At 41.8% G+C, this 144179-nt stretch overlaps 1 protein-coding gene across 2 annotated transcripts; it reads right to left on the bottom strand.

Moving 5' to 3' along the window:
* Positions 1–35356: 35356 nt before the first annotated feature.
* On the bottom strand, positions 35357–143158 carry TBC1D4 (TBC1 domain family member 4). 2 transcript variants are annotated; one of them, XM_075138939.1, is made up of 20 exons: positions 142573–143158; positions 77585–78187; positions 76108–76197; positions 72381–72485; positions 69691–69823; positions 67719–67810; positions 66824–66934; positions 66053–66172; positions 62414–62488; positions 61169–61395; positions 59174–59323; positions 54297–54457; positions 53164–53373; positions 49399–49557; positions 47668–47826; positions 46997–47241; positions 43961–44120; positions 41545–41714; positions 39305–39481; positions 35357–37673 (listed from the first exon to the last, which is right to left on the bottom strand). In XM_075138939.1, exons 1-20 carry the CDS (start codon positions 143071–143073, stop codon positions 37455–37457), a joined length of 3867 nt encoding a protein of 1288 aa, XP_074995040.1. In that variant the 5' UTR covers positions 143074–143158; the 3' UTR covers positions 35357–37454. The 2 variants fall into 2 exon arrangements, with proteins under 2 accessions (XP_074995040.1, XP_074995050.1); XM_075138949.1 differs by lacking the exons at positions 53164–53373; positions 54297–54457; positions 59174–59323; ... (8 more) ...; positions 77585–78187; positions 142573–143158 and adding an exon at positions 51277–52140.
* Positions 143159–144179: the final 1021 nt, after the last annotated feature.

Raw genomic sequence — 144179 nt, 5'->3', positions numbered from 1 at the left:
ATCACACATCTTAGTTCAGGAAGCTATAAAAAGTACTGTTGTTCTCCACCGTGTCCTTTGTTTCACCTATATTTAGTATCAGCTCTGATTTCTCACTTCTGCGAAGGTGAGTGAAAACACATTTCTAGCTGGACCTTAGGCAATGAAGACTTTAAGAAAACCTCTACCCTTTCATCCTACAGACTCCATCCAGCTGACACAGGTGCTCAACTTTAGGCTGCTCCTTCCTCTCCATCCTCTCACAAACAGCTCTTCAAGGGTTCGTTCCTGCTTCTCTCCATGGAGCATTTAAGGTGCAAACCTGCAGCTGGCCAGGGCAGAGCCGGTGGGTCAGCGCTGGTGCGGGACCGGGACCCAGCCTCCCCACGCAGCCAGGCTGGGCTTCTGCTGGAGGGTGCGGGGCTCCCAGCGGGGCTGCACACCCCGTCGCCTGGGGACCTGAGAGCTGGAGGGTCCTGGCGATGGGAGGAAGAGCGTGAAGAGGCATAATAGGGGGCTCTTCCAATTTTTCTCTTTTCCAGGAGAAATGTCTCTGTCCCCTTATTTCTACTGCCCCTAAAAGACCCAATTCAAATGAGCTGAAACTCTGGACCACCACCCCCACCTCCCCATGGCATGTATTTATTCATGGCTCTCCAAGCAATCTCCTCAGCTCCCTGCCCACATCCATCAAAGGATTATACCCTCTACCTATTCCCACCGTAGTGCTGTGTAGTGTGTCCCGAGCTGGAAGTGCTTGGCAGAGACACTGCTGGTCCTGAGCGGTGGGATGTGCCGGCAGGGGCAAGATTGTGATGCACCGAAGCTGTGGGAGCTCTCGTCACCTCATTTGAGCCCTAACGATGGTTTCAATAAGCAAGTTAAAGTTCTGGTGCTCCTGTGAGCTCAGTGTTTCTCCAGCAGCTGAGCTGGTTGCAGTTTCACAGGCTATGCTCACCAGCACCACTGGGGCACTCACCCCATCCCCTTCTGTCCTCCTCCCCCTGCCCCGAGCCCCTAATTCCCACAGCCGCGCTGGCTCCCCTGAGCCCAGCACAAACATCTGTGTGGCCAAACAATGAATCAGACGGGGGAACTGATCCAGACCAAATTCAAAATGTCATTTTGGGATACAGCTGATCTGACCCAAGCAGCTGCTGCACGGCTAGTCCTGACTCTCCCCGCTCAAGGCACACAGTCCATCCTCCTCTGCTGGGCTGCATGTCTCTAGGTGAAGGGACCTAAACTAGCAGGAAAATATTCCTCTTGTTATTTTAGTAGTTACTTTGCTGCCAGATGAACTCCCTGAACTGGCATGCCACAAGACCAGCAAAGCTTTCTGTGCTGGTGCAAGGGAGCGGTGGGATGGGAAGCTGGGAAAAAGCACGATCTCTCCCTGCGGCAGCAGCTGGCGGAGCAGTTCATCAGCACACAGATAATTGCCCCCCAGCCACCACACACGTTTCTTCACCTTACTCTGGAGCATCCTCCTCCTCGTCTAGGCTACATGGCCCCAGGGGAAAGGACGGGCGCAGTGCAGGAGTGAGGAGGTGGGATGGGAGAGAGGGACTGCTTCTCCCGGGGGCTCTCTTAGTGTTTGTGAAATGATGGGCTCAGAAATCTTTGTGCAGCACTACTGAATATTTCTAATTGAGAAATTATCTCTGATTTTTTTTTTTTTCTTGGAAAGTGTTAGATTGCTGAGTACTGGACTGTTCTCTATGATTTGAAATGATGAGTTTTTCATTATTAATATGTGCAGGTTTGTACTTATCTTTTATAGGAGATACAGCTGCTTTTTGGAGATCAAAATAATTGTTCTTTAAAGTAGTTCATTTATAATAACAAAGACTAAAAATCTGGAACAAAAATTTCCAAATCACAGAATCATAAAATCATTAAGGTTGGAAAATGGCCCAGCCCAATTTTTGTTTATTCTTTTCTTTCAAGTTGATCCCTCTCCCCACCCAGGTTTTCATCTTTTCTTCCTGATTAAGGCTAGGAAAAGCCTCACAGATTCTCTTTCAGACAGGAAAATTGCTTCCTATCCAGCTCTGGCTCTGAAGCAACGTTAGCAATAGCTAGTGTCTCCTTGAACTGTGACCCCCTGTGCCAGGGTGGGCTACGCTGGAAGCAACAGCTGGCGAAGGGAGCAGAAGGAGCACGAGCTACAGTCTGGATGCACAGAGCCCCTGCAAGGTTGCCCACAACCTTCACCACGTCTCAGAGAATACAAGTATTCCGGTAGCTGAATCCCCAGACAAATTTTTTTAGCAGGAGCCACCCCGCACTGGGAGAATTATCAAAAGGAAAGACCATGAGCGAGAACTTAAAGAAATGTATTTATCCCTTGTTTAAAAAAGATGAAGTGCTGCAGGGAAGCGTTGATCTCTAGTGGGCACTTCCTAGCTGCGGCAAGTTTTCTTCATAGTTAGGTAGTTGGCAATAGATCATCTACTGCTGTAAAAACACGACTCTCAACCACAATCCCTGATGATGGCTTAGAGTTCATAGAACAAAATCCTTGCTTAGTTATTATTGCACTCTCCATATGTCTTAAACACGGCTGAGAACCACCTTCTCAGGTACGGGTCTCCTGGCAAGAGAACAATACTTGCTTTTCCTTGTGCTCATGAGGATGGGGCCATTTTTATAAAAGCAGATCACCATCAAAAGTGGGTAGAGAATTATTTCCATATAGTCGGGGCAGGTTGTCTGAGAAATCAGTGGGATACTTTAAACTGTATTTGAAATTCCTACTGCTTAAAATCAGACTGAAAATTCATTGGAAAAATACTTAGATAGTATGACAGAGCAGGTGAGGTAAGAGGTTTTTTTTTTTTATCTCTGACTTAAACCCTTTTACAATTCCTTACATAAGCACCACCTTCAAGGTGAAGGAGTGAGGGAAAATGTTCCTCTTTGTAGTAGCTGAAGATTGGGAAGTTGAGGTAAAGAAAAGATTTGCCAGAGCGCCTGTCAGGGGCACAGGTACACACAATGGAAGAAAGCTTAAAGCGCTATTATATAAAGGAGCGAAAGGCTATAAATACTAGGTAATCAGGTTTTTCGCTTTTATGGCTCTACACATCTATCCATTCCTTGGACACAGGACTGCATTATTTAAAGACAAGCGCTGGACAAAATCGTAAAGCTCCAAGTGCTTTTCAATTGCCTCACATTCCCTGACCGATATTAAAAAAAAAAAAAAAACAAAAAACCAAAACCCAAACGAAAGACAGAAGAAAAACCTTGCTAAACATGAACTGTGGCCTTGGACTAGCCCATCAAGTGCTGAGTTATTATGATTGGCAAGTCATAGTAATTTTTTCTTAATGTGAAAGGCATGTTTGATAGACTAGACTTGTGTTAGAGAGAGCTAATAAACACTAATAGCCTAAGCCACGCGGGCACGTGGGTGGGCATGTCTCCCGATCAGACCCAGAACTGCTTTGCCATACTATTCAGAAAGAAACGATGGAAAGGGAGGCACACATGGCTGAAACACCTCTGGCTAGCTTTCAGGGTTTATCCACTGAATATCAGCATCGGTACAGCTCACTTGATGTGCTGCATCTGCGGGCAGGGAAGAGAATCAGGAATCCAGCAATATTTTGAACCACAAGAAAGTTGATGCTAACCCATGGGAAACGAATTTTCAGACACAGAAGGGTGAACATCTGTGCTGTTTGTTAACATCCTCTTTGCAAACTAAAGTACACCTTCACTTGCCTCTTCCCACAAACTACTGAGTAAGTAAACCCAGGATCTGTCAGTGGATAAAATTTCCTCATTTCAGTCATTCCCGTTCCTGAGCACTGTGGGCCATTAGCAATAGTTGCAGTATTTGGAAAACCCAAATAAAATAGTGTTTCAAACTCAGCAAAATTAATTTCCATTGTCCTTCTTGGTAAAGCAAAGTATTGAAAAGGAAGGTGAAGCAGCAAGCCCTGCAAGGCACAAGATAAATATTCATTATGCAACAGGAAGAAAAATTCTCTAAATAAGAAGATGTACACCTTCCTTCACCCACTCTGAGTTTCTCCAGGTGCTTTAGCTCTTCATGAGCTAGACCTTCTCATTCATTTTCACTGCTCAGTGTAGGTTTGTGAAAAGGAGACTCTTCCCTTGGGTTGTAGCTGGATCCTCTGTCTTCACCAAGCTGCCGCTGCCCTCTTTTCCTTCCCCTGCTGCCTGTGGTGCAAGCAGCGCATGAAAGAGCCACAGCCAAATGTCCACTAAAATCTCTTTGCTTAGGATAACCTGGCAACTGCCTAAAATTGGGACATACAGATGGAAATAGCTGCCACAGCCACATTCATAGAAAATCAGGTCATAGGCATTCAGGATAGGATTCACTGGCCATCTCAGTTTGCCCAGGTCCCATAAGGTCATTTTATATATAGTGGAGAGCACAGGTATTACATCTAACCTAGCTAGACAGCTGCATTAGAGTGAGATGAATCATCCTCTGAGGATTCCTACTCCTAAAGGAGCTATGGGGAGACTAGCTTAGGCTTTTGGTGCTATATTAGATGCCCAGCTTAAGGCAGATGAATGCATAAGAGTTCATAGAAAGTCTTCTCCGAGTTCTCCTCGGATCACAGAATATCTTTAATCTCTGGTACCAAGCTTTAAGTCTACAGCAAAAGATTAAAAACACAGCTATAATGAGACATGGAAAAAAAGGGGAAGAGCTCATGAACATCAGCAGGGGTCTAGATCCCTCCAATAAAAGGGCATGTGTTAAACAGAAAACTCACAGAAGTTCTTGAAAAGTTGTCCAAGCCCCCATGCTACAGTCAAAAATATCCTCCAGTCATCCCTGCCAGTCTCACCTGGAGGAAAACTCCCTTGATGCCCACGTGGACATCAACTTCACCTGTGGCAAGACACACTGCAGGCATTCAGCAGACAATAATCTGAAATCCTTTAGTAGCAGCACACTCTTCCTGACATACGTCTTCTCTGTCTGAAGGGTCTGGACTGGCTACGGCCGATGCCAGCGCTCCAAGGAGGGGAGAGTGGGCCAAGTCAAAGCAGAGGAGCTGGCTGGCTAAAAGTGGCTACAAGAGCTTCATGACGTGTCCCTACTCTGCCAGGTGCCTGGAAATGTGAAATTTATTTCATATTTCAATATATTTCAATGTATTTCAACAGTGGTGTAGTCTTCAAGTCTTTATCCACGTTTTATGTATCAGCAGATAAAAGCAGCTTGCTCTGATTTAGGAGGAAACATGAACAACCCACCAGCAAGAGCCATATAGAAACATAAGTCTGAGCAGTATTCAGCGAGCTGACCTTGGACTTACTTCAAGTGACTGAAATAGAGACATACTGGCCATTCTCTGCACAGTTCCTACCTTGGCCAGTTGTTTCTCCAGGGACAGGACCAGGGTTTACAACGCAGAGCATCGCACGGACTCTGCTCGCTTCCCTGAGACCCTGCCGTCTGCAACAGACCTATTCATCGTGAGTAGCTGCACTTTGCAGCATCTGCATGCCTGACACGAGGATTAAGCCTAAAGGCAAGAGGAGTATAGATTTCCCTGCCTCAGGGACGCTCCCTCGCTCCTGTCGGTAATGAACTGTTGTTACAAAGGACTCTCTCTCTTTCTGAAAAGAGGATGTTTTGCCTTTGCAATGCACCATTTGTGGATTTCCAGACAAATTTCCCACAGCTTTCCATCCTTCAGGTTTCAGGAGATGAAGGAGCCAAACTTACTGGCACATCTTTCTCTCTCCTTCTCTCTCTCTGTCTCTTCTGCCACTTCAGTGACACAAGTAATACACTGGGCTACACTCCCCATGCACTCGTTATGTCATTCTTCACCGGTTTAAAGCCTACCACGAGCCATTCCTAGCATGGGCCAGATATTTAACAGTGTTCAGTAGTGATAGTAAGTCCTGAAAAACTACCCCGTAATGAATCGCAAGTTTGTCTTGGCAAGTAGAGGGATGTTTTATTGCTTATGGCAAAGGGTTCCTTAAAGCTGGACATATAACAGGTTCCCAATTCCTCTTTCTGCTTACATTTCTTGTATGTTCTATGTAGCTTGTGATATTAAAGCGGTTATGATACAAGGAAAGATTTTTGTTTTGTTTTGTTTTAATGGGGAACGTCTCAGAGTAGTCAGTGACTCAGCTAATGTGGCCTTTGAAAACGTAGTGCCACAGCAAGACCCTTGGAGATACGGGGATTTCTTCGTTTCCTTCCCCTCCCACCCACTTTCTCATTGTTTGTAATTTCTCTGGCAGATGAGCTGAAAATCAAAATCTTACCGCTGGAGGGAATATACTGTACATCTGTTTCCGAGTTCAGAAATTATTGAGATCATATTGTTCGTGGATCTACAAAGACATTCCCTTGTTCTAACAAAGACTAACGCCAGTTCTGTCTTGTTCCTGCTGTACATAGTTATATTATTGCTGTTTATATTTCCCTTATTACTTCTGAAAATTATTGCACTTCATCTTGATCATCAAATTGGTACGACACACAACACCATGTAGCTGCTTAATTATGCATGTGAGTGTTCAGTTTATCAAAACTATACCTTTCATGTGCAAGTCTCTAGTAAGGCAATGACTCCCGTGTAGTTGTCTTGTGAGACACATCCCTGCATGACTTTGCAGCTACCTGCACCAGAGTGTCACAACATCCACACCATAGCGTGCAACAGCATGCCACCATGAAATGCAACGAGAAAATACGAAAATACTGCTATTATGTCATGCTGACATTGCCTATTGTAAAATTTGTAGCAGCCACATTTCCCCAACAAAGCACAGGACTTACCTTCTCAAAACCAGGCTCATCGTGGAGACCAGAACTGAGAAAAGAGCCCTTGGGTGCACTTCCAACCATTACAAAGCTACTGTTGTTTTTCTGCAGCTTTGTTGCCTTCAGTGTCACACCTATGCAATGGCACTGGGATAGAGGGAGAATTTTTCCCTTCATCAAGCTCAAGAGGAATTCCTCCCTTCATCAAGCTCCAGTACAATGACCCAGCATTCCGAGACCAGACCAAAGGGGTCTGGCCTCCATATCAAAAATCACCCCGAATGACACTCCTGGTGGTTTCAGCACACAGCTGATGATTGAATACTCCCTTTACTCCGAAAGTTGGCTCTATGGATATGGCAGGACAGTGCATAGAGCTAACACTGCCAGAGTCTGTTGTGTAGGTACTGTGAGGAGAGATTGAATCATTCTGTCCAATTGTTCTCCACATCGTTCAACATTATCTTGTCAAAATAGAAAGAAACACCTATGTGATTTCAGTGTTTTGATTGTCCTATATCTTTTGTAGATTGGAGGATTACTTGTCAGCTAGCCCTGTCTCCTTTGATTTCAGTATTAGATAAATCTATTCTCTTGGACTGTTATGCTTCTTAAACTATACTTCTGCAACGAAGACCTAAATGATTTGGTTCTTTGGCTCATTAGCTTGTCCTTGCTGTTGAGAAAGGACACTACTGCTTATGAGTTAAATGTCCACCTCAGCTGATGAAGAATGCCAAAGAGATTAGAATGGCTTCATCTCCATTTTGTCCACACTTCATATTAAATTTCCTTGCAAATTAAGAATTATGTAAAATGCTTAAATCACTGCCGAACTGTTTTGTGTGTGCTGGTTTGTGGGTAGTAAAATATAATACTGAAAATGGCAAATGGGCAGAACAAAGAGCTAGAATATGGCAAAGATAGGCAGGATAATGACATAGTGATGAGCAAAGCAGCAGGACAAAAGGCTGTGGACCAATTTGGGAAGTAAGTTACAGGGAGGTAAAAAGTCATGATGAATATGTCATTTTCCTACAGACAAGTAAGTGTCTGAGGACCAGATTAAGGACATTTCCCAAAACACCGGTAAGTTTATTTTAGTGAATTATGGTGTAAGATAGTCAGTTTTCCCATAACCGTTCTCTGCTTTTCCATGTGCAATGACAGATAGCACATTAACACATGAAAGAAACTCCGCATACGAGGTGAGTTCCAATGTTCAGCAAATCTTAGCAGTGGACCTCCCCTTCTTCTCAAAGCCGGGCCCCTTCCCGTCCTGACAAGTTATATTGGGAAGGTGCCTGCCAGGGACTCACATTTTACATTTTAAACCCCTTAATTTTATATGTTACCCAAAATTCCTTGCTTTCTAATAGCTGCAATGTATTTTTTTTTAAAGTAATTAGACCAGCTGTGTATTCATTTCCCTTTTGATAGAATTTTCTCTTCAATAGGGACATTACATTTAATAACTTAAATTCTGTTCAGTTACGTCAATATAAATATGTCACTCTTTCAAAATACGTAGTTTCCCACTCTTAACATTCAGTTGAATCTGTTTGTAGTTACTTCTGGGTTTGAATTGTTTTAATGATAGCTTTGGTGTCCTTAGTTTTAGGAAATTAGCGTATTAGGTGGATTATCTCCCTTTTTCTTGGACTTTGTATAGAATCCTTTCCTATTAAATACAGAAAATCAGGATTCAGTACTAACCTTATTACTTAGACCATGAAAGCAGATTGGAAACATGATTGCTGCTTCCTTTTATTCCTATAAACAAGAAAATCTGTCCAATTGCTAGAATGGGTTTATAGTGATTCATAATGGACTAATCGTTCACACAACCCTACCAATTAACAATATTACACTGGGGATTAATTTGTCTTGTGACATTTAGGGCACATGTTGCACTTACCAAAGATATAAGTGGGTACCCATTAACGTAACCTGACAATCATATCTGTGGTTAGCTCAAAGTCTTTCAGTGAAAATCCACCAGTACCCATAAACACCTCTGTAGAAAACAATCATAAAAAAATATACTCTGGGCGGTTGCTGCCTTCAGTATTTTACATATTAGCTGCACTAGTGTTGTATATCATAAAATGTCCTTAGCCATAAAATATTGCCACTTGCAAATAGTTCTATTCATCATAGCAGAACGCGTGGAGTGTTTCTACAAGACTGCACCCTTTAAAGCCCTGATCCTGCAAATGCTTGACTTCGATGACACTTGAATGTGGCTATTACTCACGTTTCTAAGGTTAAGCATATTCATGTCCACCGGATCACTCCTTAGCTCCCAAGCATCTTGAAGCAGGAACATCGCCTAGAGATGAGTATACCTCTGGGAATAAATTTTCATTGATGTGCTTACATACACAGTGTATAAAGAATCAATGATGTATGTATTTCTTTTCTTTTAGTGAAAATAAATCCATCCTGTGTCCTCAGCGAGACTGGTTTATCACCAGTACATCACAGCTAAATGAGTCACAAGTCAACTAAGGCCAGTCCTGCCTCCTCAGACCTCACCTTCGTGTCCCTTGCTGGTTTCTACACACAGAAAATACGGCCTTTAACAGCACTCGTCAGGACTTACTTAGTGGAGGACATGATTACCAATTCAAATCTATGTGTTTTATATATTTCAAGTAAATTCCACCCTATTTTTATAGGGTCATACTGGGATGAAGCTCAAACAGAGAGGTTTGAATTAAACTACTGTGGCAGTGGATGACCCAGTGAGTAGAGGGCTTGAAAGGATTAGGGCTGTAAAAAGCATTAGTCACATATCATTATTAAATATCGTTGCAGTACAGTTCATTCCTGCCAATTCAGCAAAACAGAAGAATAACTGCAGTTTATTATTCTTCACACAGGCATTTACCATTTCTGAGCAACAGTAAAACAGGAGAGAATCAGGATGGCAGCACGAGGGCAGCAGAGCAAGAAATACACAGGTTCAGGCAATCACCGTGTTTTCACTCGTACAAGAAATAGTTGTATCTGCCCAAATACAGTCTGTTGAAATCAGCAGCCAAGGTCTCAAAAATAAAGTTGTAGAACTGGGTTCTTTGTTTAAGGGAGAAAAAAGCCAACAACAACTACAACCCCGCACACCACGACCTCCAGCAACCTCTGCTGCACACACACGCGTGCAGACACACACTCCTGCGATGCCAATTGCGTTGCCAGTGCTGGCTCTGCACCTGCCGCACGGCTGGAGAGCAGAACCACAGGCTTCAAAGCACAACCCAGCCAAATTTTGCGCACGCGCGCACATACACACAGAGGGAAATGCTGGAGGTACGGCTCAGAAATAACGCTCTGAACTCTTGGGGCACAACTAATTCATCCCAAGGCTCAGTGCTGTGACAGTCACCCCATCAGTGCCGCCACGGGGGGGGGGGGGTGCCCCACTCTCGGGAAAGCCTCGTCCAGCCCCGAAAATCCATTTGGCTCCTCCACCACTGGAAACATCCCCACTGCTGCCCACTCCACCCACGGGCATCCTCCACTTCATCCTTCACCCCAGACAGTCCCCAGCCACGGCAGCGGCGCTGCCGTGCCCTCCCATCAGCAGAAATCCATGGCAACCGGTCTCCAGCCCTGGGAGGAGGCAGCCGAGCCGGATTGAGTGTCTCCCTTCTGCTCATGCCTCCATCGTGCATGGCAAACGGGCAGGCGAGCAGTTTCCCCGGCTCCATCGGATTAGGATGTACATTTCTGCCTCCCTTTGTTCCCTTCTTTCGAGCCATCACCGGCGCGCTCACCGCGGTCACCCTCACGCTGCTGATGCTGCTCACTTAACAAAGATACTGTCCTCGGGTGCTCCTCTCGCACCCTACCGAAATTAGCACTCGGTAGGTGAGCCTTGCAAATTACTGACAAACACAGAGGCTCTGGCTACGCCAAGGCTTTTGTTGCGCCGCCCTCAGAAACCAGGCAGCCGCGTAATAAATAGATTCTTATAACACAATTAAATCGGGGGATCAAATAACTGTAATCATTATCTGTTGATGCCACAGATATTTAGACAGGGCAACAGATTGCACGCCGCTTCCTCTCCTTGCCAGCGGAGCCCCGGCAGCTGCTTTGCACACCGTGGCCCCATGGCACGGCAGCTCAGCCCGCGGTGCATTTGCAGCAAACCTGTCGGCCGTGGACCGTTCGGTCCACAGACAGCAGGCACGCACAGAAACGAGCCTTCGCACCGATTTTTGTTAATTCGTGGTATCGGCAGCCCTGGACTGAGCAGGGCTGCCGAGGAATTTTGAACTCTGTTGGGGGAGTGTTTCCATCCTCGTTTGTGAGCTAATATTTTTGGCTATCCAGCTAAACCTGAGTTGTAGTTTGGCTTTGTGTTCCTTGAATGAAACCCTTTTTGTTTCCCCCCGTGGCACTCCTTGCCAGATCCTTGGAAGGAAGAAAGACAGCGGAGTTTGATGGGAAGAGCACCGGCACGCAGTCCTGCCTCACCGAGGCTGCAGCGGTTCAGAGGCTGATGCTAAACCTCTGTGCTGCGGCCAGATTGCCTCTGATTCATGTACTACCCTAAAGGGAGGCTGAAAGATAGGCGTTTTACCTTATTTTTTCCAGGGAGAGACCAGTGTCGAATGCCTCTGGATTTACACTCCCAAGAATCTGCCTTTCCTTTGGCCAGTGCACACAAAACCCTGTACAGCTCTGCAGTCTTACAAAGGCCTTTCAGGATTAGTCACTGAATACATGGTCCGTTAAAACGCATTAGAATATACCTATGAAACATCTGTGATAAATTTAATATTTAAGAAAAAAAGCCATTATAACTATTTTAAATACTAAAGGTTGTTTTTTTTTCCCCCCAAATACACAGAAAATTAAGAACATCTGCAATCTGAAAAGCCTCTTTATATCACCAGTTTTAAAGCCAAATTCTGACGATTGTAGCGGGTGAGTTCCTGTGAGCTGGGATGGCTGAATGGTGTGGGTCCTGGAGGTGCTTCAGGTGACTGATAGACACAACCAGCTAAGATGGCACCGACATCTTCTTCAGCTGCGCTGTGAAAATAGCAACCAATAGCAACATCAGAAACCTGTGTTTTCCCCAGACAGATGCGGTGGATGGGCCACATATGTAGCCTATTAATACAGAGAGATGATATATACAGGCTTTCTGCCTCATCCTTCTAAAAAGGTTATTAACTGTCTTTCTTACATCTAAGGGGAGAGATTGGCCAGAGCTGTCATATGTTCCTGTCAGATTTTTCATACCAGCACTGCAAATTAGGGCTTTGGGGAGTTAGTGAAAAATAAAGATAGGTGGTATGGAGCTGGGAGGAGGAAAATGTTAAATGCTGTATTTGCATAGGGTTTAACAAAAACAGGATTGGATTGAAATTCAGCCCCATGTAGAGGGCTAGCTTGAGTCCCATGACACACCCCATTAAACCCTGACGGCTTGCATTATGCACCCCACAGCTAAGGTAGATCCTTCGCACAGAAAAAATACCCCCATTAAAAGAGCAGTCTGGCTTGGATGTCCACAGCATTTCCAACTGGCTCCAAGAAGATACAATGCAGTGTCAGCATACACTAATACCATCCTCAAGTACATAAGATGCAGCTATCACGAGAACCTGGAAAGGGAGATAGAGATGGATAGATAGAGATATCATAGCAATTTTCTCCTACACAGGAACAGCCATTATTGGTCAGGAATTCAAGGGCTATAGAAGTGATGAATTTCTGCACTAGAAGTCCAGTTACAAGAATCCTCCACTTTTGTGTGATTTGTTCACTGCATGTTCATATGTTCACAAAAACAACGTTACCAGACCTTATTCATTCCTGTCAGTTATTTCTTTATGATACTTTATGTGGCACATCTTGTCAAAAGTCCGGGCATCTCAGAGACTGCCCCCGTGTACAATTCCTGCATGAAAAAAAGGGGGAGGAGGACCTTTGCCAAGCTCCCACCACACCTGCCCCAGCCTGTTCCCACACTAGAGAGAGGCACGTGGTGCTTCGGTCAAAAGAAGGTTTCTACTGAATCAAAATGCTTTATAATATTTCAGCACCACCCCCCCACCCCCCCCATTTAGCCTGGTGGCTCTGCTTCAGCTCTGTTTTGGCTCCCCACTGCCTGCCCTGGTTCACTGCTCGCCCCCGCCTGTGCTTGCGGTCTCAGCTCCAGTGCTCTGGAGCACCAAGCTCAACCCATCCGAGTGCATCGATGAAGCCGTAATAACTGCCTAGAGATGACTTCGGAGGAAAAGAAATGCAGAAAAGATGAAATAATCAATTCTGGTAAGAGTAGGATTCGCATCATGAGTTGCCTGAAATTTGACAAGCCTTAAAAAAGAGCACAAGTGTTTTGAGAAATTGGCTAAAAACCCGGAGCAAATTGTAAAAATCATTAACTGCCCGCATTTAGAAGTTCAAAGTACAGAACTACCACAGGAGAATTTATTTCCAGCCTAACCCAAGCTTCACTTTCTCCTTTGTTTAGGTGTTTCAGTGCAGCTGGAGGCAAAGACTTGTCATTTTATTTATTTGAAAAGTACCATGCACACCTCTTGCCCCATATATACCGTAGAATACTAATAGTTATAATAGCAGCAACGGAAAGCTCTTGTGAAAGTTTGCTCTTTGGAGACTTCAAGACCCGTCCCTACCTAGTTAAAAAAAAAAAAGTCCAAATACATCAGAGTAAACTACAAATAAGCACTAAAAGAGTTTCCAGAATTTGAGAGTTTCTCAGAGATTTACTGTGCATCACTGGAAGGCTTTGCTCACCAGGATAAAGATAACAAAGCTTGTTTATGCAACTAGCAATTTGACTTTAACAACAATTTTCCTCCTATTGTTTTTGCAGATATTAATGTTTTGTTTAAAAAGAGCTGTCCCTACCCAGAACCTGGCTGCTTCTGCTTGATCCTGCAGTGAAGTCATCATAATCCTGTTTTAAGATGCCACAGTCTGTTGCCATGAAAATAATTGCCGTGTCATAAATTCAGCATTATAACTGTACTGTGGGATGAAGAAAGAGAAAACAGGCTGTGGGGTTAAAAATATCTGGTGAAGCAAACAAATGCCTTTGAAAAGTAGCCACAGTGGCTCAAAGGAAAAAGAAGACAAAACACCTGAAAGGTAAGCAGATGTAGGCAATGACACGAGTCAAAGTTGCCCCCAGTGTGAAAACTCTCCTACACAAGACAAATCAGAGCATTTAGGTCACAGAACAGTCATGCCTGCGTGAAGGGTGCAACATATGGAATTTTTTGCTGTTAATTAGGGTGTGCCTATGGCAAGGCCACTGCAGTTGGATTTGCTTCAATTCAGAAATGCTCAGCTCAGCATAATGGTCTGGTTGGAATTCAGAAAAGAAAACCAAGTCTTTTTTTTCTTTTTTCTTTTTTTTTTTTCCCCCCCCACAAATGCCAGAACAATGTAGGAATCAGGAGGAATAACAACACGAGGAATGGAAGAGTCCCCAGAGTCTCCGAGCTGGGGCAGTGATGCCCCAGGTGAGAGACCCAGGTTTGGGATGCCAGGTAGGACACAGGTCCCATGCCTTTCCGTTCTGCTTAGGGTCAGTTTTTGCCCTTCACAAAATGAGGATACTGATGTTTAGCGACTTATGTAAAGTTCACTGGATTGGGACGAAGGGGATCTGGATTCTGTTCTTGTCACTTCCATCACTGGCTGAGTGATGCTGGGCCAGTTTCTTTGCTATACCCCAGTTTCCTCAGCTCAAACAGGGCTAACAATACCGACCTCCTCTATAAAGAGCTTCCCAGTCCACAAAAATCTGGATGTTATTATAATGATTGGCAATCACATCATGAGGGTGGGATTAATTTGTTCAAATTCAGATGTTTAAAATATTTTTAACTCTTTCATACCAAGCCTAAGATCATTCTTATAGTCAGTTTAGAAGTCAACGTTCTTTTTTGTGCTTGTGCACAATATTTACGGGACTCAATCCAATCACCAAACATAAATGCGGTTCTGAATATGAACCACATTTAGAATCACTTTTTGAAGGAACTGTTGAATTCTCAGGAATTGAAATCTTAACCTATGAAGTGAAACACTCTGGTCCCTCAAAGAAATACATAATGCAGCCAGCTTGTCCAGGCTTATTTTCCGTATACCAATGACTTGGTAATAAATAGAAGTCTTGCTTGTGACTCCTAAACGAAGCAAAGCCATCCATACGCTGTTAAGGAGATGTCTGTTTTTTGATGTTTTTTGTCGCTTCGCTTTTCTTCTGAGTCGAACCTCAACAAAATTTCAAATTCGGGACTAATAGTGACATGGAGTTCTGTGGACTTTGAATAAGGTCTATGGTGAACTACAGTGTCATGTCCACACCGGCCCTTATACAAGTATGAACATGTCTCTCAGATGACTATCCTTGTCACAGCACCCGTGGTGTATCTTATGGACCTGACAGGGTGGGACGATATGATGCTTGGGGAAAAACCTCAAGTTTAATAAAGTCCCCCAATGCTCATAATGAACTTAGGAGCTGAAAGAGGCTTTTTAAAAAGCCTTTTAAATTGTACTCTCTCACCTGAGCATGAATGGGCCCAAATTAACATTTTGAATGAGATAATTTGCTGTGGATCCAAGCAGGTAATCAATCACACTTTATCTAGGGCTTTCCAGGGGAAGAGAGGGTGAACGGAACTGCAGCATTTAAAAGAAAGAACAAAGACACAGATACACCAGCCGTGCTGCCTGTCAGCTCCAGAATAAAGAGAAGGAGATTTTAGAGTCTCCACTACAAGGAGGTGCCCCTTTTATGAGAAAGCTTTATTAAAAAAAAGGCTCACAGCTTTCATTTCTGCGGTAAAACCTGAGAAATGGACCAAGCAAGACTAGCCAGTTATGTTCAAGGCACCATTCTTATGGTCCGTTTCCCTTTGACATTTTCTGTTACACATTTTCCGTTACACATTTTCTGTTACCACAGCACGTATTTGCTAGTTCGTTTGACAGCCTGTGCTGCCCTGTGCGTAGACCCGCTTATTATATCAGGTTCATTGAGGTTCAAGAGCAACTCAAATGCGAAAGAGAGCCCTCGTTTAGTTTCACAGTAGTGTTGCAAATGCTGCACAAAGGTACCTGTAATTTCCTGAAGGACACATTGACCCGCAGACCACTGTGGGACACCATGATTTTCCACCAATGTTGCAAGGATTGAGAACTTGGAAATTTTTTTGGTGGCTTTTGTTGTGGGTTTTTTTCCTGCAATGATTTAACAATGGAAATTTACATCACACGAGATCTTCCAAATATAGCCTGTACTGATGAGAAGAGATATATTTATCTCCCTTTGTACTTCTCTAAGACCACCACAGATACAAAGAGTAGAGGTTATTAAATGTGATGTCCCAGCTGTATTAGCCTTTCTATAGTGCAGCTGAATATTTGGAGTTGAATTTATTGACTAGATTTACATTACTGAACACAGGAACTCAGAAAAAGATCCTTCACTGAACTGGGGAAAGACATTCAATTAAAGCAACAGAGATTTTGGCTTTTATTCGATTAAGAACTTAAAAAAAAATCTTTGAAAATACAGAGTAGCAACAAGATGTTTTCCACTGTATATGTTGTGCTGGTTTTGGCTGGGATAGAGTTAATTTTCTTCACAGTAGCTAGTATGGGGCTATGTTTTGGATTTGTGACCAAAACAGTGTTGGTAACACAGGGATGTTTCAGTTACTGCTGAGCAGTGCTTACACAGAGTCAAGACCTTTCTGCTTCTCACACCACCCCACCAACGAGGAGGCTGGGGGTGCACAAGAAGATGGGAGGGGACACAGCTGGGATAGCTGACCCCAAATGACCATATGATGTCATGCTCAGCATATAAATCCGGGGGAAGAAGGAGGAAGGGGGGGATGTTCGGAGTGATGGCGTTTGTCTTCCCAAGTAACCGTTACACGTGATGGAGCCCTGCTTTCCTGGAGATGGCTGAACACCTGCCTGCCGATGGGAAGCAGTGAATGGATTCTTGCTTTGCTTTGCTTTGCTTGCGTGGGCGGCTTTTGCTTTACTTATTAAACTGTCTTTATCTCAGCCCACGAGTTTTTCTCACTCTTACCCTTCCGATTCTCTCCCCGTCCCACTGGGGGGTGGGGGGAGTGAGTGAGCGGCTGCGTGGTATTTGGCTGCCTGCCAGGTTAAACCACGACACTGGCTTATTTGAAAAAGACACAATAATATTTGAAAAATTCTTCAAATATACACAAAACCCCCAATAATTTCAAGACTCATTCTTGTTGTCAAGTCTAGGCAGACTTGCTACAGTGAGACATCTTTATTCCTTATTTATGCTCATTGCTACCATTACAGAACACTTCAATTTTTTTTTTAACAGAAACTTAATGAAGGCCATTCATTCTTGACTGTTTTCACCTCTGTTTTACCACATGGTAGGTGAAGGACTGCATTCTCTCCAGAGCTGCTTCTGTTTCAATCCCCTTTGTTAAGTTACTAGCAATTAATTTCATATTTTCTGCTACTCTCCCTTCAGGGTAGGTCAGGTTTGAAGCAGTGGTCAGGATTCTATTTCACTGATAGCCATGTCCAAGAAATGAAAAGAAGAACACGGTTTATCTGGAAACAATACCTTTACTTGTTCAGTTAAAGAGTCCACAACGCTGTGTTTGTAGATTCAGCTGAGCTGCACATTGCTTAGGTGCAAAAGTCTTTGCCTTTCAATATGGCTAATACCTTTCCTTGGCCAAATTCCGGAGGGATTTAATTACAAGTCTAGACATGACCACTTAATTGACTTATGCCAGAAGGAAGATGACTTATTAAATAAAACATTATTTGATTTAATAATGTTTCAGAACTGACTTCTCCATTGATGATCTGGAAAATCCAGGAGGCAATGTAAACACCCGCATCCTGAGGCCAGCATGAGCTATACTACCCCTTAAATTGTGCTTCTTGAACAGTTTGCAGGTAGAGAAAAACTAGGCAGTATTTATAAAACTTCAGCTGGTCTTCTACTTTGAGGCTTAAAGACCATTCTTGCGGATTCGGTGGCAAGAATCCCCAACTCAAGTCAATTTGGCAGATGGGTGAAGAAACACAGATGAGTTATCTGAAAATGCAGAAGTGTTCCCTATCTATTGCTGTCACTATCTGCACTTAAGGTGAGTGACAGGCGTTACAAAAAGTGTCAATACGTTGCTCAAACAGTCCATGCAAGTTTGGATTTTTTACTCAGAAGTAGGCAGCTATGGTAAAGGGATGCTTGGACAGGCACTTATATGTGGGTGGGATTGAAACCAAAAGGTCCTCCCACAGTCCCACAGGCATCCCTCTACAGAAGTTTTTTTTAAAAATAAGATTACCACGGCTGGAAACAGAGGGCCTGGATAGTAGGTGTGATCCACAAATGACACCTTTCCTCATCTCTCTTCCTTTCCCATACCAGACTGAAGCAACATTCGGAGGCAGCCTTGCGGAAACCCACGGCAGACTTCTCCAGGTCACTCTGCCATGTGGAGCACGTTGCCATCCTCTCTCCACAGGCTGCCCACAAGTCTGGTCTCTGTCCCAGGACCACAGATACTCATCCCTGGGCTGCAACAGCAGCTGCAAATTGCTTAGATATACAGAGCAGGTGGCAAATCCCTGATCTGTGCCAGGGCTGAGAGGACTTTACTGTTAAGGTGTTTTAGACCTTACCTGCATTCATCCTGCAGAGAGAGAAGTGGCTACACAGCTTACAGGACTTAATCAGAGCCGCTACACTGAATCCACAGATGCAAAATGGACACTTTGGAGGCATGGCAGAGATCTCAATATAGCCATTAGAATAGCAAAATGTGAAAGTATGTCTGTGGCGGAGGATGAAAATTGGTGCAGGCAGCTGCCCATCACATAGCACAGGAGTATGCAGTGTATTGGGAAATGGTCATAGAGGTACAGGGGGTTATTTTGTCCTCACCCAGTCTTCTAGACAGTCCATGCTAGGTGGTTACTTCCCAGTTAGCAGTTCTCCCCAGTACAACTGGAAGAGCTAACTGTGTTAGCATGTAAAGTAAAATCTACTTTTCTGAGGAAAAAAAAAATCTCATTAAAGACACCATTCCCCATATCAAAGAACAGCAACATCAAAAATGCCACGCACCTACCCAGATATAGAAAGCATATTTGAAAGGCAAACCTGAGAAGCCCTGCCAGATTCCCTTGCCTATGGCAGGAGAGGTCACCTCTGCCCCAAAGCAGGAGACAGTGCTGGCAAGGTCCAACTGACAGGTCAAAACAGAGAGACATGCTTGCACACTGGTTGGGTTAACTTTAGCAGAGTAATTTATGTTATTCAGCTAATTTCTGAGCAACAACAACAACAATATTCACTGCTCACTGAAAAACTAACTCTATCAGGGTAGTAATTTTCCCCACGAAATACGCAAGTAATTGAAGGAGCAGAGATCTTTGCAAAGAGACAGGAATAGTCGGTGTTTACGTATCGGATCCATTTTAGCTTCACTGTCGTGATGGAGCTCCAAAGGAGAGTTAAAATGCCAAGTGTGCTTCAGTTTATACATCCGCGTGTGCCAAAGGTCCAGCGCAGTACCTGTTTGAAATGAGCTGCTTTCCACCACAAAGGACCCCGAGCAAGGGGATGGAAGAGGTGACTACAGTACCAACTTTTCCTCTTTCGCTTCTATCAGCTCATATATTCTAAGCATACACAAACACGTTTTCTTAGACAACAGGCTTCAAAAACAAGGGGGAAAGAGGTGTTTTTCCAAACCTAGATGTCTCAGAGGATTATACAGCTACAAAGATCTACCCACAAGGGGATTCACATAAGAAGACACACAGCATATGATGGGGGGGGATAAAGAAAAAAAGCAGCTCACGAGACTAAGAAAAAATAAGGCATTCAAAAATGTAAAAATCCCTAAACCTGATGCTTTTCATCAGGTTTTTTCACCAGTAACCGCTGAAGCTGTGAGAAGACAAAGATCATTGAGCTGGAATATTGGCAGTAGTTCTTCCACAAGGGAATAAAAGGTCACGATGACGTCTTCCCTCCAAGATGTAGTTTCCTAATTTTCTCCCCAGTACCAGGAATGAATTCACTGAGAAAGCCGTGCCCTTGTGGAAGGCGTGAAGTCTTCTGCTTAATATTTACATCTTTACTGAGCGGTAATATGGAAAACAGGTTTGGGGAATGTAGAAGCAGGCAGCTTGGGGAATACTCTGGCCTGGGCTGAGCCTCTGCAGAGGCAGACAGCCACCTACTGCCAAAAAATGAAATAGAAAGCAGCCACACAGCCTTCCTGAGAGCTGCATTACAGAAAACCATGCCTCACACGAAACAGCTTTGCTTGGCACACGAGGCAATCCATACTAGCCAGCACCAGGACAAACCTGTCTCGGGAAACGTAATATTTTTTTCTCCCACTGACATGTTCGTGCCGCATCTAGGGGAAAAAAATCAGAAGCAGATGATGGAGTGGAAGCCTTTTCCATATAGATAGGCTGCAGGTTTTCGGTTTCCATTTGTGGAAACTCCCTTCTCCCTCTCCCTCCACCCCCCTCAACATGCACAGTCGAATTCACAATGAATCCCCACAGACTGAAACGCTCTGAGCTCTGACAAGGAAGGGCAGCGAAAGGAGGCCAGCGGTGCAAATTGGAGCAATGGGAGTGCACCGCAGGTAGCTGAATATCGGATTATCCAGGCACCGCAGCCTACAGCTTCCACCTGGAAGGAAAAGAAACAAAAGCCTCCCTTTGTGTCCCGGGGTTTTGCAGGAATTAAACACAGCTCCCCTTTGTGGCAGACCCAGGCTCTCACCAGGAACAGGGGGCAGCCAGTAAACTCCCCAGGCTGTCCTCGGGGAATGGCCTATTTTAAGCCTGCTTGCAAACATCTCCCTGTGTGTGTGCTGGATTTTCATGGAAGAATAATTTAATCTTCATTGCCATCATTAATTTTTGACAGAGAGCACCATACGACATCCTGTTTACAGCCCACTAAATCTCCATTATGAAGCCATGCTTACAGAAAGAAGAACAATCTGAAGAGCCGTGTTAACTTTTATGATGACATTCCAGCCCTGAAATACAGAAAGATGATTAAAGTTACCAAAAAAAAAAAAAGAAAGAAAAAAAAAAGAATAAAAAAATCCCAACATTAGCATTGCTGTTTTCAGGCTCCAGAACAAGAAAAATCTTCTTTAAATAACCTATAGTAATACAGTAGATACCTTTAAAAATGCATGTGTAACATATTGGCATTCATCCTTATTGCAATATTTACCCTGTTGTCTCCAGCTGTGTTGAACAGCACAGGTAAATGCCGCTATTCAGAGCCAACAGAAATTCTGTGACAGAAGCAGAGATCTAACTCTGATGAGTGGGATTTTGCTAATACTTCTTCTTGCACTCATATCCTTTAGAAATCTAAGGAGAAGTTTGGTGAGAATTGTTAATTTCCCCTGGGGTAAAACTACGCAGAACCAAAACCTGCCATCAGCAAGGAGAACTGAGGAGAGCCAAGAGCTCCAGAAGGCTTTCAACACAGAGGAGTCACGCACAGCCAAGGTTACGAGGGGGACTTGTAAAAACGTCACCAAATTTGACCCAACGGCATCCATGGGCAAAACCTATGTCAAGGTAACCACCGCTGAGCAGGCACAGTAGATCGGGTCTCTGTTGCTGTCACCTGCTGCTGACACATGGCAAGAGCACGTAACTGTTTCATCGCCATTTCCCAGTACAGCCACATTACCAGCGTCAGTCCTGGCTGGGGTTGGACCTTCTCGTCTGCAGTAGGACTCCACACTGAAAGAACCTGCAACGCTGGTGCTGGGCTGGCTGCAACCTGGTCCTACGTGTCTGGCCATTTCAGCAATAGTCCCTTCAGCAATCAAGTGCCTTCACGTTCAGGTTCTGCTCTGAAGAGCAGGAGGTCCCTGGCCTAACACCCCCGCCACACGCCTGTGCTCTGCCAGTAGGTCCAAGTAAGGTGGGTCATAGGCAGACATTTTACCCCTTTGGGTACTACGTGACACGAGAGGTGTTCGCCAGCCAGGACGCAGCATGCAACGATGGTACCACTTCAACAAAAGGGAAATCCCATCGTTTAGGCCTAGGCTTACCCAGCTAAGTTAGGCGCATTCAGTTAATTTAACACTTCCTTAAAAGTCAGTGAAACAAGAGAGGACCCTCCAGAGAGCAATTCCAGTCTTAGACGAGACTAAATTACTTGAAAGTTAGCATAAGGTCTGGATTATCCTCTGGAGGTCTCCCACTCCTCCCCTGCTGCAGAGTGCATAGCAACACTCAAATAAGTCCCTCACGTTACGGGGTAAATCTGGACAATAACTGTCCTCCAACCCACCACCTTTCCTTAGCTTTGAGATGAGACTTTCTCTTTTAGAGTGGTTTGAAAGACATCCAAGACACAGCCAAGATTTCTAGCCCTACCTAACTAGTCCAGAGGATCCTCTTCCAGTGTATACTTTAGTAAGTATAACTATATATTCTATTAAGTATTTTGTGAAGCATTTAAGTATATATTTAATACGGTACTTCTCTTTCAATCCTGTTTCTAGCAGCAACCATTCTTCACATACACCCAATCTCCTTTGGATTTAAGAAACTTGAGTCCAGGCTCAATACTCTAAAATAATCCTTATGAACGTTAGCTCCCAGTCATCAGTTTCTAATGAATAACCTCAGTGGCACTATGGAGGTGACAGCTCACGACTATGCAGGGCAAACCCAGCTTTGTGCGGGTATCTCCATTCAGTTGGAGTCTCTGGAAAGAATTTATCTGGAAATCAAGATGATAACAATTAGACACTACAGCCAACAGCACGAATCTTCATAGATAAAAAAAAAAAAAGTTCTATAAAAGTTTATCATTGTGTATATTTTGCAAATTTACACAAAGCCTGTGTTTCAGATTCATTAGTCTTTTCAGTCTCCCAAAACCTAAGCAAGCACCCATAACTCTCTTTGTTAGAGGAATGAATAATATTCTGAGGATTGAATTCTTTTGGTGCTATTTTTCTATTTGGGTGATAGAAACAAAATGGAGAAAGACTAACAGTTTTGACTGTTTTCTACCAAGTTCCCTCACAGTTGAGGGTTTTGCAAAAAGAGCAGGAGACGTTTTAATCACCACCTTCAAGTACTCCTATTCATAGCCTGACACTACCGGTGGCTATCAGATATGACCATCTTTTTCTTTCTTTTTTAATTTTTTTAATTGTTATTATTAGTATAGCCTGCTGAACCTCACACTCCAGCCAGGACATTGCACAGCCTTCATATGGGAAACACTGATGTTGTCCTGTTTGACCCCTCCTCTGCAACCCACATGTACACTTCCCCAGTTCTATTTTTTGCCTCCTCCATCCATTTTCTTAAAGAAAAGTTGCACTCCTTTCTCACAGCTTAATGTCCCCAACTGCCTCCTGCCTATTTCCCACTCTGATGACAACTGCCAGTCTTCTCCTCCCTTAGCCCTCATAGTCCCTATGCTCCTTTTGCTTAGGGCCACCCACTCCTGCTTCCCAGCCCTACCTTGGCCTTCATCAAGGGTTTGCTAAGAGGCTGGCGAAAGAGCAAAGGAAGACCACTCCTCAGCCCCCAAAGAGTCCACCTCGCCTTTGCTGTCCACGCTTCTCCGTGGAGCTCTCTCTGCTGCTGCTCCACCACCACCTGCATCTGCCCCTTCAGGTTAGGTTTCTGGGCTGAAGCGTAAGGAGCAGGGGTAGGAGACAGACAGGGAGGGCACATTGAGATGGTCTTGTTTTCTCTGAAGATTACATCACTTCTCCATTGCCCGGGTCACCGCTATCTCAGACCCTGCTGCTCTACCCCTCCCTGCCACGTCTGCAGCGATCCTTGCCCTCTGTGAGCTACCTTGCTTTCTCCCTCCTTTCCCTTCAGCATGCAGAGCGGAGAGCGGATAACAAAGCTTTTAGTGCAGGCTGTGGTCAGAAAGGAACTGAGTGAAGCGGTTACTTTTACTGACATTTCTTTGTTTCCATGGCTATTAGGGACAAAACTGAGTAAAGAGGTAGAATCAGCTCCGCACTGTGGTTAAAGAGCTGCAAACCCTGCTGAGACACTGGTCATCAACTTCTTGTTTTTTTTTTTTCCTCCCGTCTACATCAATGCTCTGACAACATTTGCCTAGTGGAGATCAGATGTAGGATTTAGAAGAGAGAATAACTGTTAATGAATGTAACGGTTTATGTAAATGAGAAGAGTGCTTAAATACTTAGCAGACTTTGCAGAAAGCTCAACACCCCAAACCTTTGCAAGCTCAGTGCTGTACTTTAAGCTAATCCTACATGGTATAACAGCCATGCCTGTGTGTGGCTTTTCATGTGGAGGGAAAGGAAGTATGAAAAGCTTCTGTAAAAAGATGCCCAAAGGAAGCCACTCTTGGTACACAAGGTTTATTGGTCCTGCAAAATCAAAATATGCTACACACCCTTGAGCCCTCTGTACTGAAATTGTATTTATCATTTACATGCACAGAGCAAAGTATATTTTTAACATTAAAAAAAGAAAAAAAAGCAACAAACAGACCAGATAGATGCTGTTGCATTTGGAGGGTTACAAAAAGGCAACCCCAAAGAGGTCGCATGCTCTAACTAGATTTTTGGATTCTATTTGGATTTTTCTGAAAACAAGAGTTCCGCTTCACCCACGGTTCAGAGGCCAAGCCCAATAGATGTGGGGGTTTTGTGCACTGGATCTTCGTTCAAAAGCTCACCTCTTCCTTTCCTGGATTTCAGAAGTTTAAATGGTGCTGAACTTGCTCTTTGGGAAGGGGGAAAAGTTTTACTCACTTCAGTGCTGAGGTGCCTTTGGTTTTGTGGCAAAACCTAGCACGTGGCTTGTTTCACGTGGGAAAATGAACCCTGTTTGTGGGGAGCAGTGACTGTGCGGGCTGTCAGGATGTTTCTGGGGCTACCAAGGATTTGGTTGTAGGTGCTTTCTCCTCCCTACTTCGTTACAGTGAAAGGGAGGGAACCGTTACGTCTTGAAATGTTTACAGCTTAGAGAGGTACCTCGCTAATGTTTACAGCCGGCAGAGCCCCAGAGAGGTATCACCAGCCTGATTTGCAACTCTAGACCTCATGGTGACATGCAAAGAAAAGTGGCACAGGTTTCTCCTCACATGCCCAAAGCAACCCCAGTCCTTGTCCTCTCCTTCCCTTCTGTTTCTCCTTTACCTTCCCCATCTTTGGGACATTACACTTTTAGCTGTGTCTGGAGTGGTTTGCTGCTGTGCACACATTACAGATGGTGGTAGAGCACGCATTTCTTTTATGACAGGTATGTTGAACCAGGCCCTAAACTCCAGCACGCTCTATCTACTTAAGGCATCTGCAGCAGCAAATCCTTCTCCTCCACCTTTCCCTGCAGCTCCAGGCAGTTTCTTTCCTATTCATTTTCCTATTGCACACAGAATGGACTACAGCTAATTTCTGTGTTCAGAGGTTTACACTGAGACTCTCTTCAGACTCTGACTCCCCTGGGATGAGGGGAAAGAAAAGGAAGAAAAAGAAATTAAAAAATAAAAAAAATAAAAAAAGACTACTAGCTTCAATGATACCACGGTTGGAGAACAGCAGCGCCCCAGGTCGCGGCAAGCATGGAGGGACAGTGAGAGCACAACACTCCCCTCTTCTCCCTTTCCTGCGCTCCCTGACACGGTGGCTGGAGACCCTGACTCTGGGGTCCAGGAGCAAGGGCGGGCCAGAAGGTCCTGGCAGGATCCTGGCTCACACAGGGGAACAGGGAAAGAGGCTTACACACACTCCGAGGAGCAGGGGATCTGCCATAGCCCAGATAGCCTGAGGGTTCATGTTTTGTTTAATAGCACGTTCATTGTAATTTCCCTCAAAGCACGCCACAAATGGGAGAGTCAGTAATTGAGATCCTTTGAGGGTCTAATCACGCTCACTATTTGAATCTCTAAATATAAGAATAAACGAACAGGCTGTGGAGGCTGTCCGTGTTACATATTTCCACTGGCCATTTTTCCAGAATGCATTTCTGACCAGAAATCAGGCCTTCCTTAACAATTGTGCTAACCATTAGGTTATTATATAGAGGGAGAGAAAGGAGGTGCCACACCTCTGCTCTTCTGGCTGGTATTTGGGGTGGGTGGGAGAGAAGAAAGGAATTGGCAAATGTTTTAGGACCCACCACAGCCAGAGAAAGGTGGATATCAAAATTAGATGAATGAGATTTAATCTTTGGAGGTTTCTCTATAAAGTCAGTGCTGAGCCAGAAAGCTTGATAACGACTAAATCAAACCTTCCCACTTCTAAAAACAGGCATCTACAATATAGTTGTACATCTGCCTAAACTGATCATAATCGCCCTGGGCCCACGCTGCTCCTCTTATCAACTCACTCTCATCCTTATTCCCACTTCTTTGATTTAATGGCAAATTTCTTGGGACACTGTACATCTTTTGCTGTCTTACCAGATTTATGTTGTAGCATCTCTCTAGGCCCTGTTATATCACAAATAAATACCGTTTCCAAAATGCAGGGTTCTTTACTTAGCAACTTTGCATCATTTTAGTGCTTTAGCTCTCTAGGATGCTATGATCATTTCAGGTGGTGCTAGGAAAAATACATTCTTTTTATAAGGAGTAAGTAGGACAAATGTCAAGAAGCCAGAAATCCTCAAAAATTGGCATGTTATCATGTGCTGTAAGAGCAGAATTGTTTGTCACACCCACTTTATGATTTCCTGCCATAATTCCATTTCTTCCTGCTGACCCACACACAACCCCTTTACACATCTCCAGCCCCCCCAAACTAAACTAAACTAAAAGTTTCCTTCAGGGCTTTTTAACTGCATCAGGCTTACTTCCACTGCACGACAGTTAAAAAAACCCCATCACCTTCCTGTACTAGAGGCGTTACAGTCGTCCAGATCCTGGACCTTTAACAAGAAGCCAGCTGTGCCAGGCATATGAAGCACTCTCTTGCACTGCTTGTGCATAACCTCTGCAGGAGCATGCGGACTAGCCCCAAGGAACTGCCAGATAAGGCTCTCTGCCTTTTCACAAGAGATGGGCTGCAATGCTACTGCCCATTGGGCTGAGAGAAGTGCATTTCTTCGAAAACCACAGAGCTTTGACGCTACGTTTCTCCAGCAGGCTGGGGTTGGTGAGAACATCACCCACAAACCAAGGAAACGGTCAGTGATCTCACCCTTTTTGAAGAATATGAGCAGGAGGTGAAAGACTAAACAAGTGGGAACCAGCTGGCCTGAAAGGAAAACAAGATATGCAGCAGGATCCCGTCCTCCTGCAAAAGACAAAAAGTTGGAAAAATATGAGGCAAAAAGACACACACAGCCAGTTTAATACTAGTTTGCACATTTTGTTCTAAGGAGAAAGTCAATGGGGACCTGCAGCACAGGTCAGGCTGTAGAAGAGTTGGCACCAAGTGTCAGAGCTGGGCTATCCTCCACTGCACTCTTACGTTTCCCCCCACCCACTGACGTAACCGAATCACCCAACCCTTTCCCACAAAGCAGAATTTTACTGCAGCACTATGTCAAGTTTATTCTTGCACAGAAAAGAGGAACCAAAAGCTTTGTGGAGAACTTTACCTATTGCTCTCTATTAGAAAACTGTTAGAAGTTACCCTCCAATTGACATATTATTAAAGTTATGCACAAGCACATGTTACTAAAAGCAGTTATACCACTGTGAGCAATTCAATTTGTCATACCTCGCTTCCCGTCACTGGTCCGTTTGGAGTAGGAAGGACCATGTAGCTTTCACTTCTTCTAGCCAGAAACTGATAAATTGATGTTTTTCCAAAAAGACTGCTACCTTTGCTCCTTCCACAATATGCAATACCAGGGGTCAGCGAAAAAATATCCATTTCAGCCCATCAAAGCCCTCTGAAGTTTTCAGGATCACCACATGGGCAGAGGACACAAACATCATAAATTCTGGTCAGGATGACGGCTTGGCAATGCATCTACCTCCAGCAGCCGTGATTGCTCAGTAAGCGAAGGACGGCAGGGAATCACTGCTCCCTGGGCTGCGCAAACCCATCCCTGCTACCGGGAGCGTGGGCTACGCAGGATGGAGATGTGTCTGGTCACCAAATTTTTAAGATCCTCTCTCTCTCTCCAAAGCCTTAAGTACCGCTGAAGTTAACGTTGTTTCTATTGTTTCTTAAATAAACATATGACATCAAAAAATTACTCTGTAGATTCTCCCTCATCTATATTTACCAGGCATAATACCAGCTGCCTACACAATTTTTGTCTTGTTAATGCACAGCAATAATCATAGATCCACCCACAGCCCATCTATTTTGGTAGAGCGCAGAAATAGACATTAAGCCTACAAATGTCAGAGCATGCCTTCATTTTAGATGTTAGTATTATTTAAATTAGCACTTGAATGATGTTTCCACAACGTGATAGCTTTTCAAATGATGGTATATTGCACGTGAAGTGCACCGGCCCTGCTTTAAGCACCTTCAACCCATTAGGCCCGTCTATAATTTGGTGCTTTTAGAAATGCAAACGCATTGTAGAAGAGATGTGGTCTCTTTGTTTATGCCCAGAAGTCCCCAGGGAAACGCTGATGCCATAATTACCTGAGTATGGTTTGAACATTAGGCTCTGGTCGGGAGGTAAACGTGCCTCGCGCTTGTTGTCCAGACGTATTTAGGAACAGCTGTGTCTTGGTGGTTGGAACAGCGTGTTATCTTGACTGTGCCCTCTGCATTTCAGAGCACGCGCGACATCTGAAAGCAATGCCGTTGGAGGGAAAAAGTGTTAACTGGAAAATGGAAGTAGCAAATCATGTTTTCTCTGTAGCTCTGGGAAAAATAAGAGCAAATCCTTCATTTTTTGTTCTGATCACTGAAAACCCAGTAAGATTAATTAAAAGAAAACCTGGGAAGACAGACTGGTTCTTAGAGACTTAGTGGGCATAGGGAAGCTTATTGCAAGGAAGCCTTATATAAAACAAATAAAAATGAATAAGTGCAGAATAGGACTGCAGTTAGACCAGATCAGCTCAATGCTGGTTTCAAGAGACACAAAATTAAATCCTGCTCAACCAGAACGGTACAAAAGGAGACACCCAGGATCAGATTGCTGGGGACAATATGCCTGTTGTAGCGTGTAAAAATGCTTCCATAGTTCTCTCACACAAGAGCTGAGGCTAAACACTGCAACGGAGGCATCTGTTTTCTGAGAAGGCCATATCTATCATTTAGTAAGTCCTCTCATTACAATAAATTCTTTGACCACGAACATCACCTTTTATTACAAGTAGTGTGCGAATAGAGCATCGTGCTTCATCAGGCAGGAGAATAAGTTAATTCTCCTCTCTAAAATAAGAGCCATAGCGTGCTGCTCGCACACTGTGCGTAGGGCAGGAGCCGTGCAACCACGACACCGTCACGCGCACACACACACACACGAGCTGCACGTACAAAACCAACAGTGACACCTCGTGGACAATATTCAGGTACAAATTTAATGACTATGATCTCTTCTGAAGCATCAACTGTAGCAGACTGATCACTAAAAAAATTAAGGCAAATGGTTTTTGTAGCACTGGAGGGGAAAAAAAAACCCAAACCACCCTTTACTGAGTGCTGGAGAGGATAGTGCAGGCAGCCCAGCAGCTTCATACAGAACTAGTCTTGTGTCCTCCTAGAAAAATGCTAATGGATGCTGACCGGCTTTGGGGGCCCACAGCAGGGTTTTAGTTAGCATCAGATGTACACTTTGAAGGAAATCTCCCACTTATCCCTACTTACTCTAATTTGGTTTGCATCATAGTGCTGTCTCAGCACAGAAAACTACATCGGAAGACATCTTTCAGGAGCACATACTGCACTGGACAAATGGGCACCCAGACCACAGGACCAGACTTGACCTCGTCTGAAGCAAGGAGCCCTGAGATGCAGCACAGAGGTGATGTCCAGCTGCCCCAGAGCCATGCACAGATCCAGCTGCATTCCTGGATGTTTAGCAAGCCAGGCTTTGCATGGTGTTATTGCGGCTGCTTCCAGGCACTGGGTAGCCTGGATCTACTCTTCACTTCACGCTGTATCCCTGAGTGTCTCTATTCCCCAGGACTGCCGATGACACTCAACTAGGAGAAGCTGTGGACTCCCTCAAGGGTAAAGAGGCCTTACAAAGAGATCTGGATAGACTAGGGAGCTGAGCAATCACCAACCGTGTGAAATTTAACAAGAGCAAGTGCCAGATTCTCCACCTGGAACAGGGTAATTCTGGTTATATGTACAAATTGGGGGGCGAGAGGCTGGAGAGCAGCCCTGCAGAAAGAGATCTGGGGGTTTGGGTTGATGGCAAGTTGAATATGAGTCATCAGTGTGTCCTGACAGCCAAAAGGGCCAACTGTGTCCTGGGGTGCATGAAGCACAGCATAGCTAGCCGGTCAAGGGAGGTGATTGTCCCACTCTACACTGCACTGGTGTGGTGGCACTTTGAGTAGTGTGTGCAGTTTTGGGCACCTCAACATAAGAAGGACATCAAACTATTAGAGTGTGTCCAGAAGAGGGCAACCACGATAGTGAAAGGCCTCGAGGGCAAGACTTACGAGGAACGGCTGAGGTCACTTGGCTTGTTCAACTTGGAAAAGTGAAGGCTGAGGGGTGACCTCATCACAGTCTACAACTTCCTCAAGAGGGGCATCAGAGGGGGAGGCGCTGATCTCCTCTCTCTGGTGACCAGTGATAGGACAACATGGAAATGGTATGAAGCTGCATCAGGGGAAGTTCAGATTGGACATTAGGAAAAGGTTCTTCACTTGAGAGGGTGGTTGGTCACTGGAACAGGCTCCCCAGGGGAAGTGGTCATGGCAGCAGTTCAAGGAGCATCTGGACGATGCTCTTAGGCATATGGTTTAGTTTTAGGTAGTCCTGCTACCTAAAACAGGGAGTTGGACTCAATGATCCTTATGGGTCCCTTCCAATCTGAGATACTCCATGATTCTGTTTCCGGTAGCCCACTTGCCCAGCCAAGGGGAAAGTAACTATAGGCCCAAGTCAGCTCTTTCTTCACTGTGTTTTTCTTCTGTTCTGAAACAAGGTTTGCAACTGGACGGCTACTCTGGACACGAAGAGAATGCTTATGCTATACAGAATGCCTCATTCCTGCTTCATTCACCCTCAAAACTGGATGGTACAAGCAGTTTAAACTTTTTTGACAAAAATGGCCAATACATCTAAAGATCTGCAACTCCAAATAGTAAGTGTATGCAGGCGATTGAAGTAATCATTTGGACATAGAGTACACACAGCCAGTGCAACCAGGTCTCTATTTTGAAGTCAGATATAGACCTGTTTCCCACACTAAGAAGCGACATATCATAGTCCTGCATTTTACAAGCACAAGCTCACTCAATAGAATCATAGAATCATAGAATCATACAGGTTGGAAAAGACCTCTAAGATCATCGTGTCCAACCGTCAACCCAACACCACCATGCCCACTACACCATGTCCCTAAGGGCCTCATCTACACGTCTTTTAAATACCTCCAGGGATGGTGACTCCACCACTTCCCTGGGCAGCCTGTTCCAAGGCCTGACCACTCTTTCAGTAAAGAAATTTTTCCTAATGTTCAATCTAAACCTCCCTTGGCGCAACTTGAGGCCATTTCCTCTTGTCCTATCGCTAGTTACTTGGCAGAAGAGACCAACACCCACCTCGCTACAACCTCCTTTCAGGTAGTTGTAGAGCGCGATGAGGTCTCCCCTCGGCCTCCTCTTCTCCAGGCTAAACAACCCCAGTTCCCTCAGCCCCTCCTCATAAGACTTGTGCTCCAGGCCCTTCACCAGCTTCGTTGCCCTTCTCTGGACAGACTCCAGCACCTCCCTGTCCTTCTTGTAGTGAGGGGCCCAAAACTGAACACAGTATTCGAGGTGCGGCCTCACCAGTGCCGAGTACAGGGGCACGATCACCTCCCTGCTCCTGCTGGCCACACTATTTCTGATACAGGCCAGGATGCCATTGGCCTTCTTGGCCACCTGAGCACACTGCCGGCTCATGTTCAGCCGGCTGTCAACCAGCACCCCCAGGTCCTTTTCCTCTGGGCAGCTTTCCAGCCACTCTTCCCCAAGCCTGTAGCGTTGCCTGGGGTTGTTGTGGTCGAAGTGCAGGACCCGGCACTTGGCCTTGTTGAATCCCATACAGTTGGCCTCGGCCCATCGATCCAGCCTGTCCAGGTCCCTCTGCAGAGCCTTCCTACCCTCCAGCAGATCAACACTCCCGGCCAGCTTGGTGTCGTCTGCAAACTTACTAAGGGAGCACTCGATCCCCTCATCCAGGTCATTGATGAAGATATTGAACAGGACCGGCCCCAGTACTGAGCCCTGGGGAACACCGCTCGTGACCGGCCGCCAACTGGATTTAACTCCGTTGACCACAACTCTCTGGGCTCGGCCGTCCAGCCAGTTTTTTACCCAGCGAAGAGTGCACCTGTCTAGGCCGTGAGCCGCCAGCTTCTCTAGGAGAATGCTGTAGGAGACAGTGTCAAAGGCTTTACTGAAGTCCAAGTAGACCACACCCACAGCCTTTCCCTCATCCACGAGGCGGGTCACCTGGTCATAGAAGGAGATCAGGTTGGTCAAGCAGGACCTGCCTTCCATGAACCCGTGCTGGCTGGGCCTGATCCCCTGGTTGTCCCGGACATGGCTCGTGAGCGCCCTCAAAACCAACCGCTCCATGATCTTCCCCGGCACCAAGGTCAGGCTGACCGGTCTGTAGTTCCCCGGATCCTCCCTCCGGCCCTTCTTGTAGATGGGAGTCACATTGGCGAGCCTCCAGTCGTCCGGGACCTCCCCAGTTAACCAGGACTGCTGGTAAATGATGGAGAGTGGCTCGGCAAGCTCCTCCGCCAGCTCCCTCAGTACCCTCGGGTGGATCCCATCCGGCCCCATAGACTTGTGAGCGTCCAGGTGGCGTAGCAGGTCATTAACTTCATCCTCTTGAATTATGGGGGGTTTATCCTGCTCGTCGTCCCTGTCTTCCAGCTCAGGGGGCTGAGTACCCTGAGGATAACCACTCTGACTACTAAAGACTGAGGCAAAGAAGACGTTGAGTACCTCAGCCTTTTCCTCGTCCTTGGTGGCAACGTTCCCCCCCGCATCCAATAGAGGATGGAGATTCTCTCTTCTCCCCATGTACGTTCCAGCATGATGTATAGCATTTATGTCATCTCTCAGCATGCACTCTAACCAAAAATAAAACCAATATATTAAAACATTCTAACTTTCTTTTATCAGAGTGAAGACTTGAATAAGTTGTAATTTGAGTACAGGAACAGTTTGGATAAGCTCCAAAAGAAGTTCTTCTGATGGTAAGGCTACAAACTACAATTCCCAATTCCCTTCTTAAAAAGTGGTTGCTGAGCAAGTGTTCTGGAGAGAATAGTAAAAGTGTGGAAAACCTTCTCAACTCAAATGAAAACCCAACACCACATTTTGGTAAAGGAGCACCGCCAGCTCCTTCCTTTGGTTCAGAATTAAGGTCAGCATTAAAATAAAACCAAACAACACACCAAGTTCCAATCCATCCAGTTTCCACTTCATTGCAAGCCAGTCAGCACACAACCCATTAGCTGCTCAAGGCACACAGCAATCTCTGCTTTACTCCCCAGCTTTTTACTGTCGCTGCCGAGTTTAATATGCTTTCAGACAGAGTGAGCTAACATATTAAACTTTAAGCATATAAACTCTACCCCTTGCACACCAGATGTCTGGAGGAAGGATACAGCTAAGCATTCAATATGCCTTTTTAGAAAAGAAAGTTAAATTTTGTTCTTTCTAGTCACTAGAAAGACTGAGGAAGGCAAAGCATACGTTAAATGCATTCAATAGCAGCTAACACTGACAGTAAAAGCTGAACTACAGAAATACAGAATCAATTACAGTTCTTCAAATGGATGGTGTAGCCTGGCATAAAGCTTGAAATGTTACGGCCTGCACATGCCTGTCAACACCCATCTATGACTACAAAGACTGAGTGGATAATTACTATTAACAGTGCCTGGGGTTATTCACCTCAACACACAAAGGGCAATTCACACTAATACCTATGTGGTTTTAGGTTTAGATCAAGTGTCCAAATGTAGACCCTCTGGATCATGCTAGTAATACCAAATTCTTGGACCAAACTGCTGAAATTCTTTCCTACGTTACAAATTGCTTTCTTGTAGTGATATTAAGCAAAGCAGTGTCATGTTGAAGAGGGCATAATCAAACCACTTAAGATTAGCTAGATTTGTGATTTCAAGTTAAGTCTTCAACTGGAACTTGCCATTTATCAGGGACTGATTTTTCAGTAATATCTAATGCTTTTTTAGAGAAAAGTGAACAAAATGCAACTTAAAGGCACCTTAAATGAATATTCCTCTTTTTAGGAGATAAATACATACTCTCATTTTTAGGAGAGAAAAAAAAACGAAACAAACAACTTTCTGGCCAAGTCTTCCACCCATAAAAGATGCGAATACCAGAGAATTCCGTACATTAGCCCTTCTTATCAGACTGACGTATTTCAACTGTATTCCTGGCAAGCAGTACTCTTCATTTACAAGCTAGTTTGCTAGCTAAAAGGATGGATCTCTTCCCAGACTTAAAAAAGCCCTCTGCCAGCAGAAACCAGTCTAAGTTAGCTGTTCCTGAACACAGCAGATACTTTTTCCTCCCAAGTTAGTTCTCTGCAAGTTGACTGCAAAAACGGAGCGTGCTGTTGTGCTTAGCTCAGACAGAACAATAGCTTTATTCTGAATTTTTTTTTTCCAAACAGAAAAACAAGATATAGGAATAAATGAGCAATTTGTCCAAACGCAAGAACCGTCCCTTCTCCCAAGCAAATATCCTTGCAGCTCTGTCTCTGGCCCACTGCACCTTAGACTTCCCTCTTCACAGCTGCACAACTACAACCATTACAGAACAGCTGTAAAGCTACGATAGACAGGGAGAGACAAACAGATCGACACAAACACACTCGCCGTTCAGAGTCTTCTAGATAATCTTGCTGGTTATTCGTCTAAAGATGGTCTGAAGCATACCTGCTTGAGTGCAGTCTTCAAGCAAGACACCGTAGAGATACCCAGTTACAAGCCACATTTGTGTCCAGAATACAAATGCTATCTCAAATATCCTAATGTCACGAGGCACTTACCTTACTTAGGCATTATGGTTTTACTTCTGTAGTTTATTCCTACTTGTTGATATGGTGTCCTCCTTCTCCTCCCAAGCTAGATGTTCAAGCATAGAGTTCATCAACTTTCTATTCTTAACATGCATACGTACCAAATGAACTGCTACAGAAGAAAAATACCTTTTAATCATTTCATCTTCTATTAAGAACAATGCAAGACTATTTTCCCCGATAAGAATTGGTATCCTCCCCATCCTTCTACAAATCCTGTGGGTTTTTTCCCCACAACTAGAAACTAAACAGATCCTTTTCATCTTTCATGTAAACAGTACTATTGAGAATGAGATTGGTACTTGGAAGTGTAGAAAAATAAAACTAGCCAGAGCCCATGGGAAATGCAGCAATGACATTTATTGGAATTTCTCCAGGCATTACATGAAAAATTTTATAAGTGAAACAGAGGATAAAGCACATTCAGTGCATCTTAACAAAAAAACAAAAAAAAAAAAACAAAACAAAACAAAAAAAAGCAAAAAAAGGGATATGTATCTGAATAACCTTGATTCTTTGTAATACACACTACTGCAGTTCCTGGGATTGGTTTTGTATGTACACATCAGCTAAAACTTACTCTGAACAAACTGCAAACTGCCTTTTCACTTGGCATTTTCCCCACTTAGTACAATACAATATTCTTGAAATATCTAGACAGATTCCACATAATTTTATACACAGTGTTAAGACCTTGCACCCCAATTGTAAAAAGAAAGACTGTTAAGTAAATCAGTATCTTTAATCAAATAAAACACCATGGAAGTAAAAAACAACAACAACCAAAAAAAGTAACAGGAGACCCCCAAGCCCCAAGTTCCACAGCAGCGTGCAGCAAATCAGCATTGCTGTTCCTCACTTTTATGTTAACATAAAGCATAATACTTAGAGAGCAGTGATATTCAGTCTTTGCTTTCCAAATTGGACAATCTTATGCATAAAGACACTGCTGGATTTGGCACTTTGCTTAATCGTTTTTCTTACTAAAAAGAATAGGTGTTTCCTGAAATACAGTATAAATGGTAAGAGATAACCAGCCACTGTAACACTCAATTCAGTGGTTCAGACATGCACTCCCAAATATGTGTCCACTACACAGTTGTCTAAACCTTCTCAAAAATTCCACTCAAAAACATTTTCAAATCTATATGCATCTTTTTATACCTTTATAAACATATTTTCTCCCTTGAAATGATCAGAGCTTACCTACCTTCTGCTCAAAACACATAAATTCATTACTTTTGTTTTAAAAAGAAGACCACAAAGCAGTATTAAAACAGGAATAACCTGGAAAGCATTATTAAAACTGCACCTGTACTTCGGAATCCCCTTTGAAATGTATATCCACGGTGTATGTGAAAACTGAAAGGTACATAATATTTGAAACTTGCTTGGTCCTCTCTCGTGCACTTATGCTCAACTTCCTGTAACCTGCCTCAATTTTCTCTTCAAATAAAATTTAAGAACAGCTTTCTGGCTCCCACTACGATAAGACAAGGCTTCTTGTAGTATTTCTTTGGTTAAACGAGAACCTCTTACACGCCTAACTCTTACGACAGCAACTCTCCTGCAGAAAATTAACATCAGAATAAATATCACCCCACAGCTTTGCTTCCTTCCTCCAGTCACCATGACCAACCCCAGGACAAGTGGAAGCAAACAGGCTGGGAAGGAAGTAGCAGTCACCATTAGCTCTTGTCTTTACAAGTTCTGCAAGTGTGGATAGATATCTATTTCTTAGCTCTGAGCTACAGAGGTGGAGCTATGACGTGATGCTTTTTGTTTCCAGTTCCAACATGCATGTGGAATTACATTGCTGACCAGTACAGCCCAGGCAGCGGATGGCACTAGAGCTCTTTCTGTACGAACCAAGTCATGACACTTGTTCTGCTTATTGGTCTGTGCACACAATGTCAGTAGAATTAAAAGAGAGGCACGCATGAGTTCACACAGATTTTCCACAGATGTGAAACATGCTGCTCTTTGGAGGGAAAATTACATTCTTCTTTTTTTTTTTCTTCAAGTATTATTCAACATACATATATATATATATATATATATATAAAGACACTATCCTCATTTCACTACAAGACAAGCACATCCAGAGTGAATTTGTAGGTCACCATTATCTTGGCTTTGACTACTGAAATTTCTCTCTTCCTTTAGGTCAACTCTAAATATACATCTACTTATCATAATTACATGTGAGAATCCTTTATTTCCCCCTTGTGATTTATTTACACAATCATAAAAAAATTAATAGCCTGAATTTGCATACTGACATTTGAAGGCCCGTCTGTAGCTATGAGTATCCCAGCACTAGTTTTGGATAATACCATTGCCTATTGCTAAGTCCTTTGAAAGCAGCATACTCATCTTTTCTTTCCCTTGTTTTTGAAGAAATGCTGCCTAGAAAACCCTGGTTTATGGCTTACTCCTTATTTTATTTTATTATTTGGATTGTAGTTTACTTCCTTCAGGAGCAGTTCACAGTCAGACAATGCTTCTGCTGGCAAATACTTCATTATCTGCTCAAGAGTCTTTTGATATGTTATCTTCTCCTGTTCCAGGGACTGAATTACAGTCTTCATTTTGTTCTCTCGAGTCAAAATAGTCTCCAGGCTGGATTCCAGACTCTGAATTTTAGCGTGAGCAACCTGTAAACAATAACATTATCTTTATTATAAATTGAGACGTTCTGAATAACTTTTTCTATATTATGATATGCTATATATTAAGGAAAGAACTTAATTGCATAGATATTTCTAAAAGACATCTGTGCAGGCAGATGATACAAGGAATGCTTATTGTATCATACACAGAATCTCCTTATAGTGGCCAGATCAATCTGAAGGATTTCTGAAAGCTTTACAGAGGGAAGGAGACATGCAAGTTGCAGCAAGGGACAGTTGAGAGTAACAATGAACTGGAGCTGCAGGTAGAAAAAGGAAATCAGCAGCTGAAGTAGCACTGGAAGAGACGACTTGTCGGACAGCGATGGAGCAACAGGAATCCTATGTAATAAAGTAAATTAGCAGGATGGAGAGGTTAGACGGAAAGAGAACCTGAATGTTAAGTCTAGAAGCAAACAGTTTTCCCTGTTCTCCAATAAAAGACCTAGAACCTCCTCTGGGAAAAAAAACCACTGACTAGTAATCAGAAACCCTGGACCTCAGCAGTACATGTCTCTCTGTGGGAAGTGAGGGAATTCTCACCATTCCTAGGAAAGGGCCCAAGCAGAGGAATGAAGAGGCTATACAAACAAAAAGACGAAGAGGTTAAGGAACTGAGGAAGATGCATTATGGTACAGCCCTCGAAGAACTGAAGAGCTTAGATAGAGCCTTTCAAATCGGTCACTCATAATTATTCCATGCCCTTGGTGCATTTTCAGAACAGAGGTAAAAACCCAGGTGGCACTAAACAAATAAATAAATAAAAATAATAAAGCAAAAATAATAATAGTAAAAAAGCAAGCGATCCTGTTCTCAATATCAAAAGAACACAGCACAGCACCCTTAGCCCACAAACACAAAAATAATGAGGACTTGATCTTTCCTTTTTTCCCCTGCTTCTATTTTCAGGTTTCAGAAGCTGAAGGTCCTCTCTGAGGTCTTCCCAATGCTTGTTCAAATTAACAAATATAACAAGAAATGCAAAAAGATGCAAAAAGAAGTTCTTGTCTTTCAGGAAAATGCAAGACAATACACACTGAAACCTGAAACAAGTCTTGGCCAGGCTATGGGAGAAAGGGTGAATAGTGAAGGAGGAAGAGAAGACTTTTTTAAAGCATGACTTCATTGGGCAAAGTCTGGTGGGCACTCAGCTGTATTCAAGTCTGTTAGGAGAGACCACCTTTCAAAAGCAGGACTATGAGCTTCAGCAGAAGGAAACAGAACGATACTGCCTACAAAGGTCTGGAGAAAGCAAGCCTACTGCACTATGGATTATTTCTTAAAACTTTCCAATGGGGAAGCAAAGAGATGAAGGGACAGAGAACTAATTTTTCAGCAAGATACACAAATTTTGCCAACAGATTTTATGGGACATAAGGATAGAGATATTTTGAGAAAAAGAAATCCAAATCAAGAAGGAAAAGTGAAAGGAATGACAAAGGAGTTAAAAATATGTCTAACAGAAGTATATCACTGTAATTGAGAGAACCGCTCAACTGCGTAAGATCTTGCAGTTAGGAGATGTCTCATGCACATTTAAAAAAGACATTTACTCCTCTATTGGCTGAATCACAGAAATGACCTCTCCATGAGTTTGTAGTCTTAAGTCATTTACCTGTAGCTTCTCCAACAAATCCATGTTTTGTCTCTTCAGATGACTGTTTGCCCTCTCCAGCTTCTCCAGGGGTTCACCTTCATCACAGAGATTCACGTTTTCCTGCAGTTCATCCTGAAGAACATGGTACTCTACTTCGTAGGCATGGAGCTGTTTTGAAATATCCATCTCAAACACCTGCCATGAGAGAAAAAACAATTTTTAACTACAGTAGAGAGCACTTATTCCACATGAATGTTTCGCTAAGAGGCAACTCTCCTTGATTAACTTAATGTTTTTTCCTGTTCCTCTCAAGAAAGTATTTTAAGGGGAAGTCTACAGTAAGAGCATTTTAGCATCTAGAGTTCTTATTGTAGTCATAATAAATACTAGACTTTAAAATAAATTGGATCATCACTTTTACAATTACCAAATACCATCTCTTACTACGAGATTTATCAGCAGAAAAGTCTTATTTAATCCAAGAATTTTATAACATGACTAAGTCTTATCATCTCTTGCTCAGGAATATTAGGAAGTTCAAGAAGAAATTTTTAAATCCAAGTTTCACCAGCTGTGAAGGGAGCAGGATCACACAATGAGGAAGAATAATCCAGGAATCATCAGATCTCCACCCTCAAAACTGGATTTCTTGACTCCAAGTGCCCATTTATAAACTTTTATAAAAACATTCTTCATGGTTAGTTTCCCTGTGCTCTGTCTCTGCGTGAAAATACACTATTTTCTTATTGGGATGCTTTGGTTTGTGAAGAACTGAGCATCTAACAGTGGTGGGACCACATGACCCTCAACATGAGACCACACCACAACCAAGCAGGTGACCTTCCTCTCAGAGCTGATCTGACCTGCATATAACCACACCCACCTCCGCTCAGGCAACATAACCCATTCTTTACTCAATCAGACCTGGCTTTGCACAAAACCACTTCTACCATGCTCTCCACAGCATGATTGCTCTGCAACCCAGGCAAACCACAGGACAGAGATTTAATTTCTAATAGTATCAAAAATATTGAACTACCTTCTCTATCATTGCCAGAATCAGTGAGTTGTGAAGACAGATACTAAAGTGCCTGACACAGGTTTAGCATGGCAATCACAATCAGTACAATGAGGAAATGACGATTTGCATGACATCTAAAAATGAATTCTTAACTGACAGCACCTGAAACATTCAAGCGTTAACCAAGCCATAGGAATGCATCAGTGTTAACTGCACTCCTGCATATGGAGATGGTTTTGTAGAGCTCTTCTGTTATCTCCGAACTGCCACCTGAAGGGGGAAAATGGCTTCACAGTTAAGTTACTAGACTGAGGCTCATTTTCAATTTGCAGCTTCAATGCAGAGGAAGACTCTGTAGAGAGATGAAGATCCCAGCCACTGACAGTATTTCACAAGAAGCTTTTCCTACATCAGCATCAGTAATTCTTTGTTTTTCTTCTATTCTCGCCCTTTACCAAAGTTGCAATGATACTGATGAAATAACACAACTCCAGTCCTCCTTTCCCCTACCCAAGAAAGGCAGGGATCAATCCTGAGTGGCTTTTACCTCTGGCACCAAGCACCTGCCAAATGTGATCCTTCCAAGGACAGGGTTGAGGCGAGAAGGGGAAGCTGCACGAGGGCACCCTAAAAGTGATCCCCAGGAGCACAGAAGCCACCCACGCAACAAAACAGCAAAAGTTTGCTTGACCTTAATTTTCATACAGATCATGAAAATAAGGCCTCACCAACCTCCTAACTTGTAGGATCTTAAGTTGGAAGTATCAGAAAAGTTCCTATAGGGGTAGCCGGCCCTGTGCAGCCAGAAGTTCGAAGGATCAGGAGGAGAAGTTGCTGTGATGCTGCCTCTTCCCGCCATGACAAGTTGTGCTTCCGTCACAAACTGTTGGACTGCTCACCCACTAGCAGGGAGCAACAGCTGGGTTTAGGTTTGGAAAATAGGCTACCTTTGCCCTTCCAATGGCGACGTGAAATTTGTAAGCAAAGTCATGTTCTTCCAATAGCTGGGGCACAAAAGAACCTTTGTACTAAACCTTGAGGTAGCAACTGAAACTCTTGCTAAAATTGCTGAAATTAGCTCATATCCTATTTCAATACAAGTTACTGGCAAGATGACTCCTTTGCATTGCAAACCAAAAGGAACATATTGAGAAGACTTTTACGTATACCTTAGGCATGATTCTTTTAAAGTAAACTAAATGGAGGGGAAAAAAAGTAAAGAGAAAACCAACCTTACCTGGGTAATAATTTTTTCCATTTGAGGCTGAGTCATATCTGGAATAGTGGTTTTAAGAAAATCAACAATGTTCTCAAAACTCTCACATCCCATTATAGATGTTTCTTGACTACTAAGTAGGCTCAGTGCTACTTTAAATATGACTTCTGTTCCTTGAAGAAAAATAATGTCTAAAAAAGAAAATCATTAAAATATCTTGTAAATGAGAGCTAAAGTCATTGGATAAATATATATATTCGCTGGGATGTTGTTCTTTATAATCAAGCATAATGCAGATTTATTCAGTTCAGAATTGCAATCTGTCTTATTTCAACATGAGGTTAAAGCATTTTCTGTCACCTTACAGATGTGAGACAGCATTAAACAAAATATCATATGCTTGTTATGTCTGCAACGGTTATCTGCAATAAGCATTTCATTACTGTCTACTGTAGACTATAGACCATTAACTAACTGCTAACTGTTTCTAAGTGCATCTATGACTGAAAAGCAATTGGGAAGCTGTTTTCTTCAGGCATAAGCTACTCCTTAAAAAATGATCACGTAGATTCCATAACCAATCATATTATTTTCAAAATCCATAGTAGTGATCACATTGGCTATAATTTAAGCCCAAACCCCTTACTTTGAGGTATAATTACGTGGATGCAAGGGGAAAGTCTGGGCTCTGCAGAAGTCAGTAGACACAGACTGCACAGAAACTGGAATCTTGATCACAGTAACTAGAAGCTCGGTCTCGGTAGCAGCGGTGAACTTGCAATTACTGAGATGAACGCAGCACACGTGCTGTTCAAAAAGCCTCCTGTGCTGTTGGCTCTGTCACACCACCAACAGCAGGGCTACGCCACTGAACAAACTCAACTTCTGATCCTGCTACCGAGAGGTCATCCCTGGCCCTAATCCAGTATCACAGGGTAGCACCAGGACACTGGTGAGGCAGCCATCTCACTCATACACAGCTCCTAAAAGTCTCCCTTCTCAAGTCTATGATGCACATTCAAGCAGCATTTATATTAAGTATATAATTTATGATGGGTAAGACATTAACCATCTTTCCTGGTATGTGACAATGGCCCATAAGACACTGAAGATGCAGGAATCCAAAGCATTAGGAAGTAAAACAACATAGTGACTTTTGAGCTTTATAATGGGAAGGTGCCTTGCTCAGCTCATTTACAGAGAAATGAACACTGACCCTCCCCATCCTTAAAAAAATCATTTTCCAAATTCAAAGCCTACTGAAGACAAAAAAAAAGAACACTTTAGCCTTGAAAAACAAATCAAAAAGAAAAAAAAAAACACAAAATGCTTGAGTGTCCCAGAATTCAGTAATACCACTGGGAAAGAGATGTACCAATCACGTGAATACCACTGAAAAACAGATACACCAATCATTTGTTCACCCAAAGAGCAGTCAGAAAAAGTTTGCTGTAAAAAGAAAAAAAACCTCTGTAATGAAGAAAATGGTCAAAAAAAAAGAAAACCAAAACCAAATCAAACTCACCTCCCTTGCCCCCCAAACCACCACACCAAACAAATTAAAAACCTAACACACTCCAGTAATAAAACAGGAGACAAAAGTCAGGTTGAATTTCTTAAGAAAAGACAAAAGGTGCTGTATGAAAACAGAAAAATCAAATGGAAAAAAAAGTCTGATTTAAGAGGAAGTACATGACATATGGTCCTAGCTTCTTGGTGCATATCTGAGCGCAGTGAGTTTTACATTAATAAATAAATTTTAAAAAAAAAAGCTGCATTACTAGAGATTTGATTAAGCTGGCAGTTCTTATTGACAGCAAAAGAATACAAAATCAAGTACTTGACATGCTGATACTGTAAACACTACAAGGCACAATCAATATTTAAGCTTCTATACTAGACGTTATCTGAAGAGGAGCATATAATGAAAAAAAACTATCTAAATGGAATAAGAGGCATACTAAGACTAGGAAACTGTTCAATATATACATGAATACCTGAAACAGCCTTTAAGTTCAAGTTAACTTGAATTTTTATTAGAAAGCACTTTAGAATCAGTTATTCAGAAACACTTTCTTGAAAACCAACGCATTCTCTTTTTTCAATTTGCAAGTTCAACAAGATGAACTTTTCTACAGAATGCTTCATGCATAAAATACATTTGCAACAATAAACTTCCTGCTGTTCACACTTCAGAAGTCTCTTGGCTAGTAACAGCAGACATACTGAATTGCTCAAGTCTGATGTTTCAAAGAATACATTTCAGTTTTCCTCTTTGAAAAGGAGCTGACATCCCACCATGAAGAGCATTGCTACTCGCCACCCACAATAGACACCCCAAATGTCCCTAGTATGTAGAAAATTACTCCCTGAGAGTTTCAAAACACAATGGGCAACATTGTTCTGTTTATTATTGCAATAGAATAAACTTTCTTACCAAATACTCTGGCTACAAATCCTAATGGAAACTGAGATGCGAACAGTGTAAGAAACCACGGTGCAGCGTAAAGACTGGGACTGATTTCATTTTCTTCAAGGTGATTATACAGGTCTCTGTGATAATCATGAAGAAGCCTTGAGAGCTGATACATCTGAATCTACAGTGCATGGGGGGGTTGGTGGGGAAGGAAGTAGAGAAAGAAAAGTTCAGCTTTACTCAGTTTTCCAAACCATTCCCATTTCACTCGAGGGAAATTAGCTCCAGTACAGATGGCACTGTAAAATGAAGCTTAATTGTTGCCTAGGGCCTCGAGTGATATCTATTGACGTATAAACAACCCACTCCTAATGAATTAAAACCAACACAGTAGTCAATAACAAAGAACACTTTGAACCTGATTATTAATGAAGTATCATTTCAGATTCACAGACTTAAGGTAAGAAGGGAATACATCAACCTAACTTTATCAACAAACCAGAACTTTCAGTCTTGCAGCCTCTTCCAAGATGCCAAAACTCTCCATTACAGAGTTGAACTATTTCTGGCTAAATTTACAGATTTCAGTTGCCATCCTTTGAATCTTCGCCATATTTTTGCTGCATTTAAAACTCCTATGCTACAATCATCACTTTAGACAGCTTCTGTACCCACAGAGTACATTAGGTACAGTGGGTCAATAGAGGTGTACCACATACATATTTCCCAGCACACCTCCCACATGCCAATGGTCCAGAGAAATTTAAGATACCGATGCAAAAAGTGCTGCTATACAACCTGTAAAAGGTTGCAAAGCAAAGTGGTTAAAAGTTGCTGTTCATTCCTAAAAATATCACTCTGTGGCAAATTACTTCCTCGCAATTTTGATAGTTTATATTCCACAGTAAGTCGCTCACAGCAGAGAGCGACGCCTCTCTCAGAAAGCAGAAGATGAGAAGCAGACATATATTGATTAGTTGTCAGGTTCAATTTTGCTGTCAACAGTGCCTTATGCTTAAGGTGAATCCATTCCTCAATAAGAGAACGACTTATTGGATCCAGCTACTTTCCTACTTTTAGTGGTCATGATTCTTCCCTACCAAAAACTGACTGCACTTGAAACTATCTAGTCAGCAGCATCCGCAAGCAGACAAATTCAGGCAAATTAGCTAAATTTGTGCATGCATTTGAGTCCTTGCTTTAATTGCCAAAGATACTAATTAAGCACAGTTTGGACAATGTTGATACAAAACACATTTATATGTGAAATTAGAATAGTATCAGAGAGGCAGTAAACAAATTGGATGAGTTCATTATGAACTAAGGATCTAGATTACTACTTTTTCCAAACAATAATTAAAAATATAAGTCAAATAAGTTTTCATTAATCTAAAGAAACATCCAACATTTTTCTTCTATAGGACAGAAGCTAATTCTGCATATAAGCTTACTTGTGTTTCAAGTAAATGTAAGGAAACTATAAAGAATTTGCAAGCGCTCTACTCCTGTTAAAAACCAAAACAAACGGTTAGGCTTTAGTGAGATCCTCTAAGTCATCTTCAATAGTCTGGTTTGTCTTGAGCAGACAAAACTTGTACTTTAGTCTAGAACAGGATAACTGCCTAGGAGCAAACTGTGGGAAAAGGAAAAGAGACTCATTTTATTTAAAGGGCAAACAGTACTACAAGCAGAAAACCTCCTTAAACTTAAAAAGTGTTCATCCTAAGAGCTTCTGACAATTAAAGTTTCAGACTCAATTAAATCAAAAGGTGAAATCCTGGACATCTGAATGCTCTCAAACCATCAGATGTTATTGAAAGTCTACACCTGCAGTATAACATACAAACATTAAGAGAGCATCTTCTAGGGTAAAAAAATCCCACAACCATGCAGTTATCCCCACTGGTTCAAAACATATTGGGGGGGGGGGAGCAGAATGGAACAGGGAAGAAGCAGAACAATGCTCTTTATGGCTGTTCACCCTTAGTTCATGAAAACAAACTTGTTATAGCATACTTACATCCGCAGTTAAACACTCCTCTTCATCATTTTTAGAACAAGCACATACAATTTCTTTAACTATATTCTATTCTATTGTTCTGGACATTTGCCAAATAAGCACCTAAAGTGACTGGTCATGAAAAGTGGACTGAAACTCCCCCTTAAGTTTTTACTTAATTATAAGTGTGTGCTATGCAAGAAGCATTAAAAAAAAAAAATCTGCCTCTTAGTTTTCTCTTTCTCCACTGTGGATTACAAGCTTTAACTCAGCAGTGGTATATCCCTTTATAATATTAGGGGCTTATAGTATATAGTTATTTAAGTCAGTGGACAGTTGCATCTCAAGGTGAAAGATCTCTCAAACTTGAAACCCTGAAGTTCATACAGATCTGAAAGGTTTTCTGTCTCCTTCCTAAGCAGCCTTCAGTATTCATAGATAGCTGTTAAAAGACTAATATTGCAGAGCATGCATCGTTTCACAAGCAAACTAAATGACTAAAAATTCGTCTGTTTTCTCTCTGTGTTGAGGGTGGTAGGGTAGAGGACGATGAGAGAAAAGAAGTGCAAATGATGAGGCAAGACAGAGCAGCTCCAAGTACAAATGCCTGTGGAGTACATTGACTGGCCACTGGGTGTCACTATTGATTTGACTTGGAGTTACAAAAGAAAAATCTACATCTAGGTGCTTATGGACTGAAGAAAAACAAAATCATATTGTTTTTTAAACTCCGTCTATACAGATGCATGCATATCGTTTTTTTGGCATAAGGAAGAGAGAGAAGTCAGGAAAAGAAAAGGAAGAGCAAAATAGCAGAGAAAGAAGAGTTTCCAAACAGGAGATGATGGGGACGTGTGACAGGAAAAGTCTGCGAGTTCTGAACTTCTCTGTTTGCAAATTCAGAATCGGAGAGGGGTTTGACAATAACATTTTCATGCACCTCACAACCTCCAAAACAACATAACAAGCTTCATAAGACCCTGGAGAACATAAGCAACCTCCGAGAGCTCAAAACTCATTTAAAACTCTAGTTGACTTTAGGAGAAGGACTGACTTACCTGTAGTGACATCATGTCTGGCCTGTACTGTTTACGGAAGCCAAGGTCATACATGAGGAATTTCAGCATTTCAAAGGCCTGTTCCTCACTCATATGTAGAAGCAGCACTCCAGCTACAAAGCTTATACCTTGACAATAACCCACTTCTTTGTCCAGCAAAGAGTATGCTTTCAGGAGATTAAAGAGTGATAGCTGTCCTGCTCCCAGATGGGCAGAAAAGTAAGGATGCGTAGGGAATGTCCGTCCTGATGTAAAGAGAGAAGAGTAGCTGATATTCAATTCTTCTCATAAAAAAAACCCAGATCCATCTGACAACCAGCACTTCTCTCTTCCCATAGACCTCTTGCTTTCATACGCAGGCTGATTTTGGTCAGATCAATCCGTAATTTACCACTGATTTTAGACTGTATCCACTGAGCTCATTTCATATTCTTGTCTGCATAGAACTTGCAGAAGCGACTGCTTGATTTATCTTTTCAGACAGATGTTGAAGAGCATAAATACAAACTGCATAACCTAAGAAATCATTTGCTTAGAGGACGCTAAGTGGCATACACAGAATGTATACTGACAACGTAGAAAGTGGTGCTGAAACAGCAGCATCTGTCTCCAGCAATGGCTCAGACACATGAAACAAGTCAGAATAATCTCCCAGCTACAAACAGACGTACCTAGATCTACAAGGATGGCGTGCTGTTGAGCAGTCAGTTGTTTCAGAAGTTCTTTGTAAGAGATGTCGGGAGGCTGTTGCTTGTTTGGCAGTCTGTGTCTGACTCGATGTTGCACTGCCAAAAACTGCCAAATTTCTCCCCGACGACTTTTTGGTACACCTGCAGATCAGGTCAAAAAACAAGAGGCCTAAGCAGGGGCATATTTTTAGTGCGACAACACAAGAATTTGCATAGTCATAATCTTGCCCGTCATAATCTTTGCCGAACCACTCTGGAGGATCCCTTACAAACAGTCAGCTTCAGAAGTTGTCCACTCTGCAGTGTATTCCCTCAGTAGCCACAGTTCAGTCCCACTAACTAAACATTAATTACAAATTTACGGTAATCACACTGAGCAGTACATTGGGCAACTGAGGTACAGACATCACTTGTTTTGCCACCTCTGAGCTGTTAGCCTCCAGCAGGAAAAGATGCATGACTACACGCAGAATGCAGACTGTCCTGTTTAGAAAGGCTGAACTAAATTCAGAGGTGTAAAATACAGGGAGGTCCACCTCATCTTCCCCTTCCCAAAGGGCTGCTCATGTCAGTCCATAGGCTTGGAGAAAGATGTGCAGATGACAAAATGCTCAGTTCAAACCTAAAAGCATTAATGCTGCATACTAAAGGAAGGACAGAGAATCACTCATATTGAAAGACAGCATTTCTCTCAAGTCAGCCAAGCACCTGTGAAAGCATAAACTAAATTAAAATACTACTTTCAGACTTTCACATACATCCCCCTGACTCTGCAAACCGACCTTTGAAAGTCAAAATAAATTGTCAACTCTGCTAATACTTTCCAGGCAAATAATTATTTAACAAAAATACAAATTAGAAAAAGCATATCCTTGTTCCCAACTCTGAACTGCAGTCCAGCAGCAGAAGATAGGGCAGCAAGGAAAAAAGTTTGTTGGCATTCTTCTGCAGATCACTAACAGGAACCACCTTATTTCTACCACGATTTTCTTTGGTAACAATTTAAACTTCCCTTCTGTACCACAGCCAGATTACACTGAAATATTATTTTTCAGCATCTGTAATACAGACATGAGAGTCTATGAGGAGGGCACAGCGGTGCAATCAGACTCTATATCCGCATTATACTAACAAGGCCCGCTGGCTCCCCTTCTGGCCTACAGCTAGGCCACGGGAAGACCTACTTCAAGCCAAAATCCCCAGCCTTTCACTCGAGGAAACAAAATACTAAAAGACCATAGTCCAGACTGCACAAGATATGGTCCTTCTGACTCTCTGAAGCTTGGTTGTGATTCCCCTAGGTTTTGGGCACAGTCCACATTAGACATTATGGTCCTGCCTTCTCAGTAAGTAAGTAAAATCAGAGCATCTGAAACTTGGGAGTCAGTTGGATAGGAGCCACAGACAGAAACCAGAAGGTTACAGTGTTAGCTGCAGAAGCTCCAAGTTCAATCTTCAATGTAATAATACACGGGCACAGGAGTAGGACTATACATGTTTCTGCATTGCTGACATTGTAAGCTGCAGACACAGCAGAACCTATTTTCTGTTTGGCAGCAGGAGGTAGGTGCATTTGCAAAAAAAAGGCAATTTTTTCATTATTTTGTGCTACTGGGAAAAGTGTATTGCTGGCAGTTTTGCTTTGGTATCAAAAGGCAACAACAACAAAAAAATCTTCAGACTTCATAGTTAAAAGCCATCCTACATAAATACCTTCTTTCAAAGTGGAATGAATGTCTTCCATGTCACATCGGATTTTGGCTCTGCAATTTAGTAACTTCTTATCCCAAACATTTATGACATCTTTTTGACATGTACCAACTTCCTCATAGTCCAGTTTGACTTTTCTTGATTGGAGCTCATCTCTGCTTGCTAGAGCACAGAACACAAAGGAAGAGCACACGGAAAACCAAAACATCACAAAATTACAAGAGACATCAAATATGCAAAACCCATTCAAGTTAGATATATCTATCTGACAGTCTGACTAGGGATAAATACACCTTCTACAATTCATCTGTTAATAGCTGAGATGGGCACAGTCTTTTGTCGTAAGATGCTGCAGGTAACAATTTAACTTCTATTACTGGGCCACGAACATCAATAATTCATGAAGTACATGCAAACAGTTTTTAAGGCTTGGGGCAAAGAAGAAAAACCCACTCAACACAGTCAACTACACCACATCTGCTGCTTCTTTCAACTGCAAAAACACCTTTAATAATTTTTCTCTTGTTTATATTGAACATTACAATGGTTTTAGTATGGCAAGTCCCAAACATATGAATGTTTATATTAGAGATTTAGGCAAGCACGCTAGGCAAGTCTTCTAAACTGAAGTCTGTCACCCTGGTCCCAGTTTTTACATGTCCCTTAAGAGAGTCCCAAGAGCACTGGGACTGGGCACTGCTACCTGGCACCATCAGACTGACTAGAACTAAACAGAATGAACCAACATGAACCATATCCAGAAAGGTACATCTATGCTGAAGCACAGAACTTGTTGCTGTATACTTAAAAGGCACAAGATATTCACCCCAGAGGACTCACTGTTTCTGAAACAAAGCTGCAGAGTTACTCTGGAATTTCATGGAGAAGCAGCTTTCATTTCCATTACCAAGAAATCAACTGTGATTATTTTATTATACATGATACGCATGCAGAAAAACACTCCAATTCCTCATATTACTGGTGTAAAAAACTGGAATCAAGATCTGAATGTGTCTTAATTTACAGAGACAGGTTTAATTACCATTGGACTGAATTGTACATTTCACAACATGACCTCTGAAAGCTGCAATTGAGTTTATCCCAAATTTGCCTTGATCTGTGTGCATACTTGCTCCTTGCAGGAGATTCCTTCCTCTTACAGATGCACCCCCCACCCCACCATCATCTCTACGTGAAAACAAACTCTCACCATGTTATTATACAACTTGCAAAACAAGACAATCAGTTCCTTCACCTAATCAGCACACTTTGGATATAGTCAATATTGGATGAATCCATAAGATCATTGCCTAGCCCATTCCAAAAATGTAGGTGACAATTTATTTCCAAAAGCTGTATGTTACACCAGTGAGACCATATCTATTCAAAACTACAGGGGGCCTTGTAGAAGCAACTATTATGCAAGGTGCAGTACACTTCCATGAAAACAGGAATGTGATCTCACCACAAGAATTTGCAGTCCACTTGGGGCAATTTTAAAAGTTACCCTATTGCTGTGTGATTTCATTTGAGAATGCTCATTCTCACAAGCAGTATGCGACAGATTTAAGACAACAGTAACATATTTCAGTGTGACAACAAACTCCAGAATTAAGTGCATGGTTCATCATTCACTGAATGGTACTTTAGCTCTGCAGTTAACCCTACTGAAAGTCAGCAAGCTTGCTTGTTGATCGTACTTGCCCTACCTCCTATGCCAACCTTGGTTGCTTGCAACCATCCCTGTTAACATTCTTCCTAATCATTGCTAGGTGGCCTGCTACTTTTTATAGTTCTTATATTTCTAGGTGATCTACCGGAAAAGGCAGCTTTTAGCTGAGGAAAAAAAAAAAGCAAGTTTGTGCAATTCACAGAACTTACCTTCTGTAAAACAAAGAGCTAATAGTATTCAAGTCTCCTCGACAGCAGAAGGAACAGGAAAAGAAGTTCTATTAATATTTTGCAAATAAAAATCAACAAAACATTAAGAGAAAACCACTGAAAACAATTCCACAGCAATTCCAGTCTCAAACCAGTCATATACAGCTGAATAAATTCACAGCTAGGAACCCGGCTTCAAGTGCAGAAATAGCTGCAATTCTGTTATTACATTTCCCATTCCCTAGATCTACATTTAATTGTAGGCTAGGATGCCAACCACTGCCTGAACCAGCACTTGTTTGGAATGTATCAGTTGTGCATATGTCCTGTCCATAAAATGGCCCATGTTACAGCAGCCCATAGGAAGGAAGCCTAGAGATAGGCGTTAAGACAGTTTACTTTCCACCCTTTGAAAATCAGATCATGAATTCTAGCTAGCCAGGGCACCAGTTTCACTAGCAGTACTTATGAACCTGCATACAAGAATAGAGAGACAAACCAAGATGTGGGCTGGCAGATGGGTGCCAGTTTGGAATCTCCACTGCTGACACTCCTGTTTTCACCACGAATGATCAGGCAGGCAGAACTTATTTCCTACCTATCAGTTACAGAATGAAAATAACCTCCAACTGAGTCTTAAGGAACTGGTCCAATTTAACAGTTTTCAGTACCTCCAGCCACACAGGGAGGGTACAGGAAAGAGTTTGTCCTTCAGCAGCTCATACTACCAGAGAGAATAACACAGAATTAGTTCCTACAGCAGACGTCCAGCTTCCCCACCCCACAACAGTAGACTGACGTTTGCTAAAACAACAAATGAAGATTTTGGCTGAAGTTAAAACAGATTTCTCTGTAGATGTTCCCTATGAAGTATGTGTCAACAGGGAGACAAACTGTAGAAAGAGTGCACAGAGAAATATGCTACATGTGTAGGAAATACATTCAAAGATGTACGCTTGTAAGGACATAGAAAGACTCCTGTTCCGCTGTTTTTCTCTCCTCCTCCTGCCTTCTCAGTAAGGACCACTAAAGAAGGAAAAAGAGTTAACTGACCTTATCATTATTTTTGTTTGAAGAATCAGACTACCATATAACGAAGTTATACACCATACAGGAGAAGATGAGGGCAGCAATCGCAGAGAAGACATTTGAAATTTTCAACTTGCACCAAAAGCTGTTAGTCTATTATACTGAAGAACTTCTGTATGCTAGGATAGACATTGCATCCTGCCTTCTATTTGTGCAAATCTTGACCAGTCATAGTAAAATATCTTAGCCAGAAGCTCAGGCAGCTGACAAGTCAGCATGGCCAACTTCAGATCCACCAGTAACAGCACTCAATTTTCAGTATACCGCGCTCATCTTCTGAAAAAAGAACTTTTTGACATACCTCAAGAGCCAGTTGCTCTAAAAACACATTTGGATTCAAATATTTATAAATTACCACTGGTGATGTGGTTAAGGAAGGACAGAAAGCCTGGACAGAAATGTCATGCGCTGCAAAGGACTGAAATGAGATATAGAGGGTAAGGTTTACCATACCTAAGTGTTCACACAGCATCTGTTCTCCTGACTCCACTTCACATCAGAGTTCCTAGACTCAGTCAGCTAGAACATAGACTGTAGCAACCTTTGTCTAACATGCACTAAAAAAGGAAAAGTTATCACTTTCTTCTTTAAGTAAGGTAACTCATTAAGAGTTGGCAGGTGGACAGAGAACCTGGTAGACTCTGAGATAGGACTGGTCAAACACATTTCTTCCTAGCACTGTTAACCAAAAAGTTACAGAACCACACCTCTGTTTGAGGGGCTCAAAATCAGTACAGTTTTCAGCTTCAGGCAGCAGAATTTGTAATAGTTTTTAGGGGTATTTTCTAAATAGCTAACCTTCCAGCTTCTGGTTTTCTTTTTCCATTCGAAGTAACAGAATTTGCTGATGGATGGCTTTTCTCCACAGACTTTGCAGTTCTTCTGAGTTTTTCCTCTCTCCAGTTTTATCTGGACCATCCTCATTTTGCAATACTAGAACAAGAGGGTCCTCCTCCAAGGGTGGAGCAAGAGGGGATAATGGTAACAATTCACTTCCATCATGACCATCTGCAAAGAATCAGAAAGCTATTACAGGAAACTCAGATTGTTTGACATATCACGAAAATCTAAATCACAGCAGAACAAAAATAGCCGTCTTCCACATTCAGCAGTGAGATGCTGATTCCAAGGACAGAGAAAACACAGTTCAACAGTGCAGAATTATTTTTAAATAGTGTGTTTTATTTAAATTAAATAAAGTTATATTCAAATGAAATAAAGCTAAATAAAGGCCCACCCAGTATTTCAACCCTTTCCCCTGCTAGCTCCTTCTGGAGTTACAAAGAGGCATTTATCTATAAAGTCTCCTTTACAACTGAGCTTGTTTACTGCTGTGACTTACCACAGGCTCTATACTAAAAGCAACTTTTTCCATCTGCTAAGCTGCACTATAGGCAGTGCTATAGCACTTTATGGTCACTAAATATAGAGTTTGTCATTTACCTATGGTTATGAATTCTACCAACGGGACTATATCAACGTAGCAGGGTTTCAGAGGTTTCTACCTTAAATGACCTAAAGCTGTAAGAACTATTAACACACTCAACAGGTGCTATGTGCAGTACAAGGACAAGGCAGAAAAATTACCATTTTCTGCAAACACTGCTATTACGTAAGCAGGCTAGGATAAAAATTTGCTAACTGTTAAAGAGGCTATCTTTGTCAGCAAGAGGCAGTTCTTCGTTTCCTTGCTACCAGTGCAGCCACAGCAGATTGCAATTCATTTGATTTTGATGACAGAATCCTCTGTTCAAAGCAATAAAGACCTAAAGCCAACTGCGCACAACTGTTCTCTAGTGAGGTTCTAGCAAGAATATTTTATCAAGCTGACTCCCTTCTCCCTTTCATTATTTTCACATGTTGCAGTTCACTATAATAGTAACTATTCAGTAACAACTGCTTGTTTATTTTCTTTAAAAGCACACACAGACCTGGATGCTGCATCTTGGAAGGAGATTTATTCATAGGTGAAGCTACCTGCAGGAATATTCTCCGCCGCCAGGAGATGCGGCGAGGTGTGAGCGTGGCCCCCACAGCATTTAGAGATTCATTGCTGCAGATGGTTGATGTTCTTTTCTTTCCCTCCCCATCACTGAAGGAAAGAAAAAGCAGATGGGGTGATCAAAGTCAGTCATCTTTGGAGGGAGAGCGGGGGGAGAAAAAAAAAAAAAAGAAAAAAATCTTTATGAAGTCTGTCTAATGTGCAACCAAACCTGCAGGAGCATTTGCTGGGAAGGCAAAGCGTGCTGTGTGTGAGCTTCACCTTGAATACAGAAGTGCCCAGTAAAACAGTGCTGTGAAGTTTGCACTATATACCACCAGGAAGAATTCATAGCATTCATAAAGTGCTCAGCTGGAAGCGCCGAATAAAAGCTAAACTTTCTGAAAAGCTAAGAGAAAAATGTAGTAATATTTAGCTTCTAAAATAGACAGCAATGGGTTTTGCTTTGCCACACATTAGTCTTACAGGGGTGATCTGATGTAATACCCTAAAAGCACAGATGTTGCTTTAGCAGAGCACAACGCTCCATTTAGTGACATTTTAAATGCCATGATAAGCTCACAGGTGAATATTTCATTGGAGGCAATGTTCTGGCTTTCTTATGCAGCCTTTTTCCTATGCTTTAAGAAGCCGACTTGCACAAATGTCCATTTCACTTGCACAAATGGGGCCAAATGCCCTCATGTTACATCAGCATCTCCAGCTGAAGGAACAGAGTCTTTGCAAACAGAGGGCAGGCTCAGTTCCTACCACAATGACCTGAAAGGAGCTGATCTCCTCCTCCCCAGTTGCTATGTAGAAATACATTTACACAGTAATTCTAATAGTAGCTTATGTTGCTGGAAGAGGCAAGGAGAGGATACAGGGAAGCTTTGCTGGGAGGTCATTTTAAGAGGACAACCAAGCAGACCTCTCTACTGACTATTGCCGGAGGAAAGGACATTTAGCTTTCACAAGTACTTGAGCCATTTTCAGAAATATTTCTGCATTTTGCATTTGTGGTAGTACATTAGGTGCACAGATCTGGTATAGCAATGGGTACATTGGTTATCTGCCACAAATCCTCCCATGCAACGTCAACAGCGTGACACACAACTACAGGCTTCTTGGGAAGACAGCATCAAATACCGGGAGCTGTGTCTGCAGCTTCATATTCATCACAGGGAAAACCGCTATATCAACACAGCAGTGACTGCACTCAAACCTTCATCCTGTGAAGACTTTCCATGCTACAGTACTAAGTCCCTAAAAAGAGTTAGACAAAAGGAAAGCCTAGCAGGTTAAGTGTTCGCTATGTTTGCAGTGGTAAGTTAGTTGCAGATGATTGCAGTTTGCCAGCTGCAGTCGGTCTCCCCACATTTGGCTTACACAAAAGAAGAAAACTGCAAGGGAGGCAGACTACGTCTTATTGAAGTTTCAGCTACACCAGTCTACCAGCTACACCATCTCAATCAGCACTTTCCGTATCAAATACTTTGTGCTGAATGATAATCCACCAAGCTAGAATTGGCCTTTTTGGTGATCAAAGCTGTCCCTATGCTAATGATCTACAACAGCTCCCTGACATCTGTAAGCCTCAGTGAGCAAACTGGACTCACCATCATACACAAGCTTATCAGACTCTGCTTCCATATCCTGGCAGAGAAATGATCGTGTCTTCAAGTTCACCTACCCAGGCACCACCCCCGCTCTCCTCTAAGAACGGCGCTATGGGCTGCGAGCCCTAGGTAACAGAGAGTCTGAATTATTCTCTACTCCCGATTTTAGTTTCTACAGTGCCTCAGTTCCCTATGTGTCATACTATTAGTAGGTGGTCTCAGTAGAGCCCCATGTTGCACTAATCAAAACAGCAACAGAAAACCCTGTGACAATCTTCTTCAGCTAACTCTTACACAGAGTGTGTAAGATGGTGATGGGGTAACCATTGCTTGTGCTAGCTAAACAGAGACTACAAAACCAATTTTGAATCTAGAGGTGCTGTTTCCCAAAGGTATTTCAGTCCAACAACTCTTGGAAATAAGGTATTGAGTTTGAATATATTAATATTATAACTCATGTTTCTATAAATAACTGTGACAAAACTACTTCTTGCTATTTCAAGTCTTACATATCACATGTTAGAATACAAAAACTGAGTCATTGCAGGACTTACTAAATAGAAGCTACATAACAAGGGAATGAAAACTTCCTTTTTACTGCTATGTACAAAAATCTACATTCAGCTACTGTGCCCCTAAACGCGCAGAAAGTCCTAGGAATAGTGTTCAATTTACAGTAGTAAAATTTACAGGAAAGTTACAATAAGAGGGTGGCTATTTTAGGGTATGAAATAAAGCTGTTTACATCATTTGAGTCGCAGAGTTTACAGTGGAATGGATTAGTCACACGTGCTACCTCGTGAAGTGTGCAAATCATACAGTTCTGAGGACCTGTATTTCTGTTGTTAAACCCTCCCTTCCAAAATTCCCCTGGCATTTTAAGCAACTAACATTAATCACCCCTTTTTTCAACGAGCTGTCTGATGAGTGATTAGAGGAAAACTTTTGCAAGTCTCATGCGCACACCTTGCCATATTCAATGAAAGGCAAGGGCACCTGTGAAAACACCAAGATTTAGGAAAAGGAGGCTAGAAAGGGAGCAAAGAAAGTACCCTCATTTCAAGACAGACAGACAAGTCTTAGCTTAACATCAGATCTGAAGGTGTGAAACAATACCCTACAGAGTAAAAGCAGGAAGAAGTCAGAGTAAAATGGTAGTGTCTCCTATCCTGTGATGAAATGGTTCAGAAGATTGGTGCAAAAAACAGATGAGTTAACTCAATTACATATTCCCCACCTTGAAACAGGAGTTGCACGATACTTACTCCCCAGACTTTACCATCTCTCATACCTAACTTAACCGGCTGGCTTTGCTCTTGGTCATATTTGCAAGATTACTTCAGGTTTTAAGGTAGCCATGGATTTTAACAGCCAGGCAGGTAGGTGCTCTGCTCAGACAGGCCAGCAACACCTCATACAGTTTCTCTGAACAGGGTGGGGTAAAAAAGAAAAGTATATCTGACTATTAGCTATCAGCTCCCTGCAAAATGAAGAGGTCTATTAACGTAAGCAGAGAGACTAAGAGCAAAAAATTCATTTGTGCTTGGGTAGAAAGGTGGGGTGACCTTAAAGCGACTCCCTCTTCGAAACTGTGAAATATTTCTAAGACTGGTTTTGGAAAGACCTCCTAAAATTAAGTAATGATTAGTTTATATTATCCCTCTATTGGAAAGTGAATCTAGACAATTTAACATTTACTTCTTAAAAGCTGTGGGACTGGGGGGATGGTGGCAGCAGGGGTCCTGCCATTAAGGCTATGTAGTCACCTTCCTGTAAGGATGTCTCACCTTATGCCATTTATACACAAGTTTGTTCTGCTGGAAGGACCTAATCTGTAGAAATTTCCCACTAGCTGTTTTGTAATTGTGTCTGCATTACAGTTTTTGGCTGCATGCTGTACACCAATTACAGATTAGAGGCCAGAAAGAGACACTTTAAATGTCAGTGAAATCAAGGTAGGATACAGTGTGCTTAAGGAGATTGTACGTACTTTGTATTTATTCTAACCTATATATTATTAGAGATGATTAACCCAAACTGTACCTTAAAGCCACCTTTAGGTCAACTGCCTCTCACATTAGTTTGTATATTTAGTAATTTCTTACAGTCTACCCTAAAATGGAGATGACAAACTAATCTGTGTGTAATGAAATTGCACTCCACAAGGCGAAAAAATTTCTTTAGGCACCCCTAAAAACTTCCAAATCCCTCTCATACAACTGAAATCCCCATGTATTAGAGTCCTAACACACCCAGAATCCAGATCTCATCAACTTGTTTTTGGTAAGAATGCAATCTACTGTTATTTTTCCAGGGAGGAACAGTCACAAAAGCACCTTCTACAATTCCACAGTTTTCTGTTGGGAATGATTAGGGGAGAGTCACACTCAGAGATGAAGAGTACCAGAAACACAAGTATAGCTCAGTGAACAAGGACAGACTGAAGAAGGAAAAAGGACTTGTCAATGACGGAAGAGAAATAAAAAGGCCAGCAACTGGCAAAAAACCATCATGAAGTTCAAAACTGTGGCTCCACCTTATTCACTACAGTCCCACTTCAGAAAAATAACCCATACGCAGTTTCCTCAAGCACCCTCCTGAAGAAGAGCTTATTCTTTCAGTAAAAAGAAGTGTGACTTCCATCCAGATACTCAAGTCTTTCACACTGATGTCAGAAAGCCCTTCTTGTATCTTTGCTTCTTCCCCACTCCTCTTCAATTGGAAGTTATTTTCCTATTCTCTCTAAACATCTCACAGCTAGTATCACCCAGCTAACTTGGCGTTTCCCCTTCCTCATGCACAGGCATCCCACATTAGTACTGTACGCTCTTCACATTGCTCTTTTCTTATTTTCACATGCCAATGATCACAGCAACACATGCTGGTTTGCATTCAGCAGAGAAAGCATTAAATTGGCGTGACACTCCTAAAAACCATTGCATTTCAAGTGACAAACCAATGCAACAGATTTGCAACACCGCAACAGAAATAGGTCACAGCTACTAGATGTCAGCAGACCAGCCTCTATTTTTAACAGGCTTTTATGGCCAAAAGCCTCTTCGCCCATTTCCATCAAGTACTTGGGAAGTCTGTTAGAAATGCAGGAGCACAAGGCAGAGTGGGAGAGAACCCATGTGCTGCATTGCATTGGGAATCCTGTTGTTAAGCTGGTGGCACTGAAGAACTAGGCAGGAGACAACGCTCTCACCTCTTGGAGAGGTCACTTTCCGAGTGCTGGAGCAACCTTCCTGAGCCCTGGTAAAAGCTTTTCAGGAAAGAAGGGGCAGAGACAGAGGAGGGGAGACCAGGTGACGCAGATTCACTCTCACTGAGAGCGTGCCGAACCCCGACAATAGGGCTGTGCAGGCAACAAGAGAACATAGCAGATGGGTCAGCATGGATTCGGATACAACAACAAAACATCCAGATTAAAGATACTGGCCAAGTACCTCATCTTGGCTTACAGTAACTGTGCTTCCCAGAAGATAAAATGTACCAAGTGCACTATTAGGCAGTTTACCTGATGATATTGATTTTGCCGTTACAGCTGATTTCTTTTAAGAAACATTTCAATGACATTGCAGAATAGGCAGACCACCTTATTTTTTTAGCCCTATTTATTCTCAAAGGAAATTCAGAAACAGAATCTCTGAAACATTCAGAAAACATCCTTAGAAACCTGCTTCCAATAACATGAACCACCTTGTTTCCTCCCTTCAGTTTTCTCTTGCTCTTGTAAATAATATGTATTGCTAGAACACATTAGAAAGTAGAGATTATTTAAAAGCAATATTTTTGGATAAATTTTCGTGAAGTGTTTAAATCAAGAAAGATAGGCCTAGTACACAGTTAAACATTACTTAATAATAGTAACAAGTGTTGGGGGGACATAAAAATTAATTCAGTTTCTTTTACTTAACATTTTTGATTAATCCTCAATAGGAAAGGAGAGAAGAAAAAATCCCAGCCTAGAACCAAGTTGTTACAAACTGTTTTGACTTAAAATCTGCTGATGATGCCACTTAATCAGTGACTTCTTAAAAGTTATTACAAAGAAGTGAAGTCAGCAAGTCCTTCGGTTTGAACTGTCAGGGTTTCCTGTTTGCATACAACATGGTCAGTGGAAAAAAAAAAATAACCAAAGTTTATCTCAGTAAAAAACACATTATTTATCTCTTCAGAAACACAATGTAACAAAGCTATTTCAAGGCTAGTTTCTTACCCTTCACCCTCTTCCATTCTCTTAAACAGAATAAACTTTTTTGCCTTCCTCTACAAGCTGGTGCGGCATTCACTCTGATGTTTTAATCTGGACATCGAACAGGTGACAAATTATTATTTAAAGCCATTTTTAGAAAGAGCCCACAAAAAGCATAATTGCTGCCAAGCATTGAAACAGATGAGTAGTTTGGAGAAAGTGCTCCTCCAGTAGAAAAAATTGAGCTCATCTGGGCCCGAATCTTGAAAAGGTTTTGGAGTTTTGGTCACTTACTGCAGATAGCCAGGATGGAGGCAGAAAAGAAAGTACAACCAAAGAGGCCCACAACGAACTGTGGGGACCTCTTCTGACCGAGTGAAGGAACTCCTGAAGGAACAGTATTCCGCATGTTAATAGCTGGAGAGTCTCCAAAAAGGAAGGGGAAAGAAGTTACAGAGGGAAGCTCCGGAAAAAGACAAACAGGGAAATCGCATGCCTTACAGTTCAGTGGAGATGTTTAATCCTTAAGTCCTTTTGTGAGACTCCTCACCAGTTTTCATTCTGGACATACTCTCTGGGAGCTTGGCTAACACAGCGACTGACACTGAAGCTGTCAGTGCCTTTTTCATTCTGGCATAAAACTGTTGGGCTATCGTCTCTGCAGTTAAAAGTGGTGAGGACCTCTTCTCCAAAGGGCCTGACTACCGACACTGCCAAAAAGGCTCAGCTCAGAGGTGACAAAATAAATAAATATACAGATTGGTGCCGGCATCCAGCCCGATGATGAATTCGCTGGATTGACGCTTCCCCCGAATCACTAATTCGGGGATTAGCGAATTACTGCAAGGCACCAAACTACTCCGAGGCAGAGAAGACAGGCTGAAAATATATAAATAAAACCCAGAGCAGGGCAAGAACAGCTTCCGTAAGAAGGAACTCGGGTGCGGCTCGTGTACCAAAATCGCAGGAGACGGCAGGCGCGTGGCGTGGCATGCCCTGACTCACCTTGTCGTCTCGACGCAGCTCTGCCGCAGCAGCGGGGACCGGACGCTCTGGGACCTGCCGTTATGGAAAGTTATCCTCCGCCTGGCGCTGGAGGGGGGGTGGCTGAAGGTGTGCGCGCGCCTCCTGAACTGGGGGGAGTCCAAGTCTTCCTCGGGAAACGGCTGCCAGGCCGAGGACACGGGGGACGCCGGAGGAGTAGCTGGCGGGGAATCGCCCGGCGAAGCGTCCTGAAAGGAAGTGCTGGCGGAGTGAGGCCTGCCGCTCCGCACCCTACCAGAGCTCTCGCCTAACCCCACGGGTCGTGCGCTGCATCGGGGCACCAAAGCCTCTCCCCTTTCTTGGTCATAGCCTATTGTATGCTAATTATCACCAAAACCAGACATCCTTTGATAATGTACTCCAAACCAGCAGCGTCCTTCTTCAAAAAAAAAAAAAAAAAAAAAAAAAAAAAGAAAGAGGAGGGAGGAATAAAAATGTATATGCAACGCAAACAACATACTAATTACTCCGGGCATCCTCTCAGAGGGATCGGCATTCCAGCTACCAGATTCTGGCTCTTTCAGGAAAACACAGGAATTGAAAAGACTAGGGAAACTGCTTTTAGCTAGTTTCCTCGACATATCGCGAGCATACTTCCTGTACCGTCACAGCGATATCCTGGAAGAGAGACTGTTATTACACAGCCAGTTTATGAGTAACTGTAGCACAAAAACCATAACAGAATCTTCACCTCCTGGGAAAACCAGCAACCAATCCTCACGTGAGGTAAAACATTAAAAACAGGAAATAAAAAGAAAGTGAACAGAGTTCTGCCCGCTCACCCCCATACAGCATCCCCAACAGCTGGTTTTAGGTCAAAAATTCTTACTTCCTTAAAGCAACTATTACTTACAGAAAGGATTCTTCACCTTCAGAGCATTTCCTCTTGTTGAGATATGACCTTTTTTAATTACTTCAGTGAAACAAGCCAGAAGCTGACCAGAAATTCCCTGCTTTTTGCAAAAGCAAGGGAAGTGTAGAAAAAAAAGAACTGACAATCAAACAATAGACTAAAGCTGAAGCTTTAAGTCAACATATATGCCAGCTTTCTTACACCCTCCGCCTCCCAGTGGAAACTCTTATTTGAGTTTTATAAATTGATGTGCTTTGTGCTACTTCCTTCAAATTGAAGCAGAGTGCCATCTTTACGCTTCATTAACACCCGTGCATGAAAACGTGCCAATTTTAACTAAGCTTCTTACGTACTTTGTCAGAAGCAAGGCTGTTGCAGCGCTCAAAGCTGTCCACGCTTCCCAGGCGGCCTCGCATTCTGTTGGCTCCCTGCAAGAAAAAAGGCGAGTCATTTAATCTGGTCTTTTTCCTCTTTTTTTGAAGGTTAAGCAAAGACGGCAACAGCTGTGCAGGTGAACACAGGACAGTTCAGGCATGCGGCATGTCTGACATAAGGCAAGCATTGGATTTTTACAAACAGTGACATCTTTAGCTGGCAAAACTGCATCTTCTCCCCCCTTGCTCCCAGGAGTTTTAAACCTGCAGCTCTGTTGTCTGAAGCAACTGAGTATTTCTTCATCCATTTGAGGCAAAATAGCTGAGCTGGCTTAAACAGCCAAGTTCAAAAAGCTCCAGACTTCAGTAGTGTGCATGCACTGCAGCTAATAGAGGCATCTGATATACTACAATCTAAACAGAGAGTTTACTCTATATCTAGACTTTTCAGACAAATTAATTCCACCTCGGCAAAAGTAACAAAAGCACTAAAACTGGGAAAAAAACACTCTCAGGTTGCAAATCCAGCCAAATAGCACCAGATACAAACAAGCCTTTTCAGTTATAATGCAGCTAACCCTGAGGCAAATTTGCTAGAAATTAGCGTTAGCAGATCCTTTCCGAAATTTTTAACAGTCATCTGGTTTCACAGCAAGAGGTGATAGAGCCGCAATACTTCCGACTACCTTCCACTCCTAACTAACTCCCATGAAACATGGGTGACGTATGCTGTTGGACACTTCCGACTGCTGAAGTCCGCTGCTTTCAGTACTTTATCAGGGAAAAAATAGTCTAGGTTTTAAGAAAACTATAGGTAGAGCTCCTCTTGGTATGCTTGCAACTACAGGGGAAGTTTTGTCAACATCAGCAGTATTTATTTAGCCTGGTTTATCCTGGTAAGGTTTATTTTCAAGACAAGAGTGCTCTTTAAGTGCATTATCCCATTTAAGCTCATTACCAATGAATACTCTGCCTGAAGCATCTCTTCGCTGACCCTCATAATAAAACAAGAGCAAAGGATAACCTGGAAGTTTCTCACTAGCTTTAAAAACACACACTTTTGGCACTGTAAGAAGGGCTTTTTGGTTCAGAAAAAACAACATCAACAGAAGAGGTTAGTGCAGCATGGGCTGGAAGAAATCTGTTCATAAGGTCAAACAGAGGTTATATTTATTTTTCTGAGGTACCTCATTAGGAAGCCACAGCCTGTTTTCAGTTCAAACCTGACAAAAATAAGATCAGTCCAGCAAAACAAACAAGTGAAAAAGTGACATTCCTCTGGGACTAAGGGAAGCCAGAGCTCAGAACCCAGAATGTTTCCCTATGGTGAGTAGTGAGCAGCTACTCCTTCAAGTAGCTTAAAATGTCACTTGATGCTATTCATCTAGCTAAGAAGCCATCCACTTAAAGTGTTCCTACGTAGCTGGTTACTACATACTTATTTCCGATTTTGCTAAGATTGAGGCTGCGTAAGTCTCTCCCCCACATACACTGACTTTTACTTTTTACTTAAATCTTTTTATCTACAAAAAGATGCTGAATGCCAATTTTTTTTAAAAAAAACTTTATTTCTTTCCTGGTCTCTTTGTTACTAAATATACTTGCAATAATTAGCATCCCATTACATCAATACCATGTGATTTGCAGCTGGCTCAAGGAGGGGAAAACCCACCACACCAATAGGTATTTGGTGCCTAAATACCTTTAGGAATTAGCCACAACCCATTAGGCTTGTTATAATAGCCTGATGAAGAATAAGAACTATTGAAACAGTCATTGTATAACACATAACACACAGTATACACACACAGAGACACTCGTCGTATATACCTGCTTTAACCAAATAATTAGTGGTTGAGCTGCACTGTAAATTATTTTTCTCGTTCTTGCATTGTGTAACCTTTAAATGGATCTGCAAGGATGAACCCCTATGTGTATCATGACTCACTACAACATACTGCTGTTCCTGACCTCTTGCTGTTTCTGAAGTTAAAGATGAGACAACCTTCCTCACAACAGCAAGTCCGCTTCATAAATGGCAAACTTAAAATGGCCCTAATCCAGACTCGGGTGTCCACTTCTCTTGAACTCAATCATGGACTGTGTAGATCCTTACACTATAACATGCAGCATGTCACAGTGGCCCTTCCAGAGAAGGAACATACTGTATCAAAAACAACAATATATAAGCAATTTCCCTTCAGAGATTCTTCAATTTAAGCATCGCATTTCATCTAAATGATTTTTCCTTGACATGATCAGAGTGCTAATACGTCCATATATGGCAGGGCTGCTTTACTGTGTTATTCCCAGTGATGTACGCCTGTTCCACAACCACCGCAGGGTTAGTGACCCGCCGTCAGAGCTAGATCACTTTCCAGTCACATGCCCTTTAGATGTGGAAAAGAAATCAGGCTCAGCACAGGCATGACTGTAGCCTTTGCGTGACTGTAGTTTGACGATATTCCAGACTGCTGAAATTATCCGGATCTTCTGACTGTCATCTCTCTCTTGCACATGCTCTCTTCTTCAGACTCTAGTGTGTAAAACTTGCCATACTTCATAGGCCAGATTTGACTAAGAGTTTTAATGCTAGCTTCGTTCCCAGGTCAAATTCACATCTAACCTTAAGTACAAACAGTTCTAAGGATTCTCCCTGGCAAATAATATTTTGCCTCCTTTACAGGGAACATCTGTGGCATCCTATGTTTGCAGATTACTTTATGACATACCCATATAAGCTGCAAGACAAGTGCAACTTAGGCCTTGATTTAGCATGTACTTTTAAAATTACTAGCAGAAGTAACTTAATTTCACTGTTCCAAATTATATTTAGACCTCACCATTCAGTATTCACAGCTCATCACACTTTCTCTGTAACAACATACTGGATCCCAGGCACCCAGCCTTCTTCAGTTACTCCTCTATATGCCTCTTCTCTGCTTTCAGGACTCTCCCTACTAAGCAGGGGACACTAAGCAAAACTTGCAATTCAGACTTCTTCTTTAAAAGGCTATTTAATATAAGAGAGTTCCAGTAATTATCTGCAATTCCACATCATAGCCGGCTAGCAACACTGAAATGAAGAACAACTCACTTTTTTTTTTTTAAATCTATTGCTTTTTTTTTTCCCCTGCAAAAGGACAACTTTGTTACTACTTTCTAAAGATTATTAGTGACCAATATGAGTCATTTTAGCTATGAGAGGTAAGGCATTACTTCTCAGAACAGAAAGATTTCCAGTTTATGCCGGCACATTTAGTCATACTTTTGAAAAAAAGATAACACGTCTCTTTATGGGATCACGCAACCACCCTCATTAATATTTTTTATTCTGAAGTAACTCATCTGATAATGCTCAGCTAACTCACTTGCCACCTACAATGAACGTTCATTATTCAGAAAAAGTTACCTTTCCTCCCTCTGTATGTGTGGCCTTACCATAAACTTTCTAGCACAGTTAAGTCACGATCAACCCAGCCATAACCCTCAGATTTCACAACAGGGATATTGCTTCATTTTATCAGACTGAGGCCAAAAAAAAGAAAAAAAAATCTGACAGGTCTTTTCTGTCAAGGATATCTGGGAGAGCTGCTGACAATGAGTTGTTAATCTTACCCTTGAAAAGATATTTTCCAGAGAGCTAGTCAAGGATTTCTTGGCCTTGTTTTTCAGAATGTCAAGTTTAAACCTGCCACCACTGGTGGTGCTTTCTGGAATCGCACTGTTAGAAATGGTCTGTTGAAATGAACAAGGACACAATTCAGCTTTGGCAATTCTTTTTGCAACTGCAGACCTCCAAAGACTAGAGCTGAACCAAATTACATAATAAACAACATACCCTTGGCCTTTACGTAAAAAAAACACAAACAAACAACCCCCCCCCCAAAACAAAAAAACCCACACCCCCAAAAAAACAAACCCACAAAAACCCCACAGTTAAAGGAACATTTCATCCCTAAAGACTGTCTTGTAAAAGCGTATCAATTTAATACCGTTACCCATTTCCTTTGCTAGATAAGTTGTAGTTTAAACCAAAACCAATGCCCTCTTCATCCCTACTCCCCCCAGAAATGACTGTTTGGGAGTGGGGATCAGTGAGGAAGGAAAAGGATAGAAGAGGTATCCTCACACTGTAAGGAAATCTAGACCTAAAAATAATTGGTTGTCTTTCTTCCCTCCCTTCCTGCCCCCCAAACTCAAAAAAAAAAACCCCAAGCATGCCACTTCAAATCAAATCAAATTACTTCTCTTTCACAGTCCTCTCTTAATTACAATACCCAGCTTCAGCTACGCCTGATGAACTCTAGCAGCGGCCCTGCTAGTATTCAAGGTTGCAATTTAATAGGGTGGGAGGAGGGAGAGGAATAATACAAAAATAAGCTTTACCGATGGTGCTTCACCAATGTGAATGTGCGTTTTCTGCTTAGTTTCACAGAGTTGGCGTAGATGTAAGATCACAAGTTCATTTTCTTCCTGGTCATTGTCAGGCTTCATTTTCTGTCAGCAAAGAAAGAAAAAAGTTGTCTTTCAAGTCACGATTTGCATATTTTCCCTTCCATAGGTACGTATTCTTTGAAGTTAATATATTGATATGCCAGATGCCAGAGTGCACTATTAGTGTGTCAGATTGCACTACTGTTTGTGTGCCTTCATGCTCCTGAGCAAAATAGACCAAAGTTTTCCATATGGAGAATGTTACAGGCTGTGGAGAGGAGGGAGCCTTACAGCCAAACATTTTGTTTCCTAAGGTTGTCTGCCATTGTATAGCTTTATAAATGGAATAAGGAAACGAAAACCAAACAGGCATTCCCTTCTTCAGGCAGCTAGAGAGGAGTGCAGCCTTTGGAAGCCTAAATTACTGTATACTTCATCTGCTTGAGTACACTTGCTTACATCTTGTCTCAGAATAAGTCAAAAGAGAGCTTCTGCAAGTACCAACCACCTCTTTGATACCTGCATATCTCACCTGCTCTCAACTCATTCCCACATCACTTTCAAGTAGGGAAATGCATTTACAGAGGATGAAATAAGCTCAGAAAAAAAATACTCTGGGTATGAACACAGAACATCTCAGCAGACTTGGGAACAAAAACTTTTCCGATAGCAGTGTATCACGCGTGAGGTTAGGTTGGAGCATGCTATTTCAGTATGATGTTTGGTGGAACAACAATAAATTCTAGATCAACTACATAACAAAACAAACATAATCGAAAGAAAAAACATCTAGTCCATTTTATCATGGTGTTTTTCAAATATGAGACAACAGTGTCTAATGTATTACCTGAACACGTTCAAAAATGTCCGCTTGCTCATTATCAGTTAGTGACGACAGATGTCTCTGAATTACAAGTTTGGCTCTTGGTGGATACAGTCCTGAGAAAAGAAAGGAACATTAAAAGCTTCTAGATTCTCAAATGATCTCTCGAAAAACTTTGGAAAAAATGATAGTAGAAAATATAAGCCTGCATTTGAGTTTATACAAGTTTCACGTATGACAGTTGTATATCTGCAGTATCCATGATACAAAACACTTCAGGTTTTGCTAAACCACATGGTTTTGTCTCCTTTCTTTAGCAGTAAAAACAGAACTAGCAGCAGCTAAGTGGTTGGCTCCTGTGTAAAAGGTTGTGCTCCCTAGTCCACTGATGCCTCTGTCCTAGTACCAAGAGATCATTAAGATGGAAGTCTGACAACTGCATAGGAGAGGAGGAAGAGAGGAACAGATCGGGGATATAACTGGAAATATACTCAATGCACAAGATATTCAGAAGTTTTCAAATGTTTTTAACTGAAGAGTTTAGATGCATTTCTACACAAGGAAAGGGTAGGGTATAGGTCATACCAGAGAACCGCAGTCACTGTTAAAAGCAAGAGCAGCATAAAAGAGGTAAGAATAAAGGAAGGAATTTCTGATGTTCAACAAAGCGCACATTTACTCACAGAGCTTGTTCTCGGAAGCTACAAAAACTGTGGGGAAAACAAACCCCCCAAATCAGATGAAGATGTATGGTTTTTTCCATCCAAGGTAGATATCATTCATAGAGAATTGCAATCAGAACAGATCAAGATTTTCCAAAGGCATGAAGCCCTGGGTTTGATTATGATACATTTCTAGACTCTAAACAAAGCAGACGGATTAAAAAAAAAGGGACACTAAAATAAATCTTTCAGTCACTAAGTACAAGGTTTATGAAATTACTATTATGGTACTCAAGTTGTTACCCTAGAAGAGATTTTATTTTGATACTGGGTACTTGTCTCAGGCTTGCAAGTACCTGTATTCAAGATAGTTACACTGCCTTATACAGCAGCCTCTGTAGTTTTTCATTGATGGAAGACTTTCCCAGTTAAGCTTTATCACTTCTGAATACTTGTTGTAAACCCGGAAAATACTGGTCACAACCTAACAGAATTTCACTCCACTAAGATTTTATACTTTGCTTTTCATCCACCAGAGGGAGGTAAGTAGCAATAGTGACTTTTAATGAATGGGAGAACTGGCAATTATCAGCACCATCATCACCAGACCAGAAGATGCAAGACTAGTGTAACACATTTGCTTTTTTTTGCATACAATACTTTGCAAGGAGACATAGTGGAGTGACTAGAAAAACAGGATCCTGCTACTAACTTTTTTTCAAAAATTCTATCTTGTAAGAGTTTTTCCCTCTGTTCTGGCATACTTCACTTCCAGAGAAACTACGAAGGTTTGTGTATTCATATTTGAAGCCAGGTAGTTGCCTTAACTTTCTTTATTAGCTATTAATCTCCTAACTTAATCATTTATTTCCGATAATAGAACTAGGTTTTGAAGTGTGTAAGAGAATAAACACAAAGAAGGAAAAAATAACCCCACACAGGAAAGAACAAACACAGGAGAAAGCAAGACCCTTTTTGATCACAACTGTCTTTTTATGATCTATTTTGAAAGAATGCATCTTCAGAAAAAAAACGGAAGAGGAACTGTTGGGTTTTTCTGCTCTGCTTAACATTTAAGAGTACAATGATGAAAAAGTATGTATTTATAACACAAGCTATACTATATTCAGCTGCAATATCATTACTGCTATCACCCATGCATGATTACAGAACGCAAAGTGATGGTAAGAATTGCTTACTGGGATACTTTTCCCTCTGTTCTCACATTGTTTAAGTTGAAAGTGCATGATTGGCTTGATTAAAATTAAAAGATACAGTAAAATTCTTCTGGAATAATCAGAAAAACACAATTAGAAAATAAAGTCAGCTGTTACCTTCAATTCTTTCACAAAGTTTGTGCAATGAATGCATAGGGCAGGCCTCACACAGTTTAATCTGCGTCTTGGCATTTTGCAGAGCTGCAGCAGTGCTAAAGGCTTGTTTCAGGGTAAGCATTACCTCATCCACCTAAAGGGGAAGGAGGGAAAAGACAGTATATAAACAAAAATGCACGCCATATACATCTAATTAGATTTATAAATCACATCATAGACAGGTGCTTTACAATCAAAAAAAAAAACCCGTTTGCTGTCTTCTAAAGAGATCAAGGTTGTATTCCCAGCTTTTCTGCCTTTTCTGTAGATGCTCACCATCTTCAAGTTGTTGTTACATCAGAGTGTGTAATTTTTAATATCTAACTGCAACCACTCAAGCTTACCGGGCAGGCAGCTGCTGTTTTAAGAAGCCACAAGTGGGAATTTTTGGCTTGAATATATGCTGGCTACATAAAAAGCATTAATTTCTTTTTCTTTAGCTTCAAGTTTCTCCTGTAAACTGCACACGCTCCCTCTCAATGATTCTCTTCCCACTGCTGTACCATTTTAGAACAAAACTCCACGGACCCATCCTGCTGGCAGACAGGAGCTTTCCACAGCAGTTCACTTTTCTCCAGGCAACTAGACTGGACACCAGCTTCATTACAACCATCAGCTTATCTTTAAGTACTGCCGGCCTGCCTTGCAGTCTGCCCTATTCTTTCCTCTGCCACTACCACGAATACAGCAGTGCTATGTTCCCACACACCAGCACTGGAAAAGCTCAACTTTTGTGGAAGAAAGGTCGAGGTGACAGCGTTTCTTTGCACTCATTCAAATACACTCCCAGACCCTATATACAAAGCACTTGGAGTTCCCCCTCTGTATTTTAGGGGAATACAATGCTTATTAAAAGCTGTTTACTTGAGTCTTTGCATCAGCATGGAAAGAAGGAGACAAGAGCTTGACAACAATCTTCGGAAAGAAATCGGTATTCTACTTCAGAATCAGGTCCTTGCTCTTACCTGTTGCTTTTTTTATAAGCAGGAAGAAGAAAGCTGAAATATTTGAGACCAAAATCATGCAGTCTAACATTGAAAATCATACAGACTTTTTTGAGGTCTGTCACTTGGGGGGGGAGGGGGAAGGGAGGGCACCTGAATGTGGAAATTTGAATTTTTTAATTAGCTTGGTCCCAATATGTTTAGGGTTTTTTTATTTTGTTTTTTTAAAACCCACAGTTTTAAGCACTACCAGTAATTCCTGGGTGCTCTCTCTTCTTAGTAATAAAGCAGGGCATTGAACAGTGAATATCTGTCTTGCAATACAGATTCATAATTTTTAAAAGTCGGCAACAATGGCTCTCAAATGGAAGATCCACAGAACAGTGCTAAGTACATGGATTATGACTACACTAAAATAATGAAAACCGTAGCACAGACTGTAGCTAGGTCTAGAGCAAATATACACAAGACTACCAACACAGCCTGCCTGGCAGCACAGAATCTGGAAAGCATTAGGTTTTACAGCTCTGCCCTGCCACAGTCAAACTGTCACTGGGGTGCAAATGATTGCATGTGAAAGTAGCTCAGGAATGTTCATTTCATATTGCAGTGTGGGCATACCCACACGTATCAGTAGTAAAATATGTAAAGAGGTTCATAAATACGTGGTTTCTTTATACGCCACATTTTAAGTCTTTGAATAATGCACAGTCAGATTTATCAATAGGTCAGATGTAACATTTTCTGTTAGTACAAAGACTGAGCTTGTTATGAAATCGGCTCTAATTTTGGTAAAAGTGCAGCCTCAGCTAGGGCTGTTAGCTGTTTGAAGTTTTATTGACGAAAATCTATTCACTCTCAAGCTAGTCATGGATTAACAAGTTACATTTTCAGCTAGTTAGAAGACTGATTTTTAAGTTTAGCTGAAAAAGAGTTAGCAACTGTTAGCACAGCCATCAGGAACAAACATGTTTCAGAACAGAAACCAACTTAAAGTGTCAGAGCTTTAAAATAAAAATGTTAATAGCCAAAATGATTTCCTGTATGTGTCTCACATTATTAAGCTACTTGTATCAGTTATATCACTGGCACCTGGAACTTCAATTGATTGATACATACTTTATCAAATGTCTAATGAATTTTTTTATAGTTACACACATCCACACATACTATGGTTTTCTTCTTCTCTGATCAGATACTATTTTCTTCTCCTGAGGAACAAAACAGACTACAGGGAAAATGCTAAAGCTACGAGCAGGTTAAAGACATATGCAGGATTAGGACAGTAGTTTAAACCCTACCCTGAAAAGCATGTTCAGGTTTTATCATCAACTTTATTACTGATTCAATACATGTAATTACAGGTTTAATGGGGAACCAAGTGTGTCAACAATTAGAAATGCAAAAGTTACAATCAAATACAGAGTCCAAATATGCTCACAGTCTGCATGCGTTAACTCATCCATCTGGATTTTTTCTATTTGTTATTGATATATGCATCAGCAGAGTACCAGGATATAGTATATATGAACAGAATGTATGAATTTCCTATTGCATATTTTCATATTCACAATTGAAGTCTCATACCTGAGAAGACGTGATCACTGAGGCTGAGCTGACGCAGCAGAATAACAGGGACTCCCATAGTTTAGAAAATGCCTCAGACATGCTCTGATGGAAAGGTTAGGATCATTAATAAATACTCACCAGAGACTCACTTGCACACTGGAACACATAGCAAACATACTGGCTTAACCCAGATTCAATAGATTCCCGGCAAATGAAGCCAAAGTGATCAACATGTTTTATACCCTAAAAGAGTTTAAAAACAGCATTAGTGGACTATTTTATAAACAGGTTTAGTTTCCAAAGCGATCGTAAAAATCAGACTCCAACACTTGCCAACACAAAAATTTGAGAAACTATAAATGCATACTCCTAATGATCTATTTTACAACTACAATAGCTATCTTTTACATTGCTTTTTGCATTTAAAAGTTACATAAAGCTCTTTACACAATCAAAACAGAAGTTATACCGCAATAGACCTGGACCTGAATTTCTTCCATTACGAAAACTGGATTTTCAGGGAAGCGAAAAAGAGTCCTAGGTTGTATTTGGAATTGCCTCTGCAGTGGAAATTTGATGCAATGAGCCCACGGTAAAACATGGGACTGGAGTAGCATCAAAGTAGCAACAGATCTTCGCTTTCCTGTAATACAAGTTTGGACTACACCAAAAAGAGCTAGGAATGAGTGGTGACATGCAGAATTCCAACCAAATTCTTAAAGAAATTCTTTGAGACTGAGTTACATACCAGAAGTTTCAAGACTTACTACACATTACTACTGATGTTTTCTTTCAAGATCATAGTCTAACTGCTTGACAGGGAACTTTGCCTTGCTAAAAACAGAACTGAGAAGATCAGAGAGCTGCTTCCTAAGAAGCACCATATTTCCAGTCTCAATTCAGGGAACATGACTCACTATTGTTAAAGCTTTTGCCAATGTTTTATATTATCTGAGTATGGTAATAGTGGATTTTCTCCAAAAGAAAGCCTAATCCCGCAAGTTCAAATACAACAGAAAGCAGAACTTGGTTGCTTGGATCCATATCCAAAGAAAACACCTATATCGTATAAGAGGGGAGGAGGCTAAACAGCTTGCTTGTCACTACAGAAAACACTCTAGACAAAATTGGTAATGCACTACGTGACAGACTGAACATATTGTCACTTCACACTGTGGTTTTTAAAAACAAAATTCCAGAAGTTACCTTTGTGCTACTTAAACAAAACTTAACAAAGGTGCAGGGGACATCTAAGACGGCATAAACGGCATCAGTTTACCATAGTCCACACTAATCCTGACTTAACTGAACCCATTTTCCTGTGACACGTGAAGTCTTTAAAAGCATAAAATGAAAAACAACAGATGTATACACATATGTTGATCTATGTAACAGTGAAGTGTTGCCCTCTGTTTTGCAAGGAAACCATATTTACTTAAGGTGGTTCAGTGAGATGCCAGTTCCCTCACTGCTGACAGTGCCTGAACAAATCTACTGCTGTCTGATTTCTCAGTCTCCACAGCAGAACGTCTGTGGGGGAGACGGATGTGACACTTGCACCACTAAAGCATATACAGCACGGTACGCTCCTCAATTAACAGTACCTCCATCACATTTCTTGAGGGTGGCCAGACCTGTCATGCCAAAAGAGCAAAGTGGTTTGTTGTTCTGGGTTCCCTCAAGGTCAGTCAGGCTGCAACAAGAAAACTTCTACAGCTCTCTGACACCTGAGCTTAGACAGCACACACAGGGACTTATCATCAATTCTATTTGCTGCTTTGACAATTATATGGAGTGTGGATAATGAACTGAATGCAGCAGATCAACCATACTTAAGCTATAGAATAAAAATATTTTTATTAGACAAGACTAAAAGAATCCAGCATGCAAGCTGAAGAGAACATCTCCCTTTCATCATTTGTAAAGCTTAGAAGAACAAACATTCCTAAGCTGCAGTCTCACAATATGCAGTAAATCACTGCCCTATAAATCCACAACAGAGAAGCCCTGTGGCTAGCACCGAGTTCTTAAAAGAAGTACTGATGAGGTTTATTTAACCAAATCCTTAGTCTTGAACAAATTAATGTTTCATTTCTATTGAACATAGGAAAAACCCCCGACTTCTCTAAAGTAGCCGTTTTGCATTAAAAAAAAGCAACATAAAAAAAAAGCAACATAAAAAAAAAAGCAAGCATGCAGAATAACAAAAGCGTTGCTCCAAATGAAAGTGAAGAAGTGGAGTTTTTCACTCCAAAGCCCAACACACAGCGTTACCTAACAGTATTTACTGTACACAGTTATTTTACTGAAGGAAAGCTAGGCCTTGAAGGTCTGCCACAGTCTTGCTGGTCTTCACCATGCTTTAAAGTCAGCAGAACAAAGGTTGTCCCCACTTAGGACTGTTTTGTTTGACTATTATCAGCGTGTACATGCAACCCAGGAGCCCAATACATAAAGCTGAAGTGTCACTTTTGTGCAGCTTAGTACACCCACAAAGAGGGAGAAGTCTCAAGCCATCTGCAAATTTTGCTCTCCATACCACTGCTTTAAGAATCTCTTTGATTTGTGTTTATTATAAAGCCGTTAATACATCTTTCTTTGATTATACTGTCCCGTTCTATATTTGCATTTGCCTTTTTTCTCTACCAAGAGCAATACAAATTGTAGTTAAACAGCAGACTCTACTTAAGGGCCTGGACCTTTAGGTGGTAGCTCAAGACTCCACTTGAGTTACAAGTACTGACCAGTTCTTAATTTGTATTAGCATTGGTAGAACAATCATGCAAGAGCAGATTTGTTATTAGCATTAAAATGAAAGCACTTGGGGGTGAAATAAGGTTTAGAGCATGCCAGGAAGTGTACTTTAAACTAGAATAATAATGTTTAAGGAGGCCTGAAGTGATGCGTGTGCATGGCAAATGAAAGGATAATGTAATAAAACAAGACCTCTGGCACAGAAAGTGCCAGAAGTAACAGCTGCTGAACAACAGCATGATAGAACGGTGAATCCCTCAGCCCCGTCATTTGACTTTATAAGATACATTTATTTATTACTGGACAGAGCTAGGTTCATCTACCACCATATTCTCCAGAAGAAACGATGCAGGTAAACTGCTGTTTTTCTGGAGGGCTGATCTGATGCTCTCCTCCTCTCATTCCAGAGGCTTTCAGGAACTTAGCTGCTCAGAGACAGCATGCTCAGAGCATCCTAAATGGAGATTAAGCTACTTCCAAAAGTATATCCAATGCTCTCCCTAAGCAGAACAGTTTATACTTTGATTTCTGATCAAAGTTTCCACTACCACAGCTCAGACTGGTTATTTTGCACTCATCTTTTCTGTACTTAAGCTCTTTGGGAGTGACATTTGCATTATTTTTGTGCAGTATCTACTTGAAACTGCTACCAAACAAGTGAAAGCCGCAATTTAAATAACAGCTCTCACCCTTGTAAAGGCAAATCAGTACTTCAAGTCTGCTGCAAGCGTTCATGAAGCAATTGCAGTTTAATATCCAATTTCTTCAGCTGTTCTCCCCAAAGAAGTTGATGTATCAAACGTCATGCAGGATTTGTATATACATTAGTCACAAACACTCAAAATCCCTCCCTGGCCCCTCCTTTTTTTTTAATTAAGGACCCAATGGGGTAAAACAGCAATTGACTTTCACTCACGGTAATTTAGATAGGATAAGCTATTTTAAAAAATGGCCTTTGAGACTGAATAAAGGAAAACAGCACAGAATGCTGAAAAAGAGTTCTACATTTCTTTTTTTCTGCTGCCTACAGACCAGCAAGGCCACCCAGCTGAAGAACAAATAAATTCCTTTTCTTCTGATGATCTACATATTGCTTCTTATTAATGCTTACCTGAGAACATGAGGAGATATCTTTAAAATTTTTTTCAAGCACAACAGATTTGGTGTCCGGACTGATGAGGTTAACTTCAAACCTTCCAACCTGGGGGGAAGAGGGGCGGGGGGTGAAAAGTAAGTCTAGTTTATGACTGTCTTGGAGGCATAACATTAACAGCAACAAAAATGTCACAATCTAGCCCTTTCTTGTTCACATAGAGGACCTTCAGCATAACCGCTTACTCAGCAGGAACAAGGGTGCCATAATTCAGCCTATGTTGAGTAAGAATATTTCAGCAAGAACAATACACTTGGTTGAATAGGAAAAAGACTTGGAAAGAAGACAGCTTTTCTCCTCCACCTTTTCTTTTTGAGTTATTTTGGTCCAAAGATCACATGTTTGACAGACAATACTAAAACCTTTAGTAAATGTGGCTAAATTAAAAGCTGCAATAAAAAACAGAATTTGTGGATTTATTGATTTTTTTTTTAAACTATACTGTAGACCAGCTGATAAACTACGATGATCTTAAGGGGATACTTTTTGGTTTTGTCGTAATTCCAGATGAGAAAGAGTAGGTTCTGCAGCAAGCTGTCTTTCAGCTTTCCCAAACTGCTTCTCAAGCATATGGAACTTATTCCATACAGCTAGGAGAATTTCTCAGCTAAATCCTCTTCATTACTAGTGATAGCTGTGGCTTTCTAAAGGGCAATGCATTCTCACTTCAGTTAGCATTTCCCTAAGAGAATAAAAGGCAAGAATGATCTTTAAAGCAAACGGAAAGACAAAACCCAGGCATTTAGCCCCCTGTTATTTTAAGGTCCAAAGATCTTTCCTTTTATGGGTCACCTCCTTTAAGTATCCTTTTGTTTTCTCAACACAAGCTCTGAAGGTGTGAAATGCACTTTAGGCAAGAGAAGAAATAACCATGAGGTCTAAAGGAAGAAGTCTTCAGTGCAGAGACATTTGAGTACTCATCTGGGAAAGACAAGCTGAACATCAGTACAAGTCATCATAAAGGGGCTAGCTCAAACATAAGGCTCTGAAAGCCTTATGTGAAGCTGCCAGCTTCTTTTTAATTGCACAAAAAAAAAAAAAAAAAGGATTTGTTCACATGGGGTCTTCATCAATTCTCTTTTTGAAAGAATACTCACTTTTTTCAGCTATATCCTAGATCTAACCAATACAGCCAAACCAGAACTGCATGTAAAATAATCATGTCCCTAGAAACTCTGCTCCTATAAGTAATTACTCCATAAGTAATTCCTTTTTCTTAAAATTTACCTGAGCTCATGGGTTGAGGTGACTTCCTTAAGAAAATTCAGCTACTTGTGTTCCAATCATTTATGAATAGACACATAGATATTTATGACAAATCATGAAACCATACTGGATCCATACTACTTATCTTGCAAAACTTGTCTCAGCTTCAAACTGCAGAGGGGAAGATACGGTGCAAAACCAACATGAAATTGCTCATCCTAGCACACACCTGGAACAACATTGTCCTGTTCTTCTCAGAATCGGAGGGCTGAACATGACTGGGTGCACTTGCATGTCTTCTGCGTGACTGTATTTTCAGGTTTGTGTCATGAACCCTTCTTTGCATAACTGCAGTGACACTGCTGCACCGGGAGCGAAACTCTTGCTGCTCATCAAAGCCAGAGTCCTCTAAAATTCGCTCTGGAAAGGAACCACGAGTGCTGGCCAGGTTGGTCAAGTTGGTCTGGCTGCCGATCGTAAACATCGCAGCATGGCCTGCGGTGTTATTTGGGCTGTCCAGCTCCTCAAATGGGCTATCCGATGGAGAAGCTGGCACATTTCCTTCACACAAGGGTAAGTCCAAACTCGACTCGTTATTCCGCTGCTCATTTAATAGTTTCAGGCGCTGGCGCTCATGAAGGCTGAATTTCTCAATGCAATCATCAATCAGCGTAGAGGGAGCTTTCTTATGAGCCACCGTCACCTTTCCACAGTACAAAACCTCAAATTTTTGAGAGTCATAGAAGGCATCTTCACTATCCTTACTTGGTTTGGCATCTTCTTTCAGTGCTGCTTTGGAGACTTGTCTTATGCTGCTGATGACATCAGGAACCTAATGGACAGTTTGAAAGGTCTGTTAGTAGCCACAATTGAGACAGCACAGACAGTGATACATCAAACATTTGTTAATGTAAATATTTACACAAGTTATTTCTTCAGTAGAGTGCCACTAGCTTATTGGCTGACAATATAAAAATAGTAAATTCTAAATTCTGTATAGACAATTTATGCAGTGGAAGCAAAGCAAATAATTTCTGAATTTTTTTACTGGAATCTGTTTCAGAACATAAGGTTTTAAATTACCAGAAAGTCTACTGTTCACAAATGTTCACATTTTTTTTTAAACTGAGACTGCCTTTTCTTTTCTATAGCCCTCTTCCCACATCAGGGTCTCTTGCTGATGTATTTTGCATAGGGCCATCACTGTTTCTTTGTTTTTATTTTGCAGAGCCCGATACTCCATTCTTAGGACAGTTGGGGAAATAGTTCTGTGGATGAAAGAGACGAGCAATCCCATCAGTTTCAACTGACAGTTTTGGCATACAGGCAGCAAGCGTATGGAAATTTTACCAGAGTACCATGTACAATTGCATTAGCTCTCGTTTATTATCCGTTACAAAAACCTCACCCCATCCATCCTGTGACATAGCTTACCTTAAGGTCACACTTCCCTGCTGCAATTAAGCAGCACACCCAAATCTCTCTTCTCCTCCGTCATTCTTACCTACAGATTCCTACTATACCCTGTAAGGCCAAACTGCACATCTCCAGTAGAAACTCTCAATTTCAGCCCTGTTTCACCCGCTCTTTTACAGCTACCTGGTTCTTCCTCCATTTTATCCCAATCACCTTGGAAGGATGTCTGCCTTCAGTATCAGCATATTTAATGTGCAAGTTCCTTTTTCATTTTGCCTTCGCTACAGGAAACAAGGACTTGTCCAACTCCACTGACTGCAGACCAGACTGATTCTAGTTCCTCTTTTGACAGTACCTACCTCTCCTTAACCAAACCTCTTTCTCACCAGGTCTCATCTTCTCTGGAAGGATAATGACGTTACATGCATTGGGGAAGTTACTAGTGACAATGAGATTAAGAGAGGATATCTATCTGATTTTCTTCACAAGAGAAATGGGTTCTCAACACTCACCTAATCCAATGCAATCAATCAACAGCTTTTGTATTCCATACAGCTTCCCACCATATCTATAATATTTGATAATTTGTTTCAAAGTATTTTTTCTATAAAAAAAAGATAACTCTTAAGTCACACCTTAGTAAATAATCCACACTCCCTACAGTATCTCTTTCTTTCAGTCACATGATACCAGTTGAAACTTGCTAATGAGGCAGTAATCTTCTATGCCAATACTTTTGCAAGTCACAGTGGAAAATTACCTTGTCTTAATCCCCGTCCCCCATTACACACTTCTCCTCCATTGGGCGTTCAACTCAAATCTGCTTCCAGTTCACCTATTGTAAAATGAAGTTCAATTATCCTAAGATCTACTGACTGTTTGGCTTTCATCCCTATAGATGTCATCATCATCTCAGTTTTCAGTGAGGCCAAGAGTTAGTCTTGACATGACACAGATACTAAAGTGTATTTCATCTTCACTCATTCTCGCTACCAGGCTGCTTCACCATTGCCCCAGGTGCTCTTCCTCCCAGCCATGCCAGCTCAGCTGGACGTGGACAATTCTCACTTTATACATGCCGGTTCATATTCCAAGATGCAGCTCTTTTTCACTGATCAGTCTTTCTATGGCCTGTGCTTAAAGAAGCTCTAGAGTTTAAATCCCTAGCTCTCTATTTTAGCAAAATTCACAAGCGTGCTGTCTTTTAACATTTCCTTTTTTAGAATCCAGAACCTGTTACAGGACAATTCACTTACATTTCTATTCAAAGTACAGTAGCAAATGATAATTCTATTAAAAATGCATAAATTCTAAAAGCAATCAACTAGAATAAACACTGTCAGCTGTTTAATCGGCAATTTGGATTTTTAAAAAAGTGTACCATCACTTCCACTCCTGGCTTCTGCCACTTGCTCATCTCTTCTGAGATAAAAGAGTGGAGAAGAAATTCTGAAGTCTTTCTAATAACACCCAATAGCCTCCTAACACATCCTATCCACCCCCTCACCTGCCAGCAAATGTCCAAACAGGCTGGGAATAAGACACTACCAACTCTACCACGATAGGATTCCCCATCCAGCCCCTCCTCTCTCAGAGATCCCACCCACAAGCATACACACAGAGTTTTAAGTAATTGCAATTCTAGTTAAAAAAACACCCTACCATCCTGCTATTTATCACTTGGTTTTACTTCCATCTTTTCCAGATCATGCATGCTCTTCAATCACAAGTATTCAAGTCACAATCACTATTTCACAATCCCTGATCCCTGTATATAGCTTTTGCTTCTACATAGCACATATATTGCTACAGTATTTTCCTTTCAGCATAGAGGGATCCTAGCATTAGAGCAGAGGTTTCAGCTCATACTGCCCAACCAATCCTTATTCCCTGCTTTGTTTAGACAACCTTTTTGAGAAGCTTTTTTTTTTTTAGAGCGCACCCTCATCCGTATTCACTTTTTCCCTATTTTTCTTCCTATCCACAGAATTAAAGTGATAAATCAAAGTGAAAAATTGAGACCCATTTAATCTCCCCAGTTAGGAATACTTTTCTTACATACATATGAAAACAATGTAATAGAGGGATATCACAATGGGTAAGAAATACCTGGTTCCAGATGCTCGTTGGTTGTTTTATGGATTCTCTCGATAGTATGGTGTGAAAAACAGCTTCAAGTATAAGATGCAAGACAGATACTAACATTGCTAGGCAATCAGGCATACATACAGATTTTATTGGTCTAGTGTACAGGAATAACTGTATACCGATGATGATGTGCCCAATGATCGATGATGTGCCAGCTTATACTGTTAGACCTGTCCCTCTTCACTTCCAGAGTGATACTACCCTATCAAGAACCAAGTGCCACTACCCTCTGAGACATACCTGATCAGTTTACAATATTTTCATTTAATGTTTTGACTTCAGGCAAAAACCATAACTGGGATCAAGTGGAGTCTAAACAAGAGTTTGCATCTATATTTTCCCAAAATGCAAGGTACAGGAAAAGTTACACAATTATCAAGCATAGCAACCACCCCAGTGTGGCCTTTTACACATTTCTTTGGCATATATCATTGTTTTTTAACATTTTGCTCCTCTATATATCAAGAAGCCCCGGTCAGAAAAGTTTCACCATCAAAGTTGTGTAACTTTTTTGGATTTGGATATTAGCTTATTAGCTGTTAATGTTGAAATCGCAGGGCAAAGTTAGACAAGATAGTAAGCAAATAGGATTTAAAAATACAGAATTAACAGGATGAAACTGCGTAACTATTTTTAGAAATCAGTTTAGTAATATTAAGACAGACTCCTGAAACTTTCTAAATTTATTAAGTATTTCCAAGTTCTAGTATTTCCCTGCAGCATTCTCATGAAATTAAGCAGCCAAGGGGGAGAAATGGAATTCTTATTTCTGAAACCCAGAGGGCCATTGTAGATCTTCCTGAACACATACTACCAGCTGTTACAGTAGAGCAAAACAAAAAGGTTAAATGAGTTATTGCATAGTTTTTCAGCATTCACCTGTATATAAAGAAAAGAAATCCTTAAAATATTTAAGCAATTAATATATTTAACATACTCAGAATTTTTGTCCTCAAGCCTCGGAGATAGTTTTGTCAAAGAGGGAGACTGGAATAGAGGGGAATAGGCAGTATTTGCAGGGTGAGAGGCGAGAGGTACACTTCCAGCCCGAACAAACCCAGTGGTGCTAATGCTGGAACAATGCAAGAAGAGTTAATTCTCCCATGCTTTGCCTCTCCCCAGTCCCACGGTCCAGGGGCCTGTCATCTTTTTCCAAATATTGCTGGGCAGAGAAGGAGAAGATGACTACGTCCCAAAAGGAGTTGCAGAGGTAGGTTCTGCTCAGGCAGAAAGGTAGGAGCCGACGTGCCATGATGAGACAGCAGTTCTCAAACCAGAAGGAGAAACCAGAAGGGTAATGCAGGCCATGCCTATATGTATTATTCATGAAGTTTCCCTAAACTGTTGAGGAGTAGCAGATTATTACATGAAGCAGAACAAGGCAGTTACCAAAAAAATTTAAAAACACTACAGTGATAGCACAATACAAGCTTTTAGAGATAGACATATTCCCAGTCTATACAAATTAACATTGTAAGCATCGACATTCTAAATGTTAATTGTCCAATATATTGTATTTATTGATCACAGAATGTAAAAAGTCTATTAATTTCTCACTTTAAATGGTGAAGAGAAGAAGAGGATGAGCTCCCAAAACAGAAGCTGCAAGGTCCTTAAGAGCTAAAACCCAGCAGTACACACATCACCAGGCAAATAACTGAAGAGTCATCAGACGAACAAACAAAAATCCTGACAAGCTTCATGAAGAACTAGATAGATATGGCATGTTATCTAGATGAAGGGACTAAACAACACGCTTACTCAAATATGTTGGAACAGCACACAAAGCTTTCTCTAATACAACGGTGACCTCATGCTTAAATAGCTACAGGCACACTGAACTCCGCCAAGTATTAATAAATTGATGCCAAAATGGATGTGAGAGCTGCAGATGAGCTTTCCTCCCCTCCAGGATGTCAAGAGCTGCACATACCTGTCAGGAGACAACCATGGCACATGAACTTCAAGACCCTTGAAACAGTGCTCATAGTAACTCCCAATCTCTGAATAGAGCCAAGAGAACTCAGAAGAGCAGAGATCGTTCTTCAGGGCCTGTACCAAAACCCCCACACATGCAGGAGGCCAAGAAGACAAGGATCGGCAGTGGGCACTGTAAGTACAAGACTAGACCTGTGATACTAGTTCTGCTCCTCAGTGTGAGGAACACTCCAAAACTTGGTTGAGGAGAAAAAAAAAAAAACAACAAAAAAACCAAACCACCAAAACCAAACATACAAGACTGTGAGTTAAGAGGCAAGTAAGAAGAGCTTCATAAGGACATTAAAGAGGAAATATTTCACTCCAGGGAAACAGGATTGATCTAATAAGTCTAACTAAGGAGAAAAGAAAACACTTGGGAATCCAAATGAAATTTGTTATTATTCGTATTTGAGTAGCCTAAGATTGTATGAATCACTCTTCAACAAACTGCATCTGTTTCAATACGTGGCGATTCAATAAGCTAAGTCAGCTGTACTCAAATCAGAACAGATGGCACTGGTCAAGTTCTGCATCACTTACAATAAGATTCAGCTCTGAATATACCACATAAGAAGTAAAGTGTGATAGGTGTTATACTGTCACAAACTGTTTACTACAGACAGTAGGGTTTTGGTAAGCTGAAACTAATGACAGCATCGATTTTAGCCAAATGGTCCCCCAATTTATTCCATTTGCACCTTACACCCCTTTTGCCCCACCTGCCCCATGACCTTGGTTACAGACCTTATGAGCTACTGCAGTAGCTCATCCATTTGGCCAGCTAGTGTAGAGGAAGGCTAGGCACTTCGGCCTGGCTAGAAGACAGATATATTAATACCCTCAATCTGCTAATTCCAGCTCTGCAGTTCATGGGCTCCATCCAGTTCTGTCCCTTGTGACTAGACCTACAACAGGGTCAATGCATAATGGAGAGCAAACACCTTCCTCCTGCATAAGTAGTACATTGTTCAAAGTACATGTGAATAGTACTGCCAAGAACTATTCTACTATACATCAAGAAACTTCACTGCGTTCAACGCAGAAATGTATTTTCATGTTGGAAACATCAGTTTAACTGATGTAACTAATGCAAGCTTTTATGTGACTTGATTAAAACCAAAGAGAAGACCACAGAAAAATAATTAACGTCAAATTAAAACTTTCTTTGCATGTCTTCTCATGTCATGCAACTAGGTTTTTGTTAAAATTAATTCCAACTTCATCAACCCTGCCTTTAAACTCCAAAAAGAACTTCAGTTATGAGGTGTTTATCACCAATATCTTGAAGTTGCAAAACAGAGAGGCTATCAAGCCTACTGAATCACGCATGCTGCAGCATAACACTAGAACAGTTTGTCACAACTCTAGAATAGGCAGAGTATCTCCATGGTGATACTACACGCTTTCCTGAATAGCGGTGACAGAAGTTGAAGCATTAAAAAAAAAAAATACTCTCTTTAAATTTACAACAGCCTCCAGCAAACAAAGGTGGAGCTTCCCTTTTTGCTGGAGCGATAACGTTCAAACGCATGCTGCAGTAATTACCCAGCGGTGCTTTCAATTTTAACCCAAACTTAGAACTTTAACGCTATGGATATTGCAAAGAAGAATAAAAGTCACTTCTGGTATATCATTATTTCCACGGCTGGACAGAATCTCCAGAGAGATTGTGCAGAGAAGTTGCAGCTCTTGTTAGTTTGTTTCTAGCTTCCACATGGAAAATTTCAGTCTGGAATTTATTAACAAAGCAAAGCCCCTCTTCATACCATAAGGCTTATAAACATTAGCAATGACTGTGAAGTACTAATCTAACAAATATGCCTAACAAATCCGGCTACTTAATGACAGCCGTTCTAGCAAGGCGATTACTTTCAAAGCAAGGAAGAAGCTCGGCCCTTCTCACTCCATCACCACGCGGGGTGCAGTGTCAGATCCCTTCCACCATACAAAGACAAGCAAGATGAATTAACTTCACGCACGCGCGTCAGGAGCAGTCAGTACCTTCTGGCGTGGGCTCCAGTTCAGAAGCACAGTCATGCCCAAGTAAAACTGTCACCGAACTTCAGTGTCATGAACACGAGGACAGATTCCTGGATAAGTGAGTGCAGAAAGATCCCCCTCTCACAAAGGGCTGGCAGTGCTGTCACAGCATTTCCTCAGGCTCGGTTCGTGGTATCAGGGCACAGCCAGAGCTCCGCGCAGCAACCGTTATGCTTCAAAAGCCAAGTATTTCCTGACTTCGGGCTGGAAGCACCCGCGCTGCCTCGGAGCCGAATAACAAGTCCCACTCATGATCTAGCTATGTATACTTAAAAGCAAACAAAAGAGAAACAGGATACCATCCAGAAATAAACACCCCACGCTTTGCTAATTACGGAAGGAATAATCTATCAGTTAGGAATGAGCGCAATGTGAGAAAAAATTAGGAGCAATCGGACATGACTCTCCTTTCAGTTAGTGTTAAGTTGCATATGCACAAGACAGGAGAACCCAGCCACATCAGTGAAACATTAACAGAGACAAAATAAGCCACATATCACATCCTGCTATGTATCAGGTGTTAGACACCAAGGCAAAGTTCTTATCTTACAAAAAAACACACCCAAATGCCAGCCAAAGTGCAGATATCAATAACTATTCTCAACCAGAAAGAAGGGTGGGAGACGGAAAAATATTTGTTTTCTTTTAACTGCTATAAATGTTTTTACTGCCATCCAGTTAGTACACCACTGATCATCCAGACCTTTTGTACTTCTAAATCTACAGCAGTCTGCTGCTTCACACGCTGGTGACATTCCTCCACCTAACAGTTTTCACCATTAAAAATGCATCTTTCTGATAAAAAGATAAAAGACCAGCTCAAAGTGATTCAATTTATGCAGTCACACAAGCAATTTGTTGACTTTGTTTATGCTAGAGATACTTAGAAACTAGAACAGAAGAATTTGTCTCCATCAGCTGACTTAGTGCTGAAGGAATACCAACCATCTTTGGTTTTACAAAAATGAGGAGTATTTGTAGCCAAGAGAAATGCTATCACAAAGGGAAAAGAATAACAGCCGAATTGCTAAGCATTTCTATAACCCATCTGTACTTAGTATACTTCTAAAAATACAGTTTAGAAAACACAAAGTCAGGTTCTCAGCAGGCAGTAATAAACATCTGCCGTAACTCCAATTCATTCTGCTGCAAGTCTGGGTTAACACAACACAAGCTCCAGGAAAGCTGGAACGTAGGGGCTGGCAAAAAAAGACCCAGTGAAAGCAACTTTTGGAGCTTCAAGCTGACTGTCACCCCTGGCAGCTAATACTTTCACGTTTCTGCTGTTCTCCACTGGTTCATGAGTGTAGCCAAAGCTTCCAGCAACAGAAAACACAGGAGGAACAAGCCAAAGACCCATTAAAGAATTGCATATAGTAAAGTTTTGCTTTCCGGAGACAGTCTTCCTCCTATTTGCCTGGCCTATATTTTTTCCCAGGTGACTGGTCAGGACCCAATTAGGTTTGTTTCTAAAGAACTACTACAGAGCAATGCACTTGTGTTACTCTGACATTCAGTCTCATGCCATATATTGGGGAGATCACATATTCCTGCTGAAGGCAAAGCTGCAGACTACCACTAGAACAGCCTAAAGAGAGCGAAATTTTTAGATAGGTAAGCTAAAATAAAATAAAATTCAGTTCTCAAAATGAATCTCCTCCTTGAGATCAACCCAGGAATTACTTGCACTGTTTAGTTTTGATACAGTCAACAAGCAGAAAAAAAGGCCACTACAGTTGCATAGCTTGTGCTTAGAGAACCCATCACATTACCTAATTTGTTACTGGAAATTTGTGGATCACCTAACACATTCTGTGTGCTACACACGCACACAAGATGCTGCTTTGCCAAGTATCCAAATTTAAATAAGCAGTATAATGATAGAAGGTGGATCAAGTTACTTAACAAGAAAGAATGTGTAAGAGTTACAAGATTGTTTGGATGCCTGAGCAGGCAACAGATGCCTTTTTTTATACTTGCACGCAAGCACTCTAGAGTGGTGTATCAAAGAACTTCAACGATGGCACGGATAGCATAGCCCAACAGGAACACTGCTTTAAGTAAGGAAGGTTCTTGCATTCAGTATTTCGCTCCTATATTTAGGCCAGTCAGACTGATACTTTTCCACCTTTCAGATACAGATCACACTCACTCTGCTTGAATGCTTTGCAACCCATAGAAGTGTCAGTACAGAGCTCTCATGATGATCCTGGTGTTCTTTGAATACGTAGAATAGTAAGTCCCAATTACCTACCAGTTACATACTTAGAGCATACGCAAGTACTCTCAAATTTGTTTCCAAGTTCGGGACATAGTTCCCCATGAAAGATTTGGCAAAGTACAGTTTGCTTGTAACATCAGTTCATCTTAAACTTTCCAACTGCTTTAACCCAAGTTAAATTCCGAATTATGAAAGCACAAATTCAGATATTCACTAGGAATTTTCTCCTGAAAACTCTGCATTTTTAACTTAATTTGGCACTTCATTTTCTAGTAAGATGTTTATTAAAGAAGATGTTGTTTTCAAGAACTCCATCATATTTAACACATACCCTATTGTTAAAAGGGCTTGTCTGAGAAGATAAGGCTGTCACGTGGACAGTCCCATACAATTAATACATTCTCTGCATTCATTTCCTTTTGGGGAAAAAAAAAAAAAAGAAAAGCTACAGTTGGAAAGCTCATTGAAGTATTTTGCCCATTTATGGTCACTATTCACTTCTCAAATACAGATCAGAAAATAGTGAACTTCATTTTAGGAGATTTAAAGCGCAGGTGCTAAGACTGAAATAAGTGCTCCATGCACCATATTTAAGAAAGCGGCAGAGTTTTTTAATTCAGTATTTTTAGATAGAAGCTCTCAAGACTTTTATTTAAAAAGATAAACTAACACGTTTATTCAGTATGAAACGAACACACCTTGGAAAGTCTGCTTTTCCCTAGTCAAGACATCAAGGTTTCAGGACTCCTGCATGGCAGACCATGACAACTCCTAAAGTGAGCATCAGCCCGGATTTGGTTGAAGACCACCTGCATCTGAATTCCATGGATGCCACCACCTTTATAACTTACCTGCTACAACAACCACCTTCTTCTGTCACTGAAGGAGAAGATGGTAAGTGGTTAGTAATTCAGCACTCACTCTGGGAGATGGGAAAAATTACAGACTCTATTCAGTCTAAGATATCTAGCAGGTGTCTATATATTTGGTCCAGAAAAAGTCAGGCACTGCAATAACTTCCAGCCCCCTTAATGAGGCTAGAAGTTCCTCAATGACATGAAATCAAGGACTTAAGTCTTTTTCCTATTGATGTTTCCCCAGAAACTCTTGACTGCAGTATTGAGAAGTTTCAGACTACAAACTTTCCTTGAAAAAGGCTCTGCTTACAGAAAGGTGGACAACAAAACAGTGTCAAGCAGCAGGTGAGTGCGGCAGAGACACAAAAAACTTACTACTGGGTTCAAAAATCCTTTTCTCAAAAGGACATTCACTAAGAAACTGTGGAAGACAAATGCACACTATTTATCAGACAGTGTGCACAGAGTAGAAAAAAAATGGATTGGAACCTAATAGCCTTTCAACAGCTTTTTCACGCCTGCCAAGTAACGTTCATTAGTTTTCTAGTACTTTGAAAATACACACCTGTACAAGTTCCAGCTTGTCTGGTAATCTCACAGTTCACAAGAGCAACTGCATTATCTTGCGACAGTATCAAATGCCTAAGCAACCAGTAGTACAATTAACTTTTCCCAGATAACAACCAGCAAACAACCCTAGCATAAACACAGTGAAAGAGGATTTCAAAGCCATATTGATCCAGATGCTGAACTCCCAATCCCTTCGAAACCAGGTGCCAGACAGAGCAGGGAGCTTCCACCTAACGAGGCTTCTTCCAGCACCGAAGTCTTGAATCACCACTTTGCCTGATGGAGGCAGAGGAATAATAAATACCATGCCTGAAGGCAGAGCTAGCACGCCACAAAACACCAAGCACTACTCTTGCTGGGAGTCACAATAGTCTAATCTTGTCAATCACTACTGTTAAAAATGCTAAGATTTCATCGGCTGCTTATGTTAGCTGTGAAAAGAATTAAATACAGTTAGATGGTTACGGTGTTCAAAAGTAAATCCGTACAGACACAGTTGAATGGGTAAGTATTTCAGATTTAATAGCTGAAAGTAATTAAGTGCACGGTGGGTTTACTTTTTCACGCAGAGGAATTCCAAAAGAGCTACAGAGTTACTGTTAATAATAAGAAAAAAACCCAACCCACAAGACCCAGGGGCAAGAGAAAAGGAAACGCTTTCGCAGAAAGCTTTGTGACAAATGAGTCAATGAAATAAAGAGACAGTAAGGCCTTTCAGAGGAACAGCTTCATCAGGTGAGACTCTTGCACTAATAGTGATATACATGATGAATAATCCAAGGGTTTGATAAAGTCCCATGAAACTACTTGCATACATTCCCAAAAAGCTTGTGAGAGTGTGTTTTGTTTTGGTTATGAATCTGGGTTCTATAAAACTGTAGGGAAAAAGGGAGGATAAAGGCACTCAGTTACTGTGTAAGGAAGAAAACACAATAGGTGATGAATACAGAGAATCAAGATGGAGGGGAAGGAGTTGTTTGTGAGAGTACATGGGGAGCTTCTGTTCATTTTTTAGGCAACATTTTCATATACCTCAGGTAAAGTAAGTTTTGCAGTGCTTCACTAATTTTTACTGGTAGATACTGCTTGTTTCAGTACTGCTAACCTTTATTTTCTCAATATAGTATGCCTGGTACGTGATAGACATTTCTTAGCCAGCAGTTGCACAGCACTGCCTGACAGCATAAACAACAAGATTTAGGGAACCAGCTTTTGGAATCAGCTTGAGTCTACACAGGTAAGCAGAATAGGTAGGTTGCATCAACTAACTAGAGCTAACATTGCTAACAACATTCATAGGAAGAGCGGCATAGGCTTTATCATGTCCTAGCAATACGATCACAAATGTATCCAGAATTTCTGGAATTTATGTTCATTATTAAAGCACACCAAAGCCCACACTGCTTCACCTTCTGTGGCAGCATCTTCATCTTACTAGTACTATTAGCACACCTTACTTGGGTACCTATACATTACGGTACATTCCCTGCATGTAGAGGAGAAGGGCAGCACAGCCCCAATGTCTAGGGCTTGGCAAAAGTATGCTTAGATATAACATGGCAATCCCTGTCCTGTGGCTCCTGACTGGCCTGGAAACTAAACTCCCATTTCTGGACTGATGGGGGTCGGGATGGGAAGGGAAAAGTGGCTTTGCCACTGACACAACAGTGTTCTCATGACATCTAAATAAGTTATTTTGAAGGATAATATAAATCCCATTCACTTCAGATTACCACAGAAGTTTTTAAAATCATTTCAGCTGAGGTATTACTTGTCACGCTCAGCTGTAAAGAGATGGCTTCAAGTAACTTAAAGTTCCAAAAATAAGCATGTGAGTCCTTCTTTCATAAAAGATGACAGTTTTATCTGGACCGAGGAACTTAAAACTCAGTTTATCCATAGATTCATCATTCTACAGCTGAAGCTATTTTCTACTTACGATAGCCTATATTACAAAATATTTCTTTCTGCAACTGAAAGTCAGTTTGCTGATGAGAGTTGGCAGTGACCATGTAACTATTAACAGAATCGGAAAATAAGCCCCCCTGAGGGGTGAACTTCATTCCTCCCACCCATCAACTCTCCCTTGCCTGGGGGGAGCTTAGTCTATCTGGGAATTATCTACACGAGGAAGTTATTCTTGGTCATGTCTGGATGTCCTGTTCTCACTGAAGTCAAGGCTGAAACTTGTTTTGCAAAGCCAGTGAGGAAACGTATCAGTTGTATCACAAGAGCAAGCACATTTCATAATAAATCTGTTCTGTGCTTCCCAGCATTGTATCTAGGAAGACAAGGTACATCTTACTCACTGAGCCTCAGTCTTTTGTGTGGTGGGATTCGCAAGCATGCCTTCCAATTTCAGCTGCGATACCCACAAGGGCTTCCAAAACAATTCCATACACTTCTACATGGTAGGTACCAGCACACTTCAGGGAAGAACAACAGAAATCTCAACTTCAAGGGTTATCCCAAACATGACACAAATATACAACATTAGTTAGATTTATTATTCTCTAGGGAGTTTTTAAACCATTTGGCATAGTCCCAGGTGCTGTAGTATCTGTTTGTTCATGAGCTCTTAGGGAGCTGAAGCTAGCATAGGATACAAGTTGGCACATTTCTGTGCTTTTGCTCCCAGAAAAATTTAACATCTTGCATAGATTAGCTAACTTCAAAACAGAGTTAGGATACAATGAAGCAGAATCATAGTTTATTAAGAAAATTTTTATTAGAACTAAAAGATCAGAAATTAATATGGACTGTCAGCTAGCAGCAAAATCTGAAAACCACATAATTCATTTGAGAAGTCCAATTAAATTAATAGACCAAGATGGAGTTTAGTTTATAGGGATTTACACGAATAGAAGTGAGTAAAACTGAATATATTGACATCTCGATATTTTTAGATAAACAGAAGCCAAGTTGACCCAAGTAGAAATCTTTTTTTGTTTGGGGTTGTTTTTGTTTTTGGGGGGGGGGGGGGGGGGGACAGGACGGATGGACACCACTATAAGAGGGTTATGATGCATTGGAGCAAACAATGGCAAAATTATAAGTGAAAGTAGTAAACAAACATAAGAACAGACATGTTTGCTCCCAAATCCAGTACTTGGTATGTAAATGATTTCAAAAGTGGCATATGAGAGCAGCTTTCTGCAGTGTTGCAACCTGCTTACCTGAGGCTGCTCTCCACAGACACTTGAACTTATATCCTGTAAAGAGATTTTTACATGCCATTTCCCTTCATGAGAACACTGGGAATGACTAGCTCAGACTTGGATGCTCAACTTAATATCATACTAAAAGTACTGCATTCCTGAACAGCCTATGAGGTGATGTAAAAGGAGCTTCTACTGACTCTACTACATAAGACAGCTAACCTGTGTTTCACACTGTGCAAGGCGGGTATTTCCATTTTTCTGAATTTCATCTGTGATCTTATTTTTTTCAACGTGCTGCTTCTCCCCAAGCAGCAAGGAAATATGAGAGGACCCATTTTATGCCAAGGTCCTTATGCTTATCACAATCTTTCTTCAGCCTGTCTGACTGCTTCAAAGATGCATCACACAAACAACAGTCTTGGAATTAAACAATTTGAAATTGCTCACCAGCATGTAACGTTTGAGAAACTGTATTACTCTCCATTAGTAGCAGCTTCCTGGTGATTGTTAGCCTAATTTATTTAGATGATGCTTGCTCTGAGGCTGACCATAGCGGACAGGGATTCTAGAAGGACACATAAAGTAGAGTTTCTGCAAGGAAAATTGTAAGGCTCAATAGCATTTTTTATACATATGGTAAACAATGGTACCGAACAGCAAATTTAAAACTTGTGCCCTCTTTTTGTATTAAGAATGCAAGAGGAAAGCACTTCGAGCACCCGTTAGAAATCAATCCATGATAAGGACATACTGAAATAAGAGCTAACCAAAAAGAAAAAAGACTGTTACCTACAAGTTCAGTTAGTTATGGGGACACAGAACAAAGCCCATTATAAGTTGCTGGATCAACAGGTCTGAAATTTTTAGGTACAACCAAGGAATGATAGCCTTTCGAGTCAAAAAGAAAAAAAAAATTATCCAAAGCATCAAAGCTGAGTGCTCGTCACTTCTGGTAATTAGTCACTGGTTTAAGTGGATAAATAGGTAAGTAGGAGGCTAATTTTAAGGCAGCACTTCAAAGAGACACATTAGGCAATAACAGATACATGTCATGTAATAACATCCTGGTATTACACCGAGTGTTCTTAGGTGACGTGAAGGTGAAATATAGGATTTAAGACATACAAAGCTTATTTCCAATGGCAAATATCTGACTACTGTAAGATTCAGATACTGATGAAGAACAATTGGCAGTGCTAGCATTTTATTTGTTTTTTCTGTACCTATGAATGTAGGCAGGAAATTAAGATCAAATTGAGGTCACGCTGCTGTAATATATGTTGACTGTAATACGTATTTTACCAGAAATAAACAAGGCAGAGTCATCTTTGCAGGCAACTTTTGCCAAGAGTCCTGTGTTGTTAATACATAGCTACACCGATTGCTTGAATTCCCAAGCAGTTAAGAACTGTTCGTGATGCACAAGCTCCACAAATAGCCTCACCTCAATAAAACCTGAGATGCACACTTGCCACTCAGACTTTAAATTATGTCTTATTTCCTAGTCTAGAAATTTACTGTAAAAGAGCTGTCACTTATTCTTCTAAGAAAAAATATATTTGTATTTATGGAATCAGTTTATGGAATACCCTACAGTTTCATCCTGCAAAAAAGCCATACAGATAGCTGGAACACTATTTATGTACTGTAGGAGGATTTAAAAAGAGCACCTTTATTTGCTTTATAGTTATGATGCATCAGTTTCAGAACTTACAAGATTCTTTGCATGGAAAAAAGCTGTGGACAACAAAAGTAGATACTTGATAGAGGCAGCAATAATCCACTGCTTTTTATTCATGTTCTTCTGAGCTTTGCTCTTTCAGGGTTTTGATTTACCACGCTTTTCAGGAGGAAAAAAAAACGACCTGCAGCTATATGAGCTGTCAAATCCTGAGATCTGATATTCTGGTAAGAACAGAGTATATGCTAGTTAAACTTCTACAAATCACTTATGATGTTAAAATGTGGAATAATACAGCGCTTTGGATTCTGCAGTTCTCGGAAGGAACGTACCTGGAACTAGGTTCGTGCAGCTAACAGTAATATTGGTATAACCAGGAAAAGCATATAGTTACTGATACAGTACTAGTCCTCTCAAACCAAGCAGAGTTTTGCCTTCAGAGCAAGGCCTGATATTTTAAGGCATGAAATTAGTTTGGGGAAGAGATGAAAGAGCAAGCAACTCCAGCTGCTAAAAGCACACTCACACTTGCTGTCAACCCCAAAACTCCCAAGCATCTATCAGAACTGCAGCGGACAAAACATCATAAGCATTTCTTACCCCATAATTACATGCAGCACGATTAGAAAGCCTCAGATTTACATTAAGAATTACCCAAGTAGTGACAAGAGGACAGAAGAAACTCCTACCAGAAGGGGACCCCCCCCAAATGGCTGGTCCTTAGAAGGGTTCCTACCTGCAGCTGGAAGTTGAGATGCTGAAGAGCTTCCTCAGTATTTTCTCAAGGTATCACATCAAAAATGTTTACTCCTAATTATTTATCATTATAGTTGCATACAAATATGATTGCAGACATTGTTATGTTTCTACAAGGCTTGGTTGGATGCTCACACCCACAGGAGGTAAGAACGTACTTCCACACACTTATTTACGAAAATCGTCAAGTTTTGCCACCCCAGCTTTACCCAGTGCTTTCACAGGCTTTGTGAGCAGGCTCTCCCCGAATACAGACTAAGAACTGTGGCTATGAGGCTCTACCCAGCAGCTGCTGCTCATAAATTGGCTAAATGGAGTTCCAGAGCTCTTAAGTCCCTAGATAATTTAAAAATATCTAACAGACTGAATAGGGGACGGAGCTGCTCTTTATAATACAACAGGTCCCTTCATCACGTTAAGAACAAAACTGTATTTATATTATTTCACCGCTTATCTGAACACCACCCTGTGCTATCTAGTAAAACACACACCGTGCTTTTGTGATATATTTTATCACCCCATGCTAAGTCAGCCTTACTTTTCCACCAGGATGTGAACACGTGTCCCGAGCCCCATTACAAGGGCCACAGAAACAGCCGATTTCGGGTTGCTGTACTAAGCTTGGATTTAATCAGCAGCCGCTCAGTAAAGCCTCCGCACACCCACAAGTCTGAAAGAGCACCAGCTGAGGAGCCAAACGTTTTCAGACAGATGTTACTTGCTTAGTGTATTAATACGAAATTAATCGAATTAGGTACTGTGCTCAAGTCCTGCATTTACTTTGATAGCCTAAGATGACATGGGAGGACAAAATAGACATGACGATGGCAGAGACAGCCTGAGAAGAAACAAGGGATGCAATGCTTCGTTGAGGTTTGTTTGGGTTTGGGGGTTTGTTGTTGGGGGTTTTTTGGTTTGTTTTTTTCCCTTTTTTTTTCCCCCTTTTCTGAACGAAAATTACAGAATGAATGCAAACCCTTCATGTTTTCCCCTGAAGAGTTAAATTTCCTCAACTTTAATACTTTCCACTGTTGCAACCTAGTGGCAGGTGATGTCAGCTAGAGTTATCAGAGGACTTACAAAATTCATCTATAGGACTGAAAGAAACTCTGCATCCTGCATACAGGGAAAAGGGACACATCAAAATAATTAAGACCTCAAGATTACCTTTCAAAGTAGGTACTTCTAACTACTTTTCCCTCTCCAAAAAGCCACACTGAGGTTTAGGAACCTGCAAGCCCCTCTCCGCTAATTAAAAACTGGATGGTGTATTGGGTGTCCCTGGCAAGGTGTTGGTAGCAGGGGCGGCCTCTGTGAGGAGCGGCCGGGGCTGCCCCGTGCCGGACACAGCCGGTTCCAGCCGGCTCCGACCCACCCCCACGGCCGAGCCCCGCAGCCACACTGCTGGCGCCTCGGGGAAACCAGGTTTAAGAACGGGCAAAAAAACGGCCACACAGGCAGAGTGAGGAAGAAAGTGCGGGAAACAGCCCTGCAGACACCAAGGTCAGAAGAGGAGGTGCTCCATGGTGGAGCAGAGATTCCCCTGCAGTCCCTGGAGGAGACCACGCTGGATCAGGCATTCCTGACGGGAACTGCAGCCCGCGGGGGACCCGCGCTGGAGCAGGGGAACAGCATGAGGAGGAAGGAGCAGCAGAGAGGAGCCGTTATGGACTGACACCCCCCCCCCCCCCGCCCCCATCCCCCTATGCCACTCGGGGTCGGAGGTAGAGGAGTCAGAAACGAGGGAAGTTAAGCCCGGGAAAGAAAGGGGCAGGGGTGTGGGGGAGATATTTTAGATTTTTTGTCTTTCTTTCTCAACATCCAAATCTATTTTAATTGGCAATAAACAGAATTGATTTTCCCCAGTCAAGTCTGTTTTGCCCACGATGGTAATTGGTTAGCCATCTGCCTGTCTTTGCCTCAATCCACAAGCTTCTCCATCCTACTTTCGCCTCCATCCGGTTGGGGTGGAGGTGCAAGTGAGCGGCTGGGTGGGTGTCTGGCTGCTGGCCAAGGTTAACCCAGCACAGATGGTTGAAAAACAGAGACATTTACGATTTTCATTACTATCCACATGCTACAAAATAAACTTTTTTTTTTCTCCTTCAAACACAGACTGTTTTTACACCTGGATTTTTCAGACTGTTCCACAGCACAGCATGGAGGACCAATGCAGTAACAGTCGCTGAAGTGAAAAGCCAATACAGGTCCTACCGCGTACCTTTCCTACTGGTGGCCAACTGACAGACACGCTGAGGGGGCAGACTTCAAACATTAATGCAGAAAATGAACACTTGGCAACCACTAATGCTGCCTCCATGCCTGCTGCTTCGAGCAGCATCTCGGTTCCAAAGGCCTCAAAGAATAAAAATAAAGCAGTAGCGTGCACTAACTTGAGATTTTTGCATCTTAACTTTTACATTTTTACATCAACAGCCACATTTAGCTCTGTGTCTCAGCTAAAAGCTTTCCATTTGACAGCCAGAAACCAGACCGCAAGACTTTTTTTTTTTTTTAAATGAGGTCCTGAAGTCATCAAGGAAGGGGCCAAGAAACACCCATATGCAAAGGTGCAGTAAACACAAACCTTGCAATATGCACAGTGGGCTTTAGAGCGCTTGGCAAGGAACAGAGGTGTGGCTGAAAGGCTACAATGCCCATCCTCATTCCCATTGTTTTGCTATATTCTCAGGGTTCAGTAAGGACCCGCTGCAAGTGCTTTTAATTTTAAAATCAGAAGCTACTAAAGTATTCCTCATTTTATTCTGAAGGGAAAGAAGGGGAAAAAAAAAAAAGAATTTGTTTACTACAGTGTTCATTATATTTACAAGTGCAATTTCATTTCTTTGGCAGATCTCTCAAGTAAGTTTGCCAGTAAAAGGTTAAGGTTACAATATTGAATTCGTTAGAGTCTAACTGCTTGGGGGAAAAAGAAGAACTTGCTTTTCTGAGACACTCAAGAATGAGATGAAAAATGGAGACCTCTGCTCTTTCTGGCAGTAAACTCTCCCCTGCCCCAGCAGCGTTTCTCCATTATTGTAAAGATGCAGGCTTTAAGCGCTCTCCTTTCAAGGCCATGTCCAGAAGAGTCCAGACAAACTGATCAACCATTTCTAGTCAGCAGGTCTCTATGAAAGAACAGAGGTTCCTTCTCTCAAATCCACCTACAAGATCAGAGCTTTAAATGCCTACATAGGTCCATCTGATCTGAGGTATGCAGTAAGATTTCTATAAAGTAACTGCAAAGGCTATGCAGTAGAAAAATAAATATTAATGAGAATTAGTACCACTTGTGTTAAAGCTTTTTCTGTATCAGAATGTTTAAACAACAGCAGCTTAGCTATAAAGTCAAAATGCTTTTGTGGTTTGTTTTTTTTTGTTTGTTTTTGTTTGTTTGGTTGGTTGGTTTTGGGAGTGGGGAAGGCAGGGTTTGTTTTCTGCTTTTAAGTTGGTTACTTTTTCTCACCTAACCCCTGACAGATGAAGTAGCTCATTTGTTCCATGGAAATAGTACTTTTTTTTTTGGTTGTTCTGTCCTACATGTTTGATTAGGAAACTAGAGAGGAAACGCTCTTCATTTTACTTGCTAGCAGTGGAGGAGCAAACAGAAACCGGTTTGCTCAAATGCTGGACTCTCCCACTAGTTTATCATTTAAACAAAAAAGTCTTTGCTATAATGTGACAGAAAAATGGAGTGCAAGTATTTTGGAGTTTGTTATAGTCTAAGTTTAAAAGCTTCTCTACTTCCATCTGACCTTTTTTTTTTTTTAAAAAAAAAAGGCCAAGTCTTTATTAGACCTTTATTATGTCTTGTAGCCTATAATGAATAAGTTAAATCTGCACATTTTTCCTCTCTCTTCCTCTAGAGGAGGAGGGAGAACTCTCTCTTCCCAAAACTTGAACCAAATAACGAAGTCCATCTTTCTCAAGAGGTAGATGACAGAAGATAAAGCTTTCCCTCCATTTCACCTGTGTCATTCATACATTCCACTGCATGCTGACATTTCCCAAAGTAGCCAGGTTCTAGCCAACCTACAATAGCTCACACAAGGGGAGCCAGCAGTGTCCACTTAGTATCTCTATTAGGCTTTCTGAAGTCGCTCATGGTACCATCATTTTCCTACACATTCAAGGAATCCGATATGGTTTGTAAGATGCCACCCCCTCAAATTTCAGCAACAGGGAAAAGCCACCATCAAATACTTTATTTTTTGTAAAAAACCAACCAACCAACCAAAAACCAAAAACACCAGTACTGAGTCTTTATGCACCAAGCAATTGAAAACATTGCAACCATGCAACTTGCAGGTGAACTGGGAGAGATAAGATATGCAGGTGCTTTACAGTGAATTCTGCCTGGAAACACTTAAAAGCACTGGAAACCACTATCAAAAATTTGGTGAGAATCGCATAAGAAAAATTAAAAGCTCCAATTTTCTGAAGTCAGACTCAGTTTATACCCAAGTTTATTTTTAGGCATCAAGTTCTGCTTCTTCATACTTCAAAAACATGACATTTCAGATACTTTATTCCCTAGTTAAGTCGATTTATACTACATAACAGCACATAAGCAGAACGATGAGTGCAGTCTGATCTGTGGTGGCTGACAAAGGACAGACAGGACATCAGCCCATTTATATATGCTACCACTTAATGGAACGGCCTCATAAATACAGAGCAGAATGCCAAGAAAGCCTGTTCATCTCATCTATCTTGCAAAAAGCCAAGACAAAGCCTTTCTCCAATGCTTTTGCAAAGCCAAAATAAGTTTCCACAGCTCCTGTTTAATAACAGGCTCTTGAGGAACTTAAAAAAAGCTTCATCTGTTAGGAAGGAAGTTATTTGCCTAACTATGGTTCTTCAGTCCAACTCAATAGGGCTGGGAAGCGATTCAGTTGTTCTCAAACGCTTGTTTTGAGGATTCAGAAACCAGGCAACAAAGTAGGCTGCCTCTGCGCATCTTAACTTTTGCTGGAAGCATAGCCAACTTAACCATTCACAGTAGTGTTCCTACTGCTTACATTCTGGTAAACAAGTGCTTGTAGTGACAACCAGGACTTGATACATTTATTTTTCATACACCCTTAGGTTCCTATTAAATTCCAGGGCAGGAAGCAAGGCTGATTTCTGTTTACAAAGCATTATCATTTATCATTTCACAGAATGAAACTATTAAAATAAAGGTGCAGTGTAACAGAACATAATAATGCTCATTTTTTTTCCTTTTTGCATAAAACTAGTGTTTGGAAACAGAACTCAGACTGGAATTCCACATTGCCTGACTCAGTTCTGGTCTTAGACAGGCCCTGTCACTCACAGAGGTAAGTGTTTGTCTCAGTTACTGCTAACAGGTAGCGTCTGGGAGACAAACAGGCATATACAGAATGCCGCTCACACATGAGCAGTTGTGTCCCATCCCCAGCGTCTTGAGGAATGAAAGGATAATACTGAGAAATTACATCCTCAAGCACAGGTAGAGAGAGCATATGTTCAGTGGCCTTCTTTTGCTAGAAGGTACCCAATGTGCAGCGCTTAAACTTCATTCCTCGCTTCAGATATTTGATCCTCTCAGGGGAAAATAAAGCTCCCCAGTTCCTAGACAGCAAAAGGAGAGAATGTTTGGAAGGAAAAACCTACTTATTTAGAAAACAGAGTGAAAGATCTTATTGGGATCTCCAGAGCTAATCTGGAGGTGCCCCATCTGCCTTTGTAAGGGATCATAGCGTACTGGCAGGCTTCCCACAATGCAAGAGTTGCATGCCCAGGCCATGGGACTGGAAGGAACAATCACAGGTCCCACGTGAAACATCAAGGACTATCCACAGGCACCCTGTAAGCCTCATTTCCTGGCTAAAAAAGCTTTCTGAAATTGTGTCAGTAGTCCCTTCTTGTCTTCCCCATTCTCATAAGCATCTAGGGCCCATGTCTTCCACCGAATTTGGTGACTATCTCACCACCTTAAGAGTGACCTTTCTTGGGGAAGGGCGAGGGGGGAGTGGAGAAGAGAAAGTGAGCAAGTGGCTGTGTAAAGCAGCGGCTGTGTAAAACAGAGGAGAACTGTCAAGCATGTACTGGAGGCATCTGTTCTGCTCAGCTGGCCAATACACACATAAGTGTGTGCACAGCAAACATCATCTGCAGCTGGTATAACACACTATTTCTTGCCCAGCAACTAGCTGAGAACATAGCATAAGCTGGAAAACTACGACTGTTTAAAAAAAAGAATTTGATAAATTGCTTTATGTGAAAGAAATTCTTATGGTGCATTTTATTTGTGTGTTTTCCCTTCCCTCTTATTTCTGCTTCATCTCACCAAACGATTTCATGGTCATTTTCCAGGAAATGCTGAAGGCCTAGCAGAATCTTCTGAGCTATCCAGCAGATTACAATACAACTTTCTTATCTCTTTTAAACAGAAGGAAGCAGATCCAAATGAGAAAGTCTGTAACTCATGAAATGGCAGAATGTTTGTTCTGCAGCAATCTGGACTTTTCCTATTACTGAATGAGAAGCTCTATTACAATTCTACATGAACACTAACACAGTGTTAGTCATTTCAGGCACGGTGAAGATCGCTTTGCTTCAAAAGTTCAACACCTCCTTCCAACTCCCTCTTAGCCACACACACATTGTAATATTTCATTGGTTACAGTCATAGCTCTTTAGAGCATTAAGCCAAATGATTCAAACAGCTGATAAGATCACACAAAGACTACATTATTCATTATCATCAATGCTATACCAATTTAGTGTGTTTAAGCTTAACCTGTTCATATTTACACTTTGCAGGATGTCATTCAACACCATCCGCTATTTAAGAATATGGAAATCATTGGACAACATTTCCCTAGCTTAGATACTGCCTCTGAAGCCAAATAGGAGACTTAACAGCTGGACTTTGCAAGAGCAACAAAATCCTGTATCCCCAGCAGGACAGCAGTGAGCCTAACACATCTCCGTTAGCTTGTCTCACAGTGCACTTCCACAGCTTCCAGACGTAAAGACTTCACCTTTTCCAAATACATAAGAACTATCCCTCACCTCCGTGCACAGAGTATTTTCAAGGTTGTTACACTACCAAGCTGGAGTATCTGTTGTGTGTCTTCAAGGACTGAAATGATTAAGTGGTTGAATTCAAGGAGTGTTACACAACCCTCATACACAGAAACAATTCTTAAACCTTGGCACAGACAGCAAGGATTTTGCTATCCTGTAAGACAATGCCACAGCTACTTAAGCTACAGTCAAGTTCAATATTAAAAAAATCAGTAAAGTTGACTTTTTGGCATACTTGTTTTCAACCGAAAGGTGGACTACAAATAGCACAAAAGATGCTAATGTAGAAGTACTGTGTTTGGCTAGTCAGGGATCTTCAAATCCTAGATAGCTATATAATATTTAAATACTTAGTCTGGGTCTTACGCTGATTATTTTTGACAAAATGAGCTAGAGCAATTCATGCATACAGTATTTCTGTGACTGTCGATCAAAACACAACCTTCTCATGCTTTAGACAAGACTATTTATTATGAGTAAACAGACTGGATTAATAATTTAGTGGGTGGTGAATAAAAGATGGAGAGTAATTTTATTACTACATGTGAATGACATACAGCAGCCATCTGATGTAGGAGATGGAACTTCAACCTGTAGCTGAATCCCATCCTGCCCTATCCCATTGCCAAACAGCTTTCCATTTTTCTCCCCTAAAATGAGTCTGACTGAAGAATTCAAATTCTCACGGCAGACAGCAGAAACACAGTTAGATCGCAGAGTGCCTTTTATCTCGACGACATCTGGTCAGGCACTAGCACTCCACTCTACAGACCGAAGTTACTAGACCATCGCCAACTATAATGGCAATTTGAACATCTCTGTCAAGCCCAGGTGTAGGTGCCTATGGGTGAATAAACTCAAGACCGTGAAACAGCAACAGAGCGAGAATCCACTAACATGGAGCTCAATTTTTATCACCTGTCCATACACCAACCCCAAGGTTACTATCTAAGTATCCCAAACTAGGCAAGAGTCCCTTTGAAGACAAGTAAACACAGCTTATCTTCTTCTGTTGCCTTCCATTTTCCAGTTTATTTAAATATCTAACAATAAGAAAAAAAAAAAATCCAGTCTGGCTTCCACTGAAGTCATTGGAAAGACTCATTTTTAATGAGCACCACAGCTGAACCAAGTTTACTGAACCCAATCTATTATTTAAATGATATTGAACAGATTAAAGCTTTTTTGACTTCATCTTGGTTATTTACTTACCATTCTCTTCCTAGTTATTTCCTATTACCTTTCTTTCGCTGCCTTGTTAAGTTAAAAATTAACTCCTACTTTTAAGAAACTTATTCCTCCTAAAGCAAATCCTTCATAAACTCCTCAGTTATACCATTTTAAAAAATGGATTAAGGCAACAGGGGCATTTCCTAATATCCAACTACTTAATTATGAGAACTTATGTTGGGTTCTATCCAGAATTTAACCTTCTTCTCCAGGGAAGACAATAGTTGGAGGGGAGGGGAAAAAAAAAAGGGGGGGGGGGGGCGGGGAGAGAAAAACCTTCACATCTTCCCTTTATATTGCACTATTATCCAAAAAGTTCTTTAACTCTCTAGCATGGCTAAATGAGCAACTGCCATCTGTGCTGCTTATTGACCAGTGGTACTACTTGTTATCATCCAAAGCATAAACATCTGGGAAGGGAGCCCATTTTTTAAAGCGTTTAGCAGTACCTGACAGATGTATTTCAAAGGCTTCCATTTCAGTTTCTGGTACTAAGAACACTCTAATAGAAAGAAGGTCACATCCATACCACAGTAAGCAGAACAACTTTCTGCCCTACCACCTCCACCACGCCTTCATGTGGTCATTAAGAGCTAGTTTCCTTGTTATTGAGTAAGCCTGAAAAGAGGCACTGATTTCGGAGAGAGCAGTCTCCCTGCTACTGGCTCTGGATCCTTTCCGATCAGAGTTTACGGTTAGCAAGATAAATCCTAAGGAGGTTTGAGCTGAATCGTGTCTAGCAAGCCTGGGATCCTCAGGGATTCCCACTACAAAGCCCTAGTGAGTCGCTACAGAATCAGCTCATGTGCATTTACGGAACAATTTATCACATTTTGACAGCTCTGAGAGCTGCAGAAAGCCCTTACCACCCTTCCCTTATAGCAGGGAGTCTCTAGCTTCCAAAAAATCCTTGCTCAAGTTTTAGACATTAATCAATGTTTTCTTGATGACCCTTGCTCACAGAAAACAACTAAACATATTTTAAATCAGTCTGAGATACAGACTCCCTTTTGTGCGGGATGTGGTCCTGCTACATCCAAGTGGTTAACTTTGGGCAACAACACTGACTAAGAAAAAAAAGAAATTTAAGGAGTCTGCCAAAGGTTCTTTATGACAGATCCTCATTAGCAGACCAGCTTCACCAAAACTGTGCCTTGCATTGACAGTTTTCTAAGACAGCATATGAACTTTCAGAAAGCAATAGTCTACTATACAAGTTGGAGAAAAAAATGTAAAAGTCTGTCTACAAAGTTGTCAGTTGTACAAGTAAATCCTCCTTCACCCTTCTACCATCCTATGATTTTGCAGAAAGAGAGTCAACTTGTCAATTCAGTTAATAGCAATGATGAAGTTACGCCTACAAAGAAGTCATTTTTGCATCCGAAAATAAATTTCTCCAATTTAGTACCCCCTACTTGAGGAAGACATATGAAGAATCTTAACTCTATTATTTCAGCACTTCTGGGTTGGTTTGGGGGTTTTTGTTTTGTTTTTTTCTTATTTTAGACAAAGCAAAGGGTACCAGATCTGAAAAGAGAAACCCAAATACTACGACTTAAGAGTTCTGCGAAAGATAAACCCTTGCCAATTGCATGTAACCTCTCTTCCAACTGATTCTGTCTGAACTACTAGAGTAAGGAGAGTTGTTTTTTTATCTAAACTTGGAAGAGAAAAGAAAAAAAATTTTTAAAAAAAATCTGTATCTAGGTTCAGATCGTACAAAGGATTTAGTTTTAGTTAGCTTGTAGGAGAGATCATCTTTGGCAATTTGACTTCTGACAACAGAAAAATTAAGTGTGTGTGCGAGAAATGATGCAAATGAGGTCAAAGAGGGTCATCTGCAAATGATGACAATGAAGTAACCTGCAGGAAGGAACCTGTTTGCTGGAAGTTGCATGGCATTGTAAAGGCAACCTGAACACCTTCCAATGCCATCATCTGGGAAACAAGCTATTGCTGAAGTCCCCTGAAACCAAGCTACACTGTATCAGTTGATTCTTTGCCTGTAAGTGCCATTATCAAAGTATTTAATCAAGTGTAACACCACCTGTACTAACTTCAACTGTTTCCCCCCGCCACTTTTTTTCTCCTGCCCCCCATCTATGAAGTGAAAGATATTATCCAAGACATTACTACAGCTATGGAGACAGCTCAGTTGCAAAGGAGAAACAGTTGGATAACAGTGAAGAATTAACTTTAGTTTTAAATATGAAGAATAATTTTGAAGTTAAATCTTATACAGATTTAAACCTTTCACATGACAGCCTTTCATTAAATATTATGCGAGGAGTCAAAAGACACTTTTAGGAAGCTTGCAAAAATTAGTAAGAGATTTTGTTCTCAGCGATGGAAGGAAGAAGAGACACAGCTAGCATTTTTCCAGTTCTTTGGGGAAAGCTGCACAAGCAGTAGGAAGATCAGTTCTTTACTGAGAGCCCACTCTGATGCTAAGTGGGCAGAAGTTGCTCTTTACAACTCCTACTTAGAAGGACCAATAAAACAGACTAAGAATATACCTTGGCAGCCATACTTCCTACAACAGAAAATCCCTTTATTTTAGTCACAAGTGCCAACTACCATGTCATTAAATATTCAAAAAGATGTCATGATTTTTCCCAAACTATAGCTCTGCTAGAAGAACAGCGTTGCTGCTTCTGATATGCAGGCAGACACTACCTGGCAGCACATAACTCCCTACGTAGACTTTGTTCTTGAAAATGGTAATGAGTCAAGGGAACAATTATCTTGCAATATTGTAAAACTCTATTGCTACATCAGTGATTCAGTCTGGCAGTCTCTCCAAAAGCATAAACATAAACAGAAGAGGTCTTGTGCACCACGTGGACATGCTGAAAAGGTATTTAACACAGTTGCTCCCATTACAAAATGCAAAGGAGACGAATGCACCCAGAACAAAAAGTGTTTTCAGATGGACTGAGACCCGGCAAGTTTATTCTTGTGGGTGGAGTATTTATTCTCAGGCATAAGACTTAGGCTAACAACTTACCCAAATCCTAATATTTGGAACAACGAAGTCAGAACAATATGTCACCACTGAATGGATCCTTTTAAAATCCTTTGAAATGACCCACATATGCATCTAACTACCTGAAAGGAAGTATGCAAACATTCTAGAGGAAGGGACATAATTTCTGGAGTAGATGACTAACTTGAAATAAATGCTTGAGACACTCAAGAGATCACATTAGAAAGCTTATGTATCTATTGGGTGAGGAGTTTTGCTATGGATCAATTCCTGATAAAGAAATCCTTCTCTAACCCTGACTCCTGCCCCTTTGAATCAAACTGTATTACCAAAGAGGCTCAAAATCTTAATGGAAGGGAGACTTAAAAGTTTTAAGTGCCTCAATGATCAACCAGAAGTCAGAGTATGCATCTTCACTGCACAGTTATCAGGCAACTGCCACCTTCCCAGCTGATGAGCAACCGCATCAATCGACCCCAGCAAAGCTCCACAATGTGCTCACACACTCTCTTTCTGTATGGCATCTCCCACGGCTGGCTGCGCTGACACACGTTATCCTAGCTGAGGGTGGGAGGGAGGTGCCGTATGCCTGCTGTGTTATTATCCGGGTAAAGCACAGCTACGGCAAAGCTACCGTGGAGCTGCCAGCACTTGAGCTCTTTTGCCTGTGCCTTTGCTGCAAAGCAGACAGGTCTGAACAAGAGCTGGAACGCATCTCATGCTCTGACCTGCACCTCTAACAGTCTCGGGGCTGGTCTGAAGGCTTTCCACACCAGTGCCGCAGTCTAATGGATGAAAGCTTGGGTTTAGTGGAAATGTACTCAAAGGCGGCGTTGAGCCACTTTACTAGGTCTGAGGATCATAGGCACTCACCTATGCACAGCCAGCAATAGGGCTGCCGCTTGGAAGGTCTCTCCCATGGAAGACTGGGAAGACAGAGCACGCACAGAGGGGAAAATAAGGGAAGTGCACTTTCACATCTTCCTAAAGATATGAAAGTCTCATCATCTTCCACTTCCATACAGCATCAAGACAACAACAACGTACCTAAGCCTAAAAGAGCTGCAATTTACCTTCCCAAATGTAAAGAACTAGGTTGCTTTAACTGGGAGCAGGGAGACATCATCCTGTGCTTTCCTCAGAAATATCTTAGTTTCTCAAATGATCATCTTCTTCCTTTAAAGTCAGAAGGATCTTCACCTGAAGTTTAATTAAAACCATTTGTGTTAGGAAGTGATGTTGCTGTTTCTAAGCATGGTTTGTGGTTAAAACAACAGTGAGAGGGGTACAGGAGGGAAGAAAACATTCTGTGCTTTAGTCACTCTTACTAGAAAGAAACTGAGGGGAAATATCCTGTAGTTTCCTTTCCCTTAAAATGTACACATGCTCCAAACCAGAGGCTAGCACCACTGAATGCTAGAAAAGCCTGATCTGACTACACAGTACAAATGTATCACCCAGGTTTATACTGCCAGTCATTCAATAGGGAAATTCAAATTCATACTGTCACAATTTACCAGTCATGTGTTCCCTACAAGTTACTCCCTTTGGGGCAGGGAGGAGAAAAAACCCATCCTTCAAGGATTACATTTTGTATGTGCAGTGTAACTCAACACAGAGTGAAAAGAACGATGCACACCAGCCTGAAACCACTGCTAACATTCACCAACAAAAATCCCCTTCCAGGTCCAGAGCGTTGCCAACATTTTGGGGTTTTATTACACAACTGCAAGAACTGTTTCAGCTCCCACTGTGTCCAGATTTTCTCTGCTAGCAATTGTTAAAGATTGTTTTTCCTGCTGTGTTATGGAACAATGGGAATGATAAATGTACCCAAGAGCAGTATTTGAGTCAAAGATTATTGATATCAAGTGCTGGTGTTTGGCATGAGATGAACTAAGTTCTGTTACGTTAGACAGCTCCCCTCTGCCAAAACCCTAACCTCATTTTTCCAGAGGGTAGAAAAACCTTGACGTAAGTAAAAACATTTTTAGGGAGGTTATCCACTTAAAAAGATATGGCTAGTCTCATTATCTGTTAGGCAGTAAAATCTCTAAAACTTAACCCAGACACATTTGATCTGACGTTTAAAGTCTTCACGCTACTGAATTTTTCTAGCTTTACCCATAACTTGTCTCTTCTAGTACAGGGCAGTAACACCAACAGTCACTAGTGTGCTTTGGTCCACTTTCTTTTCAAGCAAGGTTGTTTGTTTATTCAGCCATTACGAACTGGGTGAAAGTACTGTTTTGCTTAGGTACACTTTGGTCACCATCAGCTCTCCCCTAGGAATCATTGTTCACAACCACAAAATTTGCTTATCTTAGTATTTCAGTATATTCTCCTATTTGTACTGAACATCCTTTTTATCAAAAGGTACACATACCACTGGGTTCTTTGAAGCACTTCAAAGCTTTGCTTTTTGAAAGCGGCTACACAAGCAGATACCCAGCCACAGCTCACCCCTGCGGGCAGCCGCTCCAGGCGCCTCTTTCCTACAGCGTGGGAGCCCGGCCTCGCACACCCAGCTCCGGACACGGATGGACGGGGCGGACAGGACGCACCTTACAGGAGCGGTGCCATCAGGATGTTGCAGCAGGAGAGGACACAGGATCGGAGCTCTGCTTTAGAAGGATGCTCAGGAGTAAGGTGGGAGAGGGGGGAAGGCAGTAAAGAACTAACATAAGTGGTATATAGCTATGTAACTGTTTACTGCATTAATGGTAAATGCAAGCCCTTGAGTAGTGAAATAATAAATACAAGCAGCTTCTCGTAAGTGGATACAGAGCGTGAGGTGCACAAGTGCAGAATGTGTTTCAACTAAGGTTTTATCATTTTTGATAAATGAAACAGCATAATTGGGGGCTGAAACCCTTCAGTTTTTACCATCCTGTAAAACTTAAGTGTTACAGTAGCCAAGTTACATCTAAAGCATTTACTTGTAGGTGACTACACGAGGTTTCAGTGCTTTTTTAAGCTTTAGCACTAAGAACACATGGAAGTTCGGCACCCATTTCATATGCACATTGCTTAAGGCACTCTGAACATTACAAAGCAACAGACATAAAATTGTTTTAAATGAAAATATTGAAAAAAAATAAATACCCATCTCCTGCCTTACTGGAGATACAATCCTTGCAAGTCGATTGAAAAACACAATGCTTTTTTGATAAGGTTTTATAATACAGCTTCAAGACTGTAGAAATGACATGGAAGAATGCAAAGATCATCCTTTAAACACACTGATGCAAAGACACACAAGATTTTTTTTCCCAGACTATTTCAACTCTTCCTCCAATAATAATTCTCTCCCCCTTATCTCCTCTAGCATTGTTCTAGGGCATGTAGTGCAAGCACCTTATCATGAGTTTCGCTGCTGGACCTCTTAAACCCTAAGCCTGTGAACAAAATACTTCTATTTACATTTCTTTAAACGGAAATTGCTCTAAGAGTGAAACCAGTTCATCAGTGCGGTCAATGAAACAGATACAGCTTAGGTTAAAATACCCACTCCTTAGGAAGCTGGTGGCTGTAATTGTGGTGTACCAGATTACGGAGAGCAGAAGCATGTGTCCAGGAAGTTTCTGTTTATGCAAACATTATGTGCTCTTAACCACCTAAGTGGCATGAACTACCTTTGCTGTTCAGTGCAATCAAGTGGAGGAACAAGCAGCAGGGCAAGACATGTAATTTATAACTGTAACAAAGCAAAGGAGACAAAGATAAATGTAAATGTTGTAAGAAATAATGCACGTTTTATCTGATTCTTCCCCCCATTCCCATTACTACTCCATTAATCCATGCTTGTAGCTCATAACCAAGTGCATAACAGATACTTGCATAACAGATTCTTAAGCCGCAGCTTGGATTCAATACTCGACCTTGTTTCTTCTGCAGCACATCGAGCCTCACTACCTATGTGCTTTGATAAGCCAGAGAGGTCATATATCAAGACAACACAGCAAAAAAATCCTTTAAAAACATCGTAAGTACCAATTAGGTTCTACAATCATTAGAGAACAATTTAGTTCTAAAGATCTGAAGATCTCAAATCAGTATTTTGCATTGGCTGTAACTTCATCATCAGTGATGCACGCATTCCTTCTTGTGGGCTATGAGAAACATGCATCAGAGAACCCAGGAGACAAGTGCCTGGCAGAACCACAGCGCATGCCTATGTTTGCTACTGTTGGGCCATGACCTGTTTTTCAAGTCAGATACTAATATTTGGAGGGGGGGGGGGGGGAGGGGGGGGCGGGGAAAGCTTTGCTACATACCCACTCAGCAACTGTACAGAATAGGAGATCAGGACTGTCAGCAACCAAATCCTATAGTCGCACCCAAGCATAGGTTGTGACTCTATAGTTTGAGACTTCTTTTTAGTCTGGCATAGAAGTGATTTCATTAGCAATATTAAACTGCAATGTGAAATTTCACAGATCCTTGCAGAAAAGATTACCATGTTTTTTTCATCATGACGCTTTTAATCAGCAGGCAGTTTGACAACCCCATTGTGGAAACATTTCCTGATACTATTAGGGAAATACCTCTGGCTCTGAAATTCAGAGTCTAGGTTTTCCTCATTAATTAAATACAAAGGCAGTGAAATCCAAGTGTCATATAAGCGTTCAGTCATGAATTAAGAGAGGCATTGGCAAACTCCTTATTTGACACAAAGAACAACCCAAGTAATTTACAGCATGTAACTTTTGTCATGCTCCCATACAATAATGGAAATAAGTTATAACTTTATAAACGGATACATACATTTTCTTTAAGTAAAATGAATTGGTTATTCCTAAAGATGCATTCTGCTAAATATAAACAATGATTCACAAATGTTCTATTTTGCGTCAATAAAACAAACAATTTTTTAATGTCCTACTTCATGCGTAAACGGAAAGGAAATGAGCCATAAAAACGGATGCCGAAACTCCCACATTGATCAGACTGAGGAAGATGGTTCAGCATTACCTATTTGTTCTCTGCAGGAGCTCCTTCTTCATGGAGAAAGAAACTGCCTCTTCATCAGTAAGACTATTTCATTTACAGAGGTAAGCAGACACAGTTGCTGTTAGATGTGACCAGCTTCCCACCAACTAACTTTACCTGAAGCTCTCCTCACGCACCCAGAAACTTTGCTGTGATTAATTAAAACATTTGCTTCTCAAACTACCAGTCCGAGTGGCTACAACTGCCTTTAAGTTCCTCTAGAGAAATGCATCAGTCAGTCAAAAAGGTCTCCTCACATCTACTTTCCTTTAAAAAAATGTCCTCAGCAGTTTACTTCTTCATATCAAGTCATTTAGCAGCTTTCTCTTGTTCACTGTGGATAAGTAGCTGGCCAAGTATTTTCACTGGTGCTCTTAAGGCCATCAAAATAAAACCCCTTGAAAACATTGATGCCTTTCAGCCTGGCACTTGCTTCCAATTTCAGTCCAAAGTCTCATCCCTGCTTGCCCACACTGCGCATACAAACTCACTCCCAAGCACCCTGTTGGCTCTCATTGTTTTATCCAGCTGGTTTGCTTAAACATGAAGCATTAAGCCAAGGATTATCTGCTGCAGGGCACTGTTACAATAAGGGAAAACAGTGCATCAGATTTGACCCTTTCTCTCTTTGTACCTCCAATACTAACTCTCAAGTGCTGTTTTCCACGCTCCATCACCCCCTACCTTCCCTCCAGCCACCTCCCAGGACACGATATGACCACTTCAACACCATGCCATCATGTCACTCCTGTGGCTGCCAACTCCAACCTCATGTTTGAAGCACTCTGAACCACACAAACTGCCGACCTATCCTCAGAAGCCCTGTCACCGCTCCACAGGAGATCCGGATAAAACCCCCAGCAGATGCCGGGCAGTGTGGACACAGCCATTACCCTCAGAGGGAGCGAGCTGGGCAAGCTCGAACAGAGGACTCCCACCTGTTTGGTGCTGGAGTCAAGAACCACCTCCCACAGCAGATGCCTTTAGCAGGATGTATGTCAATTCAAACGGGAAGCTCCTCAAGGACAAGATCGTGTCTTTATTTATGCTTGCACAGCTCCCACTGCAATGCAGCGCTGACTCTAGCTGTTCAGCTGTGCAAGACAGACTGCCACTGTTAATGCTATCAGCTTCATGGTAATTAGGTTAAATCTGCCACTCCAAACCATGCTTCACACAAAAACACTGCAACATCCAGCAAGGCACATGCTGTTCACGATGTCATTATCCTCCAAGAATGTTACAACTAGCGATGCCTCTCGGTATATCAGTATGTTTAACACTTACTGTATTGGCAGTTTTGTTCTCCAAGAACACAGGACTCCACCGTAACACGCTGAGCCTAATGGGAGCGGGTTCATAACAGATCTAAGCCCTGCTCCTATCTGGACGCTGAAGTGCTGGTTTGGTGAACAGATGCACCCTCTATCGCTGCCGGAGGTGACATTTCAAAAAGGTAGTGCTTTGTGAAATACAATGCACAGTCACAGGATTTTCACCGTTATCTCCCACATACGCCTCAATTTGAAATCCCAGCTATGATGAATGAAGGTACCAGGTAGCTGCTCTTTGGATACAAGAAGGTAACAGCTTGATGCATAACTTGGTGCACTAAAGCCTATGTCTCTGTACTACGGTAGAATTTTTTTCCTAGCCTCAGCGTTTGTCTTCTCCCATGATTAAAAGAACATCAAAATTAGACTCCACCTTAGCGCAAAATACTTGGGGAATAGGCCCCACTGCCCAAAGCAATCCTACTTTCCTTTATCTCCCCCATCTTCATAGACTTCTGAAGTACTAGTTCCACAGCACTCACGTCTCAGCATTACCAGATACAGCAACACTACACTCTGCACAAGCACCTAGGGACCTCCGTATTTAGGCAACTTGTAAATCTGTACCTAAAAGAGATACATATGCTACGACTTTTGCGCTCCTCCTTTGTTTTTTCCTCACCCCCATCCACACTCCAATACAAAATCCAACCAAAAATAACAGATGTCCTAACAACGAAACTATTCTAGTCGGCGTTTCCTACTGAAGGATAAGCTATTTTAGAATTGGTCTCAAAAAGGACTATTCCAGAATACATTCTAAGTACAACCCACATGGCAAGCTCTTCTGAAGAGCCTATCCTGACATCACATCCTAAACAGTTTTACTGTTAAGGCAACACCACAGAAGTCTCGTAACAGTGTAAGTAGAAAAACAATGGCAAGTAAAGAAAAACAAGGAATGATAAACCTATGACTAGAGTACAGATTTTGCATGGGAAAATAGGAGCTCCAATGCAGCAGGTACAAATCATCTCCATGGCTTTATGACAGGCACTTTTTGTAGCTTCAGTCCCTCATTGCAGCAATAACAATTTAGATATAAATCCTAAGCACAAAAGCACTAGTATTTATGGATTTATTCTACACAAGAGTTTTTGCAAAGCCAAAAAATCAGGTTTAGCTACTTATTCTCAAGGAAAGAAAAAACAGTTTGTATAAAAGAAAACACTACACAGATAAGGAGAATAAGAGAGAAACATACAACACTGACATATTATCAATGATAAAAGAACTTTTTCGGGGGGAGCAGGGCAAGAGAATGAAACAAGGCATCATACAAGTCAGCTCCGGAGACATTTTAATAAACTATTAGAAACCTTAAAATAGGACATTTACATGATTAAAACAGCTACTAAACCCAAGCAGTTTCTTTGATTCCCTTCATTATCTTTCACAGCTTTATAAAACCTATGCTTAACCACAACATAAAGGAAAATCAAACACAGAAAACTTACTTTTACAAAAGCTGTTCTTTTGTATCTATTAATATATCGAAGGACACCATAAATTTCCATTGAAACACACGTAAGAAGTCAACACAGAAGTCAACATAGATGACTACCTTTTCCTAGAAGTGTACTCATGTCACATACTCTATTTCCCCTCAAGAATGCTGGCAACTGAGCACTAAGGAGGTGTGGCCAAGATTTTACATAGAAAACACCTGATACCACATTCAAAGGCTTATATAAAATATTTACTACAGGTGATGTTTGCTTAAAGTAGTACTTCAAGAAGTTATTTCATTGTTTTCCTCTTAAATAGAGAATTTTTATTTAGCTTTTCAGGTACCACAATTAATTCTGAAAACATACGATGTTTTAGTTCACTGATCTAGAAGCTATACAAAATATAACAATTCATTTTTGTAAGTGAAATTACTTTCAATGTTTGGTGGTTATAAACTAGCCAGAAAGTGATGCTCCTGACATTTGTCTCAAAATTTATTGATATACGACGTACTGTTACATTCCTAAATTAAAGCAGGAATAAATTTAACATAATAACCAGAATCTGGTTTAGTCGTCATGAAATTAAATATACCACCACTTTCTAGTTTAAGAATCAGAGTTTCAATGTGAATAATACTTTGCATGTTTTTAAGTACTGATTTTTACGCTATAATTTCATGGGTCTTCCTGATTTATTCTATACAATCGTCTCCAACTTACTAGTACAGTAAAGATGCAAGAACTATTGTGCCTTGGTTGCTTAACAGGTCGTCTTACATTCTCAGAATATTATATGCCATGTATGTGTATTACTGCTAATTCAGCCTGAAATTTAAACATCAAGCTGTATTGTGGGGTTTTTTTTGGGGGGGTGTACTTTTTTGCTGACAAATAAAAATCTGACAATAAACTTCTGCCTTCAGTTGCACTATGTTTTCCTATAGCTGCAAATTTTGTCTGGAGTTTCATCAGGGTAACTGAGGGCAGAGCCTGCAGGTTGAACACAGCTAACCTTGCTGAACGGAGAGGCAGAACAGGTCCACGGGCCACCTGCTCTGCACTGACAACTCAGTCAGGAACATGTGAACATGCCTGGTTAATGGCAAAACATTCAAGGGCTTTGACCATGCACAAGAAACACATTGGCTAATGAAGGTATTAATTTTCTCAGTCACTGCCTCCCAAGGAAAAACCTATGCCAAAGTTTCCATTACCTAATGAAAATGCTAATCAGCCTTTTCAAATATTCAGCAACTGCTAGTTGAAACCCTTAGTTAATTTAAATTACACTGTTTGATTATTTTGCTTCTGCACCTGCTGTTCAAGACCTGTCTGATACGATCTTTTCAACTTGGGGTGAGATAAAGCACTGCTGTAGTTACAACACAAAGACAAGACTACAGACCTGTTAAGATGCTGTCCTGTCCCATTCGAAAAAATAAGCTTGGATGGAAGGCGCTTAACCATCTAGCAGGTTTTAAAAAAATATGTATGGGACACATCCTACAGAAATACAACAACATGTGAAATAATGTGGTAAAATACAGTGAACTATAAACCACCCTAAAAGCTTATGGTTAAAGTAAGGGAATGTCAGCATCTCCTGTAAATAGAGGTCTGGATTTCTCTCAGTCTGTAGCTTTCTTGTGGAGAGCCACAGTGAAATCGGCCACTGGATACCCAAACTTAGATGTGAACAGCCCCTGAACCGTTCTCCCTCCCTTAGCTGTTCCCAAGTTGTTTCTTGCAGCTCCTGGTGCCGTTCGCCTCGCTCTTCTGCAGCACGTGCCACTCCTCCCTACAGTTCAGTCTCTCCCTGAGAAATGCTCAAGTTTATTTTAAAATAAAAGCACTATAACGGACATCATAAAAATTAAAAATTTCTCCCTTTCTCAAAGAAATGTTTTCTTGCCTTTTTTTTTAAATGGTAATAGCAAAAGGCATGCTTTTGTAGTCTGCTTTTGTAGTTTGCCGTTATTCAGTTATGGCTATTGAACTGCATTACAAAACAACTAGCTAGCCAAGCTGAGAGTTACTTTTTTAGCATTTTCTAATCTAGTAGGGGAAAAGCTTTTCAGATCACGGAGACTAAAAACGTGGTTGCAGGCATAGAAGGTGGAGAAGCTTTCAAGTAGTCTTAATTTGCAATTCATAACAGATGTAATAATCTCCAAATCCAGATTCTTCAGCAAAGAAGCACATCTGCTAATTTTTTTTCCAACCACATTGCTTTAAAGCTTACTGTCAAAATTAATCCTGTCTGTCAACTATGACATAATTTATCCGATATACTAATTTTTCCAGGAAAGAACAGCACAATGTTATTGCTTAAAAGCATTGTATGTCATCTTGTAGCTGTGCTCCAACTGGAACTTAAATTGCAACATAATTAAATATAGAAGCAGATGAAGCATAAATAACTTCAACGAAATGACTGTAGCAGAAACATCTTCACCATTTATCTCCATTTTATAGGATTTTGGTTTTATAAATTTCACGCCACCTTCCAGTGTATTTAGCTGATGTGACGTCTTCAGCCAGTTTGGGAATCTTTCTGACAGCCCTTGAGCAAGTAAAATGAAAGTTAAGCATCTGAGAGAAATAGTCCAAGAAATATATCTAAAATAGCCAGCTAAGGCTTTTGCTGAGATGCAAATGTTTTATCAGTACAATTAGCATCACTGTTAAAGCAGGTTTAATTTCTGAAAACCTTTGGAGGAAGTCTTAAATAATTGACATCCTTCCCCTTCAATTAAAATACGACATCTTAAATTACAGACAAACTGAAACTACCCCGTCAACAGCCTGCTGACCACTAGAAATATTAGGAACTTCAAAACAGAAGGACAGCCTTGCAGACTGCCTTTGCTCTGGAAGAGAGTCCGAAGCGAAGCGAGTCCAACGATGCTACATTTGACCGTCGTTTTCCCCTTCCCCAGGTGAAGACGTAGCGCCTCTCCAAAGGCACTTTTCTCCTGACATCCTTACCAATACTCCACACTCCTCCAAAGAAGCAGCAGCGTATGGCTTGTGACAGGAAAAGACGTAAATATAGATAGGGGTAGTAAGCAACGTAACACGTGCTCCCCGTGGTTTTCTCTTCTCCTGCTGGTACCGGACAGGGAAAGCGTCCCTAGGCCGCTGCCCAAGTACCCACTACTCCCATTTGCTTCTGCAAACCGTTTTTTGCTGTGTTCTTTTACACCTAAACGGTGAGGGAAAAGGTGGCCCTGGAAGTGCCCGGATTGTGTGTCCAGGAGGATGAAAAAAATCACAAAAGCAGTCAAAACTTTCTGGCATTTAAGTGAGGCTGCACATGAGAGAAAGCAAGTCCTACCGTCCTGGTAGGACACTAATGCCTCTCCAATGTACGCTAAGGAGCAGGGTTACATTTAATCTCTTCCAAGAAACCTCAGCAGTAGAAACGCCAATCTCCTATTCCACTTCTGAGAGTTAGAAGCTTACTTCGACTATGAGAAAACTTGTAATAGCTAATCATAAAGCAAAGATGCCGAAGGCTTGAGCAAACTCCAGAAATAAGCATACCCATGGCTCCCGTACTGTCAGATGCTAGATGCGGCCAAAGAAAGGTTCAGCAGACTCAAGTCGTCTTGCACCGTGCTTTCCCCGATTATATGTGAACTTTTTCTTTTGGTTACAAACCATGTGGAATCTCAGGGCTTTGACACTTGCACAAATACTGAAAAGTATTTGGAAATCTTATGATCGTGCTTTCAAGTTGTGTTTAGAGAAAACCCTTCAGAATGCGTCACTGGCGTTCTTACGGCTCACCATTTCCTTATTGCTTTATGTGCTTTTATGGCATTTTATGTCAAATATAAACTTAGATTGGGAACCCCAATTCATGGAAACCACAAAATGCAAACTAATATTCCAAAATGAATAATAACTTTGTTTCCCAGCCTATATGCACGCTACAGATGTCAAAGAATGTCTATTACAGTCAGTGCTTCCTTAGATTTTGGGTTCTTTTCTCCCTAATAATTGGGTGTCTCAATTCACCCCTAGGAATATACTACATTTTTTTCTCAGTCCAATTTTTCCCCATTTCATGTTTTTTAATTTTTGAAAAAACATTCTGCAATTTTCACAGTCCCAAGCAGCAATGTCATCTTTTTTGACATGTTACTGGCAGAACAAACTATTCTGTGTATGTAATTTTAAGGATTTTTTTTATTCTAGACCTTTAGCACTACGGTTACTATCATAGTGAGTTACCTGTGTATGTACTGAAACTTATTATCCAAACCCATGCTTTAGCTTAAAATAAATGTTTAACCTAAAATAAAGTCTGCGACATGCACTGAAAAAACGAGGAGTGCACAGCTCATACTTTAAAGCATTGACTTCAAAACTGAAAGCATCAGTAACAGCATTTTTTAACAAGTAGATCTGAGGCAAATTTATGCTTCCTTTAATAAACATTTGCAAGTTCAATTAACTTAATATTTTTTGAGATTAATCAATATTTTCATCAGCCTGAATGATTACCTGTGCTTATAACTAAAAGTGCAACAATGGAAAAGTGAAGGAACAGATTTAATTTTATTTAATAACGAAGATGAAAATTCGAAGAAAAAAGGTCAGCCACTGTAAACAACATAATTCTTAACAAATATTAGATTCCTCTTGACTACTCCATGGAGCAATGCATGGCTAAATACCAAATTTTAGATATAATTTGGGAAGTCTTAAAAATAGGGCTGATTATTAAAAGGAGAGTGATTTTTACCTTATCAGCACAGGATGTTTATTCCTGATTAACTTTCTACATAGATGTTAATCTTTAATACATTAGAAATAGCTCTTGCATAACACAAAACCTCCAGGCACCACGGACAAGTAATGTTCCACAAAAGTATCTTGGTGTTTCCAATAAAGGCTTGAAGTACTGTATTCAGATTAGGAACCCTAAAACAGAACGTGCTACATGGTCGACCTTGAACCACTACAAAGTGAGAATACATGTAACTTTTTTTTTTTAAATCAACTGTAACATATGAGTGATGGCCTAAGGAAATGCATGTCAGGAATTCTCATACTCTGACTCATTGCTCAGAGGACAGGACCAGTGCTTGGGGGACCAGCATCAGCTCCAGCTAACCAACAGATCTGGGATGCAGCTTGGATGTTTCCACGCTGGGAATCGGGGAGTGGTCGGTTGCCAAACATCTGCTTTCAAAAACAGGCAGAAAGCAGAAGAAAAAAATCTTCTGATAAGAAAGCAATCCCATTTCTGAGGAAAAGGGGTTTATTTTGGTATGCCCCATTTCCAAAGACAGATTCTAACCCTCTTCCGTAGCACGCCACAAACGGCTCTGATATGGCAGTGTTAACTCTGCAAGGTGGGTTTGCTCCATGATGCCCTTTGAACAACGAGATAGACATGGTCTTCAGACCGAGGAGCCTTCTGGGGTGCAGCGTAGCTCTCCTCCTGCTCCGGGGGCTCTCTGTCTAATGAAAAAAAAAGGATGTAGGAGGTGGTGTGAACTCAGACCTTGTGCCACGGACAGAGTAAAGCAGAATCATGAGCTGAAAAACATTCCCGGTCTCTCCCGTGTTACAAGTACCAACTAAGAACCTAGTTTATTTCCTGACATCAAGAAACAATCCCTGTGGATTTCTCCTTGTAAAGACAAATCTGTTACCCACCTCTGATTTGAAAACTAGACTAGCATAATTTGTGCAGCTTATTTGTGCAAAACAGAGCAATTTTGCTGAACTTACATTAAAGCTATATAAAACTTGCACTGAGCAACTAAAAGAGACTGGTATTCTGCTGGGTACATGAGGCAATCTCCCACGGAAACTTCCTTCCTGCTGCAATCCTAATGCAAACGTGCTGGCAAGTGACTGTTGAACACTCAACTGCTCCCGCCGCATAGCCTGTTCCAAAGGTTTCTAAACCTCATCGGCTCATTAACAGCCTCAAAACCACCCCATCATTTTGAAGGAGGCTTAATGAATGAAATGTCTCCTCTCTTCATATACCACGGTTGGGGCATGTATATATATACACACACACACACATATAGAAGAACGGGCGGGGAAGGCGACCGGCCTGGCTGAACGGGGAGCTCTGGCTGGGACTCAGGGAAAAAAGGAGAGTTTATCACTTGTGGAAGAAGGGGCAGGCAACTCAGGAAGAGTACAGGGATCGCGTTAGGTCGTGCAGAGAGGAAATTAGAAAGGCAAAAGCCCGGCTAGAACTCAACCTGGCCACTGTCGTGAGAGACAACAAAAAATGCTTTTATAAGTATGTTAATGACAAAAGGAGAGCCAAGGAGAATCTCCATCCTCTATTAGATGCGGGGGGGAACGTTGCCACCAAGGACAAGGAAAAGGCTGAGGTACTCAACGCCTTCTTTGCCTCAGTCTTTAGTAGTCAAAGCAGTTATCCTCAGGGTACTCAGCCCCCTGAGCTGGAAGACAAGGACGACGAGCAGGATAAACCCCCCATAATTCAAGAGGATGAAGTTAATGACCTGCTACGCCACCTGGACGTTCACAAGTCTATGGGGCCGGATGGGATCCACCCGAGGGTACTGAGGGAGCTGGCGGAGGAGCTTGCCGAGCCACTCTCCATCATTTACCAGCAGTCCTGGTTAACTGGGGAGGTCCCGGACGACTGGAGGCTCGCCAATGTGACTCCCATCTACAAGAAGGGCCGGAGGGAGGATCCGGGGAACTACAGGCCGGTCAGCCTGACCTCAGTGCCGGGGAAGATTATGGAGCGGTTTGTTTTGAGGGTGCTCACGAGCCATGTCCGGGACAACCAGGGGATCAGGCCCAGCCAGCACGGGTTCATGGAAGGCAGGTCCTGCTTGACCAACCTGATCTCCTTCTATGACCAGGTGACCCGCCTCGTGGATGAGGGAAAGGCTGTGGATGTGGTCTGCCTGGACTTCAGTAAAGCCTTTGACACTGTCTCCCACAGCATTCTCCTAGAGAAGCTGGCGGCTCACGGCCTAGACAGGCACACTCTTCGCTGGGTGAAAAACTGGCTGGACGGCCGAGCCCAGAGAGTTGTGGTCAACGGAGTTAAATCCAGTTGGCGGCCGGTCACGAGCGGTGTTCCCCAGGGCTCAGTACTGGGGCCGGTCCTGTTCAATATCTTCATCAACGATCTGGACGAGGGGATCGAGTGCTCCCTCAGTAAGTTTGCATTCGACACCAAGCTGGGCAGGAGTGTTGATCTGCTGGAGGGTAGGAAGGCTCTGCAGAGGGACCTGGACAGGCTGGATCGATGGGCTGAGGCCAACTGTATGAGGTTCAACAAGGCCAAGTGCCGGGTCCTGCACTTCGGCCACAACAACCCCAGGCAACGCTACAGGCTTGGGGAAGAGTGGCTGGAAAGCTGCCCGGAGGAAAAGGACCTGGGGGTGCTGGTTGACAGCCGGCTGAACATGAGCCGGCAGTGTGCCCAGGTGGCCAAGAAGGCCAACGGCATCCTGGCCTGTATCAGGAATAGTGTGGCCAGCAGGAGCAGGGAGGTGATCGTGCCCCTGTACTCGGCACTGGTGAGGCCGCACCTCGAACACTGTGTTCAGTTTTGGGCCCCTCACTACAAGAAGGACATGGAGGTGCTGGAGCGTGTCCTGAGGAGGGCAACGAAGCTGGTGAAGGGCCTGGAGCACAAGCCTTATGAGGAGCGGCTGAGGGAACTGGGGTTGTTTAGCCTGGAGAAGAGGAGGCTGAGGGGAGACCTCATCGCGCTCTACAACTACCTGAAAGGAGGTTGTAGCGAGGTGGGGTTTGGTCTCTTCTGCCAAGTAACTAGCGATAGGACGAGAGGAAATGGCCTCAAGTTGCCCCAAGGGAGGTTTAGATTGAACATTAAGAGAAATTTCTTTACTGAAAGAGTGGTCAGGCCTTGGAACAGGCTGCCCGGGGAAGTGGTGGAGTCACCATCCCTGGAGGTACTTACAAGACGTGTAGATGAGGCCCTTAGGGACATGGTGTAGTGGGCATCGTGTGTTGGGTTGACGGTTGGACACGATGATCTTAGAGGTCTTTTCCAACCTGTATGATTCTATGATTCTATATATATATATAAAAATCCAGAAATGAGACTCGTGACAATTTTTGTTCCCAGACAATGGCAAGACTCTTGCTGAAAGGGTGAGGATATGGTGCTTTGGATGCTGGCTGGATGCAGGACTGAAGCTGCCGTGCCATCCTGACATAAAGGGACATGCTCCACAGCACAATTCTGACCTTCTTCAAAAGTTAGGAAGACTGAAGGACCGTCCTCCATCGAGTTTGTATTTTGTTGTGGTTGTTTGTTTTTTTTTTTTTCAAATGCAGTGCTCACTCTTCGCAGCATTATGTCAAAAAGAAGTCAGACTCCATGATGCTCTCTCTGTGAGCATTTCAGCTTATTTCTGAATTTTTAATGTTTGCATCTAGTTAGGTTAGATTTTTTTTTTAATTATTTTCCAGTGCAATTCAGCTGGACCTGTAAAGGCACATGATGAACTCCACTTGATAAAGGCTTGTCAACAACAGACATCAAGTAAAATCAGCTGTATCTGTAAAGCCTAATTCTAAAATAAAGCATATGGTCCACAATATTGTCCATTTAAAGTGTTATGTATTTTAACAGACCTCTGTCCGTGTTAGGCCCATTTGCCTCAGCCCATAGCAGACAAAGAATTCTGATCTTTGCATCTTAGCTGATACTTAAAAATAAAATCTGTTTATCTTAAACCTATTAAACAAGTTTGTAATAGTGAATGGATACAGGGCACCAGATTTGCTTCTGCCTCAAATTCAGCCTCTCCAAACTGATTGCTTCAAATTCAGAAATACCTGATAGTGATTAAAAACCGTTACAGTTTGTCTACTCTATGATGAGAATGGAAAGAGCTCAAGCAGCCATTAGCAATAAATATAGCTGGAAACTTCAAACGGACACTGAAGCATGTGCAGACAGATTACCCCTGTCTTTACAGGTAATCTAGGCGTTACTATCACTGAAAACCTGAGGAAATCTGAAGAAATGATAAATAATTGTTTCAAAATATTCAATATCTGTCTCAAAGGGATATCAGGGAATTTTACACTTAGTTTTAGATAAGTGGAGATCTTTTAAGAGCTGACAGACTTTTCCTCTCAAAGAGGGTCATATCTGCCCTTAATACATGTTAACATATTCTAAAAAATAGCTGCTGTATATTTAGAGCAATTACTAAAAGTTAGGCTATAAAAAGCTGCCCTTTATATTTAAATTCAGTAAATGAGTAATCATTTCCCTTCTGAAACTCTATTTGATAAACAGATGTATTTATTAGGAAATATCTGCTCAAAAACGAGATCAGTCACTTTCAACTATGCACAGACCAATCTAACCATCGTGTCTCGAATTCCAATGTAGGTAAAAGCAGTTTTCACAGACAGTGATAAAAAGGGTAATGCACTCTTTACTACAGAGGTATGACTGAATTCATTTAAGCTGTGAAATTACTTTTAATGCTATTGGAAGGCCTTTCTCTTTAAAATGAAATTACTTTTAGTGAACTGTGTAGGGGATTCATTAACTCTAGTATTTCCTAGCATCTCTAATTTACCAGTTTCGCCGTTTTGAAATATTATGGAAATAGACTGTATTTTCATCGACCTTTTGCATAACATCAGGGGAACTTGTATCATGCTCCTGGCTCGAGATGCTTATGGCTAAGCAGTGCAATTACCTCCTAGTTTTACTGTGACCTGAAAAGCACCTCATTAGGGCTCTCTTGTTTTGGAAGCAGGCTCAGCACTGGACCTCACACATGGGTTTCACCAGCTCTCCAGACTGCATACAATATATAGTCCGAGTATTCTCTCTTTACTGTCTACTCTTAAGGTACAAGAGATGACCAACAGGTCTGCTGAGGTTTACTTCTTCATAACGCTAATACTGCTGTGCCAGGAAGATGTTCTGTCCCCCAGCGTTTGTTCAGAAATAAGAATAGGAGACAGTGGGAAAAGGATCAGATAACAGCATCACCATCTTCCGTCCTTCCTGAAGATGATCACAAAAAGAAATCTCCGTTTTTAATGCTTCTCCTACCCCCAAAGACTAGGGTTCTTCTCTAGTTCCTCTTGCTGGTCTGTCAGTCCATCTGGAAGGGAAAATGCCATGCTCCAGTGCTTAAAATACATCAGAAAACACCATGCTTTTGTAAAACATAAATGGAAACAACGCTTCTGACAGGCGAATTTCAGCAGCAGAACTGTGCTGCTTGCAGGAAACTGAATGTTTGAGAAGTCAGGCACTAACACCCCTGTAGCAAAACCAGCCGCCCACCAAATCTGCGGCTGTTAGGTCACAAAGGTCCGATGCCCCGGTGAGTTCAAAGGTCCTCTCTCCACTGCGTGTAAGAATAACTTGTATGTTTTGTATTTTCAAAATACAAAAGGCGTCTGTGGATTTCAGTATTAAAAAAATTGTCTTTTAAGGGGAAAAAAATGCAGGGTGGTAGATTTTCCCCCCTTTCTTGTTTTCACACCTAGGAGTAACCCTGCCGTATCTAGGAACAGTCGATAAGGTGTGAGCACATGCCTCTTTCCTACATCTGAGAAAATACACCGCATCTTGGCTTGGATCAGGGTAAACTGCCGCTCTGCTCAGACAACCAGTGCCAGAAACCTGGGCTCTGACGAGAGGCCAAAAAGGCAAGTTACCCATCTTCTCATCTGTTCAACTCCTTCTGGAGACCCACCTCACATTTAGCATTTGTATTTTAGAACGAGCTGACATTCTGACCCTATGTAACCTGCGTCCGTGGGACGGACGCTCTTCTGTGAAGGAGTTGAGCTTTCAATTGGTTTTACTGACCAGCAGAATTTCAAATACCGGTTTCTCATTCTACAATATAGACTTGTAAGCACCAGCCAGGGAAAGATGGGGCCCTTTCATAACAAGTATTAGCACAAGTTTGGTGTTAGAGATGGAAATCTCCGTCTAAAGTTCAAAGTAATAACAGGAACCAGTAGGGCTTTAATTTCTCCTACTCCCTTTCAAAATGCTGTCTCTCCTATTATAACCTCAAGCACAAAAAAGGAAACATTCACTATATTAAATCTGAATGTGTTTTTAACATACGTAATCGCTCATTTCCACATACCCATGTCTGAGACTAAATTAATTCATAACACATTCAGCTTCATTCCTTTTTTCCCCTCGCATTTTTGGTAAAATTCTCATCACTTCTGAGCTGAAAATGTCTTACAGAAAGAGACATCCCCACCCACCCCAGAAAATCCATATGAAAAACTCGATGACACATTTGACAATTTAAAATAATGCCCATTACTCTATGGAAGAGCATCACTTTGGATTGTTTTTTCCCCAATCAACACCTTTAAAATAAAGACTGCTTATGTTTCCTGGAGTGAAAGGATTCTCAGGTAAGCCAATAGTTCATGCTACAAGGCCCTGGTTTTAGATCACAACTTTGCCAAGCTTTCTGGACTGACATTTTCAAAATAGTTCAGTTACTGAACCATTATATTATAGTTTTCTTTGGGTTTTGGCTCCTGTTTAAAAAAAAAAAAAAAAAATCACCACAAGCAACTCTTCCAAGGTATTTGGACACGCAAACTCTTCAGTTTGGTCTTTGTGTATAATCTGAGATTCTTGTCTCCACCAAAATCTATCCAAATTACCAATCTCTGCAAAATGTTGGCTAACAGGTATTTGGTAATAAATGTATATATAAAATGGTCACGTTCCCTGGATGCTAATCAGACCCTGAAAATACTTTCATCCAAACTTTAGCAACTTCTGCCTGCCAACACAGCTCACAGTGGATTTGCAATATGACCGAGTCCACAAATTCAGGAGCGGGAAGAAAAGACTGAGTTCGGGTAACAAGCTAGGGAGGGGAAAGGAGGAAAGACGGGGACGGGAGAGGATTGAGAGAAGAGAAAGAACTGCAGGGGGAGCTGAAAGAGTCAGAGGGACTGCAGCCAAACACATGACAGACGGAACGAGGGACAAGCAAGCAAGAGAGACGGATGAGGACCTGTGTCAGACCAGGGACTGCTGTCGCGAATGAGTGGTCTGACACAGGTCCTCACCGATCTCTCTTACTTCCCTTAAGTGTCCAACGCTTCTCAGTGTCCAAGTGGCTGATTTAAGGTTGTGGAGCCCGATGAGCTGGGAGGCTGGGAAGTTACAGCTGGAACATAAGCCAGTATGAGGTCTGCATATATCGACTATTTTGACAAGACAGCTCCTCAACACCCTAAATTGAGCATTCAAGTAATAGGTATTTTCTATTTCTATCCAGTTAAAGATCCCTTCCTGGGATTTTAATTTTGGTTTTTTTTTTTTCCAAATTAAGACACCTCTTCCCTTCTCTCACAAATGTGAAAATAAATTTAATAATGCTTTTGTAAAACATTCATAACAAGTAGCCCAGAAAACCCTTTGAAGTGGTTAATAAGGACATCAATGTATAATACAAAATATTTGTAATATTTGGTAAAAGTAAGTATACAAGAAACTCTCTCCAGGTTATTTTCTACAGACTTGTACCTTCTGCCGTCTACAGGGGCGCCTGCAATCAAACAAGGGACTTTGTGAAAAAGCGATGCCCTCACCATTAACGTCTACGGCATACCTCTCATAAAACTGCTCTTCCAACAGACCACAAAGTTATCAGAAGATCACATAAAAATGCTATCTACTAAAACAAGTATTTGGAAGAAAGATCCAATAGCAGGTTCTTGAGTACATGAGTTTGTGGCACAACAAGTAACAGCTCTTTAGAATATTTTGCAATTATTTAAAGTTGATACTTTAAAGTGAAGTATGCCTGGTGGAAGAGGATAGGTGACATCCTAGATACTTTCCTATTAAAGCACATTTCAAACCAGCTAACAAGTAAGTAGAACAACATTTGTAAAGGTCTTGGTAAAAATCAAAATTTATAAAAACCTTTCAAGTGGAAACAAGACCTAACTACGGTGCTCTTCAGATTAACCCTCCCAGTCAAATTTTGGGCTTGCAGCCCATTTCTAGAAAATTCATACACGTGAGCCAAGTCCCTGCAGTCAGCTAGACTTGTCCAAGAACACCCGAAAGGCCTGCACCTTTAGAAATAAGCTTGGAAAGAATCATCACCTGTAAGTATTTAAGCATATAGGTATTAGCAGAATAATGTAATGCTGTGCAATAACTGGCATTTTGTGCCAGCCCAGCTGTAACACTGGGCCATTGTGTCCCGAGTTCAACCAGGAACCGCGGCTCACAGGAAGGCAGCATGACTGCAAGGTCATAGACAAAGGTTGTTTGCAAGCTGGGAAATAACCTGAAGTAAGGTACTTTATTAGAAATTACACATATGATCCCTGTTGCATGTTCTCAGCAAGGGATCTAGCAGGAAAGGCTTGTAGGAAAGGAACTTATTTACATAATATAAAGAGCTAGACATTTTAAGAGGATCAGTCCCACAAACAGGAGGTCGACATTTGTTGCAACAGGACTCATGTTGTTCAAAGCAGCCATCATACCGTATTTGCAGATTCCTTTACGGGAAACTGCAGAACCAGCTAGAAAAATGCAGTTATGTTTGATCACATCCAAATTACTTTACAAGGTCTAGATGTTCCCGTGTATAGTTTTTTGCAAGACATGCATGTTTCTGCTTTACGTCATTGCCTTGGGGAATTCTTGGGGTGCACAGCGAAAGATGCCATTCTCATATATAAACATCAGATATTCAGAATCTGAAACAGCAAAGTGAAAGTCATTTATGCTTGAGAAAATATAATAATGGTAGAAGCTGCAGGGCAATTTTACTGAGACAAAATCATCCTTCACAGAAAAGCTGGAGAAATACACAAGCATTAGAGCTCCCCAAAGACTCGAAAGAGGCATTTTTGTTAATCTGGACTATTAGACAATGCTAGTGACTCAATCTATTCCTGAAAGTATCTGATCTTTATTACCCTAATAAGCATTCTGCGCATAAAGTCAAAAACCCCCACACAATAGCACTTTCTTTTAAATTTACTCATCTCTAAAAGATTCTATCTAGTCTAATTAGATAAATTTATTTCCAACCTACCAAAAAACCCACAGTGGCACAGAGAAATAATACTTTTATGAATGGAATTTCTATGCTTGAGCTATTCAAACACATTTTCAGCAACAGCACTCTTTAAAATACGTGATATTTTGATGTAGTTAGTATCTTCTATTTCCTTAGCTGGTGTCATCTGTTAGTTTATACTCTGTGGGCTGGCGCAAGAGGTATGCATTGATGTATACTGTCATATATGCCGCTGCTACAGACTGAGATCATCCAGGTTGATAGAAAGAAGCAACTGGATGAAACGGGTGATGAAGACCTACTGTAGCACTCTGAGCCCCCAGGTCAAAAGACATGGACAAGGGTCTGGCTCTCTGTGGTACTTGAACCTGTGAGGGCCTAGAAGTAATTTACCTGAATAAATTACTAGTGTGTTTTGGGTTTTTCTTTCCTTCATGTTACTACATTTAAACCATGCAGGTTTCAGTAAAGCAGAAAAACAAATGAATAACCATGACGTTAAACCCCTCTGATCAGCTACCATCCAAGATGGATAAAAAAAATAGAGCCAAGAGGAAAAATAGCACCAGAAGGAAAAGAGACAAGAGGTTACATGGCTAATGGGGGGTATGACACCCAAGAAGGTATTTAGATAGTTACTTAGCCTGTAAAGTTGTAATGCCACATCTATAAGCAAACTGGCAACTAACCACGCTTGGTGTTAGAAATAATGTGATTCAAGAAGTGGAAGGAATGTATTTGTCAGAGTCACTCGTTAATTACGCAGGAGCCTGATTATCACGCAGGACACTACAAGCGTCCCTTTCCTCCAAGCTGCCACTAATCGTTCCTCCAGCAGACCCATGGAAGTGTTACCATTCCCTCATGGCGAAGGGGAACTGCTCCCTCTTTTCCCCCTAACTTTAACCTATGCTGCCGTATCGGAAACGGCAGTCTGAAATTTTGTGATACATGGTTTCAAGTCCCCGTGAACTTGCCAGCTTCTTCAAAACCAGTGGAAGAACCGAGGGCTTGTTAAAAACTCTACCTTCTCACCCTTGCCGCAGTGCAGGGGCTTGCAAGTTATTCTTGAGTTTTGAGTCTGCTTGCTCAGAAAGAAGCATTTGGGAGCTGGGAGGCAAAGGCATTATTAAGGAAAGTAGAAGCCCTCTTCGTCTTCAGATCAAATTTCAAACAGTATCTTATATATGAAAATATTTGATTGATAGTTAGCAGAATGCCTATTGTAAGGAGTTAAACATGCTTTAAAAAAAATCATCATCAACAACTAACCTGTCAAAACAATCTTCCAACAGAGATAATCTTCAAAGACCACAAACTGAATAAAAATTTTTGAAAGGATTAACTTTACATAGTTGCAGGGAGAGCATATTCTGAGGCTCGTATTAAATACATTCAAACCTCATTAGATACATACAAGACCAGCATAGTGACCTACAACAGCAGCCTTGAACTACATTAAGATGCAGAGAAGTAATATTCAGGACACTTTCAAGGACAGATATTAACTTTATAATTTGATATATGAACTATAACTGTATTAACAGTAAAAAAGAAAGTGTCGTCTGCTACTATTTCTAGTGGATTCATGCAGAAGAATAAACTAGAAATCGGTGATTATGTCAAAGTCATGAATATGTTTGCACATTTGAAAACTTCAGGCACTAGAAAATGCTGCTGAACCAATTAAATGTTCCAGAGATTAAAGTACGCTTATCTGGAGTGTACTTTTTCACAGCAGTCCTTACCGGGCTCAGGTTTACTTTGCTCTTAACCAGGCAATCTACCAGCTGTAGCAGCAGTCATGCAATAACGAGCATCCTTCAGCAGCAATTTGTCTCAGTGCTGGCTATAAATGACTCAGCTGTTCATCTCACGCTCCAGGAGTTACTTTGCTAATATTACAGCGTTTTACCACACAGCACAGCATCCTTTCCCTCCGTAGCAGGGCTGGGTTTTTTTGGTTTGTTTGGGTTTTTTTTTTTTATTACTCATACTTACTTTCTGAAACATGATACGACCGCCAAGGAAGCTAACTTTCACTTCTCATCAGCCATATGCAGTCTTGACTTGAAAATAAACATGTGCCAGGTCATGTGTTTTAAAAAAGGGCGTGAAGGTGAAAACACATTTTAAATGCAAAGGAACTTTGAGCAAGTAAAAACACTAGAATAGCTCTATTAAAATGGAAATGATCCTCAGGCATGTTTATTTTTACATAAAATTTTCTGTTCAAGATTTTATTCAATAAACAACTGTTACCAAAACATACATTAAAAAAAATAGGTTAATGGCTAAAAAAAAAAAAAAAAAGAGATAGGAGCTAGTCTTGGTGATATTTCTAAAATGTGAAACTTGGAACTAGCAATATGAAAAGGAATAAAGTTAATTTTTTTTATAATCCTGATAGCTATATCTGAAAAGCTCAGCTCCTGGCAACATGCAATCAAAAGAATGAATGGCTTTTTTTCTTTAAAGTTTCCATTTGGGGCCAGCAGGCTTGTGGGAAGCAGTGGGGGGAAAGGGATTATTATCTTTTTTTTCCTCTGGTCAGAATCATCACTTTTCACAGTTAATAGAACTGCATGCATTACAGACAACTCCTGCAAAAAATGGATTATAATCCTGGATTGGGAAAATTTGAAGCAGCTGAGAAAAATTGAAGATCAAGAGACATGACATGAGAAAATAATAGGCAGCAGCCTTGTATATACACATATGGTAAAAAGACTGGGAAAGCCTGCAAATTTGAAAACTAATGCATCTGTTGACACGCAGTAAGGGATCTCACAGTGATCCGGGTTCTTTACTGTTTTGTGGGCAGCTCCGATTTCTGTACCAGATTCCCCATTATCTTCATGTCGTGGTTCCTAACCCTGACTTCACTGTGGTCACTTGCAGGCATCAACTAGAGAAAGCATCCCTTTAAGAAATGCCTTCCCCTGGATGAACGCTCCCGGTGTGTACAACAAACAAGGCCAGCACATCTACTTGCCAACAAAAATTGTTATGTTTTCTCAGGTCTCTGCAGGGCTCCAAATGACAGTAGCACCACGGACTGAATCTGAATTAGAAACCTGTCACATCCTTATCCACCTACTTATTCAATTGAGCTGAAAGATATTTTGACATTTTAATAAGAACAGTACTAGTAGAAATACAAAACTTCAAAACTATTATTTTTATGACATAGTAATAGCAAGAGACTGCTATATTTGACGGTAGGATGATACTTAAAGCAGTATAAAACCCAAAACGTGCTACAGACCAATAAAGCAGTACGACCGTCTAGCAGTTGGTGATCCTATAGGAAAACACCGTGCAATTTGAGCAGAACGATTTGTGTGACTTGGTTCCTGTTTAAGAGCAGGGCTCTCCAGACAGAGTCTTCAGTTGTTGACTGAACAGTCCCCTGAAACCAACCCAAAGCAATTAAGCCCGGGATGAAAGCATGAAGCAGACCCTGCACAGTTTCACGCAGGGCTCGTGTGAGTACGTAACAGCAGCCCTTCCAGAGGCAGTGATCCATTACAATTTATGTACGCTGCTCTCTCTAACATGGCTGGGGAGCCCACGTGGCAGCAGTACGCTCAAGGGAATTAATTGACCTCTGTAACAGGACACCATGAAGCCTACTCTTTATTCCTAACGAACTGGCCCAGTACAGGGTTGAAAGGAAGTATTTCCTATATGTTACATAGGTAACAGACTTAACTATAACTGACGGAAAGAAGAACAGCACACAGAAATAAAGCTTGAACCTCCTGTAAAGAAACTCAGGTGATCCCAAGTTTAAACATTACACCCTACCTGGTGTTACTTGAAATCAGTAATCCCACTCAAAAGCATGATACAGATGTGAGCATGCTTCAAATCATTACGTAAAAGGCTAAAATATATAGCAGAGTTGAGCATTTTATCAGTGTGTTTTTATCTTATTAGGTGCTAACTATTATGGGCATGGCTGTGTAGGCATGCACGAGCTGGGTGCCGTGCTTCTACAAGAATGGCAACAATCCGTGGGACTCCGCAGAGTATTTTGAGCTTCCCACAAAGCCGCAGCAAGAATTTTAAAATCTGCAAAATTAGCGTGAAATCCAGTGGAACTCTGCGGGAGTTTTTCAGGGGGTGGTATACTATGTGTATAAAATCTAACAGTACAACTGCAAAGCATAACAGCAGGACTAAATAGCTAAAAAACATCCACTATTATAGGGGCTGGGTTGGCAAACAAAGAATCAGCACTGTCATGTTGAAGAAAAGTATCAGAATGAAACTTCAAGTTAGGCTTTCCTATTATGCTAATGATATTCCAGTTTATAACGTGACGTATTACCTGATAGGTAATAAATGGCAACCTATACACATACATCCCTGGCTTGCCTGAGGCTGACATTTCCAGCAGTAACAGAACGCTGCTGAAGCATCCACTCTGTTGTGCTGCAGAAATCAAGTACTAACAGTCTTCTCAAAATCTGACCTTTTTATGGTGGTCATGTGAGAACTCAGAGCAGAGGCGTATCAAATAGGTTGTCAAATCTGAAAAATTTAGACTCAGATAAGAAATAAAATGGCACTACGGCTAAGCTTCTGTTCACCTTACTATTAATGGTATCGTTAAAAAGGATTGCTGAAGTTTTAACCTTTAATTTTCACTAAAACCAACAATTTCCCTTTCAAATTCCCATACAACAACAACAATTATCAAGCGTATGATATTAAGTAAAACAGATGAAGTGTAGAACAGCAGGTGAACCCACAGAAACAAAATATTTGGTTACATAAAGAAACGTCAAGTTCATTAATCTAGTATTCTGGGCTGGTCTCCACATTTCTCACACTCCCAACTGTGATGCTGTGTATTTTAAGGACAACCTGCATATTGAGCAAAGGAGGAAAAAAAAGAACCAAACAGCATTCATATAGATCGACTGATGTGCTCTTATAACTGTTTTTACATTGCAGACAGAAGGTCACTATGGAGGAAACGTATTCTTTTTGTAAACTTCACGCCACCCCACTAAACTGCAGATATATTTTTAGTTCTCCCTAGCGCTAAGCAGACAGGGAATCCGAGGCGCAGTGCCAGGATGTAAACCCACTCCTCCGGAGCTGGCTTTAACCACGTTGCCTCGCTCCCACTCTGCTCCCATGTTTAGGTCAGCAAATTTCCTCAAAAATCCTAAATCTGAATACATGCACACATATATGCTGTGGATAATCTGAATGTGTTTCTTCATGAATAATTCAGATAAAAGTATGCTGTGCTGCTCTTACTGAAAGGCCCACTTGATCTTCTCTTTTGGCAAGGTTCGCCCAAAAAAGTGCTGCTGAAGAGTAGCCAACATCTTGCCTCTATTTATAATGTAGTTGGTTTACAAAAAAAGTGGATCCTCTTTACAAACTGTTTTGTACTGCTCAAGCTTGCAGTCCTGCTGCACAGAAAATTAAGGGATTCTCACTGAGTATGACCACAAAGTCAGGCCAGAAGTATTTTCTACAAAAGGGATATTTGTTTAAAATCTTTCTCCATAAAAAACAAAGTCTTGTACACAAGCCTAAACCAAATGTTACAGGAAGAGCAGTATTTTCCGTAGAAAACTCTCCTATCAGATCCCATAGGATCTGCACATTAGAGCAACACACTTCAGCATCTTAAATTATGTTTTTCTGATTTTTTTTTTAAAGTATAGTTACAACAGCTTGTTTGGGAATTTGTATCTAAACTGCTTAGATTGCCACAAAAGTACCATGACTCTGAGGGCAGCCTGGTATTTATTTCCATTGCCAAGTAAGGCAGCAGGTCGTATACACAATCCCTTCTCTTTCTAATTTGCACACTAGCAGGAATGAATGTTTTCACCTTAGACTACCGAAGCCATAATTTTGCACGCTGTGCCAGAGCTGGGGCAGGCAGAAATCACAGGGCTTTGCGTGTGTACTGCAGTCCACCGTGGACATCAGCCTGAAGGTCATACATAAGCTTTCAACGCAGGGTTTAGCTGGAGTTTATGGGCTGCTTTGGTTCTACACTTCCAGCTGAGCGGTCCTAAAGAAAGCAACTGGTTCCTCTCTGGCTCTATTAAATACGTACCACCCTACTTCTATTTTTATTTAGAAATCCTACTGTAACTTGAGATCAAGTTGTTAAGAATAACCAAGCCAAAGCAAGAAACAAACTAAGAGAAGGCATATAAAAATACATTTCGATGAGTTAGCATTGCATGCCCTAGTCTTTCATTGCTCTATTACTGAATATTTACTCTAGTTCAGAAATACTCGAGAACCCACAGACCACTGACTACTCCCAAAGTTCCTGGGACATTGCTCTTTTTTTTCCTCTCTTTTTTTTAATGAGCATAACAGGAAACCCATGTCGGTGTCACCGAGTACATGAAATATATTTAACATCAGCATCCTAAAAAATAAGTATTTATTAATCTTGCTAGGAAAAACAAAATTGTGAATAGTCTGGAAGGCAGTCATTGCTATGCCCCCCAGAGAATAATATCCCGACTTCCCACAACATGTTTTCCGATGCATCAAGGACCTCTAAACAGATCTACACGTTCTTGCCAAGAGGAGTAATGAAATAAAACATAACCCCACTCATTTTAACAGAGCAAGCTGCTTGTTAAGGTTTATCAACGTGCAAAAATGAACTGCACGACTGAAATACACTTTAAATAAAGCCAGCTGTAATGGGAGGGGGGAAAAACCACAGTGCCAGGGATGGTGGAGTTAGGAAAAAGCCACACTTCTACGGTACTGGTTTTATCGTATCTAACAGCTTCTACAGGCTTTGAACAAGGATCTCTCTCATGTTTGCATTTTAAATTAATTTAATCCTTCAGAAAAGTGCCACCTGCCCAATACTGTAGAATCCTACTTATCTTCAGTGGTTCCAGAGATGCAGAACAAGAAAAACCTTACCATATTGCCCTTCCAAATTTCCAGAAGAGATCATTTTTAAAAGCCTATCTAATACTGAAGAGATGAAATGATAAAAAAGGAAATTATGGATTCTGTGAGAAAGCAATCAGACTTGAGCAGAGACGAAGACAACTCACTATTACAAGAAACTTATGAAGTCAGGAAATGTGGTTTAGTAGATACAATTCCTCCAAAGCACTAAGCTGAATTTCTAAATGGCGTTGAGAGACCATTTAAAAAAAAAACCAAAACATTTTTCTTTTTGGGGTGGTTCGACTGAAGTATTTTGCCTCTCTTACAAAGGATCCAAACTGAAGAGAATTGCAATGCATCTAGGTAACTGCTTATTAGCTCGTGACATCTTTCAGATGCTCTGAACAGAAAAATAAAACTTAAGACATGTTATACGTGTACTTGCTGTATGCCATCTACCCTGTCTGAACAGTCTTCATGGTAGGACAGCCTTTGAAGTACATCTCAGGTTTTTGTTCAGTTGACTTAAGTAACTAAAACCACGTAGAAGGACAGAAAAGCCATGTTTAAGCACTGCAGCTGAAGTCCACACACAACATTTCACCTCGGGAGGGTGATACCACGGCTGCTGCCACGGTTTTCCTTTTTTGCTCAGACAGGGTCTGCTCAGGGAGCAGCGGAAATCCCAGCGGCACCATCCTCTCCAGAAGAGGACCGAGTAATTAACTTCTCATTGGAAGTCCTAATTCCCTGCAGCAAGAAGGGGGAGGACTAAGCAGGCGATTTCACTTACGGGAGGGATGGCTTTAAGCAGGCTTCGCTTCAAACAGCGGGACGTAACGCTGTTCATTTCAAGCGGTATGGCTGCTGCGGAGAGGCAGAGGCGAGGGAGCACAGCTTCAGGCGATGGTAGGTTTTCTGCTGATAAGGCACCACTGTGTTCAGAATGAAGACTAACTGGATTTTTCAAGATATATAATTAACTTTTATAAAAATATAAACGTTAAGATTCTAACAGGGGCTACAATGAGCCCTCTGGGGCAAATGCATGTGTTTTTGTTTGCTCGTTTGGTTTTTTATGTTCTTTTCCCTGCAGTCCTAAATATACTACTAGAACATCCCCCGCAGCACAAACAGGCTTACCTCTGACCAACGCTGAGAGGAAGATTGAATTACCAGAGTACTCTCAGATCTACAGGACCACCAAGTATGTTTATTTGCCCACCTCACTGATCTACCAGTTGTCACCTAGTTAATACACCTGGAAAGGGGAAGAAAAAAAAAAACCCAAAATGTTCATGGATGAAAACATGCATATCCAAAACTGATGCATGTTCTCTGGTACCCAAAACAGATCACATAAATGGGAGGTCACATACTTCATGCATCCCTGGAGTAACCACTTCCACACTTCGTGCTTTCAGTCCCCCGCTGACATTCTGTCTTGCCTTTTTGCACTTTGAAGACCTCTTCAGGGCAGATTTAGTTGTTCATGACATGATCATACACTATTCTTCATTAGTGATGCTCTAATTTATTTTGGAACCCATGTTAGCGCATATGGTCTTGATGTACCTATTTGTGTCAGAACATAAGGTGACAGATGTTATATTATAGAATCATAGAATCATACAGGTTGGAAAAGACCTCTAAGATCATCGTGTCCAACCGTCAACCCAACACACCATGCCCACTACACCATGTCCCTAAGGGCCTCATCCACACGTCTTTCAAATACTTCCAGGGATGGTGACTCCACCACTTCACTGGGCAGCCTGTTCCAAGGCCTGACCACTCTTTCAGTAAAGAAAGTATAGTCTATGCAGAACAGAAAAGCACAGATCCTGTTTATGAATTAAGTCACTTCACTTTGCTGCCTTAAGTTTGCTTTCCAGCTGCCCTCAAACACCGCATTATTTAATGACCTATACAAGACTTCCAGTAGGTCTGGTCTTTTTACCCATCTCCTTGTGGTCTTTAAAGGTGCCTCAGAACTGTGCAGAATGTGAATTTAGATGATGCCACAATTCACATATGGGACAAACGATAAAAGCCACATGGAAATAAATTCTTCTTTTTTTCTTGTCTCTAAACTTCAAATAGTATCTCAAACCACAAAGGAAACAAAACCAGGTGGCAGAGGACAGCTGGTGCCATGAGGGGACCATGCCAATGCTGCTGAAAATTCTGCATGACCTACAGCCTAGACAGCAATCTCCGTGATCGACCCCCGAAATTCATCACGGTGTTCACCACTTTACCTCAGAGAAACTCAAGATGCTCAGGGAGTTCCAGGCCAATGGGGAAGACGGATGGAAGAGATGCAAGGAAGGGTGAGCTGTGCACATCAAATGCTACAGCAAACTCTAGCAAAGAGTAGAGATGGGTGGGAGTCAGTCACGCTACTATTCTGCGATGATTGTTTAGAAATTGAATCTTCTTCAGCATTCACTTTTATAAACACTAACTTCAAGAATTTTGGTCTGACATTTTTACCATACCTAAAAATCAGACTCTCCCTGTAGCCAAGACATACATAAGCTAGCCAAACCTTTTGGAAGTCAATTTTCTGTTTAATTATTTTTAAAAGGAACTGGTTCTACATTTGAAAAACAGGACAGGAAAACATAGAAACAGATAATCAGAAAGGAGCCTTGATTTGGTGTGCAGAGATGCATACAAGCTCCTTTCTTTAAATAAAACAGCCTTATTATCTGGTCACTGTATTACCTACAGCCATTCTCAGTGAGCTTACATCATTTCATATATTTATCATCCTATATTTTATTTTGCCTTTCTGAAAATACAATCCTCCATAACATTGCTTCTACTCCCCAAATAATGGGGTGGTTTTCAGGAACTGCAAAAGAAAAAATGAATGAGTTCTTTCTACAAACACAGCAGAAATGATAGTATTTAAACCATTCCCTCTTTCCTCTCCTAAACATTAATCAGGTATAAAAGGGCTACATATCAGCATTGAGAAAGACTAAACAAATCTTCTGTTTGGGATGTGGCAGAAAATTCTCATTTTCAGAAAAAAGTCCCCAATCTATCATTAAGGAAAACAAAAATGAAACCTTAAGCTCTCAACTTTCAGTTCCACTTTCCAAATCTTAAGTCACTGTTTAAACAAACAAACAAAAAAAAAGGAGCACAAGACTTTTTATCTGAGGCTGTATAGCCCATGTAGGCTGGAGACAATGAGGCTGCTCACCAAAGAATTCGGCATTCATTGCAAGCCTTTAGCATCCACGCTTTGTTTTGAGTCATCGCTTTTCAGTTTCTAACCCCATGAATGAAATTCTGACCCACACAAACAGAGAAAATTTTCTTTTGCTGTCTCTAAGGCTTGTTTTCTTGATAAAACTGGGACAACCTATCTTTCTCATGGAAAACAGCATTACCTCTTTCCTCTGCAATCAAAGCGTGCTCCGGTCGATCTAGTAACCAAACTCTGCATCTCTCCCATTTCCTGCAGAATCTTTCAAAACCCAGAGCCCATCTTTTTTATCATGTCTCTTATACCTATTCAAAACACAGCTTATCAGATGACCCAACCTGTGCAACATTTTAATATGAACTGCAATAATGCTGTACATATGTACTTAATATGCCAAGAATTTGCTACGATTCAGCCCATTCTCCTATGTCACATAAAAATCAAAGCACAAAAGAAATATGAATGTAAAGTTCATGAACTTTCTTCTTCAAACGTTTCTAACTTACATTCTTCAATAAGAAGCCTTACAGAATGTGATATTATTACACCATAAAAGCCTCCTTTGCATAGCTAAAATGAAGGACTTTGTACTGATGCCTTGTTTTTCAGAATAAACTGTCTTATGGCCTTGCTTTACTGAAATACATTATCTAACAGACAATTAACACACTCTTGGAATAGACAAACGTTTTTGACTTTTAGCCCGTGCAGCGATGACAGAGCCTGGATCTGGGTTACGAGCAGGCGGCCTCGGGCTCTTGTCTCTGGCCCTCTACCGCTCCAGTTCTTATCACAGCTTCACTTTGTCAGCAAAACGCTCCATGATTTCTGCTTCGCCTTGAGACAGGCTAGTCCCCCTAACGCGTGGTTACAGCAGATCGCCGCAGCTACAGACTACACACACAAGAGCTAAACCTTGCTGAGGTCTGTGCACCAGAACATTTTTCTTTCACGGCCAGCTTGGATTTGTTTTGAAACCCCATAACAATGTATTTGGAGCGTTGCTTATAAGGGTTCTTAAAGAAACACAAAACGCATCAAGTAAGTTCTCGCTTAACTGGAAGAGACAACTATCTTCACTAATACGAATCAATTATAGTATACTTAGATTCAGGATGCCAGTTCAGGTTAAAAAAAAAAAAAATCCCAAAAAACAGGCTTATTCATGTTTCAAGAAGAAAACGCACAGTCTAGATCAGCATAATAATTAAAAAAAAAAGTGCAGAAAAAGATCAGACCATAAGCCTCTCCCCCAGAGAACGGGGAACTCAAGGCAATTGTCAAACAGCATTGATTCGTTTCACATAATTAAAATTTGGTTTATAGAATAAAATCAGTATTTCGTGGTAAAAATGTGTTGAAGTTGAGCTTGAAAACACTAATCAAAAGGGCTTTTCTTGGTGGCTGGGAGAAGAGTATGCCTGCTGTATTTATAAACTCTAACATCTGGTTTAAAAAAAAATTAAAATCTGTTCCTGGGATTGTGAAGAAAATCTGCCAAATATAAAATGAGACAATGCTGTAATCTGATGTCTACAGACAGACTCCATGCATCCTAGATAATTCTCAAATGACAGCAATACAAAACTAACAAATCTCTGGCTGCTATTCAGAAACTACTAGCCAGCACTAAAACAGCCAACTACCCTCATCCACTTCAGCTGGCTGCCGCTTTGAAAAGTTATGAGGCGTGGCAAACACTGTAATAATTCTGAGGGGAAAAAAGTCAAAAACTTCTGTTCCCATCCTCACCAGTCAGATGGCTCCAGAACTTTTCTCTCCCCTTGTAATTAAAAGGCAAAAGAAAGAGACCCCCCTAATAAAAGCATCTTAGCATCCACCCCCATACCGACAGCTGAGCTCTGGGTTTGACACTGTGCCAAAGCACTACTCCAGAACAGGAGCCGACCCGCTGGCTCCTACTTTTCAGCTCTGCCTACAATTTGCAGGCTTTCAAATAAAAAGTAAAGATGTTTCATACCGCCTCACCCTCTCATTTTATTTCAGCCCTGGCAAATAACATTAAAAGAGGTTACCTTCCCATCTGATGTTATCATTGCATTGATTTTTTATTGGTCATCTGCTAAAGAAATTTGCAGGGACTGGCAAAAAGTATTGCTTTTTTCTGCGAATAACAGCCCCTTTCATCCCTTTCATGGTTACAGTGAATGCACGTGCATCCTGGACACTGTGCAATACCACTGGTGGACAAAGCAGTGGGCTTGAAGCCAAAATTTTCATTCTCAACTACATTGTTTTTTGAATTACTGCGCTAGCACTAATCTCTTGGAAGTCAATCATTACCCTCTCACTTTCATAACTAATTTCCACTATTAAAAATTACAGCTAGCTGTCTTCTAATTCAAAGACCACACGACATCTCCTGCACCCTTCCTTCATTCCAGAGCGACTTAGTGTGCTGCTGAACTTAATACCGCCAAGATGGATAACACCATGGCTTTGTGGTCATCTCCAGCTGGCCTGGAGTCAGTATAACCGCTGAAAAGGCTACCCCACCCTTCACCTTCTTGGCCACTCATCGCTACCTTGTGCCTCCAACCCACCTGTCTTGATGTAAATGGTATTACGGTTGCATAGTAAAGCAAACAAGGGAAGCAGTTTCGAACTAATCCAGCAAAGGTGGGGGAAAAGCAAGTTTAACGCCAGTCAATTCCCTGATCCTGTTCGCCGAGCACCATGTTGTGCTGCTGCGAGGACAAAGCCGAGAGGAAGGAACGAGGGGTCGAGGCTTGAAGAGAACAGGATCACTTCTCTCAGCAGTGGTGCCAACTTATATTGGCTCGAAGTGACTATGGCCTAAGATGGAAAATGAGGTCGTCTTAAAATAACAGATGTGAAAAGTACTTTCCAAGCTAATATGCAGCACAAAGCTCTCATAACCAATACGAAACAGAAGCACGTATTTAAAGATCTTGAAAGCGTGCAAGAACAGCATCTATTTTATAACAATTAAGAGCTTCAAAAGAAGATTTTTCAGAGCTAGCAACCTGCAGCCTGATTACATCGGCTCCGGACTAGGCTTAAGCATAGATCAACAGCTAGAGACCTGCACAGACTTAGCCAACCCAGCCTCAATGATTAGTAACAAAACTCAGGAGGAGAAAAAAATTCCATCTTCTTTTCCTTTTGATACCTTAAAAAAACCTGCCTGTTAGTCAGATACTTGTGAATCACATTGCTGGCTGCGCATCTACTACCCTTATTGTAGTTCTTTGTCTGGAAATCATGTGCTGAGTAACCCTCATGCGAGGGATTTACTCTTTATTAATGATAACAAGGCTAAAACAAATCTTGCCAGATAAAATTTACACTATACTGTCAGAAGAAGATAGGAGTGTATAAAAGGGAACTCATTCATACTAGTAATTTCCTTCAATAGGAAGGCTTTACCTATAGCATCAATTTGATTTAATTCCACGCACATAAGGACATTTTCCTCCACAAGGAAAGAAGGGGAAACATATGGATAAAAAGTTTAGTCAGAAACAGCCTTCCACATGTAAATGTACGTAGTATTTTGCAAGTTCACAGGAGTAATAGGGATCCACTATCTTACAGCATGAGGCTGTCTTACAAACTCATGGTACCAGAGCAGATCTATCCCAGAAGTAACTTTGATTCAGCATCTTCTGCCAACAGCAGGAACCTTCGTTCCCTTCAGTCCATATGGTCAGACTCATAAAAGGATGTTTTGGCTCCTCCCTTGCCAGACGTGATCCCCTCCATCTCATGCTCCTTCTGCGTGGTCTCTCCTGACCCTGAATTCCCTTCTCCTGACAGAGCACAACGGTGGCAGCAGTTGCCAACAAGTTAAGCGCAGTTACCTCCTTTTGGGATACCTCTGTCCTATCTTTGATGATGGTTCAAGCCACAGCTATGTACGCAATCTAAATCCCTCCAATGTTATAATCTCTGGCAGTATGTTGGCTCAAATCAAAATTAATATACTGAGAACTTTTCAGTTGTTTTCTTAATACTTCCTACCCTCTTCACTTAAAAAAAAAAAAAAACAAAACCAAAAGAAACCCAAGCAACTGTTCAGTAGATCTTGTAAATCAGCTAAGTGGTTTCAGTAAAATCCAGCATTTCTAATTGCACGTGTTTTTCCTCCGTATATGTCTGTGAAAACTCAGGCAGAGGTGTCTTAACTTACTCAACCAAAGGATTCTTATCAAAAGGCCTTTTTCTTGCTGTCACCATGCTAAATCGATGATCAAACCTACTCATCAAAGCACCATCTCTCACATACTCTAAACAGGGAGGAGAAAGAACTCTGCTGCACATGTGATGCGCGAGCCAAAGCCTGTTAAAGAGTCAGGAAAATACAGTCTTACTGTTAGGTCTTTTTTTCCAATTGGCACTTTGTCAACAATGTCTCCACCCAAACCTAGGGTTATTTGTAGCACTACTGAGTGTGCCTGAGCATGGCCAGGTGCCCTTAGTGTGACCCGTCAGCAAAATAGGGCCTGCTGGTCGCAAAGGATGGTTTCCACACCACCGGGGGTCTGCGGAGCCCTGAAAGCACCACCCTGGCTAGCTGATTCTAATACTTACACCACCGTAAGGACGGTTTAACACAAATTCTGCATTTTGCTCACAGAGCAAATTGTGCGCTTGCCACCGAGCCGTTGTGGGACACAACGGACGTCTGTGAGGCAGCCCCACAGAAGAGGGACCGGGGAGAAAGGAAGGGGCTCCATCTCCCAGCGCACCCGCGTTTCGCAGAGGCTGGTACCCCCGGCCTGGCAGATGGGTGCGGCGTGCACTCGGGGCAAGGGGTGGCACAGCACCCCACGGCCACGCGGGACCGTGTGCCCCCCCACCCCTTTCCGCGGACCCCGAGCAGCTCGGCGCAGGTGCAGCCCCGGGACGGCTGCCCCGGGGAGAGCCCAGCAGGCACCGCCGGCCCCAGGTAGGCTCCCCCCACTCCGTGGGTGGGTGTGTGGGAGGTTAGGGTCTCGCAAGCGCTGCCCTGCCCTGCCCAAGCACACCGACCCCCTCCGCGGTTGCGGAGGGCAGCACCTGGGGTCCCGTCAGGCGCGGGGGGGTGGGGGGGGAGAGAAGCAAAGCGGGGGGGTCCCGGGCAGCGCCCCCTCCCTCTGTCCCCGCCGCCACTCGCCTGGTTGGGGTCGGTGGCCCGGAAGACGTGGCAGGCCATGGGGGAGTCGGGGTTGTCGGGCTGCGCCTTGATCAGGTAGGCGAAGTAGGTGAGGTCGTGGCTGTTGTGGATGAAGCGGGCGATGTGCTGCGCCTTGTGCTCGAAGATGAAGACGGCGGGCGCGGGGCTGGCGGGGCGGCCGGGGCCGGCGGGTCGGCCGGGACTGGCGGGTCCGGCGGGCACGCAGCGCAGCGTGGGCGAGCCCAGCAGCAGCAGCACCTCGCGGGCCGGCACCCCGCTGCCCAGGGCGCCGCCGGGCTCCTGCCGCTGCCCGCGGCGGCGGATCTCTGCCATCAGCCAGGGCAGCATGGGCAGCGTGGTCCGCCTGTCCAGGCACGACGAGCCCACGTACCACAGCCTGAAGCGCTTCTCCCCCGGCGGCGCCGGCTGCGGCTCGGGCTCGGGCTCCGGCTCCGGCTCCAGGGGGTGGGAGAGCGGCACGCCCTCCCCTCGCTTCTCCATGGCGGGTCCCCGGGCGGAGGGCGCGGCGCTCCGCGGCCGCTTCCCTCCGGCGCCAGGTGCAGCCGGCGGGGCCTGCGCTCGGCCGGGGCCGCCGCTAAGCGCGCATCCCGCCGGGCGCGTCCCCGGAGCCGCGCCGCCTCCCTACCGACCCGCGGGGAGGGGAAGGACGGCCGAGTCACCCTCCTCGACGCCCCGGGGAGGAGCGGAGAAGCTACGCCCCGAGCGGGCTCCGCGGCCCGGCCGCCCCCGGCCGAGGGGCGGGGCGGCGCCGCCCCAGGCTCCTAACAAAAATACAACGTGGCCTCTGCTGCGCTCCGCTCCGCCAGGTGCTGCCGGCCTCGCCGCTCCCCGGGGTGCCGGCCTCTCCCTGCGGCCCCGCAGCGTGAGCGGCCGCGGGGGGGGGGGGAGGAGGAGGAGGAGGAGGAGGAGGAGGAGGACCGCAAGGGGAGGAAGGTCGCCGGGCGGCAGAGGGAAGGAGGTGGGGAGGCCGCCGGGGCCGCCCCCCGCCCCGTTTGCAAAAGCTCCGAAGCTTTTTCCGAGTTGGTTTTGCTTTTTTTTGGGACGGAGGGGCGCTGGGGAGAAGCCTCCCCGGAGTCCTGGGGGCCTGGGGCACCCACGCCCCCCGGCACCCCCCGCCGGGGCACCGCGTCGGCTCTGCTCGCTCCGCTGCCTCTCCTCCGGCTTCTCCCCTCCCCCGCCCCCCGCAGGGACAAACAGCCCTGTCGCAAACGTGCTGAGGTACTTCCACGGCTGTATTGCAGCAGCGTCTCCCTGTCGAGTCCCTGTCAAGTCAGGGTTTGTTTAAGACTGATTTTAAAATTTTTTTTTCTAGGTTTCTTTTTCCTGCTTGAGCTTTTAGTTGTGGGTTTTTTTCCCCTCGCTATCGCGATAACATCTCTTTTGTCAACGAAAAACCCGCCACCTACTGTAAATGTTGGTAACTAGTCTCTTCTACCTGAGAAAGTAGCTGGGCAAAGCTTTTCCAGTCATACGGCATCCGTATCCATTTCGTAATTGTCAATTTTAGCGCCTGCCCTTGTGTTTACATCTGTAGCAACAGCGGCGATAATTCCCAGTAACGTGCTATTATGGCAACCGTTTTAACC

The sequence above is a fragment of the Calonectris borealis genome, chromosome 1, assembly GCF_964195595.1.
Source record: "Calonectris borealis chromosome 1, bCalBor7.hap1.2, whole genome shotgun sequence".
NCBI lineage: Eukaryota > Metazoa > Chordata > Aves > Procellariiformes > Procellariidae > Calonectris > Calonectris borealis.
Note: the sequence above shows the minus strand (reverse complement) of the source record. Positions and strands in the feature narration are given on the sequence as shown.

Coding starts and splice junctions, on each gene's coding strand:
- TBC1D4 (XM_075138939.1), bottom strand. CDS start 143,073: ATGGAGAAGCGAGGGGAGGGCGTGCCGCTCTCCCACCCCCTGGAGCCG. Junction 44,121..46,996: donor CAGACATGATGTCACTACAG/GTAAGTCAGTCC, acceptor CATGCACTGTAG/ATTCAGATGTATCAGCTCTC. Junction 41,715..43,960: donor ATTTGTAGCCAGAGTATTTG/GTAAGAAAGTTT, acceptor TTTCTTTTTTAG/ACATTATTTTTCTTCAAGGA.